The sequence below is a fragment of the Melozone crissalis genome, unplaced genomic scaffold (assembly GCF_028551555.1).
Source record: "Melozone crissalis strain CALT ecotype California unplaced genomic scaffold, PUWL_Pcris_2 ptg000033l_1, whole genome shotgun sequence".
In the NCBI taxonomy this organism is placed as follows: domain Eukaryota; kingdom Metazoa; phylum Chordata; class Aves; order Passeriformes; family Passerellidae; genus Melozone; species Melozone crissalis.
In genome coordinates, this window is record NW_026535811.1 from 11828842 (window position 1) to 11955658 (window position 126817).

General features: G+C 43.3%; 1 protein-coding gene across 1 annotated transcript; it reads right to left on the reverse strand.

Moving 5' to 3' along the window:
• Positions 1 to 10085: 10085 nt before the first annotated feature.
• DENND5B (DENN domain containing 5B) lies at positions 10086 to 114146 on the reverse strand. Its single transcript, XM_054281954.1, has 21 exons — positions 114015 to 114146; positions 64857 to 64966; positions 59117 to 59783; positions 47706 to 47893; positions 43956 to 44489; positions 42376 to 42607; positions 40187 to 40337; positions 31662 to 31755; positions 28188 to 28319; positions 27064 to 27216; positions 26532 to 26610; positions 25257 to 25338; positions 20689 to 20817; positions 19862 to 19983; positions 18080 to 18225; positions 16322 to 16440; positions 15075 to 15262; positions 13778 to 13860; positions 13506 to 13632; positions 12574 to 12748; positions 10086 to 11722 (listed from the first exon to the last, which is right to left on the reverse strand). Exons 1-21 carry the CDS (start codon positions 114124 to 114126, stop codon positions 11539 to 11541), a joined length of 3807 nt encoding a protein of 1268 aa, XP_054137929.1. The 5' UTR covers positions 114127 to 114146; the 3' UTR covers positions 10086 to 11538.
• Between the last annotated feature and the right edge of the window lie 12671 nt (positions 114147 to 126817).

Sequence of the window (126817 nt, forward strand, 5' to 3'; positions counted from 1 at the left end):
ATTCTCTGTTCAGGAATTGGAGGCTGCTCTGAGTGGATGAAAACCACCTGATCTGGATTGTAGCAGGTGAACCTTAGTAAGAAGGCCATAAAAAACCTGTCAGCTTTCATGTCTCATGCTGCTCACCAACACAGGATGCCCTGGGTGAGACAGAAAGTGAGAGTGATAGAAAGAATAAATCAAACTGGTAACTACTACCTGGTAATTTCTTCCAGACTGTGCAGCCTGTAGGTCCAAGAGCTGCTTACTCTGTATGGACCCAGGTTAGCTGCGCAAACTCTGGGTGCTAAACAAGGCTGGATTCTGACATAAAGAAACATCTTGGAACAAAGTTTTTCACTAGACACAGAGACAGAATCTTCTCCCAAAACTAAAACAAGAGAGGAACTGTGATTTTTGGTTTGACCAAGGCATACAATGATATTTTTGATCCTAGTCTGCTTGCAAGATGGCAAACATTGACTCAGTGGGGTATTTGTGCCTGTGGATCTGATTCTTTGGGACAAGTAACTTAAACTGAGATTACAGAATGTGATTAACTCCTGCACAATGCAAAGAAAATACATTTTCAATCATCTGTTCTCATCTGGAGCTTTCACAAACCCTTTATGAATTGTTTCCAAAGGCCTGCTAACTGTATTATAACAGTGGTGGCAGGACCTTTTAGTGAATGGGAAATGCTTTGTTTCTGCATTAAGGCAGAAGCACTTCCTCAAATGTCTCCATATTTCAAGAAACAGATATTTAGGATGGCTCCTGCTCTCTGCTTTGCAAGGCTACAATATGCACTTGGCTTTACATGCTCTTGTTATCCTAGGGTTCTTAGTTTAGTTACCTTTAGAGGTTTTATATATTCAGATTAGAGTGCTCAAAAATTGGACCAAATTCTTTAAGCTAGTCTGGCATTGCCACAGCTGAAGAATTAAATCAGGCCTGTTCTATAGCATTCTTATCAGGTGCAAGGAACAAGCGAGGAGTTCCACTCACTGACTTTTGCACCAAGGGTTCATTCTGGTTCATTCTGTGAATGAAGCACGCTTAGATTTTTATATAAATGTGAATGCACAGGAGCTGTGTCCTAATATTGGACTTGACTTTATTCCTGGCTTCACATTCATGTTTTTTCGCTTTATTTTACATAACAGCAGATCTGCTGTTGAACAGGCATTGTGCATTTAGACAGAGATTCAAGAACACTCTCCTGCCTCATCAAAACTTTTTCCTCCTGCTTGGATGTGTTTTGTCTTCCTGCTACCTTGCTACCTGTGCTAAGAGCACAATGCCCTTGGAGAAATCTTGTTTCACTGCATATTTCACACCCTGCATATCTGTGCTAACTCCAGAGAAGGGCAAAGCACAATGCAAAGGTGCTCATAGTGCTTTGGCCCCTGCCAACTGTTTGCCCTCTGAATTTCATGCATTTTTAATTGTATACACTTCTGTCTGTCTCCAGCTTAATGCTTTCATGAAGAAAGCCTGGTATTCACTTGATTTGCAGCCATCCACTTCTTCACAAGCAAAGTCCTGTTTCATAACAGCCTTTCTGCAACATGGGTGCCGGCTATACCACAGAACAATGTTTTAATAAATATTATTTACATTTTTCAGGCTAGCTAGAGGGGTTTTTGGTTTTAATTAGCTGAGTAAGAGAGTCATGAGTTGTTATGCAGACACAAAAAGAGCTGCTACCATCATCTCCTTACCCATGGCTCCTGTGCCAACAAAGGAAAAAATAGTTCAGCCCCTTGCAGGCAAGTATTTCTTTGAAGGAGAGGAAGGGGAAATTGATTAAGATGTTACAGTATGTGTTGTGCTTGGAGTTCTCAGTAGTTTTTCCTTACCTGATTAATTGCCTAAGCCAGAGGTAGAAATTCACTTCAACCTTTGGGAGGAGCACAGGGAGTGCAAGCCCTCCTGCCGGCTCCCCCAAGCAGTGCCTTGCTGGGGGAGGCCAGAGGGGTTGCATAGGAACACTGCCTGCTGAGAACCACTTCAAATGAATTATGGACTCCCTCCTGCTCCTCCCTCTTGCTGCTGCTTCCTTCTCCTTCCCAACCCTGATCCTCAGCACAAAAGCCTCTCAGAATCCCCCTGCTTGTGAAATTTGGAAGGAGCAAGGTGCAAGGGGCAGAGGGACATCCAGGGAGTGTGATGGTGTTCTCAGGGGTACCAGGATGAGGGAAGAAACAAGGATCTGCTCCATGTTTCAGAAGGCTGATTTATTATTTTGTGATATATATTACATTAAAACCATACTAAAAGAATAGAAGAAAGGATTTCATCAGAGGGCTAGCAAAGAATAGAAAAAGCAAGAATGAAAACAAAGGCTTGTGTCTCGGACAGAGTGTCCAAGCCAGCTGACTGTGATTGGCCATTAATTAGAAATAACTCTATGACACCAATCACAGATGCACCTGTTGCATTCCACAGCAGCAGATAACCATTGTTTACATTTTGTTCCTGAGTCCTCTCAGCTTCTCAGGAGGAAAAATCCTAAGGAAAGGATTTTTCATAAAATGTGTCTGTGACAAGGGAGCTCTGTGTGGAGGACCTTGCTCAGCAGCTCAGCTTGTGATATCTCCAGAAACACAGCCAGCTTGGGTCATGAACAAGGCATGAGGCTTACAATGCACTTTATGCATTGCATTTTGTTAGCCCGGAACCAGTTTTTGGATGAAAACTTCCCAACACTTTGGATGCTCCCAGGAGCTGGTCCTGTTACAAACAGATTGAACTTCCAATGCAAAGGAAAACTTAATTGGTCACAGGCCTAGTGCAAGTGAAAGATGGATGTGTGCATCCTGCTGAAAAATGCTTCTGATAACTAGAGGGGACAAAAGGGACATGCCTGTCCTCTGTGCCCAGGTCCTGCTCTGCCCTGGGGAATGAGATGGGGGCTCAGATTTGCCCCCATTTGCTGAGGGGGATCTATCTAGAACACCCTGCACTTTGTGATAAGACAAACCCTGCTGCTCACAGCTCTACCCAGAGCCAACACCAGCAGCTCTCAGAGTCACTGTCCTGCTGTCCCACCCTGTGTCCTGCCACTGCTCTCTCCCAGGCTATCTGAGCTGAACAGATTAACACCAGGCTGTCCAGTATCTTCCCTAGCACAATTCTGGCCTCTCACAGAGATAACTATTTGTAGTTAAAATGCTGAGATCATCCAGAAGCCAACTCTTATGTGGAGACTCAGGCTGTCCTAATAAACATTGTGTTGAAAGCAGCAGCAACAACAGTCATTTTAAGATTTTCCCAAAAGAGGGTTGCTTCTCTTCTGTGCACAAACTAATAGTTTTTGCAGACTACATTGTTCATGAATGCCTGTCTAAACTCATCAGTTTTAGGAACTTTCACTGATTCAGCAAGCCATGGCAGATCAACTTGTGTTTGCACTTCCAGGACGCACATTTGTGTCGTAGACATCTTTTATGAAAAATCCTTTCCTTAGGATTTTTCCTCCTGAGAAGCTGAGAGGACTCAGGAACAAAATGTAAACAATGGTTATCTGCTGCTGTGGAATGCAACGGGTGCATCTGTGATTGGTGTCATAGAGTTATTTCTAATTAATGGCCAATCACAGTCAGCTGGCTTGGACAGAGAGTCCAAGCCACAAGCCTTTGTTATCATTCCTTCCTATTCTATTCTTAGCTAGCCTTCTGATGAAATCCTTTCTTCTATTCTTTTAGTATAGTTTTAATGTAATATATATATATAATAAAATAATAAATCAAGCCTTCTGAAACATGGAGTCAGATCCTCATCTCTTCCCTCATCCTGAGACCCCTGTGAACACCATCACACATTTGAAGATCAGCTAGTTCATTCCTCACTTTTTAGCATTGTGCCAGTTAAACAGAAATGACTAAGCCCAGAGCAGCTATCCTATTTCTCACTGAACATAGCCCTGTCTAGCACAAATTCCTGCTGACATCTGAAATTCTCTCCTAACAAAGTCCATCCCTAGGATGAATGAATAGCTTCTCTGGCCTGCAAGTTTTTCCTAGTTCTCCTGTATTCCTGTCACCACAAATGGAAACTTTTTCCACAGCTTTAGGAACATGAAAGCTGGGCAGAGCCATAGGGCGATGTTTCCACTTCCATTCCCTGAATGCAGTTTTTCTTTAAGCCATTTTATGGGCTGGGGGAGAATATCCTGTGCACCACACCCACTTCTAGCCAGCCTCACACTATTTATACAGTCAGGAACCACAAACCATCTGTGAGGAGTTCAGATCTCAGGCAAGCCAGGAGCCACACTGATTCTGAGCTGCAGGGCTCACATTGCATGGTCCAGCTTGGAGCACGTTCTGTTTGTCTCATGGGGCAATGACAGCTCAAAAGCTGCACGTGTGCAAGCAGATGAACTCAGGTGAGAGCACTGAGCACAAGAAACAGGCTAAGGAGACTCCATGGAAGAGTTCACATCAGCTCAAGTACAGACGAAGAGTTATTTGAAGACTCTTCAAGTCATTTGAAGAGTCTTTAAATGACTTCCCAGTTCTTTTGAAATTGAATCCATGCCTTTAAAAAAAACCCCACAACCAAACACCAGCACCAAAGATGGTTCTCAGTGTACTGACCACTTTTGATTACCATTGGAAATCTCTCCCTAGCACTTCACAGGTCTTCCAGCATGCATTTTCTAGTATGGATGTGGTGGATCTGGTGTGATCTCTTTGGCCTTGCAATGACTGTGGGGCAGAGAAAGGACAAGATTAACTCAATGTTCATTAATGTCTGTACCTCCTACAAGAGCTATGGACTCAAGATGAAAAGCCATGGAAAGGTGCTTTTGCAAAATGTGCTTCCTCCCTTTTGGTAGGGAATCACTGCCATCCCCACACAACAGCCAAGCAAGGATTTTTATGCATTTCTGCAGTGCTTAATCACACTGCTGATAGCAACCATAATTCCTGTCTTGTAGCTAAGTAGGAAGAAAGCTTGTTCTTCTGTTTGGACAATTACAAAACTCTCCAACCAAACACAGCTTGCAAGCCCAGAACACCACAAATCAATAGGTTTCACCAATGCCTTTAAACTGGATGTAACCACAGATGAGAGCTCAGGGCACTTCAGTCACAGCAGCATGAAAAGCAGCTCTCAGCCACACACCAGTGGGTGCTGCAGGGGCAGCTGCTGACCCCAAGGATGGACAATCTTCCTTGGTGAGGCAGAACTGGCTGCAGCAAAGTCCCCCCACTCTGTACATCAGCTCCCTACCTGCAAGATGGGATACGACAGAAGCAAATTGCTTAAAGCTCCTGGGGCAAGTCAGGGAGACTTAGAAGCCACATTTTCTGGTCTCTATTGTGTGCCTCTGTAAGAAAAATAAGGAATTTGTCTTTTAAAATTGATATCTAAATTATCAATATATTGTAAAAAAACCCCCAAAACTGCCCGAGTCCATCACATTTAGATTTTACTCCGGTAAACAGTTTATTTTTTTGATTCGTAAATGTATCACAATGTATCACTTGGGTGCCTTTGAAGGAATGAACACTCCATGGGAGGACAGTGCTGGTGGGAATATTCACAAAGATTAATGCCTGCACAGCCTCCAAGGGCAAGCTGCCTCTGTTGGGCTTCTTTAGGCATAATTAAAAGCAGCCAAGTGAGGTTTCTCCTTGCAAGGCCTACTGAAGGAGCCCATCTCTTCCCACTGGCTGCAGGGGCAGGGAAATGGCTTTCCTAGGCTAGCACCAGCTTTTGTGGAAAATTTTCTCTTTTCTCTTTGAAAGCAGGAGAATGCAACATCTGGCTGCTATTGAGTTTAATTTTAGTTTAGATTTGTATAATTTTCCCTCTGACCATGGGAGCAGAGGAAAATCTGCCCCTGAATGTCCTGGGTGAAGATGGGGACATCTCTTACAGATAATTCTGCTACTCAGTGACTGGTGTGAACACCTGAGTCTCTCTTATGCAAGCCCCGACTATTTTACTTTTATGGATCTCACTGAATCCATTACTGAATGGTAACCAGGCAGTCATTAGATCACCTAGCAGTGGGCTCCTTTTCAGCATGGAAAAGAGCTGAAAAATACGAAAAACAATTTGCTGTGGGTAAGGATCAGGGGGGCTGGCTGTGTTTCCTCCTGAGGCTTATCCCTCCCTCTCCAAAGCTGGGCTTGGTTCAAGACAAAATAATTGGCCTGATCTGACATTCTGACAAAGGAATTTCATTCAGAGGCTCTGAGATGCCCCGTGAGGTGTGCAGGGATGCAGATGGGCCCCGTGCAGTGCAAAGCCCTCCTGCAGAACCACTGCAGCTCCACTGACAAATCAGCTCTGCAGTGGCTTCAGCAGAGTTTACCATAACCAGCCACCAGATAGCAGACCCAGACAGGAATTTCCCATTCCCCTCACAGCCTGTGCTGGGCTCAAAGCAGCTCATGATACATGGCTGAGAGAATAGCAGGGGAGAAATCAGGAATGTCAGCAATGAAATGCTCCCTGACTGCAGCCACAGCAGCCTCTCAGCTGATGGGGCACAGCCAGAGAAGCATTTTCACTCACCATTTCACTGAACACAATTAATTTTTTTATTGAACAAGCTTACCTGAAATGCTGGGAAGGAACAAACCAGATGGATGAGCTACTTCAACTCCTACCCATGTCAGTTTTCTCAGTTTTCTTCTATTCCTCCTTTGCAGAAAATACTGCAGTGCTCCCAGACTGCATCAATGACAGCACAGCAGAGAGGGAGTTATTTGCACTTGCTCACCTGGACAAGCTTAGTTCTGCCCTACTTCCAGTACTGACTGCCTTTAAGATGTCAGGTCTCTAATTTACACACATTTAATTCACACACATCTAATTTACACACATTTATTCAGAAGGTGTAAAGGTATGGCCACCCCACCCACTGACATTTGACAATAAGCAGCTCTACAGATTTTATTCACATCTATAATGCTGATAAGCACCAGTATCAACACACAATATATTTCAGGATTCCCACATATATGGTCCCAAGCTCTGAGACTTTCAGTCCTCTCCTGAGATTCTCTGCCTCTTCTAAACAGAGTTAAAGTAAATGAACAGACATGCTGCACCTCACATGTGCCATGCACACACTCATGCACGGCTCTGCATCTCAAACTGTCAAAGTTTCCAAAAATTCTCCTGTTTTTGCCAATTCCAGCATATCTGAAGCTGGGAGGGACATGGGAGAAATTTCTGAAAATCTAGTCCAACTCAGAGTAGAGGGCATTTCACTATCTTTTTTTCTGCTTTGCACCTTTTTTATTGTAGGCATCCATCTCTCATCCATCCACCCTCCTCCTTCCACAACATGCTGCCTGACAGACTGGAGATCACAAGCTTTATCCCAGCATTCTGACCCTGAGTTCAAATATCAGAGCAACTCATTTTATAAGAGGAAAGAGACCCTTTGCTACAAGTTAATCCCATCCTCCTCCTCCAGATACCAAGGGCAAAGCAATCCTGTTGCTGAGCAAACCTCACCCTGGTAAGAGCTCTGCTTCACTGGGATCCCATTTCTTCCCTGTAATCAGCCACATTTTGCACCCAAGCCTTGGAATAAAGGGCTCAGTATGGTCTCTGCCTCCCTTTGTGTTGGGGAGGCAGAAGGGCTGGTTTTGGGAACAGTCCCTCACACCCCTTCTCCCCATCCTTGCTCCAGCAAATTCCCAGTACCAGAGTCACCACCAGCTGGATCATTCTATTTGGTTTGCTCCCTCCAGGCTCAGAGCAGCTCCTCAGCTTGAGACCCAAATCTCTTGGTTCCTCTGCAAGGAGAAAGTGACACCAACCATTACTGTCACAGTTTTATTTGTAAAGGACATAGCATGAAAAGCTGTATTTCAATGTACTTCAAAACCTGAAAAACCCATGTCGGTTCGTGGTGTGTATGTTAAAGTGCTTGATATAACAATACTTTTACTAATGTTGTCTTGAAAATAATCCAGTTCTTATTCAGTTAGTAATAATGTAAAGACAAAATATACTCAACGGAGACATTTAGGGATCGTTTTAAGCTATACAGGGCACATTTGTACATTTCAAGTGTAACACACAACATTTCCCCTCACGATGTGCACCTTCGTTTGATTGAAAGAAGGAATTCCCTCAAACACGCTGCAACTACCCTAAAAACACATCTTTGAACAATGATAGCTAATTACACAAACCAACTTGGAATAAACATGAGCAGATTTTTCACTAAACAGTACAACTTCATTTATTTCAGAGAATTATAAATACACATTTTGTACATAGTGAGGCATTAGATTCTCTGACTCCCTCACGTTACCATGTTAGTACAACTGGACTATGCAAACTCAGACAACTGCAGATGGGCATTAGATAGGAATTTTTTTTTGTTTTTTTACAAAGCAGATATCAGAGAGCTTTGGTCTTCTCCAAGATTCCCTTTCTCAACCAAAGAAGGTGCTTTAACACTGAAGCAAAAGCTGTGTTAGCTTAGAAGAATCCTGATGGGTTTCTCACCATTCTAGTGGGTAGAATGATTTCTGTAAACCTTACAGAAAAAAACCTCACAGTTCCCAATCAACAAAAGTAGTCCACAAAAAAAAAAAAAAAAAAAAAATTATACACAGTAGAATAAAAATTCACTATGAAGAACCATTCTCCCAAGGCTGTCCAATAACTACTCCAGGAATCTGAGGCACTCAGCTGTGCCCCTTTCCACATATCTTGGGGTGGTTTATTGCCTGCAAGGAAACATGAGACATACATAATTTTTATTGTATTATTATTAATATGATGTGAAACCTGACAAAACCAAACAAGTCAACACTTGCTGAAAAAGCTGAGGTGAAGTTGTGTTAAGTGCTAAAGGTTTCTTAATGTAGTCTGAAATGGGGAGAGGCCCTGATCTGAATTTTAAAAATTCTCAGGTTTGGACTTCTTTTAACTTAAGAAAGACTTAATGTAGTTATTGCCTTTTTTCTCTGTATGTGGTTTATTCATTTAAATGAATGACCTTTAGAGGTGCCTACATTTCTCCTTTATCCTGCTTGCACTTAACCCTTGTCATGTCAGATGAGTGTTACAACTGCTCCAGTCATACACAGCCTTTGGAGAAGTCTGCAGCAATGTACTTTGGGAAGCTTCCAGTCTGCAAATGCAGATGATGCTGTGAAGAAATCCAAGCACTAAAGAGGTGGTTATTTCAGTAAAATGAAATAGTCACTTAGACTGGGCTGGGCGTGAAAAAATCCTGTACAGCAGTCATTAGACATCAAAGGCCTGAGTTGTAATAGAAATCAAAACATCCTAAGCAGTCATTACCAAATAATGCTGCCACATGGTTTCTGGTGCTAAATGTATAATTCATTGATAGAACTAAGTACAGGGACACATTTTCAATTGCTGCTGAAGGGTTGTCATGCTTTGCCTGCTGACTTTAAGCAGGCATGCCTGGCTACACAGAAAACCCTAACACCCCAAATTTCACATTTCTGGAAATGTAAGAGATGTCACACAGCTGTGGGCTCTGGCTACTAACTCGAGACAACATTCACAGCCTTTACATTAGTTACTCACACCCACAGCAGTGACATGGCAGCGCTGCCTGCAGTATTTGGGATGAGTTCAGTCAGTTTAAGGAAGCAGAAGCTCAGGAGGAAAGATTGCTTATTGAAAGCTGGAACCCTCACTAAAGTGGAAGGCTCCTTGACAGTGTTATTTTACTTCTTTCTTAGAAACAAAAAGACTTCTATAACATAAAACTCTCCAATGAAACAAAGTTACATGAAGAGTTTTCTTCTGGTTGGGAGTCTGATACGAAATTTTGACACTGAAGTGAGTGCTGCTCTAAGAATCCAGCAGCAAAGGGACCACAGGAAAGCAGAGAAGCTTGACAAAAGGTGGGTGAGAAAGCAAACCCTAATTTTCATCTTCTTTCTTTTTCCTTATCTCCCATCCCTCTTTCCACCATGCACACACTATGCCAAGACCTGCCACTGCCCAGCATTGCCAAGCCCCTCCTGATGTCACTTGAGAGCACAGGGCAAGGCAGCACACCCACAGAACCAGTCAGGGGCTCTCCCCAGCCTCAGCTGACTGTGAGACCTCCAAAGAATCCACTGACCAAAGGCCCAAGATCGTAGGGAATAAACAAGTGAAAGCAAAAAACCTGTATTTGAACTAACTTCCAAAAATTAAAACCAGGTGAAGTCAGCTGTGTCATCAGACCCTTCCAACTCCATCCACAAGAATGGAAAATACACTCTGTATTTGCTACATGGTGTTCACAAGGTGATTTTGATATAATCTCTTGTTCAATCTGTATCATACAGTTGTTCCCAGCTCCTCTTCAAGAGCTGTATCTCCATATATACACTGTATTAGTGCATACAAAGAAAGTGTAGGAGAGAAGCCTCAAAATATCAACATGAGATTTTTTTTTTCCTCCTTTTGCTTAATTCCTTTTCATTTTGTAGCTGGATAATTGAGAAAAAAAAGTCATCCTGGATCCTGTACTCCCCTAGGAACACTCATTGTGCAGGATAAAGGAAGATTCATCACCTGTCAGCATTTCAAAGCCAGCTGATACAGTTTGGTAGCACAGCAACAGCAGCATTTGTTGTTCTACAGCAATGATTCTTCTCAAGTACAGCAAGAATTTGGCATAAACCAAACTCCTCATCATGAGAAAAATAAAAAGGTCATCCATAACACAAACTGGCTGAGGGTGAATCATGAGAACATCCAGACAGGGAAGGGACACACTGAGCGAGTCAAGCAAGCCAGCATTCCCCATCTCAGGCTGCAGCAGCAAGGCTTCCAGGGGTGTCTCATCCTCTCAGGCTCTGAGGCTGACAGCAGTCCTTCTCTCCAGTGTTTAAGCATTCCAACACTTGTTTCCCCTTTTGGAGATCAACAGGAGTGAGACAAAAGACCTTACAGAAGAAAACCCAACAACTCACTGCTTCCATGCATGGAAGGCGAGTCCTTGAACAAACAACAAACTAAGAGAGACCATGTACAGTAGGGTAAACCAGCATATGCTTACAGCATTTCCAAGAGTGACACAATCACAATGGCTACAGAAGGATATTTGCTGTGTTAATTTGCAATACCTGAAAAAAGCCCTGCTGAGTTTGCACTGTATTTACACGTTGATTGGCTTCTTCCTCGCAAGCAAGTAGCGGCATCCCTTCCCACCTTGGTCCTTCCCTCCCTCCCCCAAGTCCTTCCCCTGGGTTTAAGCTACTCATAGTCAGAACAAGAACATTCATTCTAAGAAAAATTTCTTAGAGTAATATAATTTCTTAAAGAAAGATAGCATATTTACACACATCTAACACATGAAAATACTCTATTTTTTGTACTAAATTTCTGTTTCAAATAAACTACAATACTGCATCTTAGCTTTCTGCAGCTTTAGAGGCCAGTCCCCATCGGGCACAAACTGGGATTCCCAATCCTGCTTCCACCAGCAGCTTTGCCTTACAGTGGTGCACTACCATGGCATTCAAGTCCTGACAGGTCTCCAATTGTGGTTTGCTTGTTTGGGAAAGGAGTAATGAAGTTCTCAGCAAAGCCATGCTAAACATCCACTCCTTTAATGAGCGACCCTTCTAGGATGATGTTGAAATCCTGCAATGTCTGTAGGACCCGGATGAGGGAGTTGACAGTCATGCGGTCCCGCAGGAGAGCGTTCTCCTCGTACATCCTGGTGATGGGCGGGCACTCCGCCAGCAGCGGGATCCACTGGGACAGCAGGTGGTCCCTGAAAAGGGCAGCACAGGAATTGTTTTAACACCAAGTTGTACCACAGATATCACATTGGAATTCTTCCCCCAAGAAGGGCACAACCCAAAACATGCAGCCCTTTTTTGTGAGCAGTGGGTGCTGTTTGCACGTACGAGTTTGCCGCATAATCGTAACCCTTGATTTGGTTAGTAAAATACTACCTACTGTAGAAATGAAAATTGAAAGGTATTAGCAGAATTGGACATTTGTGAGAATTCAGAGACATTTTTAGATCAGGAACAGGGAAATTAAAACTCAAGGAAAAGCTGACAGACTGTTTGCCCACTGGTTTTCCAAGTATCCAGACAGGTAAAACAAAAATGGCACTCATTTACAGATATACCAACTTCTACCCTCAAAACACAACTAAGTCCCACCCTCCCACCCCTCCCCAAGACAGAAAGCGCCCTATTAGGAAAGAAAGGTTCATCAAGAACAGTTCTGTCAAAATTATAACAGGCATCCCATTTTCACAAGCATTTGAATGAGGATTTAGAAATTCACTAGCTCCTGAAAAGGAACTCTGCATTCTCAAAGTCAGTACTTCATCAAAAATAGCATTTCAATAGATTTCATACACATGACTGTCAAGCTAACAGCTATAAAAAAAGCTCAAAACATTTTTAGCAGTTTAGACACTAGCCATGTATTATTAGGGCCTCTTTGCTCCAATTTTTGACGTAGTACTAAAGCTGCCTAAAATAGGCACTGGATAATAGATAGGCGTGAGATGTCTTAAAATGGAAAACTAAAGGCAAAAACAATGGTGGAAAAATATTATTCTACTCTAATGCCAGAAAACACACATAATGAAGAACAGTTGGGTACCTTGTCCCCAGGCAAACCAGGATCTGGAATTTGCCATCCTTTCCAATGTTCCTTGGAGCTGTATTGATGGCATTGACATAATGACAGAAGGTTTTGCATGAAGATCTCTGAAGCAGAAGGGCCTCCTCATTGTCTCCAATCTGATCACTGGTTTCAAAGTAAGCAACAGCTTTCTCTGTGGTAGGGAGAAGATCAGAACCCAGTGAAAAGCAGCACTTCATTGTGACACAGGATCACACAAGGGAATGAATTCTTAAAAACCAACCTGCTGAGAGCTATTGCACAGTTTATCTATGAATTCCTGACTCTGAAGACCACAGGTAGGTGGTCACCTCCACCTTTGCCATGGCATGGCACTGGTCAGTCTGGCTGATGTCTAACACCAGTAACACCAAGGAAGAGCACCAGAGCACCCCTCAGTGGTTTCACTCTAAGTGATACCATCAGCAGTGATTTTTCACTTTTTCTGTGTAAGCACTTACCCTCAGGCTGAGCATCTCTGCCTGCAAGCCTGTTCTAAGGGAGGAAGCACATCTTAAATTACCCCTACACAGGCCTGCAGGTCAGGATCACCAGTGCAATGATTAGGAGAGTTCTCATAAACCGGGAATCCAAACCTTTCACTCCCTGCCCTTTCCTGGCTCTCCTCCTAACACTGACTGCTCCTCTACCCCAACCTTCAGCCTACCTTGTTTCTCTCAGAAAAGCAGCTGTTTGAACTAGGAACTCTTAAAATTTCTGTGCAGACTCACACTCTACTCTTACACAGAGTTTAGTACTTCAAATCTGCCATCAGGTTTCTCATTGACTTTAAGCAACCTGGAGCAGGTGCTTGGCAGGAGAAATGCCCCCCTAGCTGATGAGGATGCAAGGTCTACGTGTGAGGAGTCATTTTGCCCTAAACTTTCTCCTCTAAATCACATACAGCTTACCTATGAAATCCCAGATGAAGACATTCTTGTGAAAAATACGAGCTGATTTGAACCCATGGTGGAAGACCTGCTCCAGGGCTGCAACCAGACCATTCTCCCCACACAACAGAATGGTAAGGCTCCCTCTCTGTGGAAAAGGGAGAGCAGGTAAGTACAACTCGCCTTGTTTGGATGCCAGAAACTTCAGATCTAAAGGTAGTACATCTACTGGTACTTTAGTGCCATTTCTGTTTATAAAAATTTGCAGGCAAGTAATGAAAAGCAGGAATTACCTCTTTCTCTGGCTTGTGGAAGTGTTTCACAATGTTGTTCACAGCTTCCCCGATTCCCTCTTGGATCTGCCCCGCATTAGGCTCTGTGAAATGATGGAGAGCAGACTAGCTGAAGGTTAATCTTAGCTTGCTTGTCATTTCAGCACTCATGTCCTCTAATTTTACAGGAGCTGGACAGATGTATGAACAGGATCCACACTGTCCCACCTCTGTGCTTTAGCAGAGAATGCCTCCTGTGACCGTCACAGTCCTGTGTCCTGTTGCAGCCAAGTGCAGTTACTCATAAAAGCTAATTTTAGGGATGTGAGGTCGATGTGCCCTAGGGTCCCTGCAGAGATAAGCTTTGCCAGAAGGCAGCTCCCAGCAGTCACATCAAGTTCTGAACTGCCCTCAGACTGCAAAGTGAGTTGGGAGGCTGAGCAGCATCAGCTACTGCAAATTCTGCTGCCTCCTCCTCCCTCATCTCATATCTCCATGCTCCAAAGAAAGAGATTATTATCTCTCAACAGTCAAAAGGGGACATTGAAGAGGCAACATGTACGTCACAGAGCAAACACCAACCAGGGAGGCAGGAAAAGCTCATTGGCTTGCAGCTGCCGCTCTGCACCAAGCCTTGCTTCAGGATGAACCCTCCTGTTCACAGAAGTGTGGAAACCCAGAGCACTGGGAATATTTCTCTGTCTGCTCTGGGGTGCCCTGGCCCCCAGGGGGGCACTGACTTTGACCCTCATTCATGGAGAAAGTTTCCTAGACTTCAAGATAGACTAGATTCCACAAAAGTGTGAAATAGATGATAGAGAGCAGTGTAGGTGTTTCACTTGGTGAGAAATTCAGGATTGGGGATTTTTAGTATGTTGTGGATGGAAGCAAGATGGAGGGCACAGGGTGAAGAAACACATCCTGGGTTTCTTCATGCTTCTTCTCCATGGGTTTGGGTGGCATTTTGTAATTGGGCAGAAAAACCCATGTTGCAGGCTCTGTGGGATCAGTTATTGGGTTAAAAGGGAAAATAATCTAGGTGTGAGTTCTTAATTGGATAGTTTAGTCTTAAAAGACCTTGTAACAAGAGACTGTTGGCCATTTTGTGCCTTCTAATGAAAAGCTGCCCAACTCACAGTAGTGAGACTGTTTTACTGATAAGAAATAATCAACACTTGAGTCCAAACACAAACTCAAGTGCCTTCAATCCAGACCCAGAAAAACCAACGACTGGCACCCTCACACAGAAGCTTTTTTCCCCCAGCAGCTGGCAGCTGTTCCCTTCCCTGTGACCCTGGGGAGGAAGGCAAGGACTCACTGGTGTTCCTCCCCGTGAGGGAGGTGATGCTCAGGCGCCGAGTGACAGTGGGAGACTTCTGCTGGGGCGGGGTGCGGCACTGCTTGCCCAGCTCCTCGTCGGACGTGGAGGACACCAGTTCCCCAATGAGGATTCTCTCCAGACTGCCATCATCCACGCCTTTTCCCAGCCACCGCCCACAGGGGAACCTGCACACGCCCAGGACAAGCACAGGTCAGCCACACACACAGAGCAGCCTGGTCTCAGAGCTGGGGACAGCTGGCAGCCAACAAACACTGCTAACAGGGATGAAGAACCATCTTTGCTCCCAGAAAATTCTCACCAAGCACAGCTCTGCAGGAGCAGCCCCTGCACCACAACTGATTGTCCTTAGAAACAGGGAAATATGCAAAGCTTGTGTTACACATATTTTATGGTTTGCATCTTGTTTTCTGCTGAGTTATTCTGCACTTGCACCCACAAATGATACGCAGCCTTGAAGAGCATTGTGATGATTAACAACCAATTCCCCACAGAATTTCCACCCAGCTGAGGCTGTGACATCTCCTCCTACTCAGACCTCACCTCACATTTTACTGCTGTACCTTTGGACCCCATACACAACCCTAATGCACAACCCCATGCACATGTCCATACCCAGTCATTTTATCCCATGTTTTCCTACTTTTCCCCTATACACTGTGGCCAAGATCTGGAGCTCCCCTTTCTGAATTGCAGTTTTCCAAATTCACATTTTAAAAAAAACCTGTGTCTGCTTAGCCACATTTTGTAAAACCAATGATGAATTAGGAGACCATTTTGACACAGAGGTATGTGCTCAATGTAAGATTAAGAAATCATCAAAACTTTTTATTTTCTTAGTATTTCACCCAGAACGTAATTTCAGGTCTTGGAGTTTCAAGAGTCAATTTGTGCCCAACTTTACCCCACTACTTCATATCAAGAGATCTAATTACTAGACGTAATCATACCAATCACTTCAAAAGTATCCATACTGTCTGTCCTGTCTCAGAAAGATGAAAAAAAAATCCTGCATTCAAATCTCATTAAATATTTATCAGACTTCAACTAGGGCTACTGAAATGAGAGAATCAGGGTGGTGGGGGAAACCAACCCAACCCTATCAGGGACTCAAACCAGCTGCAATCAGAGTTAAGGAGAAGGTGAATGGCTTCTTGCTTTCTCTAAATCAAGAATTTCTTTAAATAAAGAATTTCAGACAAGGAAAATGACAACTTGTTGCTTACTTGTACGTGTGTCCTGTTATTTCATTCCTGACCATGACACAATCAACCAGCCACTTGGCCAGCAGCCCTGAGTTGTCATGACCAATCTGAACGGTCGTCAGCTTCCCCAAGTTCTGGCACTGAAATGAGTAACAGTTTTTGCTTCATTTCAAAAAGAACAGACAACACACACCCCCACCACATGCAGGCATATGGTCAAATATAGGCTTTTATTCAGTTTTCTAGTTCTCTGTGATTTATAGAACAACCAAATATGCAGCCTATTTGCAAAAGCAGCATAATTATTTTAAGACAAAAGAAAAGAAATAAAACTGTTAAAAGCTTGTGGAGAGATTATATTCTTTGTTGGGAGCACTCACTCTGAATATTTCTGAGAAGTATTAATTACACATTTCTGAGTAAGGTGATAAAAAGGTGTGCTTTTGCAGAAGAAATAGATCTTTAATACAAACAGCTTTTCAAAAATCCTTTTGGGGCATACTGACCTTCAGCTGACTCACTCCACACTATGCAGCAGTCCCTAGATCCTTCATTATTTTCTAAGACTGATTTGCTTATTGTTGGCCCAAACAAAAACCACTAACATGAGACTCAGCATCACAAACACACAGAAGAAGGAAAACAAGGCACTGTGAATTCCAGAGCAAGATGTGATTGTAGGTGGGGCTGGCAACAACATCTGTTAATGTCACCTTAACACTTCCCTTGAAATACCTTGGTTTTCACTGCTTCTGATGCTGCCAAAAAAGCAGCTTGGGCTGACATTTTCTAAAAGTGGGTGGCTGCCCAAGTTGATATTTTAGAAAAGCTTCAGCCAAAGGAATAATCCAGAACAGAATCAATATGGTCCTTAGAAATAGCTAAATATGTCATTTTGCCAGTTAGAAGCCTGGAGATCTTTTCTACAAAACAGTAATATCTCATTGAGATGTGGGCATTTATCTCAAAAATATCCTCTCTTTGTCAAAATCAACTTGTATTGGGCAAGAGTCTTTTTTTGCTATTTTTGTTGAAGATCAGTCTGCATATGCTCAGTGGATGCAACCTGAATTTCAGTAGCAGATTTTCCTACAAAATGACTCCTTAATGGATATGGTACAGCCTGGAGCTAGAGGAGCTTGATGGGGCTTTCCCTGCAATTCCTGCTACCAGCTGCTTTGGCATGGCACCGAGCCAGTCTAAAATTGCTGGGTGGGAAAGCAGAGGGGAAAGCAAAGAGAAAAAACCCCAGCAAGCCCAGGGGAGAGAGCCCAGTGGGGATGGCAGCTCCTGGTGTGCCACAGACAGCACCTGAGGCTGGGGTGTTGAAGAGCAATGCCAGACAATGGGTCAGAAGAAATTTGGGACTGGCCAGAGGTCAAAAGGGACCTGGGTGGTGGTTAGTGGAAAGAGAGAGTGAAAGAAGGGAAAAGAAACTTGGAAGGGAGATGAGGAGGTGGAAATAAGCACTGAAAGGGACAGTTAGGCAAGGAGGTGTGGAAGGGAATGAGATGTGGAAATAAATAGGCAAGGTGAGGAATTCTGGGCTGGACAGGGACAGCAGCAAGGCCTGTGGTTAAAAGTGGTGTGTGCTCACAGGAAACCTTCATCTCACACAAGAAGAGCATGCTATTTTCCTGTACATATTTGAACCTACAGTGATGCTGAAAATCAGGACAGAATCTGAAATGCTGTGCTCTCAAAAACCCCTTAACAAATTCATATTTATTTGGAAGCACATTTCAAACTGTAAGGAAATTGTGAAAAGCACGTACTCACCTCAAACGTCATTTCTAGGTGGTTTTTAGGAATCTGCATGACACCACTATCTCCCAGCTCTCCTGACACACATATCCACGGGTTTGATGTGGTTATTGCATTGCTTAGTTTTTTGATGGGAATTATCACTGACCTGTAAGGGATCACTGCGAACAGGCAGAGTGGGAAGCACGTTAGCCTTCTTTTATTTTTTTTCCTTACAGTAACCGCAATTTCTGGGGCAAACCAACCACGCCTTTCCCTTGAAGGCAAGCTCTGGTTGCCGGTCTCGGAGGCGGAGGGGACCCCTCCCGTGAAGGGCGGCGGCGCCGCACGGTGGAGCTGCAGCCCCGCGGCGGAGCCGGCACCGCACGGGCGGGACGGAGCCGCCGCCGGAGGATGCGGCAGGGAGGGAAGGGGGGTCACAGCCCTCCAACAGCCTGGCTGGGAAGGGACCTCTAGAAGCCATCTAGTCCAGCCCCCTGCAGGGAGCAGACTGCTCGCAGCCCCGTCCAAGCTGACCTTGAGCACTCCCAGGGATGGGGCATCCCATCCCCTGTGTCAGATCTCACTACCCAAAATGTGAAAAAAACCTTCTTCCTTGTACCTAATCTAAACTGACCCCCCTTTTGGTTTAAAAGCATCACCCCTTATCCTACTGCAACAGGTAAATGACAAAAAAGTTTGCTCCCATCTTTGGTACGGGCCCCCTTCAAGTAGTGCTGACACACCACAGCCAGACTCTCAGGTCTGGTGTGTCTCTGTGGACATCCCCCTCTTTATCCTTATTCCTGCTCTTAATCCCTTACTCTTCTGCTTTTCAACCTGTGCCACCCATACATGCTGAAGACAAGGACTGCCACCCATCCCAATTTGGATTTGGCTCCAGCACTATAAGATCCACTCTCCCCATATGTTTCACAAGCTGCCTTTTGGACTGGGGAAGCCAAGCCAGCCTCTTTTACTTTTGTGTGCCAGCCAATCATCCTGCACTCAAAAAATACCCTCAGATTCCAAGCACTTGTCCTACAGATGAAAGCTGTTAAGCTGCATGCCCCACAGAAATAAGGTAATCAAGGATGAATAAATCTCTTTGTGCTGCGGTAGTTCTGAGGGATTTATTGCTTTTAGAGGGGAAAAAGTAGAATGAGTGCCTGTTTTGACAGCCATGTAAAACTTGCTTCAGTTCACTCTGAACAGGCAGGAAAATTAAAAATAATGGCTGCCCAGGTGAATCCAAATAATTAGGTCACCTAATGGGATCTTGCTTTTTCTGCATTGTCCTGTACTGGAGAGACAAAGATTCATTTCCAGATATCAATCCAATCTCTGCTCTTCTCCTTACAAGAGAGAGTGAGAAAGGGAATCTTTCTGGCATTTAAGAAGAGACAAAAAGAGACTTAAGATACAAAGAGCAGCACAAAGTATTTCATCCTCTAATCTTGCATCTCCTCTTCAGTCTGAGGAGAGCAGACTGCTATGCACACTTAATGAAGGCCAGAAAGAAGCATTAGGAGGTAGAGGACTTGTCTGGTAGGGAAGCTGAAAGAAACTACACAGAGAGCAGCACTCCCTGCTGATTGCTCTCCTTTGTGCAGTGCTCTTATCCAGAGAACTCCCACACAACCTTGGCTCTCCAGCAGGTTTCCCAGAGCAACACCCAGCACCCAGGAACCCCGCAGCAACAACCAAGGCTCACAGATAAGGGCTCAGCTACTCAAGCCCCAGCCACATCATCTCTTACAAACCATGACAGCAACTAATTTTTTAGTCAGGGGGAAAAAAATTGATTCTCCAACTCACTGATTGTGGTGAAGACACTTGTGAAGCAGAAATAATCCACAGCATTGAGTGAGAGCAGGTGATACAGAAACTGTTCCCGTTCTTCCTCACAGCGCAGGAAAGCGTAACGCTTGTAAAGCTTCCTGGGAGAAACAAGCACATGGCATTTGTGTTGTTGCTGTTGAAAGAGCACCAAGTATCTTAAAAGGTGTTTGAATCTCAAAACACCAAATGAAGAGTGGCTCTTAATGAGAGGTATGACCCCCCCAACAACAGAAGCTGCTAGAAACCCACAGAGGATGTGTAAACATGCTACAGATATTTTACAGAGCACTCCCACAGCAAGGCTGCTGAGTTCATCTCAGTTTGGGGTTTGCTGCAAAGCACAGGTAAAAACTAACACTACTCACAGAAGCAGATCTGAGCCAACACACAGCAACCTCTTTTCTTCCCCACACCTTCCCACTGTGGAATGGTCTCATCTAATAACCACATCTTCCTTCTGCTCCCCACTGTGACAGCAAACCCAGCAGGATGCACCAAGCAGCAGCTGGGGCCCTCCCACCACCCTGTCAGCTCAAGATCTGTAGGGCTGCAGTGTGGCTTGGAGCAGTGCAGGGATCTCACCAAGAACTAATGCCTCCTTCCTGAAATCTGTTATGTGCTTTCCATGCAGATGAGCAGATTTTGCCCTGCTGAGTGGGCAGTTCCACCTCTCCCAGCTCCCCCCTGCCCTTCAGTCACTTCTAGCTGGAAACCACAGTACCCAAACAGGGTGCCTGGCTGTACCCCAAGCAGCACCACCTTCACAACATGAAATGAAGGTTTGAAGAAAAGAGCTGGCTTACTTTGCAAGTGCCTGGTTGGAAAGCAGCTGCTTCAGGTGCTGAGACAAAAGCTTCTTCTCCAGAGAAAGTCTAATCCAGGCTCGGGCTCGCCCCACATCCGTCTTTATCTCACTCATGTTCTGAACGTGTCTGAAATGTGTGTGGAAAAAAGAAATAGATGAATCATAAAAATTCTGCATGCTTCAAATGGCAACATGCAGTGTGATGATGCAGCAGTGAACTGGAAAATGTCTTCTGACATGATTTCTGGAGAGATCCCCAGCAGGGCCCCCAGAACCCTGCACTGTGGCAACGAGATCCCAGGCTGGCACCAGGACATGTGGCAGCTTTTTCTGGGCATGACAGCCCATAGGAGCTGCTCTGTGGCTGCCTGGCCAATGTGAGGAGGGGTAAATCTGCTTATCCCTTCATTGCCAAAGGTAGATGCTTTAATGGACACTGCTAGGACTTAAAAACAGCAGTGGGTTGTTTAAAAACAAGTGGCACCTTGTGAGACCCAGTTAAACCTCAGTTACACCTCAAGCTGCTGACTTGAGGTGTGTCTGGGAGGGCAGAGGACAAAGTCCTGAGAGTTTCTCCAAGCCACAGTTGCTCTGCAGGCTCTAACAAAGCCCCTTGAGAGCAGCAGCAATGGCACAGCTGAGAAAAGGAGGACTGCTGAGGCAAAAACAGCAGCAGGAAGCTGCAAGCAGAGTCATATTTTTAGGGATAGAAGAAGCCTTCCTGTAAGTGATAATTTGAACAGCCCTCCATATGTTTTATCTGTAGGAAAGCAGAACTGTTCCATAGGGGATTTCTTCTACAGTTATACTTTTTTCTTTTTGGAGAATGCCAAAAACTCTAGCTTTAGAGCACAGGGAGTTTTAGAAGAGGAAGAGAACTGCCACGGCAGGACAAAGTTGCTTCCAAAAACTCCCCACTTGCTTAAATAAAAACCAAGAAAAATTAGTAACAGTTTTCAGCAGGAGAAAGAAAAGGCTCAAATTTCTTAATTCTCATAAAATCTGCATTTAAGTGCACGGGCAGTTCAGCCCTCCAAATCTCCATGGCAGGCTCCAAGTACCATCAGCTGAAGTCTGAGCTAATCCCAGCTGCAATTTACTGTCCAACTCCTGCAACTTCCTTGACAGCCCTCCACGCATTGCTGAGTGTTGTGGAATGTGGCAATATTTACTCCAAAGGAAATCCAACAAAGTCATGCTGTGACTGATGCTTTTTACATTGACTACTATAGTCTCGTGCTTTCCCCCATCTGTTACACCCAAGTGTGTGCTTTGTGTTATATTTAGTCCCTGCATTATTTGAGAAAACTACTCTCTTGTTTAGAGAGCCTCTAACAGAGCAAGCCCAGGACCTTTAGGGCAAATTTGCAAAGAACAACTTGGAGCTGTCCAGAAATAGGAGCTTTCTCTGCACAAATGAAGAGCATGCAGAGCCCAGGAGCCCTGCTCTGTGCCAGGCTGACCTGCAGGCTGAAGCCTTGCTCCTGGCAGGGGAAAGCCCTTCCTGGCTCAGAGCACGGCAGCCAGCATTAGACTTTCCAGCAGAGAGCTGGACACGTGACCCCTGCAGTCCTTGAGAAACAGGATGCATGCTACAATCAACTACATCATGTTGAGACGCTCTCCTCAGACATTTCAAGCCTTTTGAGATGGGAAGATCAAAGCACAGACTATCGTCTCCCTCCCCTTCCCCTGAGTGCTCAGCTTGAATTACATCTAATATGAAACACTGAGCAGAATATGTTATTTCACTGGGAGAAGATTCAAGTGCAGATGGACTCAACCTTATTCCATGCACACTCTGCGCCTCTTCATTACCTGTGTCTGGCTCAGACTAGATAAGCGTTAATTGTGCATTTGGGAAAAAAAATAAATATCTGCAAGCATGCAGCTTGCCAGAGATATTAAAAAGATTCAGTAATCAGTCTTGGTGTCAACAAAAGCAGAGTGTAACAGAACAGAGCATGCAGGAACCCAAATTTATTTCACTGTCAGTTGTGAGAGTCAGAACAGCTCTATTTTTATCAGTGACCTAAGTGTAAGCACCGTATGCTCAGCATTGCACAGCAAATTCTTCTTGTCATAGCACTGAGCAGCCATTTCGATGCAACTCCCCTGGTTTGGACTTGCTTTTAATCCCATTAGTAATAAAGAAAAATCTATTTGCCCTGTCAAATGTAAGCCTGGGGTCTGGTGAACAAACCCTGTGCAAACAGCTGTGCTGACAGCAGAGGTTAGAGCTGCCCAGCACCGCCGTGCCCCGGGGATGCTGTGCCTGCTCCCATGGCAGCACAGTCAGGAAGGAGCCTATAGCTCACCCCAGGCAGGCAGCAGGGCTTTGCTCAGCCTTCTTTTTGAGCACAGCAGGCTAAGCATCACTGCTGTGGGGCCAGGGGCCAGCTCACACCCTCCAGTGCAAGCTCTCTGAGGCGGGAGGCACGACATGGGCTTGAAGGAAGTGCTGATAGCAAGGAAGAGCTTGCCCAAAGGGGAAGGAGCAGAAACTTGAATCCAGCTGGACCAAAGGTTTTGGGGAGGCCCTGATGTTGATTGGCTTGGTTGGATGCTCAGCAATGCCATGCTGGAAGCAGGCTGTAGCTGGAAGAGGGGCTAGAGAGATGGGGCAGAGTGTGCCAGGGGAAAGGCTGGAGGAAGAATCCCCAGGCTGGCTTGTGCCACTGGGATTCCACGCACAGAACAAAAATAAACACCCTGAGCATCTTCTTGACGACATTTGAGATGCCTGACTTTTGGAGGGGAGGTAGAGGACACACCACGGTACCTGTGGCACATGGCACACTCAGAGCATGACTGTGACTCAGCCCTGCTTTTAAGTTGTTTACATAACCTTGCATGAGCCATCAGAAACAAGCCCTGCTTAAGGCAATGCTTAATCCTCCAGCCATTAGTTCAGTCAACACCACAAGCCCTGCAATTTAACCATTACCCATCCTTCAACTTCAGCCTGGTGTGCAAACAAATATTAGGCAGCATTCCTTCCAAGCAGGAGAAAGCACGCCTCGAGATTACAGATGACAAATTCAATTCACCATCTGCCCAGCATTTTCCTATGAGCAAACATATTCATGGGCAATCACAAATACCCAAGATATTACAAAAGGTAATGTTCTGCTTCTGTACTTTTCCTCTGAAGAGAAGTAAGAAAGACTTCTGTGATTCAAACAAGAGAGCTCAGCTCCATGCTGGGCTTTCATTACTCCAGTGGAAGACAGACCCATGCAGGCAGCAGTGAGCACACACAGCCCCCTCTGTCAGCCACCCCCCCAGCACAGGAGTTTCCGCTCCAGATCCTCCTTCATCCTTCCTTCAGACTGACCCTTACATGCCTGTCAGTCTCCCAGGACTGAATTAAGGAGAGAGCTGCCACATCCCATGAGAGGGATGCTAAAATGGCAGACACATGTTCAGAATGACCTCTTGGCACTACACTCTATGTATTCTCTCTCTCCCTCTTTTACATGTTGTTTTAGCAGTACATGGCATGTCATGCTCTTTGAAATCAGAACAAAAGACTCAAACTACAAAGCATCAAACTAAAAGGTTCCACAATGCAGGTGGGGAGTACAGTGATATTTTTTTCCCCAGAAAAATCTGACTAATCTATCAACCCACATAGTAAAATCACATCACTGTAATCAGGGTTTTGTGAGCAAACTACAATAAATCGTATTTTTTACCCTAAGGTTCTTTTGCCATATTTTTAGGTGTAAGAAGAACATAAGAAGCAGTACTCATGTTATCTTACATGTTTAATTGCTCTTTACAGATAAGCATTGTTGCATTACTCCTCCTCCCTTTTCACAGCATGTTTATCCCACTGCAATCCTTAGCCCTGGCAAGACAAGTGTCAAAACAGTGGCCTGACCTGGCAGTGGCTTAATCAAGGAGATGCCCTGAAGAACTTCCGCCTGCTGGTGTCACACCAGCCTCCACCTCCTCTGACCCTCTAATCCTTCTGCTTCCAAATAAACACTGCTTGAAAAGGTCTCCAGAGCCAGGCTGTAGTCCACTGGAGAGAACCTGCCCTAACTTCACATCCCAGCTTTAAACTCACCCAAATTCTAGGTCTGATTAAATTTCTCAACTTGCACATTTATTACTTTCTCTCATGAAATGCTAGTTGGAAAGAAAGAATATTGCTCAGGCATTGTGAGCAGGTTTTATGTCCCTTTGCTTTGCCTATCAACTGTACTTGCTGGGTCAGTAATTAAAAAATGAACTGAAAGAAACAAACTGAAAATACCAAGGAATTTAACTTATTTGCTGTTATTTGTAGAAGCTGGCTTTGTTACTGGAAGAACCCCCTGGGAAAACAGAAATTGCAGTAACATATGTGTGGTTTTCATTCTCTGTTCACTAAAAAGATCAAGTGAACACACAAAAAAGTTTTTCAAAATAGAAAGGCAACACATGGTAGATTTGAATGTGGGCTGAAGAAAAGGTTTAATTCTCCTTAGCCTTTGTAGACCCAAACCCAGTGAGGATGTTTACCTTATGCTACACAATTAAATCCACAATTCATGCTTTAGGAACCGAATTGCATACCTCATGTCTTGTATCAGGGAAACCCTCAATGTAGGCAGAGTAATTCCTGTATCAGACTTTCGCCTTTCTGTTCCACCACCAACTACAGTGGAGAAAATACACATAGTTAACACACTACAGTAATAGTCTGCAATGCATTTGTTCTACATACAGCTGAAAACAAATCTTAAGTGGCTGGTAACTGCACTGTTTCTGTGCATTGTAATTAACTCTATCCTGGAAATGCAGAAGTAGACAAAATGAAAATTCTGAATATATTACCTATTCTTTCCTTAACCCAGCACTGAACTTGGGAGATCTAGCTTCTTTTTTTTGTGTGCGAAATACCTTAGGTTAAATCTGTACAGCAGTGAGTTTTATTAGTGAGAAATTTCTATGGAAAGCTCACAACTGAGAACAACTCAAATAAAATTAAGCTACAGTAACACATTCAATGCAAAGAATGCTGTGCATTTCAGTTCTCTGCTCTGATCAAACCACTTTGTGGTGACACATTTTGCTCTCAGGAATTTGTGCCTGCCAGCCAGATTGTTTAGTGCATTACTCATTGAAGCTTATTAAAAAGTTCTTTCATGGGAGAGACTAGTTCGTCCATAAATGCCTCTTTGAGGACTGATCATAAAAGTTTCCATCTGCAGGATCTGAATTGGAGAGTCCTTGCAAGATGACCCACTGAAGTTCAGAGACTTTTACTAAAATACCCCATCTCAAGGTTTTTAGAAAACCTCTCTTTAAACACAGAAGTAATTTAGTGATTGTAGGGGCCCCAGCCAAAGCATAAATTGAGCACCTAGACTGATGGATCCATTACACAATTTCTGAACTGTACCACCCATCAGTATAGAGATTTACTGAACATAGAGTTATTCATATTGGGATTTGAGAGACAGATTATGCTCACTGAAAGAAAAATGTCAGCTCTCTTATGCCCAGCTCCACACTTTCAGCTTATTCAGAAATTATTTCTCATGGAGACACTGCTTCTCATACCTCACTCAATGCTCATTAAAAGGGAATGAAGGTAGTGCACATACATCAAGTGATTTTCCAGACAAGGATGGAAAATATGTGCCTTGGCCTCCAGTGATTTCAATCCATTTTGTCCAGATATCAAGACACCCCCACAATGATTATGAGAAGTCTCAAGAGGTAAATATGGTATTAGCAAGCAAATACACTGAAAACCCTGCACAGGTTTCATGTGGTTGTACTGTTCCTACCATGGGTTCATTTGCTGTGATGGACTCCTCGTGGAGTCACCTGCCAAGTACTCACCTGGGGACTCTGCACTGTGCTCTTGCTTCTCTTCTCTCTCCTGGTACTGAAGCAAATGGGACCACAATGCAGATTTCCCCTGAAAATAAGTTTTAAAAAAATATATATAGGCAAAAAAATAACCAGTAATGGCCAATAAACATGGCAGAATAACGGAACAGCATTTGAATGGGCAAAATGTTCATTAATGGAAGCCAATCCTTCTCTCTTGGGCCATGAAACCTCAGGAAGAGAGGACCACCACCCCCCACTGATTCAGCAGTCACATCACCCACCCTGTTTCTTTTCCTCCCCCTGCGTTTCCTTTGTGAAGGTTGAAAGGGAACAAACCAAACACGTACTTGACAACATCACTGCAATGTCCAGAGGAGAAAACCCCAAACCAATCCCCCCTCAAAAAACCCAAACATATCAAATCTTTGCAAAATATGAACCAGGGACACTGATCCCAAAGACATCTCCTGCTTTATTTTGGGTTTATACCATTGAGTAGCAGTGTAGAATGCAGAGATGACATTCAGTATTTACCAACCTGCTTGACCTGCAGACCATGGCTCCAGATTCTTTCCAGCAGATCACAGAGACTGGCAATCAGTGTATTTTCCTCCAGACCTGTTATGTTGGCTTCTCCATGTCCCAGCTCAACTGCTTCATGGCCCATTTTCTCTACCAACATGCGTTTAGTCTATCAAAAAAAAAAAAACCCAACAGTTTCTAAGAATGTTATCCAACAAGGAACAGAATTTACAGATGAGTTTACTTAGACATGCTTAATCTAGAGATAATGGCTAATAGAGAAAAACTTCAAATTTATTTGCAGAGACTGTAAATTCACAAAAATAATTATATTTTAAAAATGTACTTAATTACTTTGAATCACAGAATACCCTGAGTTGGGAGGGATCCAGAAAGACCATGTCCAGCTCCTGTGCCTGCACAGGACAGCCCCAAGAGTCACAGCACGTATGAGAGTATTGTCCAAACACTTCTTGAGCTCTGGCAGACTTGGTGCTGTGACTACATCCCTGGGGAGCCTGTTCCAGCTGTCCTACTTCTATACCCTTTACCTATTGTCCTATTTCTGTGCTGGTGATTTATTACCAAGCAGAGTACAGAACACATGCTCAGTCTTACTTAGCTTCCATTTTAATTCTTGTCACAGCTAATAAAGTTTAACACTCAGGTAAAGGAGTATATTATCAACTGCAACAGACACAAAGAAGTTTTATGTCCATGGCTATGAAATCATCTTTAACACCAGGAACTGTTATACTTCACTTGCTCTGCATGAACAACATGCACAAGCCACTCATGCTGAATTCTTCCCTTTTGACCACAGGTCTCCAGGCCATTCTGTTTAGGCTACATGTAAATATGAACAATTAAAGGAAATCCTCCAGAAGATGTCTGATCATGCTGATTCTCCTTCCTGTCCTTTCTACTTCCATCAACTTCAACTGCATAAACAAAAAAGAGAAATGAAAACACGTTCCTTTCAAAACATATTCCCTTCTCTTACAGATGTTGAAAAACTCTACAGGGCTATCCATCCTGCAACAACCAGGTGTTCCAAAAGAACCATGTCATTCCAGCTGTACACCAGGAGAACAGCTGCAGGTGCTCTTTGAGCTCACTGCAATCCAGGGGATGACCTACCTTCATGCGACATTCCTTCAGCAACCCTTCCACAAATTTCCAGTTGGTCTGTGCAATCACAGCTGGAGAGAGGTCTGAGAGTTTGGGCTGCCTTAAATTTTTACCTAAACTCCTTGCCTCCTGCATGTATTTCTAAAAATAAAGAGAATAATTTTAGATATTACAGGTCAGAGTGACTCTCCTCATCCTAGGCAAGCAAGGTGATGAAAAGAAATGAACTAGTGTTAATCTAGAAACACAATCTTAATTTGTCTGATGTTTAGGTGTCAGGCTGGAGAAGTGAAATGATCCCTTTTGACAACAGAAAAAACAAGATATTTCCTTGGATTGGCACAGAATCAGCCAATATTAGCCAGTGAACTGTGCTGTTAGTCACTAGCATGAGGTTAGGTACAAGTGCATAAAGTGTAATACCTTCATTCAGCAATAAGGCCAAAATATCAAGAAAGTTTCTTTCCACTGTTATTTCTCATTAAAAAAACCCCTAAAATTGTCTCATTTGTGACCTGACTATATATGAATAGAAAAAAAACCACCTGAAAATAAATTATAAGAAGCAGAAACACACTTAGGGAATGAGAAAGATTTCATCCATTACTTTTCATCTAGATGGTTTATGCAGGAAAAATGAGACTTGATCTTATTCTCAATTAACTTCTTGATTACAAGTGAAGCTCATTTTAAACAGAATTGACACTTGGGATCATTCATGTTCTTACTATTGTAATTGTAAAGTATGGACAAAAATCAGCATACTCTTTAAAAAAAGATCGAAGCTATAATTGAAGACATTCAAATTTTTCTGTTCCACTCACTGCCTTGTCTTCAGGGTTCAGAGATAGGGTATTTTTTGCTTTGGTCTGGTTTTTTGGGGGTGTTTTTTGTTTGTTTGTTTTTTTTTTAAGCCAAAATCCACAAGCCCATCAACACGTGACTTCTGACCCCAGCATCAGTGAGACAGCTACATGCTGAGCAAGGCTGAGGAGTTGGCCACAACTATCAAAATGTTGTTTGAGCATTATTTGTAATTTTGTCTTAAAAAGAGCAAGATAACAGAATATTGTCATTGCACTCATAGCCTGGTGTGGGAATGCTCTGTTTCCACAGTGGGTTTGTGTCCTGTTAAGGACGCCTCTCTGGGAGATGGTATGTGACAATGACCAGTCTTTCCTGGAAGGAGCAGATCACATCCCTCCAGGGAATCCTTGCTGCTGCTGCTGGATTTTCTGGGGAACTGAGAGGTCACTATGGCTGCTGCATCCTTGGAGCTTCCTGTCTGGGCAGAAAATTTATTCCATAGAAACAAAGAATGGTTTGGATTGGAAGGGACCTTAAAGATCACATAGTTCCAAACTTTCCATGCTGTGGGCATGGACACCTTCCAGCAGATCAGGAAAAGCAAAACCAAAATCTTAACACATTGAAATAGCAAATGGCTTCCCCCCACCTTTTTTTTTTTTTTTAATTTAAATAGGAATAGAGTTTTTCTGATGCAATTGGATTTTCTGAACACAGAAATCTGAACAAGAACCACTTAGCACCACCCTAACAGGCCAGACAAGAATGTATGGTTCTGCCATGAAAAAGCTGTATTCCACTGAAATTCTCAGTTAGGTAACTACAGGTCCAAAAATACTGTAAGGATTTTGTAATAGTTCATAAACTACAGGAGGGAATAAAAAAAAAAGCTACAGGCAATGAAAGTATGTTGTTCAGCAAGCAACCTCACAAGTGACTTCCATCTCAGTGCAAAAATTAACAGCAAAATCAGCAAAAAGTAATACAGGGAATACATAACTAGAAAAATGAATATTTCTTTCTAAATGTGAAGGGATACAAAGTGTGGTTATAGTCTGAAGAGTACAAAACACAGATAAGAAGCTATACAATGAATAAGGTTATTATATTTTAAAAAAACAAAAACAAAAAAAACCCCAGCAAACTCTGAGGTTCCAGAGACGACTAAGGGTGGGCTGAGAGAACCAGCTGATTGCCCTTTGCCTGTTCCAGCACCCATGCATCACCACATTCTTGCACACTGGGATGCAATGGTCCAGCATCCATATAGCAATGCTTTTGGGATGTGACACCCTAAACTGAATTGCCAGGTGATCAACGTGGGGGAAAAAACACCCCAAAGCAAACTAAAATTCTTGTTTATTAGTCTTTGGAGCTACTGTGTTTCCAGGGAGCTGGTGTGGAAGCTCCTTTCCAGCTACTTTTCTGACTATAACCACACCTCCAAGCGCTACAGGGACGTGCTCATACTCTACAAGAAAGGGGCAGATCTGGGAGGCAGCAAAGACAGAGGTTCCTCATGCTAACAACATCTCAAAAAGCAGCTTTCAACAAGAAGAACTAAAACATACCAGGCAGCATTCAGAGAAGGATTTTTTAGGAGGCCGTGCAGGAGGGGGTGGTCCCTGATCCCACTCCCAGAAGGCCATTGAGTTCTGACGAAGCAAAAGCTCCTCCGAGGGCTAAGAGGAGGCAGATGCCCCAATGGCAGAACAGAAAGAAGAGACAAAGCAAAAGAAGCATGCACATGATCCACAGCCAAAAAAAAAGAAGAAAGTAAATACATGACAAAGTACTGAGAAGGCTCTGCTGCCATATACGCGCACAAGGCACTGCTTAAAATACACTTGCAAAGCCATGTTAGCAAAAATAGCAACAAACAGGTACAAGTGCTGTTTTGCTGTGTTTCCATGAAACATCATTCAAAACTATGGTTGAAGAGTCCTCTCATCTACTCAGGTTCTTTTGGAGAGCAAACTCCAACACTGACTACCATTACTGAGCGAATTTTACCACAAAACAGCATGAGTGTTATATTTTTGCTAGTGACATACAATAGAAGCATATGGACATCAATGGAAAAATGTGGCAGAAAAATATTTAATGAAAGACGAAGAACTGAAAAGATGGGAAAGAAACACATGTATGTGACTGACATTTACAAGATGCATGGGAGTTTCCAAGCTTTAGGCATAAAAAGGCCCCAAAGTCTTAACCTTTCAAATATGTAAAAGGTTAGAAATCTACATAAAAGAAGGGAAAAAAAGTTCCTTTAAAAAAAAAAGGGAAGAATCCTGCCTCATTCACTTCTACATGGCTGACATTTACTCAAGGACTTGACTTTTCCAGAGACTTCCACCCTGGCCAGAGTTTGGCAGCTGCACTGCCAGGCTCTCCTGTCTGTGTGCAGTAACACAGCCAGGGTCTAAATGAGCAAATCATTTCCCTGGTGCCAATGGGGCTGTCTTGTCCCAAAATAATAAAAGCACTTTATTTATGTTGTGCGCTTTGAAGTTGTATGGCATCAGTGACAAGCAGAGCGGCATCCAAACAGCTACAGAGACCCAACCAAACCACAGAGTAGCCACAAAGCTGCCCCAAGGAATGGGCACATTGTTGTCCAAGCCTCCACCTCCAGGATCCCAGCTGGTGCTGCCCCCAGAGGAGGCCACCCACCTCCCTCATGTCGTTGTCCAGCGCGATGTGCTCCGAGTGCTGACGCAGCCGGTCCTTCCTGCGCTGCGTGCTGGCGCTGCGGCTGGCCCAGCGGCTGCAAAACACAGGGGAGACACGAGTGAGAAGGAAAGCAGGGGGGAAAACCTGGGTCAGGAGCTGAAGGACATCCCGTGGGTCTGCAGCAAAAGAAGGGAAAGCCCAAGCTTGGACCTGGCAGTAAACAGGAGTGTGAGCTGGTGCCTGGCCTCCCCATGGGAAACCACCTGGAGGTGACAGACCAGCACTCACCAAATGGACAAATATCCCAATGGAAACATGGCCAGCTGCCTGTCAGGGTCTCCAGTGACAGCTCCTGGTACCTGAAATGCAGGTCATGCCACAGCATTGATGCCATCCCTAGGCAAGTCACTGTGCTTAGTTACCCAACACCACAGCTGCATTTGATGAGGTTTGACAAGAACAGCCCCTTTAGCAAAAAACAAAACAATGATTTATTTTGAGTAGCATTTCTATGATTTTGCTTTTCTGTGAGAAGTGCTACTTCTCCTTTCTCCACTTTCTGTGGTATTTCCAGGAATTATTTGAGACAAACTTCTCTTTGCAATTTTAATAACTGTTATTGGTTGCACCTATGTCTAAAGGTTATAAACAATACTGATGTTCCTGGGATTAGTCATGCTGCTATTTTCACCTTAACTTTTTTTTTGCATTTAGTTCCTAAGTACCACAGAAAGCCTTGGGTTTTTTCCACCTGTTCATATACACCAAGATGAAACTTGTCCTCTCTCCACACATGTGGCATTAGTGAGGACAGCAGTCTCCAGATCCCAAACTCACATATTTCTGTGTGCACTCCAAACAAAAGTATATACAAATAAAATGTGGGATCTAACAGTTTGGGCAAAGAGTTTCAGCAGAGGAATGCCTGGGGAAGAAACTCTTGCACACAGCTGGACTTGGGTTCTGACAAGTTGGGCAAAACACTGGGGATGTGCAGGGAGGGGCATCTGACCCAAGAATAGTGCAGGGATGTGGCCCCTGGTGACCAAAAAAAGGCCTCTGTTTCCAGAGAGAAGGACTTTGCAAAGGTGTACACAGCTATCTTCATCAGTTCCTTCAAGAGAGTCAACCAAAGACTGAATTTTGGCTCACCACACAGATACAAAGGGAAAACAAGCCACAGGAACTGTTGTTTGAAAAGTCAAACTGAAGTCCCACTGTACCTCACAAATAACATCAAGAAAACAAGTACAAAGAAAGAAAATCTGGGTCTGTATGTAATTATGGTTCATCACCTCAGTATCCCACATGACAACACATTTATTTTTAAGGCAATTTTTTTTGTGGCCTCAAGTCTCTGCTAACAAAATGAGACAGCCTAAGAGGTGTCTGCACAGCAAATGCTGATACCTTCTCAGAGGACCACATCACTGACAAAAGTGTCTTTGCACCTCCACAGACATTTTATAAATGTACAGACCAAGTTTAATAAGTCACCATTTATTTTTTTTTTCAGAAGCAACAGCCAAAGCCTTGTTAGATGACAAAGAGGGGGAAAATAAACCCTTACTTTTTAATAGACAGAAATGTCACAGAAAAACTCTGTTGAACAGAGGATATTAATGTGACTTTAGCCACTTGGCTCTGGAGACCTTCCATTTATTGCAACCCAGGACCATGTTTATGTTTCACGCAACAGAATGCCAATAACACATTGGAAATTTAAGTTATAGATCAAATATTACCCCATATCATAGTTTTTCTGCTCCAATTTATATGGTTGTTTTCTGAATTTCAGACAGAGCTTGGATCCATCTCCACCTGCATTTCTGCATTTACTAGAAGATGAAAGAATTGCTGTAAGTGTCCTTTGAGGGAAAATATCTCACCAAAGGCGAAAGCAGAATGAAAGCCACAAAACAATTACAAAATAACACGCCACTATTAAAGCATTTTCAGTTCATTCCAGAGCTGTACTTCATCTGGGAGACAGCACAGACCATTTTCCAGGTTATTAACCAGAACTATTTGAACATTTTAATCATACAAAAGTGAAGACTGTTGGATGTTTATGAAAAAAAAAACAAACAAACTGCTGCTCATTAGCTGCAGCAATTACACACAGTGAGCCGCATGTCCCCTCTTCTCCAAATCTTAAGTTGAGGAAGAGGAGCTGTTGAGTTACTGGGTGAGGTCTGCACATTCAGATGCTGCTCTGAATCTCTCTGGGAGGTTTTGTGAAGATCTAACAGCAGATAAACAGGATTAAGCAGCTAAATCTTTTAAAGCCTTTTCTTTACTGGGTCACATAGAATTTTTTTTTCCCAAAACAATGCTTCAGTACTACAATAACCATTCCCTCTCCTCAGCAGTGACTGCATTTCAAATTGCTCTTCCTCTCCCTGCAACCACTTGAAGTGATTTTAATGGGGATTAAAGGCCCAGTGGAGAGCACCAGCTCTCTATGCTGAAATCCTGTGTGGGTGCCTCTGCTGGCCCTGTCATCAGCTGCTGCTCTATTCACACCTCAGCCTAGCCAAAGCAGCAAAGAAAGCAGTTCTCCCTCCATCTCCCTTAGACTTGGGCTTTTCAGATAACCCCTGCTGCCTGTGTCCCTCCTCTGCTCATCCTGAGGAGATGAAGCCCTCCTGCTGCTCAGCCTGGAGGACTCCCTGACCCCAAAAATACCTTCTCCCTTTTAGTTTTTTGCTGGCAGGGCCATGAGCATGGACTACTGGCAGGTTTCATTTATTCCTCACAGTGGAGGCATTGCTACAAGCACCAGGTCTCTGGGGATGGAGCAGACACAGCTCGGGTGCTGCAGGGAGCCCAGGGACAAGCTGCCTCCATGGAGAAATGAGGAAAGGCTCATTGCAGTGTGTCTGTCTGTATCTAACTCCCATATCCACAGATGAACGCTCCTCACCTCCAGGGACTGTGGAAAAGCAGGATATTTCAGAGCAGGGCCAGGGAACACTGTGCTCTGTTCAACATATAGAGACGAAGTAAAGCATCTGCAACTAAGACCTTTGTGATATAAAAGCAGTCAAGTCACCATCATTTAGTATCAAATTAGACCCAACAAGCATAGGCTTATAAAGGTTGGTGGGAATGTAATGGTGACATTTGAAACACCCCCTGTTAAGTATCATCTTTTACATTTCTATAATAAAAGAGGTAAGGCAGCCAGCAGCAAAGTTGCACTGTCAGAAATCATCTAGCAGGACAGCACCTCACACCAGGGACTGGCCATGCTGCACTGTGACCATGTGTACAAGACGCTTTCTTCCCATACTTTCTCCCTGCCCCCCCTTTTTAAAGCTCCCTGGAGAAATGAAGATATTATGTCTTCCCAAATCAGACATAGGTGTAGCAGGCAAGATTTATACTGCAAAAGATGAACACGCTGCTAGAGAACTTCTTCTTCAAATGGATTTAACCAATATTACCATCACCATGAAAATCACTATTGTAATTTACAATCCATTTACAGTGATAACAGAGAGAAGGAAAGAGAGAAATGCACTTGTCTATGGGACAGCACCTGAATCTCCTCATATACACCATCTCATGAGGCAGGCTGCTATTTAGGCCTGCAAATCATGACAATACCCACTCTACCTATACAGGTCCATCAAAGGATTTATCTGAGTTTCAGATTTACAAATTAGCACACAGCTGTAGCACAGCCCCAGCAAGCTCCCTAAAACATGCACACATCGGACACACACTGCCTGCACATGCAACTCCTTGTAGGGCTCACATGTGTGGGACTGTACAGAGATTCCAAGCCAAACACACGTCAGACCAAGCGAGAAAAGGGGCATTGAAACTGAGCTCCACCTGATCATGGATGGGGATCCACTGCTCCACAAACTCTGCTCCATGGTAAGGAGAATGAAAGCTTAGATGGAGATTTAGGCACCTTTTCCATCTCTGCCATAGGGTGAAGTAGGAAAGCTCTGAAACTGCTCATTGGATGGACAAAAATTAGTAAAATGCCTTAAAGAGAATGGCCTTGCACTGACAGGTTCTTTCAGCAGTTCACATGAAAAGAAGTGATTTTAAAGGGTGGCACACACAACTGTCACCCTCTGTAAGGAAGAGCTGTAGTGAATTGGCAGCATCACCTGCCCTGAGGAACCACTGTCCTATGAGGTATTTAATTTGCAAGTCCCTTGAGACAGGAGTACTATTCAGAGGAGAGCAAATGGAATAGTGGATGCAAGGATGTCAATGCCCATTTTTCCCTGTCAGCTTTAATTCTGCACAGCTATGTTAAAATGAAGTATTAACTCAAAGAAGTTAATTGCACTTTTCCTGCCTTGCACAAGTTGAGCAGAGGATCAGCAGCTCAGGAGACTCACCCATGAGGTTCAAAGTCACCATAATGTGTATTTCCTATCTCAGAAACCATCTTTAAGCACAGATTGTCAGTCACACTTTATTTCTGAAAATGAATGTATTGGAGTACAAGTGGTTCATATTTTCATTGCACCTATCAGTGGTTTGCTACATTAGGTTACCTGAAGTATAGTAACTGCTTGTTTCAGATCTTCTTATGTAAAGGGTGAACTTTTACTACTCACAAAATGTAAATCACCTCAGTGCTGTGTGTGGATGGCTCATTGCTGACTCATTTTGCGCCCACCTAGATGTGCTGCAGAGATGCCACTCTATATTACTTGCAGTTGTTTGGCTTGATTAAAAAAGAAGATATCTTCATTTAACACAGCCTTAAAACGGTACCCAACAGACAGGGGGGCAGTAAAAGGCCATATAATATGAAGCACTCATTAAAAGAAAAAGACCATTTGGCATACAAAAAATAATTTAGTTAAAACCAGAACAAATTTTGTCATCACATAGAGACACATCAACCCCTCTGTGTTATATATACACCATATTTCCCTCAATATCATTACTTGATGTTAAATGCCAGCAACAAGCAAAAAAGAATCCTATTTAAAAATGAGGAGGACCATAGCCCCAGGCAGATAAACCCTGCACAGCTCCCACCTTGAAGGAGAGGGCTGAAGATGAAGGCCACAGGACAGTGCTCACCAAGTCATGCCATAAAACAGAGCACAAAAATGAATTCCAATTCCATACACTCCTACTGCATAGGTTTTGTAAATAAATACTGACACAGTGGTGTCAGTATTTATTTACAGAGCAGCAAAACACAGCTCAGGAACAAATGGAAGTGGCCAGGGCAGGAAAGAGGAAACAAGCTGGTCAGGAAAGTCAGCAAGGAGGAAAGCAGGGCTCCAATAAAGAAGTGGGAGGGGAAGCAGGCCTAAACAGATAGGAAGGCAAAAAAATGGTAATCAAAGCCATTTTGTAAATGTGTAACAAAGCAAACCCTTCATTTGAAAACCAAAAGAAGCAAGGAAAAAAAATGCAGTCAGTTGTTCTTTGAAGGCATTCAATACAAATTGCCAGAATGCAAATATATTCCCATGCTTGGGAATCACTGTTTTCCTCTGCAATATTTAATCTCATTTATCAAGCTTCTTAGTACAAATTAAGTTACAAGGTAATCAATTAGATTGAAAACACAGCTTGTTTCATTGTTTTAATTTTGCACTGTAAGCATATTCCCCCTAATTTAACAATTAGCTAATCAAAAACCATGAAGTGTTTATGTAGCTTGGCTTTTTGTCATTCAAATTCCACTCCTGCAAATGCCTCAGCCAGTGGAGCTCCAGCTACAATTTTAAAGTCTGGCAGAAAATGCACAGAGGGAAGAAGGGAACACAGAAACCACAGAGTGGTGCTGGGGTTTGAGAAAGGAAATGAGGGCTCTGGAATTACAGCTCTTTTCCAGAATAACAGAGAAATAACCCTGAGGGACTGCAGCCTGTTTGCTCCTGGGATGCTTCCTGGGAGAACTTTGCACAAGCCACTGCTTTCCACACTTAAAGCAGCAAGGAGGGGATGCTTTTGTACCCAGAGGAAGCTGCAGCTGCTCCCTGTAGATTCAGAAGGTTTTCCCATGATGTGGGAGATGTATCAAAGGCAAACAGCACAGAGGGAGTCCAAGTGGGACACTGCTGCCTGATGGGAAGGAGGACAGAACTGGGTTTGGGTTTAGTCAAATTTGTTTAAATCACACATAGGATCTAGAACTGAAACTAGAAGTGTTTGTTGCTGCATTATATTTGTGATTTAGATATAATATATTACACAAGTAACAGCCCAGTAACTGAGGAATTTTCAGTGCTCCTCCTGCTCACAGGAAGGGAACAGCTAGATAACATTATGAGCTCTGGTTATGTATTTGTTAGTTTATCAGCCCAGAAAGGGAAGCAATAAATCCCTGATTGCTGGCCACTAAGGACATCTTTTCATTAAAACAGCTTTGAATTGGTTTATTTGCTGCTGTCCAGCAACAATTGACTGCAACATGGGAATTATTCCCCATTTCCCACAAATACACTTCCATACAAAATTCAGGACAAAATTTGCTAAGTAAAACTGAAGCCTGCGAAAATAATTCTCATCCACACAGCAATATCCTTTGCATTAATTTTATATTATAAACACACAATAGCTACACCTGAAGAGTCTAGAAATGTAGCTGGAATGTTCTCTTAGCCCATGCTCATAGGCAAAGCTCCAGTCCTGTAAGTAAAACTTAGATCTATCTCCAAGAATCTTAGGAAATTCAAATTAATGGAAGGCTATACTTCAGCTGATTTTGTGGTCAGAAGAGTCACACTGCTTTGGCAGAAGGCAAGGAAAAGCTGTTCTATACATGGGTGTAAAATCAGCAGAATTACATGTCCTAAATGGCAGAGAAAGAGTCTTCTCAGCTGCTCGCATGAAAACTAGGCAGAAGAAAGATATAAACAGATGGTCTTGAGATTTTCCAATTACAAGCCTTTTTGGCAACATACAACTGGAGGAATTCCAAACATTTGTCACTGTGACATCGCTTTGTGGTAAGTAACGGGATTTTGGAACTTAGAAATTCTGAAACATGCTGTGATCTAAATCAAAATCACCACTCAAGGAGCTAAAGTCAATTTAGAACAGGTACCAATCTAATGGAAGCAAATCTCAAAGAGCATAAGGAAAACTATTTTTAAGTGATGCTTATTCATAGATTCACTATGATTTCGCAATAGACACAGAAGATTTAAGAAACTTGAAGCAAGCTAGGCACACTCACACTGTTGCTGACACTGTGAAATTGAAACCCACCTATAAGGATAAGAGCCAGACTGCTAAATACAGCATCTCACAAGATGAAGAAATCCTCCATTCCTCAAAGGACCATTACCCATACAATTCTGTCTCCATTTGCAGAAGCCTGAAACCAAAGGAACTTCGAAATATGAATTCCTCCTCTGCGGTTGCTTCTGGGGTTTTTAAAATTTCTTTTAAAGAACTCTATTTCTTTAAACATTCAGTGCTTAAGGATCTCATTATCATTTGCAATTTTTATTTCTAGCAGGTTATTCAAAAGGGTTTAGCTAGCACTGGTATGCACAAAAGGTGTTTAAATAGAACTGAGTGGGCACCCCATGCAGAAGCTCAGAGCAGCGTGTGTGCATGCACATGCCTAAAACAAGAGGTAGCTTTAACATTTGGACAACTGTAGCCTTTGAAGCTCTTGGATTTACCCGTGCTCCCACATTTTGACTCCCAGAAACTGAGGGCTTCAGCTGATAATTTAATGAGTTTGTAATCAGTGATGCACAAATATTTCACTTTTGAAGAGGGAGAAACCCCTCATTCATGGGTTTTGCATGAAGAAAGATTAAAAATAAAGGAACTCACAGCACTTACTTTGCATTATAACTGTAAAGTGTATCAGTGCTCCAGGTTCCCATTTTGCATTAGGTAAATGAACCATGTAATGGCATGCTCAATTCCACAGCTATAAGTACCACTACCCTCTTATCAAAGTGGGCCACAGAACCTTTTCAGACTCAAAAAAGAAACCCAGGTACAGAGTCACACACTTTCCACCCTCACCAAGTTATCCTTCCAGGGTATTTCAAAGTGGCAACTGAAAGAGAGCTACAAAAATCTCTGGGTTGGGTAATAACTGCTAAAGAAAAGAAAGGAAGAGAGTGGACACTAATTTCATTTCACATCATGGTGTGAAGGTTTCAACATCAAAATTTCTTTCAGAATCTGAATTTTGCCTTGAGATCCCAAATTACTGTATTTAGTGCAAAATAGTCAAACAATTCATTTGAAACTCAAAAAACCAATTAGAAAACAAAAACTATGTATGAGAAGACAGAGTAGTTACTACTCAATAGAAAACAGCAGTGAGGAATCTTCCCCAAAACAGCTAACACTTCCTGACATAACCCAAACTATGGTCATATTTTCAAAAGTCACAACCCATGAAAAGGGCTGAAAAAAACCTGAAATGGAAACAGCTGTTAGTTTTCCATTCATTAGACTGGCTGTATGCCACCCAAAATTAGGACTTCTGTCCAATGATGTGAAGCATTTGTATGAGAAACCTGTTTTTAAATCCAGAAAATAAAACCTGCACTTACTTGTTATTGGTGGGTCCTGTTGCCAAGACATCTGACTGCAGCTTTGGGAAAAATCCTTGCTCATACTTCCCTTGGCCAATCTTCATGTCGAGCAGGTGGGGGTGGATGGCCGTGTGGTCAATCTTCATCAGCCGCTGCTCGATGGACTGGGCTGCAGGTGACAGTCACAGGTGAGCAACTGTGTCACACTCAGACCCCTGGAAACCCACTAGAGAGTTAAATGGTGACCTTAGACACAAATCTGCCACTCAGAGGTGAGGAGACACTTGTGCTGTAGGGTTTTTAATTCTGCTTTTAGTTTCTTTACCCAACGCAATGAGCACTGGTGCAAGCAAGTTAGCTGTTAAGCAAGCAGGTATTTACAGGAGCCTACGAGATGCATTAGGAACTGATAACAGCAATGCAACCTTTCCTTGAAATTCCTTGTTTGATTTTAAGGCTTCTTCAGCAGAGCAGAGACCTCCAAGGCCAGCTGCGACCCCTGTGGGACTGGGCACCTTGCTTGGCCCCAGACACATTCCCTGGGCAGATGCTTTTGGGGGGACACCTGAGTTTTGCAAACATCTGGGACTATAAATATCCTCTTCCTGAATTTAGATATGCCTTTACTGGATGACAGGCCTTCAAAAAGCATAGCTGACTGTAGTAAGACCTGAGCAGCATCAGGAGGATGAGCAGATTCTTGGCAATAGGGAAGTCTATGGTAAGATGAGAGAGGGCTCCCCAGGAATCTCAGCTCCACTAAAACTAAAGCAGTTCAATCCTTTGCTTCAGGGATTTGAGGGTTTCAATCTCAAACCTCAAACAGAATGAAAATTAAACTGTCACCTTCTTAACTTGTGAAGAACTTGGGAAAGGAGGTGTATGGGTGAATTCAGCATTTAATTAGCAACTTTAATATTCAACTCTTTCCAGCCCATCTATTAACGGGCAGGCCTGTTCCTTCAGTGTATCACAGCTACAGAATACATATGCAAAACGGGGAAGCTAAATCTGTTTTCCATTTGTTAAGAACAACATATAACTCATTTCCTGCTTTATAAAACTGTGATGGGAAAGAAGCTGTCACAAGATTTACATACATTATCATTAGAAACTCAGCAAGTATTTTTCCCCTCTAAAAAAAGTAAAAATCACTTTGTATGGTTCCATTTTGGAGAAAAGGAGTGGGTGGTGTGGGGTCAGAGGATTTGAGGAGTTCCAAAAATAGTTAAACAAACAGGTGCTGGATCAGTGCTGGGGTCACATATACTGTGAATGGTAAATATGAAGGAAAATTGATATTACTATCAGTTTGCTGCTTTTCACAAGACAGAATATGAGGTTCTGGTGCCACAATATCTGCCAAAACTAGACGCTGAATAGACAGCTGACCTGCAAATTAGAATTGGGTTTAGACAGAAAAATTTAAACAGACACAGATTTCTATTTCTGACATGTTTACAGCAAGTAGCAAGTAAAACACCGAAGGAGTTTAAAAAAAAAAGAAAAAAAGATGTTTGCCCTATCTTAGTAATATGTGTCCCAACAAATTTAAGAGGATAATTTCCCTGTATTACTTAGAAATTAAATAAATACTTGCACAAGTATTAAGTAAGAAATTCAAATTCATAATTTGGAAAGGCATCCTGTGACAGTAACAGAAAAAAAAATCCAATCCTTCAGTACAGTGTATTGTTCATTAACACTGAACATCTATTGCTGGAGGTACTAAATATGCCACACAGGATTACATCCCCACCCAGCATCCCCTGCTGCTCTAACCAAATGGTGTAAGGCAAAACAATGTCTTTTTATGGAAGGGGGGGACAAAGCCAGTGGAGCAGACACCAGGGCTTGACTCTTCCGTGTGGCTGGCACTGGTCCCACCACCAGGGTGAAGGAAAGCTCTCCTGGAAAAGGAACAGGAGCTGCCTGAAATGAGAAACTGTGAACCAGTTCCATTTGGGTTTGGCTTGATTTTATCAAAGGCACCAGCCCAGGAGAGCTCAAAGAGAAGGTAAAGGCTCCTGCCATTTCTGGTGTTTAACAGCATGCTAAAGTTGCTGTTGAGATGAGATAAGGACACTGCTGAGTCCTCCTCAGGTAGCTCTAGGACTTCAACTGCAACACTCAGATGACTGAGGACCTATATTTCTTGGTAGCTGACACTGTACTTGTGACTATTTTACCAGCCTATTTGAACATACCTGCTTCTTTCAGAGTGCTGCATTTCTGGTAGTTGGATGTCCGCAGTGCAGGGGCCCTGACATTATACAGCCTTATTTTCTCAATTCTGGAGTCAAAAACTCGCAGAAAAGGGTCCTTCTCCTCCCACTGGGACATGATCTTATTGTCTATGAAGGTTGCAAACATCTGTGTTTCAATGAAGTGTGAAAGGAATGGGAGGTAAGGCTCGGGTTGGTCCGAAAGGAAGGAAGCCTGAAATACAGAACAGCTCATTAGTGCCACGTTCATGCCCAGCACTGATGTGCCCAGCCATCCTTCAGCAGAGAACTGCTCCAGCAGCCAGCAGGAAGGCTTGGACAAGGTTTTCCCCACTGCAGAAATACCTCTCAGAGAGCTATGAACCCATCTGCAAAGGGGTTTGGTTCACAACTGTAAGAAATAAGCACTCAGGGAGGCTTTGTGACAGCTGGAACAAAGGGATATCGAGTTACTAAAGTAGTGCTCATGCTGCCTGCTTTTTTAAAGAACCTAGCAGCCTCCCCGCCCAGGAATAAACCCTGTGAAATGCATGGCAAACCATCACATGTGTCTCCGTGGGACCTCTGGTCTGGGCATCCTTGCCTGGGACCATATCACTTGAGGTGTCACATGTATAAAGGGGTGCACAGTGCTCTTCAGCTGATGCTCCTCAGTGATGTTACACAGGGCAATTAATCACGAATTTCCAATTACAATTGACTGTGCCTAAATCTCTAACTGAGCTTTGAAAACCCTAAACTTTACAGCCCATTTTACTGCAGAAACATTAGCAGACACTGCCTAAACTACCCCATCCTTTTGAATGCTGCACTGCTTAATGGCCAAAACCAAACAAACCAATAAAAGACATGGCAGCAATTTTTGTAAATCAAAAACTGACTCAGATCAGTATTTAGTCTGTTCCTCACTGTTCATCCTCTTAACCTTTTCCTTAGAGAAGGACTTGGACCTAAAAAAGATGATGGCTAAGAATACTATCTGCTTTGTAGGGTCACTCAGCAGCTGGGCAAGCTTCCCAACATTTCCCATTCTTTTTGCTATCCTCATCTATTTATATCCCCATTTGTAATCTCAAGGGATTCCTTTTCCCTCTTATGCATAAATGACAATGGAGTCATAACAATACTTTGTAAGTGACAACCTTTTTCAGAACAACATCACCCATTACCAAAACCTCTACCATGAGGTTAGGAAAAATGAAAGACTAGATTTGGTTTTATCTCAAGTGTGCACCTCTCCTCCCAACAATCAAAAAAAAAGAAAGAAAGAGAGAAAAAGAAGTCACTTTGCATTGCTACCCTTCCACCAAGCCCACAGGAGCAGCGCCATGAGCTGGGCAGAAGCCTGCCAGCTCGGTTTGTACATGCCAGGATGGCTCTGAACAGCTCAGTGGATGCGCTCCAATTCACTCTGGCAGGAGATCTGGCCCTGTGTAATGGAAACGGACAAATCTCGCAGGGAGGCAGATGAGGAACGGCAGACCAAAGAGAGCCTGGGCTATATTTACACAAACACAGCTATCCTCCCTCCCCCTTTTAGATGGAGACATGGCTATCTTTACTTTGTCAAAGTTTTGCATTTGTTCCCTGTTTGTCAGCCACGACTCCATGTCGGGGGCAGCCTGGATGACGAAAGCCTCGTAGTCGGCGAACAGCTGCGTGAAGCGGTTGGCGAAAACCTCGCGGAGCTGCACGTTCAGTTTGTAGTCCCTCAGCTCCAGCTCCTCACCGGACAGCTTCCCATCCTTCTCCTCTGTGAGGGGGGTGCTGATGGTCATTTTCTCCATGGTCACGCCCGTTCTCTTGGCCAGGGCCTGCAGGCGGGCGATGGTCTCGTTGCCTTTCAGCAGCTCGTACATGTTGAGGGCATTGCTGGGGATGTTCCCGTTCTTCTTGTCATTCACCAGGTCACTAAGAACCAAGTTCTTGAGTTTGGTGGCACTGTCACTGCAATGCAGGTTGCCTTCTGGAGGGATTCCAAACTGCAGGAGAACCTCGGAGATTTCCTGGATAAACTCCAGCTTGTTGGGGAACTGCGGGAATTCCTCTGGCAGTTCGATAAAATGGTTATCAATGTCCACAAAGCACAAGTTTGCCTGAAATACAAACAAAAGTTTAAAAATGGACATTCAGCACTGAACAGGTTCCCCTGCAATGTAGCCCTTTCTCCCAGACAGAAGGAAGGTGCATGTGTATCCTGCACACGTATGCAGGACACTTTAGCTGTGCTGTCTAGCCTGTGACATTTCTTGACTTCACTAAAGCTGAGGGTCAGCTGGATGACAAATAAAGGCTCCTGCATTCTCTTGTTTCCCTAGGACATGCAGACCCCAAACTCTCCACTACAAAGATTTCATATACCCTCCCAGAGCAGCCAGGGACACACCACCAAGCAGGAAGGGCAGCACTACTTCTCAGCCCATGCAAATACCCTTTGTGTGAATTACTGCATCTCACAGGCACATTTATTTTACCAGGACCCAACTGCAAGAAGCCTCTGCAGCTGAGCTACCAGGAAATGAGATGTTCAGTGAGAAAGATGATGCTGCTTGAAGCAAAACTACAAAAGAGGGTCCCACAGAAATCCTTCGGGATTATGTCTGAGTACAGCTTGTCCACTAGAAGCTGTCTTGTCTCCCCACTCCCCTGACCCCCTGTTTCCATGGAGGCTTTTAACACTGGCAATTCCTCTGCCTGAGATTTAAAGAGAGTGCTCGTGGCTTTGCCATGAATGGAGATGGATCTCAGCCTGTAAGATTAAAGTTAAGTGAAGGCATTAATCTAGCAGAGCAGATACTTTTACTAGGTAAGTGTCAATGGAGGGATAGAAGAACCCCACATAAAAATTAATTACATTGCAAATGCACCCTCAGGACTAACAGCGGAATGAAAAACAGTAATTGATCTTCTGAATGGTGGCTTACATCTAAAATTTGCTGTCTGAGTGCACTGTGCTGAGTAAAATCTTAAACCAGGTCAGATTCCCAAGGTGCTGAGCTCTGATGTGTTTTATCCTGGCATAAAACTGCAGAACAGGAGACGCAGAAAACCCACAGGGCAGCAGCAGGTCTTTGTTAGTCTGATTTGGCCATTAGCACAGCTCCTCTGCCTTCTTTCAGGCACTTTTAGTGCTCTTTACTTCTTACCAAACACCCTAGACTAATCTTCAGGTTATGTGAAGATAAATCATTTGTTTTCCTTCATTTTTGAGAGGTTAATTTTCAGCCAGACAATACATTCCACAACAAATATGTTTATAATATATTGGATATTTCAGGGACATGTTTATTAACATTAATCACATTTCACACAGATACTTTAAAACATATTAGGATTCACCTGGTAAAGGAGAAGTGTCCCTTCAGCTTTTTTGTATTAAATTTAGCCTGTACAAACAAATGCATTTCTTCACACAAAACAATTTGATTAAACTACATAGCTATTACACAGCTGTGGTATGCATCAGTACAGTTCTTTAGCTCAGGGACTGCCTTCTTATCTATCAATATTTCATTTCAAAGGCTTTTTAATTTCAGCTCTGCATATCATTTACAAAATTTGAAAAATGAGATTTAGACTCAGAAAACCCTTGGGGAATTGGTCTCACTTCTCTCTTCAAAAACATCTGATGATTAAAGTTAATGCAGGGAGATTAGTAACCTTAAGACAGCATAATGGCCAGTTGTTAGAATTTTTATCTCTAACAAACAAATGGTTTATATTTAGAGCAAGAGCTTGAAAAGCTAGCCCCTGGCCTGAACAATAAAGGAATGCTGATGTGAACAGCGCTTCATCACTGCTCGCTGAGGGTATTTTTATTTTTTATTGTCTAAAGGTATTTGAGATTCAAGATCTTTCCTGTTCAATGTGTCTTCTTTCTTTCCCTCTCTCACAGTTACTGGACCTGTGGTATTCATAAATGCTGATATTTTTCACTCATTTGTTAAACATCACGGAGGGGGCAGATTCCACCCCACTCTTCATCTTCTCTCCCTGGTGATATTTGTTATTCCAACGATACTGCAATACTAAATACTGTCACATTAAAATTTTAATTTAAGGAAAATGACAGCTTAATCTGCTAACCAAAAGCATGTGACTAATAATTTAAAAAATCACAGCAATTATGTAATATTAGCATGGTTTTACTGGGGAGCATAGCTAGATAGCAGCCTTGCTTCCACACCAGCGCAGATTTCATGTGCTTCAGTCACTGTATCCAGGAGGTAAAACTTGATTTGCAGTTCCATACCACCAAGGCTGACTCAGCCACCTTCATGCAGTGTGTAAAATAGACTTTTATTAAAAATTCTATTTCCCCTGCCCTGTGTTTATCTCTCCATTTCCACACAAAAACTCCCACTCCTGTATATTCTCCTCTGCTGCTGTTCCCATCTGCCTTCTCAATCAGAGCAGGTATTTGGAATCCTTAAGGGCTCTGCCCCCAGGAGGGTCCCCTCAGCACAGCCACTGGCAGGAGATATTACTGCCAGTATGAACAGGTACTTTTGGGGTTCCCACTGATTTTAAGAAGAAACCTAAGTTTAAAAGCACATGGCATGCTCTGGTTCCAGTCACCCTCTGGAATGCAGACAGGTGAGCCATATCCCAAAGACTCTGCTGTATGGCCAGCTTAAAATGTGAAGCAGTTTTAACCACTTTCATCAAATTTTGAGGAGAAAAATCTCCATTTCACTCTCCACCATCACCTCCATTTAACCCTGAGATTAAGAGGATGACCTCTCCTTCCTTTTTTTTTTTCTCCTCTCTAAGTGGTTCACAGGCACAGTATTAATGCAAGCCTGGCTTGTTTGAGGCCAGGACTCTGGTCTAGTAAGAGACAGGAACACACGGGCTCAGACACGGATGGGATGGGACTGGCAGGACATGGGAAGCTCCTCACCAGCTGTGGGACAGGTTTACACCATCTAGCAACTGCACCTGAGATCCAGACCCATCGAGATCCTCCCCCAATGAAATGCTCTTTAGCCCTCTGTCAGTAGGACTGTGACACTGATGGAGTAACAAAACCTGGTGGAGCACATGATGTAGGGAAAACTGACAAAATTTCAGCTTTGTCACCACAAACAGGAGAAAGAGAAGCATTTAGAAATCAAAACATTAAGTAGTGCTCATAAATTCAGAAATGGAGCGAGAAGGGCAGTGGAGACCTCCCTACTAGGCCACTGCTGCTGGCAATCAGTATCCACAGTGCCAGAGAAGCCTCCCAACAGCAGGCATTGTTTCCCAGCAGTAATTCACACACCTATTGGTCAGACATTTCAAGACAGCCCCCAAATATGGACACTGACCTCCTGAGGCAGCTCCAGCTTGGAGCGATCGGTTCCCTCCTTGGACTGTAGCCCCATCAGGTAGGGAACAGGAGCATCCAGGAAATGCAGGAGAGAGGCAGGAAGGATGGGGACATAGACATGCTGCCACTGGAACGGGAAGAGCAGCGTTGTGATTCCCTCTGCCACCGTCATCAGCCGCTGATAATCTAGAGATGGGAGAGAAAGGCAGATATTGAATTATCTCCCTGTGTTCTGCTTTTGAGATGAGTTTGGCAAGGACATCTGTAACAAAACAAGACAGAAACCATGTTTATATGGTAAGATGTTGTTTGGAAAATAATACAGTACTCAAAAACCTTAAACATTATTTGAATCTGTTAAAACTCATTCCTCCCGTAAAAAAAAAAAAACCCACAGCTGACCACAGATATTCATACCTTATCTAGATCTATTCTGTCATTAAATTAGTTTATTAAAAAGATACTAAAAGTTCTGTCTCTGGTACAGGATAATAATACCCTAATTCACAAGACAGAAATCACGTTTATATGGCAAGATGTTGTTTGTAAAATAATACAGAAGTTCAAAACCTTAAATGTTATTTAAATCTGTTAAAACTCATTCCTCCCATAAAGAAACAGCTGAGTGTAGATATTCATACCTTATCTAGATCTATTCTGTCATTAAATTAGTTTATTAAAAAGATACCAAAACTTCTGTCTGTAGTATAGGATAATAATACTCTAAATCCATAATAAGCATGTATTTTTATATGGGAAGAAGAGGAGAAAGAAGTGGATTTCAAGGAAACATTGTGGTTTCTTGCTTGCTCCTGCCTGCCTGCTTCTGCTCCACTTGCCTTCTATTTCCAAAGCTGAGTGTACTTTCCAGAAGACTTATCTTGGCCACACAACAGCATTAGTTTACGGTCCCTAAGTATATAAAAGCAGTGCTTTTAAGTTTAATCCAAACAGAAGCCCAATATAAATTTAGTTCTCAAATATATTCTGCACAGCTAGTGTATTTATATTATGTTAGTTTCCCAAATTTGTCTTTAACCCACTAGTTCATTGCTTTGCAATATTTTGATTTTAGTAAGCACATAGTACATTATTTTAAATTAAAATTTCTTTTGGTCCAGCTGAGCTGAATGTGTCAGAATTTGGGTAACAGCAAATTATTTATCAAATATCCAGCTGGCATGATGCAATAGCACAAGATATTTATTAATATAAATGATATTTATTAATATAAATGATAAAGTAAGCACAAATTTTTACTGTAAATAAATAAATCACATACTGGTCTTAAAGAGACAGTCATCCATACAGCAAATCTCAAACTGCAGACCATCCATCTGGAAAAGGTGAAGATCCCTGGGTTTGTAAGCTGCATGGCAATGTTCAAACCCAAGCCTCATCAGTGCCAGGCAAGTCACACAAGCTCTGGCTTGAACAACCACAAGATTTTCCCTCTCACGGAGGCTAGACCCAGACCCTGGGTAACACTTGGGTTGCTGCCCATCTCTCCTAATCCTCTCTGCCTCACTCCAGCAGATGAAAGATACCTGGATGAACCCCCTGGTTCTGAGTCAGGTGAGAAGGCTTTTTCCTACAGCCCCATCGACTGCTTTTGCCTGGAGAGGAGCCCAGCTTTACCCTTCCCATTTCCTGAACATCCCAGCCCGAGACCTTGGCAGACACCAAGAGCAGCAAAAGCGCTGTCATCTGACACTGCTCAGCCATTAGGAGGTCACTGGGAAGATGTTCTTGAATAAAAATGCAAATTACAACAACAAATTGCATCACCCATTCTCCTTGCTAGCAGCTCTCTGTGGAAAACCAGCCACAATCTGCAGAAGGTCAGCTGGCAGGGCAAAAACGTTTTTCATCTTGTCTTACTAATAGCTATTCAGTCAGCCTGCAAAATTATTGTCACGCACACAAGTCAGTCTCAAGGTTACACCTCTAAAACACTCCCAGCTCAGATCAGTCACTTATGAATCCCTGCCCATGCAATGGCCTACAACCACACTTGTGCATTCCCTGTCTTGCTGAAGATCACTTCCACAAACTCAAGTTATAATCCCTACTTGGAGAGGCTTAGGAGTCTCGTAATGTTCCATAACTCTGAAAGCTTTAAAGACCAAAAAAATGAAATAGAAAAAGCAGCACGTCCTAGTCTGTGAAAGAGCTTCAAAGTCCATCCTGATCTACATAGCCACAGGAAGAAAGAGGTCTTGGCAGAAAAGTTGCAAGGATCATTTTGGATAAGAGCATTCAGTTCTGGAATTCCATGCTGACTTTTCTCTAGTGCTACTGATAATATTAACATGGTCACTAGCACAAATTTTGCAACCAATTTACTATGAGAAAAGCTGATTAAAAAAAAAAAAACAAACTAGTGATGACTAAATTATTAGGCTGTTATTATTTAGCAATGCTTGTCAGTGATTAGCAGATAAAAAATGTTTACATACACAGCAGTTTTGACTGAAGAGAGGGAAGTTCCAGTTTCCTCCAGAAAAATAATATACAAAAATCTGTAAATACATTTTTTTGTCATCTGTTTAAAGAATCCAAACTCTAATTACTTTTTACATACTTTAAAGCCTGTACAAGGTTGGACACCTATCATATAAAGTCTGAAATAATTTTTGATGGAGAGATTCTTGTACCTATCATCATTTGAGGGAAACTTACGTGGCTTCTGAGGACAACCTGGAAATAGTAGATTGAGGAAAACCCGAGTTGTGCCTCGGGAGGTTTAGATTGGATATTAGGAAAAAATTTCTCCATTGAAAGGATTGCTGAGCATTGCAAGAGGCTGTCCAGGGAAGGGGTTGAGTCACCATCCCTGGAGGCATCTAAAAGACATGTAAATATGGCAATTAAAGACATGACTGAGTGGTGGGTTTGGCAGTGTTAGGTTCACAGCTGGAGCTGACCTTCAAGGTCTTTTCCAACCAAAATTATTCTAAGACTCTTCATGTTCAAAGCTCCGTTTCTAATTTGTTCACAGAACGTTTTCCAAGAGAAAATGCTCAAGGAGGAGAACCCCAGGGCAAAGCGGTCCCTGGGGCTTCTACTGCAACCACTGCCTCCTAATATCTTAGCTGGATATTGTGCCATTCACATTCTCTGCAAAAATTCCTTTGCCCAGGGTTTTTCTCTTGGGAAGCTGAAAGGCAGCTAGAGAGGCCTCAGAGAAAAGGAAAATAATCCTCATCTCATTTGCTTCTCCTGTGTTGTGCTTGTGTAGAATGTGTTTGAAGATTGTTTACCCACAGGTGATTGTTTCATTGGATTCTGTTGTGAGTGGTTTTCAATCATTGGCCATTTGGGGCCAAGCTGTGTTGGGACTCTGGAAAGAGTCACGAGTTTTCATTATTATCTTCTTAGCATTTATTAAGTATTCTTTCTGTATTCTTTAGTTTAGTATAGTATAGTATTCTTTAATATAATATAGTAAAATAAATAAATGAGCCTTTTGAGAACATGGAGTCGGATGCATCATTCTCTCCCCTTGTTGGTGAGACAGCATTTACAATAGGATGTGGTGCAGTGTTTGTTGTCTCTCACACAGCCTTTTCAGCAAGTGAAGGAGAGGGCAGCAGAGTCAAGCTCAAAGGCTCTGGATCCACCTCCCTTTTCCAGCACCATCCTCCAGGGGATCCTGGCCAAGCACCTCAACTCCCTGTGCAGGACATGCCAGGGCTGCAGGAACCTGCTCCACTGCAGGCTGGCAGCTCTGCTGCTCCAGCACCATCTTCAGCCGTGCCTTTCCCAGCTCTGGTAAAATTCACATGGCTCACAAGACACAGTGCTTAAAATGCACACCCTGAGATATTCCTGTAGAATTCCCAATCACTGTTTTCTGCTGGAGATGGAAATGGTTCCAGCACTTGAACATCAGTTCCCTACAAATGTTTTTCTGAGAGAGGACAAAACTTGACATTTTTTTTGTCTTGGTGTTGACTCTCCATAACGCACTAACAGGACAATAATCAGTAAGAAATATCTATCCCAAAGACCTTAAAGTTAAAACACAGGCAGTGACTGAAGAAACAGAATAATCTTCTCTTCATTATACATACTGGGGAAAGAATCTCTGAGATGTTAAGCAATTCACAAAGCTCAACATAAAAATTACTTTTCCTGCCACAAAAGTCTGACATCTCAAAATCCTTCCCATGCTGCAGCAGAGCAAAACCAAGATCCTTTGAGAAGGCAAAAAGACATCAGTGTTACCCCTGCTCCAAAGAGCTAAGACCACATACAGGTTCTACCCTCAAAACAGATTCAAATCTTTATCATAGTCAAACAGAAGAGGATTTCACCCAGGACCTCCTCAGCAAATTGCCAATCACAGGAACTCTGTGCATAAGCCATGTGTAAGGGCACACACACTCATTCTCCCCAGAAATGGTGTTCCTGCACTGTTACTCCAGTTTCAACACCTCCAGCCCCCCTGATGAAAGCACAACTTGGCCATTTTCCAACTCTCTGTTCCAGTAACCTACCAAAGGTAGGGCAGAAAGCTTACCACAGAGCTGGAGTCACAGCCTGGATCCTCTAAATCCAGTCCAAGGCTTTAAAAATAGACTGCTTCTTTATTTTCCTTTTGAAGTCTCACTTCACATACATTTTGAAAGCACTTGAAAGCATTTGAAGAGATGAGTTACCTGGACACCACTTCCTTTGCTCTGCTGCTTTTAGAACACACATAAAGGATAACTGCAGCTTTGCAAAGCCACATATTTAAAAATGCATCCTGGAAGATGATAATCAGATGGCATTCTCAAAGAGTACCTTATCAATATGCACGAAACAATTGTCTGTAAACAAAATAAAGCAAACCAAAAACAGAAAAGAAAAACATTAATGAACCTGAATGAATAAAGCTAATTCTTTAGAGGGAAACACCTGAACAGGCTTTAAAGCATTCTTGCAACTAATAGTTTTTCCACATGCTACCTCTTCAGTCCAAGTATTATAAGTAATTGTTATGCAACTGCCTTTTATTTTTCTTTTTTTTTTGGTAACAAGATGTGAGTTAGATGAGCCAGGTACATTGAAAAAACTGGAAAATAAAAGTATTTTCTTTTCCTTTGAGCTCCGAGTGTGAGTCAGGAACAGCTTCAAACCAGACCCGTCCTGGGTCTGGGTACCTTCAGATCTGTAATGTTTATATAAAGCGCACTGCAGATGAAAAACTAAATCTGAAATTCACATTGGAGACAAAAATTGTTTATGAAAGCAAAGGTTTTCAAATCAGATCTCAACAGCTCCACAGAAGCAGCACACACAAGGGCTACAGCCATCAAAGTGCCCTGGAAGCTTCCACCTTTCATCTGATTTGCCTGCTGGCAGCTGTGACAACTGACAAGCCAGTCCTGGTGACTTTCAAGAGATGTTCAGACAAAATACACAAAAATGGTGCAGGAAATGTTTATTCACTGCAGAAATCACCTTGCAGCAGTGCTGCATTCAGGGAACCTGGGCAGGTGCCACGACATGGGGCTGTGACCAACAGCCTGTCCTGAGGAAATGACCCCTGGCACCCCAAAGGAAAGGTGCATTCACCAGGGAGAGATGCAGCACATCAGTTACATGATGAAAGCAGAAGGGCAATTTATGCAAATATGAAAATACATATTTTCTTAAACAGAAGGGTCAAGACAAACCTGCATCTAATTGCCTGAAGAATCAGCCTCTCAAACTGGGGCTCAGCTCTGCCCCAAGGGAAACATCCCAAGGGCAATATTCACCAGACCAGTCCTAACCCTTTTTCCTTGTTGGCCAATACTTAATTTTAAAAGCTTCTGCTTCAATACATTTCCATTTGTATAATTTAACTATGTCCCAGCCTGCTATCAGTGGCTCAGTATGAATTAATTTATGATTAAGAGCCATCCCAAGAATTAGCTTCCATTACCAGCATGGTTGAATCTCTGAGAAAAGGGCAAAAGTCTGTGCCAAGGCTGACAGGTCTGTGCCAGCAGGACACACGAAGGTGCTCCTGAGCACACAGGGAGCCCCTTGCTCTCTCCCATGGTGCTGGGGCAGAACAGGCTCCCCAGCCAGCAGCAAGATGATGGGGAGGACACAAGGGTCCAGCAGGGAACAACTTTGGTCATGATCACTTTAGACTGCCATGTTATTTACCTGGCATTTGCCATAACTGCCATGTAAAGGCCTGATTTAACTTTCTTCCCCTCATTCTGAAAAGGTAAAGATGTCTCATTGTGGAAAAGAATAGGATCCAAGTTAAAAACAAAATAAAGTGGAGAGGTTGTGGTGTGTGTGTGTGCAGTTAAAACAGTGGCCCTATCTCCTTTACAGCTCACTGTGAACACAAACAGGCGTGGGGCTGTGGCACAGACCTGAACCAGCTCCTTCTCCTTTTTCCAGATGCTTTAAAAGCTTCACCTTTCAGGTCATACCGACAGCTAACAAAATTGAGCAACTTCTAATTAAAAAACAATCTTGCCATTTCACCTAAGTTAAAAAGGAAGGCTATATGTCATTCTCTGATTTTTCTACATAATTACTTGTCTTTTTTCCAGGGAAACATGCACTGCAGCCTCTGAGTGTAGTTCTACTGAGGCCATAAACCCATGTCTCTTCCACAGCACACAGATTTTGTCCCCATATAATTGGTTCTCTGCAATAGCTTTCCACTGATTTGGATGAATATTAGTGTGGAGGGCAGCTGTTTAAATAATAAGTAGAAGAGCAAAGGTTTTCCATGTAACTATTTGATGTAAAAACACTTTAAAAGGCAAACACATTATGCATGTATTAGTTTTTAAAAATCTACCCCAAAACAGACCTCATAAGAAAGATATTTCAGACACTACGCTTTCTAGGCAATGACTTTATATATGCATAGTCATTTGTATTGCAATTTTTAAGATCAAAAAAAAATAATGTAAAGAATATTTCAATCTTGGAGGAGCAATTACTCAAGCCCTTGGAAAAACAACTTGGAAAATGCTCAAAATTATAATGAGTAGAAACTGCCTAAGCTCTAAGAAGTTTATCTCTGTCTCATCCACACATTCCCTCTCATGCTTAAATCCCTTGAAAGGCAGACATACAAAATGGATTGCTGAGGTTTCCACAGAGCTCATAGTTTAATTCATCTCTCTCCAGCAGGAATCCCACACCAGTGATGTTTTGTTACTTATCCTTTGGAAATTGTAGTAGCAATTGAAGAGTGGACATAAGCAAGACCTTCCATCTGCACAGTCGCACGGGAGAGCTGTGCTCTGAATGAAGGGCACTTACAAGAGCACTGCAAAGACTGCATCCTGAAGAATTGCAGGGAAAGCATATCTAATCCCTCCCCTTGGCTTTCAAAGCTCAAATGTTGAAAACTTGCCCTATTTAATCTTTATGCAGAAGGAAGGAATAAAAATATTCTCTGTACGCAGAACCTGAAGCGCAGGAATTAATATAGTGAAGGTGATTTCAGGTACAGGTTTCCACACCACCTTTGCAGACCAAAGTTGGCACTTCCCACCAGCAGCTGTTGTGATTAACTCCCTGGAAGTCCACACAGTCTCCAGGAGCACTAAGTGCTCATCTTTTCAGACTTGGTGCAAGCACAGGTCTCTGCCAGTTTCTCAGCCATGCAGTCCAAAATACACGGGAACAAAGCAGCTTCAAAAATGAGCTCATCATTCTTTGCTGCCAGTCTCTCTTCAGCCCTCTGCTCGACCACCACAGCTGTAAAGTGAAGTTACAATCCACTGCAATCCCTGCATTTTCCCAAGGGATGGGGCGCCAGTCACCCCTAACACACCATCATCAGTGCAACTGGAAACCCAAAGAGGACTTGTAGCAGCCATGGCACAAACAGCCACTCATTGCTCCTGTCCCCAAGGCAGAACTGTGCCAGACACTCCCGTATCACGCTGGGAACACATCCAGGGCAAGCTGGATAAAGTCACCCAACACCCTCACCTCTTCATTGACTTAGATGCCTTTGTTCAGGCTGCTGGAAGCATTATGCCCCAGGGTTAAAAATAAACTTTTTCATCCTCAACTCCTAGTTCCCTTGAGAAAAATCACTTCAGAAAAGCCAGTACAGACTCTGTGCAACCTTTGTGCCAGTGTTTCACTGCCGTTATTATCAGCTAGGCTTCTTTGTACGGTTGGGGTTGTGAAACAATTTATATTTTCACTTCCTTTTCCAAAAGAAGCCTTTATTCTACAGAAGAACTACATTTTTGACAAGCTTAAATGAAAAGCTTCCTTCCAACAGGAGAACCACAAAAAAGCCAGCTTACATTTCCCATACACGTTAACAGCAGCTCTCACTGAAATAGTTTAGTGAACTGAAGTAGGTTTTGCTCCAGCTCTGATTTCTTGAGTATTACATGATGTCAGTGAATTGTGATTTTGTGTAAATAATGCTGCCTTGCTTGAAATTGCAACCAGAGGACCTTCTACTAATCTCTCACTGAGTTTGGGAAGGTTGCAGCAAGACCAGGCCTCTGGAAACGCATTCCAATGAGTCCACCCCTCTTTAAAGCAGAAAGGCAAAGAAGGGTGAACTTGCAAAATGCCTCTCTCATTGGTTATTTTGGAACAAGAGAAACGTCAGCCAAAGCCTTTTCATCTTTTGCCTTGAAAGAACTAGGGAGTTTAAAAAATGTTTCTCCTCGATGGATCTCATGTCACCATCACATTTTCTGAAAAATCCCTTCACCAGGATTTCTTCTCCTGGGAAGCTGAGAAGTCTCAGGGAAAAATGAAAACAATAACTATCTGATCCACTTCCCCTGTGTTTTGCTGCTTTGGAATGTGGTTGGAGATTGTTTACCAACTTGCCATTGTTTGATTGGTTTCATGTGAATTGTTTTTACTCAACAACCAATCACATCCAGCTGTGTCAGATCTCTGGAGAGGGTCACAAGTTTCAATTAGAATCTTGTTAGGCCTTCTGTATGTATCCTTTCTCTCTTCTTTGGTATAGCATTCTTAATTATAATATCATAAAATACTAAATTAGCCTTCCAAGAATATGGAGTCAGAGTCATCATTTCCTTCCTGGCATGGGGGACCCCAAAAATACCACAATCTCAAAGCTGAAAAGAGCAGATTTTGGTACATTCTAGGCTGGTTCTATTTCAAATCGGAAAATAGCTGCTGTTTTCTTTTTCAGGAATTGAAAGACTGACATTTAAAAGAAGCCTCAGTGCACAATTAGCCAAGAACTCAGCTATCAGGGTATGCCAAAACTGAGGCTTTGCACTTGCCCTCCACTAAACATTCCTCACCTCTGGGAACCAGTATTATGCTGCTATTTACATAATCACAGAATTTCCCTAACACAGCTAGATACTTTCCCCCATGCACCATCAAATTGTGTCTATATTAGATAGGCAAGTAAAAGCCATGTCAAGGACATCCCTAGATCCAAAACAGAAGAGAGAGGGGAATGAAAAAATTCTGAAATTTGAAAGGTGGAAAGGATTACTTCTCACTATCTCACTTTTCTATTAAAAAAACCCTACACAATGAAACCAAATAAACCAAGTAAACTCTTAAATTACAACCAGTAATTGGAAGAACAACATTTATCTAACTCCCGGACATGAGGGCTGAGTCAAAATTATTTAGCACATACTTTGTATCTGTCTCAATGACTATTACAAAAGTAAGGCTTACAGAGGCTGCTCTCCACATGCACAAAATATTACCAAAATGTAACCTGACAAGCACATTTTTCCTAATGCTGCTATCTTTCAGTGAGAAAGAAAAAAGGAAAAAAAAACATTCCCAGTTCTCACTGAGTCAATGAGCAGGGATGGGTGAGAAGCATTTCAGTGGTGCTGCTGTTTAATATCAAACCCCAGTGCAAAGTGGCAAAGGCAGCATGATTCAAACTGAGGAAGAAAGGGGATAACTGCACACACACACAGAGAAGCAGGAGGGAGGGGAAAAGCAGCCTAATCAAAACTAACAGCAGGATTTCTGCTCACACTTCAAACTGAGAGAAGATAAAACCTTTCATTTTCAGTTCTTGAAAGCAAACCCCTGGAGTCCATGTGGAGAAGAGCTCTGCAAAGAACTATCAACCCTTTGAATTCAGTCATTTGCAGAAGAACTACCCTTTTTCTACCTCCCTGAACATTCTTCCCCATTCTCAGTCATTTAGTTATTAGCATTACTATTACACACTTCCTGACCTTTTCTTTTATATGACAAACCCAAGTGATCCCTTCTGGAACCTGAGGGTTTATTATCCAAACCCATTTTAGACCATTTCCCATCCTCTCTCCCTGCTCCATTTCAAGCTGTCTGCTGCTCAAACCACTTCTCGTGACAAGCCCTAGGTGTTCAGCATCTTTTCCTCTTTTCACGAAAAGGCATCCTGGCTCCAGGTTTTTCATTCTCCTCTGATGAAACGACTCCTCCCACCCCGAAAAATGTTTCCCTGACGCACATTTTCCTAATTTAGGGCCAGAATCACAGATGTCATCTGAGAATGCAAATTATATGGACAGGCTTCCAGTGAGACTTAGAGGAACACCCAAAAAGTCTGAATGTCCCCTTGAAAGTCAGCAGGAAAACTTGACCTTGACATGTTGCCATCCAAAAGCACCAGGGCCACACTGACAGGAACCCACATCCTAGAGGAAACAGTAATAGGAGTGTAAAATCCCAAAGCATGCCCAGTGCTAAGTCAGGATTCCCCAAACCTGCAGCAGAGTGTTGCACTATTACAGAAAGACACAACCATAAGAGAAAAGGTTTTCAAAACCAGATTTTCCAAAGCTTTCTGGCACACTTCAACATGGAACATGGACAGGCTCTGTGCAAGCAACTTCTGCCCATGTTTGACCAACTGCATTTTTGTCAGCAACATTCCCAAATACAAGGGACTAAAAAAGGAATGACCAGTAGTTCCACTCAGTTTCAAAACCCACCATTAAATATTTAGCCTCCAAGTGCTAAAACAGTGTTTTAACAAGAACATATCAATCGTATGTGAGGCAGGAAATTACACTAGACTTCAATATGCTGCTGAAATTTGAAAAACAAAGTAGCAGCAAGAGTGTCTTCTGCAAGATGTATTATTTTCTGCTGGTATTTCTGAAGAAGACAGGATTAATTTCATGCTGTCTTGCATGATCAAGGGCAGTGTGAGGATAATAATCGAATGTATTCTATTGCTAGCTGCCACAAGTGATAAATACAATGCATAATTAAACAAGCAGCACCTAGACTGCCTGGAGGAAACAATTATTTAGTGCTTTCATTAGGACACACTCATTTCTCTCATTTTTTCAATGCATTCTCACATTTCAAAAAATCAACCTTAGCTCCATATAACGTGAAATGCTACAAGCTCCTGTGGCTGCAGCTGCCCAGGAACTGCCTGCTGGAAACAGACATTGCTGGATGAGCGCCCACCTTGCGAGTACAGAAGGATCTGCATCTCCAGAAGAACACAGGTGAAGACCTGGACCAGGTTCTCCAGGCCCAGCAGCTCGAAGACCTCCCTCAGAGGGTAGTCAGAGAGGGGCAGCTCATTGGGGCCAGGTCTCTGGCAGATGATGGGCTCATAAACCCCATAAAACTTGAGCGACCTGCCCGGGGGCGGCAGCGGCACCTCGTAGAGGATGTTGTGGATGTAGCTCTCCAGGGGCAGAGGCGGAGGCTGCTGGGAGGTCACTGCCTTGTAGAGCTGGATCAGGAACTTCTTGCAGGCTTGCATGAAGGGCAGAGGGGTGATGAGGCAGATGCACTTGGAGACGTAGAGCGTGTCCCTGCTGATGTCGTAGGAGTTGTAGCGCTGGAGCTTGGCGAGGGACGTGGCGTCGGCGTCGTCGATGCTGCTGGCCAGGGAGTCCATGCTGCAGGAGGAGGAGGCGCAGACGCTGCTGTACTGCTCTGCATTGTGCATCTGGTACAGCGTCTGCATGGCCGTGCAGATCTGCTTGCTCGTGACCTCCTCATAGAAGGTGAGCACAAAGCCGTACGTGCGGGAGCCGTCCTCCCTGGTGATGATGAACGAGTGCAGCTGCGGGTCCCTGTTGTCCGCCTGCGTCCTGAAGGACAGCCCCTTGGGCATACACAGCTAAGAGAGGAGAAAAGAAATAGACAGAGTTACCCAAGACACAATTTTATTTTGCTGTTTTTGCTGTGCGGGCACATTCTTTCATCCCCTGCATCACAACAAGCCACTTAGTTTTAAAATAAAGTATCCAAGAACAAAACGACTGATGCTACTTAAGAGGGAGACATGACTGAAGAAAGGAAAGCACCCTCCAAAATAATCCATCCATTCAGTCATTACAACTCATTTTCATTACTTGCTAAAACTGTTTTCACTACTGAATGGTCTTTGTGCCATTTATTTAAGCATCATAAAAACATCCAGCTCTGCTCTCATTTGCATATATATGCCCACAGTACTCTAAAATCAGAGAGTGAAGGAAGCATCTTATACCACTGGATTTAAATTACATAGACTTCTTGGAATTCTTTGATCTTCCCTAATTTTCTGGGGGAAGAAAACAACAAACAAACCAAACCCCAGCTGACTGGCAGCTATTACATTTACTTTCTTCTCTAAGTGCTACCAAATAGCTTAGACTGGATAAAAGGAGGGGCAGGAAGGGAAACACCCAAAATCTATGAAAGCCTCATTTTTGATTTACCACTCAGCAAAATCCCTTGCAGTGATTCTGCTACACTGGGTGTTTCTCTGAAGCATGGCCCTAGTGATAAATCAAGGCATTTTTCCAGACATTCTTTGGGAATGCTATCAACCATCTAACACAAAATAACAAACATCCAGCAAAACTCGTGTGAATTGTGCATCAGCAGGAAACTGCTCATGTTCTAGTTTAATAAGTATATTTATAAACAAAGGACTATAGCTTTATTTTTACCATCTGAAGAAATAAAAGGAAAGAAGAGAAGGAGAACCTCCAAAGTGTTCCTTTTCAGAAAAGGCAACAGTAGAAGCCAACTATACCACGGTATGTGAACGTAGGCACAACTGAGTGCATCCCCTAATGTCTCACCTTGAGCAGGAGTAAATTCCTGTGGTGCTGGAAGAGGTCAGAAGAAATAACTATAATTTTTCAGGCACATCCTACCCTGAACTTCAGCAGTGCACCCTGCAGAGTCCATTCAAGAGCCTGGTAAAGCTGGGAATTAGGCAAGTGGTCCAGACTCCACAACAGGCCATCAGGCCCCTAAATTATCTAGGACACCTCTTATGTATTGCTCAAAAAGGTAATGTGTAAGGAAATAAGTAGCCTGGAGTTGGCAGAACAACTTAATTCAATTGATGGGTTTTGCTGACACAAACCATGAAATTGCAGTTTGAATTATTTCTGAAGAGCAGCCACATTTTTATTCAAGAGCTTTTTTATTGAGGCATTAACAGCAGTGCCATGGTTAAGGCTTCTCCAATAAAGAAGTAGTAAAAATTCTTGTTTCACACTTTATTTAAATTTATTTTCCACAATAAATATCTCTCTTAACCTCACTTTTTGGCAGGCTAGCTTAATAAAAATTTATTTCTAGAATGTGGGCTTTCAATGATGGCTGTATGCCTTATCAAAGCCAACCAGGCTGAAATCATAGGCTTAAATCTCAATGCTATCAGAGACTGAATTTTCTTCACTTTACAGAAAAATACCTGGACAAGCAAATTAGATATACTATTACAATCAGGCACAGATAGGCATCAGGGAAATTCAGATCAGCTGAGACTGTTTCAGAAGGCTGGTTAAATAAATTTCCTCCAAGCCTTAATTATTATTCCCTTGTCCTTTATGTAGTGGGTAAGCACACACAAAGGGATGCCCATCTATTAAGTTTCAACCACAACTTGACACATGCAGAATATTGACCTTTTAAGACCCTGGCTGCAAACCTTGGCCCAGAGACTCCTGCTGTTGTTAGACCTATAAGAGGACACAGGAAAAAGCAGAGGGAAAAAAAAAAAGATGATAGGAAGAACCGAGACAGGAGGAATGACCAGGAGTCACTTAAGAAGCTAAGATCAAAAGGAAGAGCCTGTAATCATTTTCCAGCAATACAGAAAGCTTTGAATTTGTGGTTAATGCATGAAAACTTTCATCTTAGGGCCCTGGACATCAATCACTTCCCATCTCATCTGTGTCACACATGCCACAGGAGAGTGTTGGGAGAAGCTTGGGATGTGCTAAGGGGGGTGAAATTTTAGCCTGCTGGTATGAGTCTGGCTCACTAATGCTGAGAACACAGTCGGTCACCTGCACTGCATCTTTGTCTAAACACTGAAAACTATCCAAGATTACTGATCAAAGGACAGGATTTTGGTTTCATTTAATTTGTATTTAAAGGTATCCATCAGCAGAACACCGTGGAATTACACCAGATTTGCAATAAGGCTTATAACCAAGGTGGTTTGTAAAAACAAAAGGAAGCTGCATCAGGATAGATAAAGAGGTATCAGCTAATCCATAATCAGTCTCCGAATTCCTGAGCAGGAGATACCCTTCCTCCAAGCACAGAGGCAGGACACACTCGCCCTTATAATCCCTCCCTCCTTTTCCCAGCCATTATCATTTGCAGGTATTTCTGACCCAAAGGTCCCCTCTGGACCACTCCTCACCAGCACTGGCTCACCTCTTCTCCACTAAATCCTTCATTTCACTTTTTAAGCCTCTACATCTTCCTCATGTTCACAACATTCTGTGGCAGCAAGCTCCACACCTAAACCCCACTGTGGGCGAGGGGGTAGAGAGAAAGATGCTTTGCTTTTGTTTGTGTTAAAGCCTGCTCCTTCAAATTCCACCAGGGAACCTCTAGTTCTTTTATTTCAGTACATGAGACATTAAACAGATAATGCTTCCTCGAGTTTCAGAAATACAGCAAAGATTTATATACCTTGATGAACCAGAGGGCTAGAATAGGAAGCTCATATTCTAAAAATTTCTGTATCTCTTTACTGAGAACTTTAGTTTGGTACAACACTTGCAGAATGGCCACAGAACATGGTACGGGTAGGCAGGGAAAATCACAAAAAGCAGCAGGGGGAGAGACAATTTCCTATTAAAGGGAACTCTGTACTTTGACATATACTTTGAAACAGAGAGAAAACATGACTCCTTTGCAGCTTGATTGCTTGGAACTTCAGGGGGCTATTTTTAAAACAACAGGATGGTTCCAGAAGGCAATTGAAATTCCTTAGGCATCCAGCAAAGAGAGTTCTCACAAGTTACCCTTCAAGGATTTATGCATTTTCTTCTCTGAGGAAAATTGCTTCTGGAAGCTCACATAAAGCAAACACATAGGCAGAACTAATACAGCAAGGCAAGATCAGAAAGGCCAATAATTGCCTCAAGAGATTCCGTGGAGGTGGGTATTACTTAAAATGATGTTTCAGATCAAAACAATAAAGAAGTTTTCCAAAAGATAATTTAAAAGATCATTAAATACTGCTGCTGTTAGTAAATGCTTTCTTTTTCTCCAAGACACATTGCAAATGAAAGATGTGTTCAAGGCAGCTCAGTTCAATTATTCTAATAGGTCTCTTGCTGGTTTTAGCATTCCATTTTTGTCCAATACTGTGATCACACTTCACGAATATTAGACATTCTCCACTGTAATGTGAGAGACAAATAACACAGCAATTCCAGCTGCTTGATTCCTGCTGCACACCCCTCATTACTTCATACTGGAACTCCCCCAACGCAAAGGCAGAACTAAAAGGCATAAATAACCTTGGCAGTTGAGCTATTACCATCTTAACTGCTGACAAAGCATTGCTCTGAATCCTTCATGCCTCCTCTATCAGCACAGTGATGGGGAGACCAGCCTAAATACCACCCCAAATCCAGCAGTGCACATTTGGAAGCAGGAGACAGAAATCCCCAGCTGTCAGCAGGCAGAGGGAGAGGCCAGGCTCATTTCTGCCCTTCTGTGCAAGTGCAGTGCCACAGTACCAGCTCTCTGTGTCACTGCTGCTTCCAGCTCCTGTGCTTTCCTGTTAAATATCTGTTAGAAAGCTAAAAATAAAATTCAGTGGAAATTGAGATGAACTCCAGATTTCTACATCTTCATGACTGCAGAGAAGTTCCAAATGCATCTTTTGCATTTGCAAAAGCCAACTTAATGTGGGTTTTATGTATCCCCCACCTCTCCATCTGCTGGGTGAGGGCCAGGAGATTCTCCTGACTTCTCACTTGCACCACACAATGAGGTCACTCTGTTTTGAAGCAGGTGATGTGCTGTCCTGCCTTCCTCAAGTGCAAAGCTCATCTAACCTAGACTGGGGGAAGGCCCTCCCTAATTTTCCAATGTTGACTTAGACACAACTCACATTTTTGAAAACAGCTACAATATTGTTCATTGTTACTGTCACAACAATTGATTACCCTTAAATTAAGAAGCATATGGCATTTTTTGTACTGGGAAGCTCAAATATCTATTGTCTTTGTCAGGTTATGTTCTTAACAAGTGCTTTGGTGATTTTGGAATCATCCTTTAATTACCAGTTCTTCAGAAAAATTCCCAGTGGATTATCAGTCTTTCAGCTGTCAGTGCCTCCACTCCAGGAACTGTTTTCCCCCTCCTTTCCCAGTCCATGGGGCTCAGCCACACAGATGCTCACATCAAATACAACTGAGAGGAAAGAGATGTACAGGAGATGTACTGGTGCAGAGGTGCCATCAAAAGTGATGACCAGCAAAAGCTGTGGTTTAGCTAAATTCCAGCTTCATAAAGATTCCTCTTTCCCTTGTGTGCACAATCCAGGTGTTTTGTACTCCAAAACCTCAAATGGATATCAAGATCTTAAAAATTCCTTGGTTTTCCCCCTTTCCTACCTGGGGACAGGTATGCTAGGTGACCCAACCCCTTCTCAGCCAGACCCTGGGATGCTGCTGGGACTTGTTTGATCACGCAGCACACTCAGAACTAACGAGGGAACACAGCACTTTGCTTTTGTTGTGCCTGAAAGTATTCTGTGTTTTCACAACACCTCTTCCCATGCAGCTTTCCATGCAGCATGCCCAGAGAGCGCTCTTAGTCCCAGGAGAAGCAGCACAGCCACAAGAGCATCACAAGGGCTGGCTGGAAACAACCCAGGGACCTCTCCAGACCCAACACTGCCGGTAACAATTTGAGAAGAGAGTTTTTCTCTACCTACCATGTTGACAGCATCCTGGTCAAAGGGGTTCCACTCAATGTTCTGAGGATAATGAGCCAAAACTTTGGACTTGAAGGTTCTTCTTAGGGGACTCTGGTCAAAATTCTCTCCTGCAACAAATGAAGAAATAATGACTCGAAACAGCACCGAGGCTTCAGAGAGAGCTGACTTTTCTTTTTTTTTTTAATCAAATCTGATGGACATTTTCACTCTCAGAGGTACTACTTTAAAAGAGAAACAGAAAAGATTCCCATTCAGTCTGACCTTACCCTCCCTTCCCACAAAATCTCACTGCAGTTGCAACACAGCTTCCAGTTTAGTATTTACAGAACAGAAATATATTGTCAAGAGAAAAATCACTGCTGAAATTCTACAGAAAAACACCTTGCAATCAACTGGATTCTTGACCTTCTCCAACAGCTTGAGTATCTAGAGACAGCTTTACCTAGTCAGTTAAAGAGCACTTTCCCTCAAATTTATCAGAAGCTGTCTTTAAGGTCAACAAAAAATATGAGCACCTCTTGGCTATCATAAATTATTCAAGCATTCATTATAGATGATATTTTTTTACATCATGTGAAAATTAAAAATTTATTTTTTCTACATCAAATTTCAAGGACATACTTTCTCCACACAAAGAATCCAGCTAGTGCAAAGAGGAAGACTGAAATTAGACTTCAGGTAGAAATGCATCCAGTTATCAGCATACAAATACTGCATTTCACAGTGATGTTGTTATTGGAGTTCTCCCCACTGGATTGTCTACAACATGCAGAACAGTAATCAAACCAAGGAGTTCTTAAAATTTATTAATTTAATGACCATCTATTACACTATCACACAAAACCAGTTCTTCCAACAGCACTAACATGCAAGTGCATTCTGAGAAAGGGTTTTAAATCTTTTCCTTCCCAGGTAATCTCTGAGATTTTAAAGATATTGTTATTTTTATACAACACTTATTTTGAACACAGGATTTAGACACATTGCAGCATCATAGTAGTGGAATCATCACCCTTGGAAGTGTTCAAAAACATGTGGATGTGGCATTTGGGGATATGTTTTAGTAGCAAAAAGGCAGTGCCAGGTTTAATGGTAGGATTTGATAATCTATGAAGATCCTCCTCAAGATCAGACTAAGTACACCAAAACCAGAGACCATTTCTCTATTTCAGAACGTGGCAGTAGAATAACCTCTTATTTTGGTCCAAAAGTTCTTTGCAGAGCCATTAAAGACAGTGTCATCCACCATTTCCCAAAATTTCACAAAATAAAGATCCTACCAAGCAAAGCCAGCAAAAATTTTCTCTCCAGGTATGTACCTAGACATACTCAGCAACATTTTTAGTTCTTAGAATCAAACAGTAATTAACATGCTTGCATAATCAAACAAATATGCACGAGGTTATTTCCCAATTAGCTCTTCAATCATTCTCACATCTAACAGAGTTTACCTTACCACTGTGACTTGGCAGAAAGGCAGGTATTTGATGCTAAATTTATTTGGTTGCTTCTACTAAAAGTTAGAAGAGAATATCTGGATGACTTAATGAAGTTCTCTACTGCTAGCACTAAGTGACTGCTGAAGTTTAAATTTCTTTAAAGGTTTCCTTTCTCATGACAGAAAAAAATAGAAAAAAGAATTTGGTTATCAAGTATAAGTATTACTTTAAGAAATCCATCTGCCCAAAACCAGCAATTACAATGTCCCTGTAGGCTGACAACATGGATTCATTTTATCCAGGAAAATAAATGGCACAAAAAACTTACCTTCGTAGAGTCTCAGCAATGTTTGCATTTTACCATTCCAGTAGTTTAAGAAAAATATAAACTTTAGGTAAAACACACATAGAGAAAATTCTCTCAATCAGTGATCATGAGGGAAAAGCAAAGAGCCAAGACCACACTGGAGTAAAATCAACCTGTCATTAGCTAGAGAGGACATGACATTGCACCCTCCAAACAAAGCTGCCTCACAGAAAGTCAAGCAGGGCACACTTTTAGAGGAGATACATAAATTAGAAAAAAAACAATACAAGGATGTGAAGGAGCAGCCTGTGTGTGAGGGTGAAATGCCATCATTTGCCCAAACTAGCAGGAAACAGCCCAAGTCTCAGCAAAACCAGACGAAAAGCATGGAGCACAACAGCCAGCTCCACACTGACAGGCAGCTGGAAGAGAACCACAGGGAGCAGAACCTTCTTGGCAAACATGAGGGAAGGGATCTGGACTGAAAGGTTCCTGATCCTCTCAGCCTTGGTAGCTCTGAACTGCTGAGTCACACATGGCATAGAGAATTCACTTATCTGTTACTCTAAATGAACAGTGAATTTTCATTAAACCTCCCACACGCTTCTAAGTGCTTCTTTGCTAACTTTCCAAACAGGATTAGCAAGGCACATTTAAAGTGAGCCAAGTATTAAATGCAAATTGAATCCATTTGCTAAAATACCAATGGCCACATAACACTACTATATGGACAGGAACATAGCATTTGATGTGTGCTGCCCATGCAAACAGCACAACTCTCAGAGGCAAATTTAAAAATTGGGTTTGAATTCAATCCTTTTGCATTCAGGATTTTTTTTTTAAAAACCGAGTACTTTTAAAAATTGTGTAAAATGTGTCAGATTCAGCTTCCATTGCATTTGGATACTTCCATCCTGTTAATGGTACTCTTAAACAACTTGTGCCTTCCTTTAAGGAGCTGGCTTTTAAAGGGACATTTAGATTCAAATTAAAAGCAAATAGTGAAGCGATGGATGCTAGATCAAGAAAAAACTGTGCTACTTTCATTTCAAAACAAAAAGATTGCTCAAAATTAGAAGACAAGCCTGATCTGTGTTTTGGATGAAAGACAGAATTACTAGGGAAATGCAGCTATAGTCATGAAGCCGTTAATCATGATGACTTTCACAAGTGTGATCCTACATCAAAATTTAGTGATCTTCAAGTTTAAACAGATCTGTTTCAATTATTGTCACAGTGACAGAGGCACACAAAGCTTTGTACCAAATAGGCAGAGGCATCTTCCACCCTCTGGTCCAGGGAATGCCAGCTATCTGTCACTCCTCCCAAGCTCTGGAACACAGACAGGAATGCCTGTGACTACAGAAACAAAAATATCTTTTATTCCTTTAGAGGAACACAGCTATGCACAGAGCTCGTGGTGACCACATCTGTGACAGCCTCCTCTAATTAAAAGTGCTCAGCACAACCAGCTATGGCCTCTCCCTGCAGATGGAATTTTGTTAAGCTTATTTAATAACAGGATGACCCTGCGCGAGAAGCAAATAATACACAATGTGTGAGTGAGAAAACAATGTGGGCACAGGAATAACAGTGCTTGGCTGGGGAGCAAGCAGGCTGTTAATTGTCAGGCTCAGGACCTGGTTAGTTTGAGTAGTGCAGAACTGCTCTGCTGCTTTTCTCCCATGCCTCCCCAGGATGCCAGGGTGGCAGGGAGAGGCTGAGCAGAGTTCAAGGACATGGTAACTCAAAGCTCTTATTTCTGACTTCACATTCTCACAATCTCATAGCAGAGGATGGAGATAAGAAAGGGAGGACTGGGACAAGGCAGACAAAACAGTTTTCATTCCAAAGTTTTAAAATCTGAGTTGTCTGTAAGAAAGTAGTGGATTTTGGGGGGCTGAGGAGGAGTGTCATAGACATATTTTCTGAAAAATCCTTTTGTTAGGAATTTTGTCAGGATTTTTTGTCCTGAGTAGCTGAGAAGCCTCAGAGGAAAAGAAAAACAATAATTATCTGCTGCTGTGGAATGCAACAGGTGCATCTTTGTTTGGTCTCATGTGGTTGTTTTAAATTAATGGCCAATCACAGCCCAGCTGTCTCAGACTCTCTGGTCAGTCACAAGATTTTATCATCATTCCTTTCTATTCCTTTCCTTTGCTAGCCTTCTGATGAAATATTTTCTCTTTCTTTAGTATAGTTTTAATATATCATTTTCTTTTAATATATGTCATAAAATAATAAATCAGCCTTCTGAAACATGGAGTCAACATTCTCATCTCTTCCCTCATCCTGGGACCATCACAGAGGAGGGCAGTGTCTAATCTTCCTTTTGAATGCCAATATGTAAAGGAATTAATGGATAATATTTAAGCAGGAAACTATAGGGGGATGTGTACCCTATCAATTCATCTAAAATATTTCGAATTTTCTGGGGGTATGTGTCTATATGAACCTCACCAGTATTTCTGTTTAAATCTAGACTGCAAAATAAACTTCCCTGAGGTGTCAGGAAACTTTGTGTCTATGTAGCAGAAAATTTGGTGGAGCTGAACCTTCCAGTCCCCCACATTCACAAATCCACACAACTAAGCCTTGTTAGATTTCTGGGTAAGTATCCTGTAAAAAAGGCCTCATGCAAGATATTGTTCAGTCTATTATGCAACAGATCTAGCACAGTCTCCTCTCCACCAATATATTGACAATATACTGACATCACTAGTGGGATTTTGCTGGAGAACCATATCTGCCAAGAGAGCTACGAGAAACAGAACAAAATTTTCCAAATATTGATTTAAATTAGGTAAAAGAATTAAGAATTCCAAGAGGTTTGGTTTTGATTTGGATCTGTGATTTTCAATTTGATTCAAGAGGAGTAAGAAGACTGAAAATAAAGAAATAGAGAGGTCCTGGTCATTGTTTTATCCTTAACCCCTCTTTACCTGAGGTTTTGTCTGCAGTGTCTGAGCTCTTGCCATGGAGATCTGCTTGTAGATATTGGTACAAGACTACACAGCATAACAAACAGAAATAAAAAAAGCAAGTATGAACAAAATGAAAATATATACAATGTACTGGGGAAGGGGAAAAAACATGAATCAGACATTAAATATTCCCCCTCACCATCTCACTTCCCCCCACTACTGGCAAAGGGTAAATCCACAAGACAAATAAAACCTTCCAGGACTGGATTACTGTAGAGGTGTTGAATGCAATGACAGACATGGCAGAAATACTTGTCAAAATTAGTAACAAGATTAAATTCTCAGTACTTCAAACAACACACTGCTTTACAGCTTCCCTATTATGAAAGACATCTTTGTTCACATATTGAGCCCTTCTAGAGCCTGAGAAAATCAGGGGAAAAAACACATCAGTCCTTCAGCTAGTGTTGAACTAAACCCAGGAAGTTTTATATAGTATAATACTGTTAGTTATGTTGTTACACCTTCAATCCTCCACAACATTTTCAGGACTTACTGAAGTTACCTAATAGCTCTATTCATCATTTCTGTCTCATAACTCTGTGGTTTTAGACTAAGATTTGAATAAATAAGCTATGTTTAGAACTTGGATGAACAATTTTAATGTGTTCCAGCAACAGCTACCACTTCCAAAGGAAGAGCTTCCTGCTAGCATGTCTAACTGAGGCTTCTTCTAACTGGCTTGCTCATCTCCTGCAGACAAACAAAAATGTTTCCACAGATGCCTTGGCACCTCTGTGTCAGAAAAAGGTCACATCCACACAAAGGCATCACACAATCCTCCTCAAGTTCAAACTTTTTACAGAGCTGGCACCTATGTTAAAGCTGCAATAGCAGTGACCTCTCTGGTGATTCACTCTCTAGGTGTAAATTCAGAGTAGTTCTGCTACAACCTCCTACTTGAGTGTAAATCCAGACACCAGTGCAGAGGACACACATAGTTCTGCCCAGGCCAGATTTTTTGGGAAGGCAACCCTCAGCAGAGGGCACAAAAGTTCTTTCAACAGAGATTTTCAGATGTGAATATGTATTTTAGGATAATTTTCCATTTTCTTTAGGAGGCACCTGAAGATAGCCCACATTCAAACCTGCAGGATGATGTTTCTCCACCCCACATGCCTGAAGTAATTTCATTCTAACTTTGAGCTGTTTGAACTAAAAGCTGCATAAGTATTAAATGAAATTAAATTGTCAAAACTAGAGATGCCTCTTGCTAAATGGCCCATATCCACATTACCTTTACAAGTCTCTCTGCCAGGCTGTCCTATCAGCTCTCCCCTAAAGATTTTAATTCAAAGGCAATTTGGCACTGAGCTTCCACAGAGGCAGCCAGCACCTCTGCAATAGAAAGAGTGAAAAAGAGCAACCATGAAACAATGTATAACCAGATGCTCCAGGACAGGCTCTGGTTTGATGCCCATTTCAGTACTCTGACCATTTATTATCATCAGTCACATGGCTAAGCACCCACAGAAGTGATGTGAAAACTCCTGCACAGGAAGTCAAATTGCCAGCAAGGATAAAAACACAGAGCTATGGACACTCTTCTGTGTTGTACCACCTAACGCTTTACACAAACACAATATCATGAAACGCTATAAGTGCCACAAGTTATTTACACTTGGAAAAGGTGCAGTATTTAAAAAATTCTATTTAAAAGGAGATTTGTTCACATAAACATGTCATTGTATGTCTATATAAAGAGGAAAAGCCTTTTAAAATGAGAAATTTTTAAAATGAGAAATTTAGTTTGCCATAATCTCTTCCTTCTGTCCTTGATTAAAATACTAAACTATCTGCCTACTGAATAACACTATACAGCATCAACACTGCCAGTCTTAAAATAGCCCCACGTCCCAGCTGCCAAGAGATCACAGACATGTCACTACATTAGTGATTAAGTATGAATTACCCCATCCCTTTTACACCAAAATTGCATTATAATCTTGTCAAATAAAAAAAAAAAATCCAATTAGGTCAGTTTGGGTGATTTTTTGCAGTGGAGCAGGTGGAGCTTAATAAAGAGGTGCCCATGCATGGTGCTCCTACACAATTACCTTGGAGTCTGTCTCCAAAGGCTGAAAGCAACAGTGGAGCAGGTATGAGACCAGACCTGTACTTATAAGTACAGGGAATTATTTATACTTTGGGTCTTTATTTTCTCTAGAAATCAAGGTGTGGAATTGACTATACTTTTCATACTGCCTTTACAGGTATAGGCTCTCAATCTAGGGAAAACATGCCCCAGAGATCCTTGGCCTATCCTGGTCACATACCAGTGGCATATTTTCTTTTCTGTTACATGTTTATATTCAAACCTGCTGTATCTTTTGAACACTTGATATAGAATGAATGAGCATTTCTACTAATAGAGAATATGATCCAAGCAACAATTAAAAGTTCATTTAAATTGAAGTTTCATACATCATAATTCTTAAACTGCTTGCTAAGTCTTTGTTCAGTTACACAGGACAGGAGCAAGGTATAACACTATATGAAACTGAAGAGTTTGAAATGCAGCTCTCAGTTCCAAAAGCACATTAATGATGGCAGAGTGACAAATGTTGAAGCAGGAATAAGACACTGGCTCAGGTCCTTAAACACAGCAGGATGCCAAAGCCTGTTCAGCAAGGGGATCCCTGGCTTGGGAGCAACAGGCACCTGACTACTGCAGTCTTGGGCTGAACAATGAAGAAATTGAAGGTATTTTAGATGCCACCACATTCCTGTGAAGTTTGAGCAGTTTCCTACCCACTGCAATGCCAGTTTCCCTCTCCTTGTTCCATGTGTTCACCTCCCTTTACAGACAGGACACAGGACCAGGTGCCCAGTCAGGCCTTTGGCACACCACATCTTTCATGCTTGTGCTTTCTATTTACTTACAGGGACAGGGTCAAGTCCAAATGCATCTAATTTCCGTGTTAGAATATGGTGTTGCATTCTCAGACTAGTTTTGAAAATAGTCTCACCAATATAATTTCTGACTCAAATCTTAAAATAGGTTTTGTTCTCTACTCCACCATAGAGGTACACTACACTACTCCACATAGAGGTACAAGGTAGTACCAGAGTCTTGTCTCAAGATCTGCTTTGTTACAGCTGGCATTTCTGGAGAAAAGGTAAAGAAAAAAAACCACCAAACCCCACAAACAAGTAGAACCTGTCATCCTGAAATCCCTATACCACTACTGTTCAGGTTTGTGTGCAACAATGCAGGAAAGAAAGGGGAGTTTTTCAGAAAATTTTGCTTTGGGGCTTTTTTAAGGCAGAGACAAACAGTTTTATTTTCATAATTCCAGTCCATTTTAAACTGGGCTGTTAAATTAGGGTTTTTTTAAGCCACTCTGCAATGCACATACATCATGCACCCACATTAGTCTTCCCTCATCAGGAGGGCAAGTTTCAGGTGTTTTGTTACTTGAAGTCAGAAGCAATTTCACCAAAAATGCATTTATAGAACATCTCCTGCCGCCCAAATTAAGCTCAGCTTGCAAATCAGTACAAGAAAAGAAAAGTTTAATTTGACCTGGACTATTTTCAGCACTAAATAACTTTGACATCAACAGAGCAAGTCCACACTGCAGTTGAATACCCAGCTAAACCCAGGGGTTAAGCCTTGTTTTTCTCCACCTCACACAAGCTTGAGAGCTCAGTTCCCTGGACTCAGCAACCTCCCCCTGGGATTTCCCCAGATTAAACGAAGCCCTTCTTTGCTGATGTTGCCAAGAGGAACATCCCTCAATGTGCTGAGCCACACTGAGGATGCAAGGGACCCTGGTTGGTTTTTACTCAGCACTGCCCACATGGGCATGCATCAGAAGGAAGCTATCCCCAGTTTCTGAGGAAGATTCTTCTACCAACAGCACATTCCACAGCCCAACACTGGCACACAAGATGGACACTTAGAACCCCCTAAGAAGGGACAGCCTCTCTGCAGCCCTTTGAAGAGCTGGCCCACACCTGTGAGGTTTACAGAGATGGGTTCCTCAGTGGGGCAAAAGGAAGATTTAGAAAGGTTGGGCCCAGCAGTGGCTCCCCACTGCAGTGAGTTACTTCTTTTGCACACCCTTTACAAGCACAGGGTTACAAGAAGGCAGCTGTCACCTGCCAAAGGCTGCAGCTGCTAGCTTCATGACAACTTAGTTAATATGTGGTCTTGGTGAGAAAAGAGTCAGGCAGAGAAAGAACTTGGCAGCTTGCAGCCAACAAGGCCCTTTCACTGCCATGAAGTAGAAGCACTCCCTTGTGTAGCACAAACTTTATTTAGGGAGCTTTGAGCAACTGCAGTAAAAGTTGCTGCCAACAAGGAATTGGCCTTATGACAGTCTCCAAGAGCCAGTCTTCCACCAGTTTTCAACAAAGGGATCCTTTTAGAAGACAAAAACCTGCACACTGAAAAGTCACAAGAACCCTCAGGCAAGGCTTGAAATTACCAGAGCTTCCGGATGGAGAAGGGTGGCAAGCAGGAATGGAGCTGCAGAAACAAGGATATGCTGCCCACACAGCCACATTCATCTCTAAAAGCTGATACTTCCACTAAAGAGCTACCTGAAAACCATCTCAGTTTGCAGACTGCTCTCAGCTGCTTCAACCCAGCTGGACCACAGTAACTGGAGATCAGCATATTGCTGCAAATGCTTTGAAAGTGGGCAAAGCTGTCACCAAAGGACCAAGGCATTACACACCATGCTGGATGATGCAGTTATTAACTTTGGGGGGGAAAATGGAATTTTGTCAACTAGAAGTGTTAGAACATTGTTAAAAGGAAAAAATATCATCTTGAAAGGAAGATCAGTTGTAACTATGCCACGAACATCTCTACAGGTGTTAGACAACACCAGCCTAATTTACAATCTGAAGAATGCCAGTGAGCTTACAAAAGGGATCATTAAGTGCATCAGTGCACAGTAATTGTGCATGTAAGCCACGTGAAGAATATTCTTTATGCTTGTGTAAACCTTAAGTAAATTATTACTAGTTAGATACAGCTTTAGATTTTATTAATTGCTGCAGAGCTCTATTTCAGACAAAGCACAAACGCCCAGATTGAAGCTTTATCACTCCTGCCAATCTTGGGGCCAGTGTCCAAGTTTACTGAAAATACAGAAAGCTGACACCAGGACTCAATCACCAGGTCACTGTAAAATTTCAGGATTCAAATCCAAAGGCTTGGACAAACATTAATTTCTGGATCCAAACTAGATTCCAGGTGGAAAACTCAAAGCACAGCATCATTTCTACCATGCCTCTAGATTTAGTTCAGATCCCTAGGCTGCCAGAACCAAAATCCTTTGGCTTGCCTTAATGCCCTGGGGAGTATTAGGTGCCAAAGCATGTGTGGAAAGAAAGATCTCACTTGAAAAGGCCAGAAGAGTAATTGTCTCTGGGTACAGCTCACAAATGCCATGTGCCTCAAATCCTTTCTTCCCTGGTCCCACTTGTCCCCACAGCCATCTGGAAATGAAGGCAATTCTGCAAGTGCAGCCCCGACCCTTGTGCCTCAAAAGCACTGATTTCAAGGTTACTGGTAGATTTTTTTTCTCAGGTGTATTTTGGGGCTGCTGCTCTCCCAACAATCCAGCTTTAAACCCCAGGATATACCTTCCACTGCCATCAACAAGATCTCTTAAAGAACACAGAAAAGTGCAAAAGGCTCTCTGTCTTACAAATACCCCTGTTGCCAAAGCCCAGCAATGAAAACCAGTGTTTGATCCTTTCTCCCCTCACATTTCTACAGCCACTCCAGTGAAAAACCCTCTATCACTAGATATCCACTTAAGAATGGCATATGTTTCAGGAATGTTTTTAGACCCTAAAGCTAAAAAGCCTCATGAGAGCCACAGAAGGGAACAGGGAGCAATTCTTGGCCTGAAACTGGGTTGAAGAGAGCCAGCAGGACAAAGAGAATACACAGAAAGGAGAGTAAGAAATTGAAGCACACTCTCAACCAAAGTGCATGTCTTACCTATTATTCAGTGCCCTCTTAGTAGAGATGAAAGCAGCAGAGATCTAAATAAACCTAAAATGACTTGGCATTTAAGCAAGTGTTTCCTCTTCACCACTAATCCACTAATCTTTTGGTGCCTGGATCCAGGTTGATTGGCATGCTAAAAATACACAGGTAGAAGGCATAGAAGGCATGTAACTGATACTCTAATTTTTTACATAAGCATGAGCTGTCACCAACTCCAGATCTACTTGGAAATCAAGGCTTTTAGAGCTACCTCAAACAGACACCAGAACCTTCCTGGCCATTGCAAACAACTCCTGTTATTTCTGCACCACATATGTTATAGTATTTTACGCCTTCCTTTGGCATAAAGTGGAATTTTATGGAGTTAAATAAAATGCTTCACCTAATGAGGCAAACCATGCCATGCTGTTTTGGAGCCTCAGTAGCTGTTACAAAATTACACATTAGAAACGGAGCATTTCACACTGAGCAGATCAAGGCTGGATTAGCCACGGACCACAGCTGAACGCACTTTAGTACCTATGGTTTCTGTGACTGTACAAAGCCTGGAAGGTCTAAAAAATGCAAGGAAGTGCAAACAAAAGGAGAGAGAATTAACACAATCTATGGGTGTAGCAGCACAGCTGAATGTAGTGGTGTCTTGGTGTGACAATGTAGAACAGCTAAATCTGAACATCCTGTTGCAAAAAACCCCCAAGAGTATTGTTTTTATTGCTCATTTTGCTTTGGAAAAGTTGTTATTCCTTCAAATCAGGGAAGAGAATAATTTTGGGTGCTTGAGGATGGGTTTCAATAGACCCCACTAAACATTCCCTGTAACACATAAGCCCACTAACTCAAGATCATTACTCTGCGTAAGAAAGAGCAGCATGCAGTGTATTCACAACCACACACATGTGCACACTCCCTTCCCCACAAAGAAAGGGGAAAGGCAGGAACAATGCTCCAGGATAAAAGCACCTGGGGTCTTCCACAAAATAGCCTGAGCAACAACAGAGTCAGTCCCCAAACCTGGACACCAGCTGGCTCCTAATTCAGCACAGCAATTCAGTAGCATCAGGAGCTCCTGTGGGATTAAAATTCCCATCTCAAATCAGGCAGCATCCACACATGTCAGATTAAAGAGAAGCAGGCATTTGCATACCTCTTCAGGGTTTGACAGGTTAGTGGTGATTTATTCTGTAACCTGCAGCACACACACCAGGAGCATCCCTGATGGATGCCTCCTCCATGCAAAGGTTAACAGGTCTGTGTGCATTACATTAAATATTTACATTAAAGAAGCATTTTTTTTCATATTTAAATGGGAAGCACACACAAGAACAAAGACCCAAACTAAAAATATTTGTGACGACAAATGATACAGATTTCAGCAGTCACAAAGATGTTAGCAATAAGCTAAGCAGGGGATACCTGAGCACAAGTATTACTGGATATTTGCTAAAATAAACTCTGTAGTTTTACTATCAGAATGAAAAAAACCCAACTTTCTTGTTAAGGACTATAAGATGATTCACTAATATCAGATTATCACAGTTTATAATGAATATTTCAAGGGTTTCACATGTATACAGGCAATCAGCCCAATGGGGCTGGTCTCCAAGTTGTCACAAGAACAGGCAGTGCATGTGGGGAACAGAATTCCCCTTTGAAATTAAAACCACTATATATGTATGTATGAGATTAAAGGAATCTGAGCACTCACATCCTACAGCTGCAAATTCAAGGGTTGTGAAAGAATTTCAAAACACTGAACTTCTGGCTAAACTTATTTATGAGACAAAACAACAAAGCTTCCAAAATCTGCTTCTTTTGCCTCTGAAAAAGGCTGCTTGCTAAAGTAGGACTTCACCCCAGGCTTTGAATTCAGCAAGGTTGATTTCTCTGTTTGTACTGATATGACAGCCTGAATGTGACTTATTTTAATGCAGAAATATGAAACTTCAACCTGAATCTGTATTTTGCAGCATCAGAGTATACATTTATAAACAGCCTGAGGAACTGAGTGTTCTGGTGGTGCTCCTGGTTAACCCCTTCCCAAATTATTGCCTCCTTATAGAAACATCCTTCTGCCACCCATCCTGGGGATCTCAGCTATTTGGTGTGTTCATCCAGAGATCTTCCTCACCCTTCCTGCTTCCTTTCTTGCACTGGAGCTTCCCAACAAAGCTGCTTTAGGCTGCAGCTTAAGCAGTGAGCCCTGTTTCATTCAGGTCAGGAACACTTGGATTTTACAGTGCAGGGGAAGGTGTACCAATCTTGCACTAAAGGCACTAATCCATGTCACCTTCCCACCTCTCCACTGCTTTCTCCCTGCCTCAAGAGCTGATGGATTTTGATGCAGCCCACAGGAGGAGATCTTGAGCAGGTGAGGTGACGGCAGCAAAACCTGAGCCCCACACAGGTGCAGCTCCTCTCCAGGTTAGATCAAAGGGCAATTGCCTTACCCACATGATAACACACACACTCACCTGACCCTGCAATAGTCATCCACGTGGAATCCGAGAGGTTTGCACTTTCTTAGACAAACATCAACACCGCTGCATCTCCCTCAACTGTCAGGGCATGTCAAGGAAGCCATGAAATCAACGTTGTCTAAAATAACTGATGTTTCCTAAGTCTTTATTTTCTGCTTTGAAAAGCCATTCAATTGCAGCCATGTGTTAACCTGTAGAAACAAAAGCACTGACTTCTGTTCTGACCCAAGGTCAGTTTTTCCCTGTCTCTAACCTTTCTTTTATTTACTATTTTCAAAATTACACTCTTTTTAGAAAGATCATAGTTCAGTAAGGAAACTACAGTACTACAATGTCTTCCAAACAAAAAGTAACACAAAGCTTTGCAAAGATCCTCAACAGAAAACACAACTCCAAAGTCAGATCATGAATTTGGAAATTGCTGCACCTCCAGACATTTCAAGTCCAAGCTGTCCCTTTCTTCAAATCCCTGGGCTATGCAAGCTGGGCATACACAAAACTTGAAACACAGGTGGTCCTGAAGATGGAGAAAGGAGCTGCACCAGCTGAAATTCACTGTGAGGGTGGTGAGGCCCTGGCACAGGTTGCCCAGAGAAGCTGTGGATGTCCCATCCCTGGAACTGTTCAAGGCCAGGTTGGAAGGAGCTCTGAGCAACCTGTTCTAGTGAAAGGTGTCCCTGCCCATGGCAAGAGGGTTGGAATTAGATGATATTTAAGGTCCCTTCCAAAGCATTCTGTCATTCTATGAATTTTGCTGAAGGGCCCTTCTACTTTAAGATGAAGAATTAATTTCCTGACAAGAAGAACAGCTCTGCACTTCTCACAGGATGCCCTGAGGCAGAAGAGGCAGAGAGCCCAACACCAAAATCTGGACAGTTTTTTGACACCAAAATCAATCAGGAGAGTGTAGGTAAGCAAGTAGGACCTCTGACCTCAGCACTGGCTATCACAGGGAGCATCAAACCCCTTCCACATTTGTCAGAGACACAGGAGATGTTCTAACAGATCTGCAGAGTCTTGCCACTCTCTCCTGAAACCTGGTTTGTCATCACCAAGGTAGGACTGAAATCGTTCCAGCATCCCTTTAGCTGCCATCTGTGCTCCCACAGCAAGGGGGCCCAAACTTGTCAAATGCCCTGAATTAAAAAAAATATCACCTCTTGCATAAGAAATGGCAAGAGGTGGCAATTTCAGAATAACAGCCTAAAGCCACTGGCCATTAGCAGAGCCCACTGCCCATAACTGAGAATGAAAAATGGGTCCCTGCAGAATCCAAGTGTAACAACTGCACTGGGGAAAGCGATTTTTGAATATCCACACACTAACAGAAAGACTCTGAAACCTAAAGTGGTACGTTGTTTAGAAACAAAAATACCAGTCTTGAAGGACAGAAGATACACGGGGCTTTGACTTACAGCAAATCTATTTTCTGTTACTGGCCCTGCCTCATTTAAACAGCCCAGCCCTCATACAAGCCAGGATGTTCTCAGTTCCTCTTCCCAAAAGAAGAAAATAATAACAATAACCATAACAATAATAACAACTGTAATAATAACAACTGTTACAATGCTGCCTGAATTGGAGACATTCATACATATTTTCCAACAATTTCAGTGACTATTTGAGATGACTATTGGAGGCTCCTTCCAAAGCCCATCCAGCTCAGTTAGTATCCAGCTGGACAGCAGCTTTTCAGAATATTGATAGTCTTTTTGTCTAGCTGGGGTTTTTCTATAAACTCCCACTTAAGAGTATGCCCCAAACATTTCACCTCCCTCAAGGAAACTGGTGTTCCAGAAGGCACTGCTGGTAGCTAATACTCTTCTGTCTAATGAATAATCTCACACCCACTAAATAAATGTTCCAGGCCATCACACACTGCTGGAGGAGATCATATCATATATCAGTAAGTACAAAGCAAGCCTGGGCCTTTGGTCCTTTTTTCTTCACTAAGACATGAAGGAGTTTTCTAGTGATGAAAGCATTCAGAAAGCTGCTCTGTTCCTGTGTTTCAGTTCACTTAGCCAGGTTTGCCTCTGAAGATTTTTCCCTAAGAAGCAGGACTGCTTATGTTATGTAGCTTATAATTAATTGGGGCACCCCAGACCAGAAGGTCTGCTTGCTCCCCCTAAATCAGCTTTTGAAACAACAAAAACATGCTTAGCATGTGGCAGGGATATGGTTCAAAAGTTCATTTGGGCTTAGCTTTGTACAAGAAAACAGTTTTGACATGTAAATTTAGGCAGACTCATATTTAGCAGAGGTTCAGAAGCCTAGAAGGCATTCAGAGCATGGCTGTGCCTGCTGTGGATAACACATGAGCCCATTTCAGGTTGTTCCCAAGGAACTCTCATAGCTGCAGTCAGAGAAAGGATGACTAACACTGAGCACATACACAAACAGACCCCTGACAGAGTCACAGAGGAAGCTGAAGAATTTCAACTGTAGAATCATCTAAAATATGTACCTGTAAAAGCAGAGGGATCACAGTAACCAGATCAGAAAGGTTATAACCAGATCTAGAGGTTATCTGGTTCATGCCCCTGTTTAAAGCAGGGATGACTTCAAAGCCAAATCAAGGTGCTCAGAAGCAAGACAAAAATTTTGAGATTAAAACCTGCAAAGACAATTCAATAGCTGTGAGGAGGGGCAAGCAAAGTAAGACATCAATATTCCAGCATCTTTGGAGCAAACAGTGTAAGGCAGGTTCTCTGACTTAGTACTTGCAGTGCAAACCAGGAGGCACTCGTGAACCTGCAAGGTAAATGCCAGGCAGCAAAACAGAGCCTGTGAGCCACTTGAGCTATGAGTCAGTCCCTGCCAAGGCTCTGGTCTTCTCTTCAACATAATTCCAGCTCCTAGTCTTCATGTTGTTTAGTACTAACACATCTATTATGGTGTAACATAACAGCAGCAGCATCACTAACATCATCTCTTGGCTGGAAACCACACACTGAATTCATTTCATTGTCTGCAGCCTTGCCTCTCCAGGAGAGGAAAGCCCAGCATGACTAAAGGCATCATTTGATCTCCTGGATATTAGAGCTCTGAGGACACTGCACCTTCTCCTGGCTTTTTATTTATTTATTTACTTACTATATGTGACATGTAGTAAATCATGCTGATTTCTCACTGGGAAGCCACAGCGAGAAATTAGTGTGATTTTGCAGTTCCCTGCTTGTTGTGAAAGCCCAAGAAAAACACACTGCACAGTTTCAGTGCCTTTCCTAGCACAGCTGCATCCCAAGCAGGACTTAGGCTAATCCCTCCCAAACAGCCCTGTTGCTCTGCCTTGCCACAGAGCAGCCTGCTGCAGCCCCTCTGACATTGCTTTAATGCTGATTAGTCCCGACACAATTCTGGTTCAGGCTTCCTGCCAGGCGAGGGAATGAACAAAATTGGTTTGCGCACAGACCAGACGACAGCTGCAGTCACTCCAGCTCAAATCTGTTGAATAAGGACCCTTTTCTTGTTTACCAAGATGAGGCTAAATTAGCCCAGCATGAGACAGAAGGACAGAGCAAATCCTAAAAGCCAGTGATGCCAACCTGGCTCTGAAGGTGTGAGATGAAACTTGGTTGGGCCCCATCACTTGGGCTCAAGGAAGCCACAGGGGAAGTGTATGCATTGTGTTCAGCAAACCCCCAGTCCAGGGAAGAGCTGCACTTTAAAAAAGACAGTATTTTGTGGGTAAAATTACAAGCAGAATGCCCCCAGATTTTTTTCAGAGACAGTCAGTGCATGCTTTCTTGGAGCATATTTTTCCCCCTCCCTTTTTCCTCCAGCCCTAAGAGAAAAGCCTCCAGCCTTCACAAGCTCTGCTATTCTCACACTGCCCTTGCTTCTAAAATGCAGAGGGGCATCCCTGTTAGGAATGTTTCCTGCTCAGGAATGATCTATTGATTTGATCTGGGGTATCACCTGTTTGCAGACTACATACAGATCTCTTGACATGAATTACAGAATCCAGCATCTTCCCAGAGGCAGCACATGCACAGAAGCAAAAGCTGCATGTGAACTGCTTGCACAAACTCATTGTCAGCAAGGCTGGTATTACTCAGGCTTTTACAAAATGGAAAAGTAACACTGCTGAGCTTTCTGCTCTTTACAAAGTCTTTAAATCCGTATCCAAAACTGGATACAGCACCACAGGACTTTCTTTCTATATTTAAGAAAAACCAGGCTTTTGTCACTTGCAGGGTTGGCTGCTCGCTGATTGGGGGTTTATGGATTTGTTAAATAACTCCTCCTTTGGTCTGGGCACCTCAGCTCTGCAGGACGCTCCTTCCCATCACATTTCCTCCCTCAGCCACCAGAAACAAGGCTCCCGCCCATGTCAGCTACAGCTGAGGCATCCTTGGTTCCCAGTCCCTGCATAGCCTGATCCAGCAAGCAAATAAGCTTCAAGTACTTTACAAGCATCCCCACAAAATGCAGCTACAGCTTTGTGATGGTTTTGGCTGGGGTAGAGTTAATTTTCCTCACAGTAGTGAGCTTTGGCTTGGATTTGCCTTCCCAAGTCACCGTCACACGTGCTGGAGCCCTGCTGTCCTGGGGATGGCTGAACACCTGCCTGCCCATGGGAGGCAGTGAATGAATTCCCTTTTTTTTTGGCTTTGCTTGCACAGGTTGTTTTTAGTTTATCCATCAAACTGTCTACCTCAACCCTCATTTTCTCATTTTTACTCTTCAAATTTTCTCCCCATCCCACCAGGGGAGAGTGAGCAAGCAGCTGTGTAGGGCTGAGCTGCTGGCTGGGGCTAAACCATGACAAACTTCTTTCTAAGGGGCTGCTCTAACACCAAATAAGAGGTAGAACACATGCCTTCAGGCATGAAAAATGTATTCAATTTTCTGCTTGCTGGAGTGAGGAGAGACTGCATCTAAATTTCCCTCTCCTGCTTCCCAAAAGAGGTGATATCAACAAAAAATGGCTTGCTGCACAACAAAAGAAAAGCACCATTAGTACACTGAAAGAAGACAGGCAAGAAGAATCCCAGCCATTACCCAGCTATATTTTCAGTCAGTCCATTAATACATTTGGAGTCTGCTCCCTGCCCAGATTCACATCCATTGGGATCCTCCTAACCACCCCTCATTTAACAGGAGGCTCTGTGTGGTCTCTCTCAAGTGGTGTGTCTAGCAATCAAAGGAGATCCCAGCAACTAAAGGCATCTAAAGACAGACATTAGTCATTTTAGGTTTACTTCATATGTCACCTACAACACTGCAAAACAGCAATATGCCATCTTTTGTTAAAAAAGAAAAAAAAAAGTCAACACAAAATAACAAAAGTGGTGGAAACCAAAGGAACTTAGCATCTAAAACCACTTGGGGAACTGTGCAGAAGGACCTGGCCTTGCAGAAATAGCCTCAGGTCACAATCTAAACACCTTTCTTTCCTTCTCAGCTGATCAATAGCTTTTACACAGAGAGAAAAGCAAAAGCCAGTCTTACTGATGACTTGAAAAGAAAAAAAAGGAAACTTTCTTAAAAGACAGAAATGTACAGAGAAGGGGAGGGGAGGTACAAAGTGAACTTTTATACATCTATATATTGACAAGACAGAAATGTTACTAATTTTAAATTCAGAATTTATTTGTGCAGTTAACAGTTTTTCTGAAGTTCCCCATTTTACCACCAAGACTTGCTGTGTCTGCATAAATATAACTGTATCAAAGACTGAAGAAGACTTTAAGCATCTGAAGATGAGCACCAATAAACCCCCAGTTTCTGGAACAGTAGTTTCACTTCCCTGAAAGCAGCAGACAGGGCAGAGAGGTCTCTTAGCAGTCAGCAACCGTCAATAAACAGTTCAGTAAATTTACCATGGCAGAGTTATTTACTGCACCCGTGCTGGGAACTCACTTCTGCTAAAAACATTATAACAGATGAAGCTTAGCAGAAATCTCAGATCCAGCACAGGACAAGCAGTGCCTCCATTGACCCATCATCCCTCAGAGAGCAGGCACCCCAGTGAGTCTGTGCTAATAATCCCTTTGCTACACTATTCCCCGTGACCAAGCTGCACCAGTTACCTCTAAATGGACCTGGAGTGACTGATTAGAGCCTCTGCTGGTATTCCCTGTGAGCAAGATGTTACCCCTAAATGGAACATCACCTGGAGTGACTGATTAGAGCCTCTGCTGGTCTTGAGTGAAACCTCAAAGCATGCAAGGGGCATTGATCACCATTTCACCTCTGGTTTAAAAGATTTGATATGGAAAACTCCACTGATTTGCCATCAGCTCTTTAGGACATAAGGCTTAGCCAGGTACCAGACCAGCCCACAGCTGGCTGGTTCTTGGGGAGATGGGTTAGAGGGATACAGGGATATCCAGAGCAGGGAGGCACAGTCAGCTGTTTGACTAAGCAGAAGGTGTCCAACACAACTCAGCTCTAGTTTTCCTTTCATCCCTGTTCTTCTCAACTTTGCAACTCTATTGTCTGCATTTCAACCTCATGATTTATTTAATAAAATAAATTGAAAACAAAATATCTTCTATACTGATCTCAAGCTGCTTCCCATTAGAAAAGGTCAAGCACTGAACATAAGATATTGCCTTTCTTTGGTGTGGCTATCCCAGAAATGACAGCATCAGAGTACCATCACTGTATGAAACCCTCTGTCCCCTGGGTATTTGGAGTAACCAGCACAGCCCTGAGGTGGCTGTCCCCAGGCTGCAAGGCAGGACACAGGGGGCACACAGAGGGCAGGGGGTGAGAGAACCCTATCAGTGATATTTTTGCCTGACATCCAGGAGGAATGATGAGGAGGACTCCATCTTATCAGAAGGCTAATTAATTACTTTATTATACCATATTATTCTATATTATATTACATCTATACTACATTACATCTAAACTGAATCTGCCAAGCACTCAACTGCACTCCCCTGCACAACAACTCGTGACTGTCAGCCAACAGTCCCAACACACACACCTGGATTCATTTGGTCAGTGAATCAAAACACTCACACCAGAATCCAATTATCAATTCCCTTCAGGTAAACAATCTGGCACAATGCATTCCACTTGTGAACAACACAGGAGCAGCAAATGAGATAAGAATAGTTTTTTCTTTTTCTGAGGCTCAGAGAATGTGAATCCCAGCAATATTCTTGGGAAGTTGTGCCTTGCTTTTCTCTCTGAAGAGAAATGTGGCTACAGAACCCCAGCCCTGGTGCCAGGTAATAGCACAGGCTGGAGCCAGCAGCTGACTCAGAGAGCAGAGTCCACACCTAAAGCAATTAATGCATCACAAAGCCTGACTCCAGATAAGTGTATATTGCTACAGTCTGTTGCTCTGCTGCATTCCCTCCCCATATCCCAGCAGCTTGTTGCTGTTCCTAGCCCCACAGCTCCAGGTGTTCCATTACCAGCAATACAAAAGCATGGATTGCCTCAGCAGGCACCATACCATGGGACACAACTTGAAATTATTCAGAGCAGGAAGCAGAGCTCCAGTTCCCAGTTTGTAGTCCTCCTGCTTTCCCTTCAGTCCCTCCTAAAAAATCTCCTTATTTCTTTAACTCACAGGTGGCCTGTGTCACAAACAGAATTACAGAGAGCAGGAAAGCTTGCATTATGTCATTATAAATAGATTTTTTTTTGCTCCTTGTTTGCAATGATCTTCTATCTACCCTTTACAATGATGTAAAAAGCAAGGTAAATTCAGTCATCCAGAAATAAGCTGGAATAAACATTGTTCTGTTTTAATGTGTGCTATTAAAACTGCTATTTATAGTAATGTCTATTTACCCTGAGTTTTTTGCAATACAAAAGCTAACTTGGCCTGCACCATGCCACAGGCTTGGGGATGTTTTCACAAGGGCAAAGCTTTCGAAAGTGAAACTGGGGATATCACTGTGCTGCAACCCAAAGGTGGGTGTAGGATGGGAATGAGACAGGGAGCAGGATACCACAGCTCCCACCTGCAGTGCCATGTGTTCCCTCCCCCAGGAGATGGGACACAAGGGAAACCCCACAAATTGCCCCAGCTGTGAGGAAATGCTTGTGCTCATTCTCAGATGGCAAAAATCAATCGTGCACAAGGCAAACCCACAGGGAGACCTGGGCTCCACTTGTTCCAGCACTCAAGGAGCTGTGGCTGTTTGCTTTAAATATGTATTATTTCCACACAATAGTAGTTAACATACCACTTATTACTCCCAGCATCTGATAGGAAGGGGTACACTGATGCTGGCTCACAGTTCCCATGCAAGTCACCTACCAATAACACAGGATCTGTCTCCAGAACTGCACACAAAGAGTGCTCTGCAATTTAATTTAACTGGTAAAGGGGGAAAATATAAACCCCCCTGTAAGCAGAACAAAAGACTCTTTCCAGGGGGTGTCTCCATCATCTCCTGGCTACTGTTTTCCAACAGCACCAATCATTAATTCTCAGAAAGATACACTTCCACTTAAAAATAAAATGCTGCACAGAAAATTAAACAAGTTGGAAATTATAAATTTGCAATAATGACAGCAACTGCTACTAGATTTTGTCTGCTCTTCTGGCTCCTACTTAGCAGGTGTCTGTTCCAGTGTAACCATAGGAACAGCAGTGAAGAGCCTCATTTGAAAGCCTTCACTTCAGCTGGTAGGTTAAGTTATGAGACTGCAGTGGGCTTGAATATTAAAAACATTCAAATGCCTTTAAAAAAAGCTCAACTTCTATTGCAGGAGAGAGACATCTGTGTTGTAAACAGACACAATGCTCCACCAATAAATAGAACAAACCAACCCTACTGATAGAGGTTACTAAAAATCAGGCCCAAGAAATAGGTTAAGAATACAAATCATGAATTAACACACTAAACAGGTTAAGAATACAAATCATGAATGAACACACTAAAACTGACACCATATGTTTCCTGTAGCTGGTTTTTTGTGTAACAGACCACAGCAAAACAACTAGATAAACAATGACAGTTCTCAGCAACACAACAACTTCACTGCAATATTCACCCAAACATGTAAGTTAAATATTCTAAGTTTTACTTGATCTTTCAAAGTAAAAAAATGACACAGTTCTGGCACATCATCTTTCCTTTGGGAAATATGAAAAAACACAAGTCACCTATCTTAGAAGAAAGCCACAGGAACCAAGCCAACCAAATGCACAGCCCAAGGACACAGGGATGTTAAAGGAAACACAAATAAGAGAACATAAATAAAATAAATAAATTAGGAACCAAAAAGGTCTACCTTGGGACCTGGTATCTATGCACTTACACCTTTTTCCTAACAAACTTTAGATTGCCACTACCCTGAAGCATCTGTTACTTTTCACACACTAGCAGTGAGACTCAGCTGAAAACAGAGCTGCAGACACCTTCAATTATTCAGCAACAGCTGTTTAAAACACTGTAGCACAATAAACAACTGAACGAAAAACCAGATGGGAACGCGTTCGTGCTGTATTCACAACAAGGGACAGGTCTGTACATTATAGGAAAGCATAATGTCCATTTTTTAAAGGTTACTGTACTCAGTAATCTATGAATTATTATGTCCATAATTCAATGAAAAAGTAACTAATCTTTTGGTAGTTATATGTTTAATTGACTGTCTCAATTCAGAAAGAGTATTGACATTTTTGAAGCAGTTACAAAACCTATGTAGATGGTACTGAAGCTTCATTTGAGGCAACAGGATGTGCTGTCATTAAAGTGGCTGCAATCTTCTGCTTAATTTCTTATCCCTGCTCCTGCTCTGCAGGCTTTGGCTGGGGAAGAGGTGAATATTCTGTTCTCAGGGCTGTCTTAGCATCTCTTGTCAAGTCTTTAGCAAGGATCAGACACATCCAGATACTTTTTCTTCCAACTGCACTCATTACCATTTCACTGGCTTATTTACAATTTTCTGTCTATTGCTGCTGCTAAAACACACTCTTCAGTCTGTCTTGCACACATTCACTTTTAACTAATGCTGAAACTTTGTTCCCACAGGCCACCCTCTGCTTTGCCTGCAGTAATCAGATTTTCAGGAGTGTCTGGGATCACATGGATCCCTGCAAAAGTACAGCTGACATGGTAAATAACATGGAAAACCTCCAGTCCTTTTATGTTCTCTTGTATAATATTGGCCACCTCTAATCAGAGCTCCAGAACTATGACCTTTGTAGCATTAAAGAAACTGAATAAAATATGCATATGTCACTGGGAGCTTTTCACTACTAACCCAGAGCTAGTAGCCTTTACTGGCTGGACTATTGTCAGGAGATTACAGGTGTTCTACCAAGAAGGCTTGTATTGGCTATAAAAAGGTACCACAAACTGTGCTTGTTAATTTTGGCTTTATTTTAAGAGAGAAATCAAAGTTCTCTATTTCCTGTGTCCTTGTTTTAAACACCTGTGCAGCTGAGTCAATTCACTTCGTTAGGAGTGCCACAGAAACTCTCATTTCTGTTCCTGGTTTCCACTTCTTTTTTTCATTAACAAGTCTCATTATTATTGCAAAGCCCTGTGCCTGATTTATTTACACATGGTAAATTATGCTATATTCAGATCCACAGATAAAATGTTCATGTTAAACATCTGCATGTTAATTATGATATAAAAATCTCCACAAGCTCCATGGGAGTCTGTGATGCCTTGAAGGTGTTTTCAGCTTCTCCTGTTAAAAAGACACCTGGAGGATGGGGAGGATATGAAGAAAATAAAGCAAACAACACCAGCTTTAAACAGTTCAGGGAAACTCTCTGGTTTCCTTTTTAAAGGAAAAAGGATTTCCATGAGCACTGGTTCAAAATATGGAAACAAAGATACCCATGCTCTCTAGAACTTGAGGCCCCAAACTTGTGAAAGAAAACTACTAGGACACAGAAGAAAGGAAGGTAAGAATGAAATTAGTGAAAACCAACCTGAAATGTGGAATGATGAAAAATATTTAATTATCTCTTTTCAAAAAAAAGGCTCCCATAGCTACCTCTGAATGAGGAATTGTGTAGCCAGCAACTCCCTCTTCAGAGGATACTGCTCATTTCCCCCCTCCCTCCCACACACTGCAAAGGCAGTCCAGTCATATGCTGTTATTGGACATAACTGCTTTCATAATTTATACCAAGGCAACCACTACAGTGAGAGAAACCCGCACCTGAAGAGCCTGAGGCTCTTCACTGCTTTAGAACAGCCTGTGACAGGCTAGGGACATCATCTTGTTTTTTAAAAAATGTATTGATTATTGAATAATTGCTGCAACCAAGAACAAAAGGCCCTCTTGGAGATGTATGAGCAGTGCTTGAGTTCTCCATATGGATCACCCAGCTGCAAACAGGGTGCTCCAAAGCATTGCCAAGACAATCACTACTCACAGTCCTTCATTAAGGACTGAGGAGTGCTTCAAACGGTGCCTTTGACAACACTTCAGTAAAGGAAAAACATCATGCCTGGCTAAGCCAGAAAGCCTGTAAAATGGCCACACAGACCTGTAAGGTGGCTGTACCTCCACAGTTCCCTGGTGACACCACTCATCTCACTGGGATGGGCTCAGCATTGCCAGGTGAAACACCTGGCCCAATCCTCAGCTGGATAAAACATGGGGACAAATCCTGTGAGTGTGGACAAGGACTTCAGTCTCATGTTGAACAGAATTAAAGTTCCTCTTGAGCTCTGCAGCTTTCCTTAGATCACACAGATTTATGAGCCCCATTGAGAAGGTGATGAACAATTGCTTTTTCCTTCCTAGAGGCAAGCTCTTTTCTGGACATAAACCTAGGGATTTAATTCCATGCATGCTGCTGTAGCTGGCACTGCTGATGTCACACTTCACTTGTTGGTGCTTCCTCTCTACTATTCTGAAGAGGAAGGGCAGGGGAAATCCTGTTCACATGTATATTTCAGGATGATCTTTGCCTGCCTGAACTCACACACTGAACATCAAATTCTAACATTTTAATGCGGTGGCTCAGCCGTGTTTGTTGTAATTAAAGTTTAACAAGTTTTTAAAGCAAGATTTTAAGTTCTACATTAATATTTCACAACATGCTGCATTACCTTGTGCCATGCCCTACCAAAGACTTTATACAACTTGCAAAGGCCTTGGGTTCAGCCAGATACTGCAGTTCTCCAAGACTCAGCAAAGCAGTGACCTGTCTCCTGCCTTAGGAGAGTGCATTCCCTCACACAGCCCCTTAGAGCCACTACTGGCCTCACATCACCACCAAAGGTTTGTCCTTGTAAACTGAAGCCTTGGAAAGCAAACTGCTGGATGACATTGAAAAGACACATCAACTTATATTTTACACCATAAGGATATTTAATCTTTTAGTCAGCAATGACTGGGCCAGGAGCTGCCACTCAGAAATCCGACACAGCATCCAGACCCAGCCATGCCATGTACTCTCACAACTTCCAGAGATTTCCCACTCACCTCTTTTCTTCCACAAGACACTTGCTGTAAGCAACCATCACAGACAGTGAGACCTTAAACTTTACAAAAATAGCCAAATTACTTCATATCCCCTTTGTGACCAGAGTTTTGGCAAGAGGACTTGGTGCCTCCTTGGTCCCACAGATACTGCACACCAACTATGATAAGGAAGCAGTGCTTTTATCTAGAGGGCCAGCTCGGGAATGCTACCTAGAAAGCAGAAGAAGCAGAAGGGAAGGGCAGGGAAGAGCACACAACCTGGGAACAAACAGGGCTCTGGAGGGGAGCCCTGCCAAACCTTTGCCAGCCTGTGCTGCTCTTCCCAGGCGCTCGGAGGTGAAGATCTGCTGAACCCTCAGCCAACCACAACACAAAACCACAAATTAAAATGGGATCTACAGGCTCTTTTAGCTATTCCTAGAAGGATTCTGGGGACCCTATAGGAAATTTTCTATAGGCAAGCTCAAATTAGAAATCTATAAACAACCACAAGTATACTTCATTGGCAGACATGCAAAAAAACCTGATAAAAACTAAGTTTTGCCATACCAAGTTGCTTCCTGTAAGACTGAGACTGTCTGGTGAGAACAGCTGCATAACAAATGAACTGGATAAAATGAATGCATCAAATGTTGCGGTGTGTCTTAAGCTTCCGGGTCCCTTTCCCAGGTGTGCCTATATGCCTCTCCCTTCCCCCTCGCCCCCTTGCTTAGTGTGTTGTGTCAATCAGGCTTAACATTCCAGCAAGGCATCGTGTGATTGGTCGAGTTCAAAAGATGCCCCTATGCCCAGGGATCATTGGCCTATGTCTAGGTGTCCCTCGTCCCTTGAGACCCCGCCCCTTTCACCTGGTTGGTGCTCACCTGTCCCCCCCCCTCCCCCTGCCCCGGGAGCTTAAAAAGGTGATCAGGCCATGTGCTCGTCTTTCTGCTGGAGCAGCTGCTCCCGTCCAGACCTCTGTAACCATGGAATAAACTTCTGGACATTAAGCCCTGCAGCGGAATCCTCTCCTTTTTCTCTTCACCATCGCCAGAAGCTCTCTCTCCTGAGTTCCTGACAAGCCTGGACTTGCTCAGTGCCCAGCTGCTATCTCCAGCAGCCAAGGTATCTCTGGGGTGATTTACACCACAGTTGCTGCCTTTGGCCCAGCAGCGAGGGTCAGACTGGCCCAGGCACCATCTAACTGATAATATTGGGATTCATATTCCAATATCAAAGATGAACATATTGATGGACTCATTTGGAAATCAATTAAATCCATACTGATGACTCCACCACTTTGTTTCAGCTGGTTTTGTGCAGGAGGGCAGCTTTGATTAAGCAATGATTGCACTGAACTTCAATCTGCTTAATATTTTATTTCTTCATATTCTTGCCTCTGTTTGAAGGACCATGGCTTGTTAAGCATGAGTAACCATGCACTGAGGGACTGCTGTACCACCTGAGACAGGTTTCCAGAAGGGCAGGGCACACCAATCCATTTTGGGGCAATCCACACACTGCTGCTACAGTTTATTAGACTACTGGAGAGATCCAGCATCTTCACAAGCTGGAACAGTTTCCCAATATCGTATAAAACAACAGTAAGCATAGTCTTCAAAAATGCCAAATCTGCCTGCTATGGAAGTCTTCAGAAAATTAATCTGGCAGCCTCAAGGAAGCAATCCAAACAACAGTCTCCTCTCTCTCACTTCCAAAAATATCATCAGCTCTGTTGTTTTCCTCTGCCTCTAAACTGACTAAACCACTTTCTAAAATAAGGCTACAAGTTGCAATAGAGAGGTCATATAGCGATGGGGATAAATCTTCGCCACCAAGCAAACTGAACAAAGTTACACATTAATTATTTCACATGATAGGGATGATCAGGAAGTGCACAGAGGACAGCAACACAAAATCTGATTAGAGTGGAGAACGAAAAGCCATTGCCCATGTCTGCCATCACAGCATACTGAGCACAGCAGAGGGATGCACATGCACACACAAGCTCCCTATTATTTCAGTATGGAAATCAACCTTTCCAAAGGGTTACCATGAAGATATGTTCCCTCACACTCCACAGCAACAGCATACACCAGCTCTTAGACAAGATGGACAATGCACCTGAGCAGGACAGGAATTCCCATATAAGAGTTAACCACCATGAGGGGATGACAGACAGCACTCTGAACCATCTCTGGCATTAGGCTGACTCTGGGAATCTACACAGACATTGATGCAGCACAGAACAGCATCTGTAGCTCCAGCTACTTAATAAACACATGGGATTCCTTGAGTGAGACATCTTAGTTTTTAATTCAGCCTTCCAACAGAATTTAACCCAGTGATGCAACATAGGGCCACAACTGCAATTAGTTGTCTTGCATTAAATTGGTATTTCAAAAAGGAAACTACTTTTCTTCAGAGATGTAGGAAGGTAAAAGAGAAGGCAAAGAGAGTGGTAAGACCCTTCTTGCTTAAGTATTGTGAAGATGATTTTCACACAGAAGTTCTCTTCTGAAAGGATCTACTGTCAGAGAAGCCCTTGGAAGCCTCTTCCATCACATCTCTCCTTGCAAAACAGGCTTAGAGACCCTGACATAAATACCTCCTTTTTGTTAACACTTTTGTTAAGAGATTGGAGGATGGGAAAACTTCTTTTAAAAATTGTTTTTGAAGGAAAGAATTTCAGACACCAGTGAACGGACAAAGATTTTGAAAATTGTCAAAATCTGCTCCCTGTGAGATTTTCAGCGCGCTAGTTTAGCTAAGTCTTTTTGTGCAGTTAAGTGTCCCCAGATAGGACAGTCACAATCAAGTCATACATCTCCCAAGAATTTGACAAGCACTGGCTGCAGGAACAAGAGAACTGCATGACAGTGCTGCAGTAACCATCAGCACTGCCAACTCAGTCCTCCCTCACTGCTCCAGCAGCAGGACAGCTTGTGCAGCCTGTTCCAGGAGCCATCCATCACCCTGCAGAACTCTGTGGTATCTGCAACGCAATGACAACAATGATGCAGCCCTGAAAACCACCATCTTAGCTGAAAAGACTCCACCTGATTGGAAGCTTCAAAGAGAAAGGAAAAAGCAATGCTGTCAGCCACAAGTTGCTTCTAATTTCAGTCAATGTCTTACAGAACTTGGATGTAACTGAGCTCATGCTTCCACAGCTTTCTGAATAAGCTTGGGGAAATGACTCCACATCAGAGCCACATGACAAGAAAAATGTAAATGCTGTACCCATTTACAAAATACTGTGATTTTGTCTGTCAAAGGTTTAACATTAGTCCATCTTGCAGTACAAATATACATATATATATGAGGTAATCCCTATGTGTCATCTAGCTCAACAAATCCTCTTAGAAACATTTATCAAAAGCACTTCCCATTTATGTCTTTTTACATCTTACCTCATAGATTTTGAGGTACGGATTTTATATTCAGAGCCTTAAGAAAGTTAAGAACATTATCTTGACTTATCATGAACATACATAGACACAGACAGACACAAAACCACTGATTTCTTGTTTCACACTTCCACAACTTTCTCTTAGTGGACCAAGGGACAGAATGAGGGAAAAAGATGCCAAAATTTCTCCTGTTAGCATAAGTGAAAAGTTTGGAGAGATTTAGAAGATCATTCCTGGTGGAACATTAGGATCTGTGGAATAATGAGGCTCTTCAACAAGCATTAGAATTGGTCGCTATAAAAAAAAACCAACAAGAAAACAGTGCCACTGCATATTCTTCATGTGCAAGAGCCCTGGCACCAAAAGAAGCAAGATCTCTCACTCAATCACTCATTGGACACCTTATGCAAAAAAGATTACTACAATTCTCTGATCTGGTGCAGAAAAAATGCAAGAAGCTAACAGGTTTCCAGGATTCTTCTTGAAGCTGTCCCTATTGGCCATCAAGGTCATTGTCCCTCATTTAGGACACTCAGAAATATCCAGTGAATTGCCATTAGTGAGTGGAAAAGGGTCTCATACAGCAGTGAGCCACTTCCTTTTCTAACAAACCAGGTTACCTGGGGCTCTTCTGTGATGGGAAGGAGTCTGCACATGCATCTGTATACACACACACAGAGTTTCCCACTGATCTGGAGAAAGAACAGCCACCATCACCCTCAGCTTCCCAGGCACTGTGCAGCTTTGCTTTGACTTCCAGCACCCCTAACTCATCACTTCTGTTTGATAATCTTTCTTGCCTTATAACCTAAAGCTATCAGGTCTCTTACTGGTTTTGCTTATGTCTTAAGCTACAGACTTGTTCTCTACAAATTTCTGCAACTTAGCTTTTCCAAACAGTAGTCTGTATTCCAGCTTTATTGTGCATTTTAACCTCAAGCTTTGTATCTGAGCTATTTTAGTGCAGTGCATCAAATACAAGTGAAACTTACCTTAAGTTAGAAAATGACTTCTGCTCATTGCCTTCTATTCGTCACACACACCCAACACTATTCAATTAACTTGAAAGTCATTTCCTCTGTGTCCAACAGAAGCACACACCGTTGCCCTTAATTCAGGGCATGAATCTCACCCACCCACAGGGGCACACCCACAGATAAACTACATCACTCTGCCTCTTGCTGCATTAAATTCCTCCTTTTTGTCAGGACATCTTACTAATCAGCATTTCAGATAGCACAAAAAGAAAGCTCTCATTCCAGGACTGGGAAAACAAACGCAGCAGAGAGTCTGTCTGTTTCCTCAAGGAAGTGACACAATCTTCTGTCTTGCTCAGCTGGTGGAAACTGGGCTTGCTTTTCAGAGGCATCTCAAATGTATTCAAATATTATACTCAAATATACCTGAAAAGCTGAGGTCTCTGCCTTTTTCACCTTAAGAACTTTGAAGAATTGGCATTTACCCTGAACCAGAGCAACATGCATTTGACAAGGTTATTAAAATAATCCTCCTGCTCAGGCTTGAGCCTGTGCCCTCCAATTTCCTTCTCCACCTCAATTTATCTTCCTCCAATTGAAATCATTGTTACAGCAGATGAGGTTTATCAAGTTTATCAAACAAAAACAGCAGCTCCTACATCCAAATGAACTCAAATGGAAGGCATTCATTTGCACACCACTCCCCTCCTTCCCAATTCAAGTAACAACTAATTTGGTAGGATGTGAGCTCCCCACTATCTCACTAGGCAGGCTGGGACTGCTCATCACTGAACTGGTTCAGAACCATCCACTTGTGTGTGCAAATGACTGCAGCTTCCACAGCCAATGCTTTTATTGCCTACACAAATGACACATTTTTCCAGTAGGCTGCAGGAATGACAGAACATAAAGCTCCTTAGGACCTACAGTCAATGCCACATCAGGACTTAAATTTAGGATTTAGGCTCCTCCACTAAAACCCTTAGGCTTCCAGACAAAAGTAATGCCCCTTTGCAGTGGTATGTGAAAATTCCTGCTTTCCTCCTGCAGCTCCCAACTGATGTGAGCTTTCCTCCTCCACAGAGGCTTGGTTAGATCAGATCAGATCCATTCTCCAGAGCACAGCTTGTCTTGCACAGGCACTGAGTGCACACACAGACCTCTGCAGTGAAGTGAATCCCTGTGGAACACAACTCATTTTTGTGCGCTGGGCACGTGCCAAATGTCCCAAACTGACTCAGGAGGAGGAAATGACCATCACCACCAGGTCAAGAAGGCATAGCAGTGCTCACCCAGCATTTGCTCAGCACTTTTCATCACTTCTCTGCAGCTCTGCATGCTGCTGACTAGCAAAGGCAGGGGTTGAAACTGCTATGCCAGGGCTTGTTCCAGCTTGGCAAATTCAATTAAGTACAGCAGAAAAAGTTCTTCTCTGATAGAGCCAAAGATTCTTTGGCTAAGCTGACTAAATCAACTGCTGTATCTACAAAATGACAATCCCACCATTTTTGTCTTTACTCTTCAGAAGTTTATTCCCTGCAACTCCCTCTTTTTTATTTTTTTTAAGATGTAGAAAATACAAAGGCTACACAAAAAAGATACTGAGGCTCCTATACCCACCACTTCAATAAATTTGATAGCTCCAAAGCTGCAGTATATACACATTGCCAAAAACCTGGAGTCCACAAATGGACTATAAAGAACTTGTTGGCATCTCAAACTGAATACTCATTTTAAATATAATCATAAGACAGCTACCTAGAAGTCCTTGATGCAAATTTTTCTTAAACAAAACCCTTTCAATTTTTATCTGATCCTCTTAAGCTAATGACTGCACTTCTGTGAAGCTTCTGTGTCACCCTGTATTTTAGTGAAAGTCAAGAAAGTCTCAGCTTTGGAAATTTAAAATTAACTGCATGAAAATCATGGGCTTCCTCAAGCATACTTCCAAGGGTCCCATACAGGTGTTGGGACTTGACACCATGACACTGCTGCACCTAAAAGGAAACAGAAGTTTTTCTGCTGCTTGAAAGGAGTTTAGGAGGTAGCTGAATGGACTCACTCCTGGGACATACATTTCATCACTGAACCATCATCACATCTTCAAAGAAAACCATGAGCATCAGCTATCCAAAGCTGTCTAGATTACATATCCAGACATGACAAGCCCTTCCTTGGCAAAGTATTTAAATTCCACAAAACAGCCAGGTAGATGACCTAGGAGCCTGATTCAGTAGAAGCAGCCTGTGTTCAGACTGCCTACTATGGATCAGCTCTCATCTTCATATAAGAGCTGGGTACCCCCTCATTTAAATTAATCCTATTGACCAGGAATGTCATTTTTCTGGGCCTCAGGTCTTTGTCAAATAGTGTTTTCCACCCTTCAGAGGAAAATTTGGCAGAGGGACAGCCTATCAGCTCCTGCAGCAGAAAGCTCAGTACAGAATCAGGCCACCACATCAAAGACAGTCATTTACTCCTTTAATTCCCTCAAAAAAAAAAAAATCCTCTTTTCAGTGCTGCCTGCACAGCACTGGCTCAGGCACAGCGCTGTGAGGAGAGCCAGGGCAGGGAAGCAGAGCTGCTTGTGCTGTTTGCCAGCTGATGACTGTGTTTCCTTCTGCCAGCAGGGCAGGGAAGCCAGCAAGCCCCTTCTCCCCCACCAGCCCCCAGCACCGAGCCACTTGCCAGGGCTGGGAGCAAGTCTGGAGAGCAGGTTGATCCAGGAACAGCCAGAAACACAGCACTTGGGCAGCAGGAGCACGAGCCCCAGTGCAGCCTGCCAGCTCTCTGCCAGTGGCTGGCACACACTGGTGTGCAGGAGGGTGACAAGATGCCCGGGATGTCTGCAGAGGCACGCCCTGGGCTGCTGTGTTTGGGGGCAAAGGGAAGGTGCCAGTTTCCTTTGGCTGCCATCACAGTCTTACTGTGACATGCAGCAGCAGCATATTAACTCACTTGTCACAACACAGCACTTCCAGCCCCATTTCTAGTGATGCTCCTGTGTACCTGCACAGCTACAGTAGCCACACCAGTCTCTCCCCTTAATAAAACAGAAAAATGTACTGTAAGAGTGTTAGGAAGGACTGCACCAGGAGAGCAATGGGCAGGACCAGAATCCAGGATCTCTTTGTAGTGCTGGAGGTCCTGTTCATCTCCAGCTGTAAATAAGAAAACTGCAAAAGCTTTACCTTACTAGTTACATTTGCTAAATCCTGCAGCAGGATGCCTTCCTGCCCTCCAGACCTGGATTGTGCAGCTCTGTGCTTCCTCCAGTAGTTATACATAGAAACAATCCATTAACAGGTTACGGCACAGCACATAAATAGACTGTATTTGTCAGCATGTCTGAGCCCTACAGGTCGGCTGGTCACTTTATTTAAGAGACTCTGCAGCAAACTCACTGCAGGAAAGCAGGAATTTCCACTCTGGATTATAGGGGCAGAATATGTTCAACTGTTTTTCTGCTGTTTTTAAGGAAGCATAAGACAAAACTTCAGCACAAGAGAAAAATCAAATGAAAGCTGAACATTATTTCGTGTCCAATCTGTGCCTTATATGCTGATGTAGCAGAATAAAGGCAAACAACCTGAATGCAGCCAGATGTTGCATTTCAGAGTTTGGGTGGGGGCTGAAGAAAAGAATAGAACCCACTCTGGGGATCAGCATGCACATTCTAAAATACAAATGTTTTAGAAGACGTCAACACATCACTAATGTTATTTGGATGTTCAGCTTGCCTGACGAAGGGCAAAAGGGAGTCCTGCTATTAATAAACTGTGTTTAGTTTTGAAATTTAAAGCTCAAACATAAGGGCACAGCAGTTTTGAAGAAAAAGACCCCAACGTTTTCAGCATGCAAGCTGCATCACTTCTCCACCAAAACTCGCTTTTAGGAACAGATGGCAGCCTGCAAGACCTACAAATCCTTTGTCTGGAGTGGCAAACTAGGCCCTATTGCCCATCAAAGTCAACCATCACATTGTGAAGCACTGACCCTAACAAATCCATTATGTTTCTTTCTACCACAACGCTAAACCAAACAAAATGAGTCAGACTTACTAAGAAAGGGTGAGGGATTTTAAATCCCTTTCCCCACCATCCCTGCAAAAATAAAGACAAAGGGGGGAGTCTGCATTGACCCTCCACTGATGAGCCCTGCCATGAGAGCTGCCCCCTTGGGCCAGGCTGCCCCAAGGAGGATGGATTTGGGGCTGGAGCATTTATAGGGCACAGTGCAATGGCTTTGGGATCAGCACGCTCTGTCAGTCAAACTACCCACACAGGCAAAAGTGAATATCCCAAGCAGGAAAGAAAGGCCCTTATTCAGGCTGGCTGAATAATTAGGTCTGATGTGCTTTGTAGTTTCTCAGCCCTCCCTTTGCAGCTCTGAAGTGCTGAGCAGATAGAGGTGGGGAAAGCTCTTCACAGGTACTGCAGGGAAGAGAATATATGTTTTTTCTTGTCTGCCAGCTGAATCCAGGCAATGTGAAGACACAGGAGCTCATATCAAAGAGCTGCTTATCTTCAGTCAAGGGAGAAAACAACAGAGAAGCCTACTGAGGTGGTGATGGACGAGGCGATGATGTGGAAAGGCCCGAAAAGCCTTTTCCCTGCTCTGGCTATTTGGTGCATCCTGACACACAAAAAGAAACACCCATCAATGGTGCTCTCGGCAGACACCTCCCAGCAAGGAACACTTTTATCAAAGAAAAGATCTCGCTCAATAGCAGTGGGTCCAGTTTATGAACAATTCAAATCACTTTCATCTCACATATCAAAAAACAAGAGACAACAAGAAAGTCAGCATCACCAGAGCAACAGTTTGGTTGGATTCTTCACACCCGGATAAAAATTGCTCCCCATCCCCCTTCCTTTACTGGTTTGCTTCAGCATAAAACAATCTCTCAAGGACATGGCAACAACGACACTGAAATTCAAAGCATTGAGATCAAACACATGAAGCTGACGCTCATTAAGGGTAAATTATGTCACCTATCCAAAGGCTCAAGCTTATTATTTAAGACAATACAACAGTCATTAATCACAGCCATTGTGTACTGCTCGAAAGGCTCTAGGAAGCTAAAGAATACAAGGGAGATTTATTATGCTACAGTGCCAGATTTAATTACATGGTTTTCTCCTCAGCATCTCGCCACTTGTAGTTCACCACCTGTTTGCACCAGAGGACCTGAAATAAAGACGCGCTGCCCTTGGGCCAGGCACACAAGAGAAGCTTGTGCTGCACTCTCCTGTGGCTGCTGTAGCAGAACAGACATTTTGGGGGATGCTGGCAGCCAAATCGCTTGTGCTGAGCTACTGTTTTCCTTTGGAAGTTTTAAATTTCCAGTTCCTTTTCATACATGTGCATATGCAGAAAAAGCACACCCTTGAGGCCATGAACAAGGAGAAACAGGTTGCTGTCTTTTTCCTAAAGCTGCAGCACAAAGACCCATGCCCTCACCACCACAACAATGTATTTAAGCAGTATGTCTGTCTGCTGGCAGCCCTCTGAGTTTGCATTTTCTTCTATAAATATTTAATGTAGAAGAACTGTTCATGTTACCCACTCTGACCGAAGTGTTTTGACAGCCATGCTCACCACATGACAATGATGCTCTATTTAACACTGCAGCTGCAGACAGGAAGATTTGGTTTCAGTTTTATACAATATTGTGAAACTGATGACCTCCTACAAATAAACCACTTAATACATTTTTAAGGAGCAGAATTTAAATGCATTAGCCAGACAATTGTTAGTAAGCCACTACAAGAAAGAAGAACAGAAATTTCATTCCCGAATACAAAAGCCTACTTAAATTTAACTGCAATTCCTTTCTTATTAAACCTATTCAGATGGTGACAATTAAAGACGATCTAGTCTGCAAAAGCTAAGTAGCCTCCTGAAACTGTTTTCTCTTATAGCCAGAATAATTCCCAAACTTTCTGGACCACATATTGTCATCATCAGCCCTCAGAGGCCTCTACACACTTGTACCAGCCAGTTAATTGACTACACACAGATGATGATGATGGCTCAGTGGATCACTGGGCTGGCCCCAAGGGAGGTTTGATCCCAGCCTCTCTCTAACATACAAAGACTCAGCATGGTCTAGCAGCACCTAACCAAGAGTCAGTGTTTCACCTCTGAAGACAGCAACATTTTTTCAAGTAAAGAAAAGTCAGGGAAATAAAAAGGCCTAAGTAACCCAGCCAGTCAAACCCACACAAACAGCTCTGCTACTGTTAGCTATGCAGAAAGGCACTTTAACATGGAATCACTTAAGCACAGTTTGGGGGAAAAAATGTAATATAAGAGCAAGAAACGGAGTCAGCAATGTTTATCATTCCCCACATCCCTGGGCCCCCGGGGGTCCTCTCAGTTACCCAGGGGCTCATTAATGCATTCATCTGTTACAAGCTTGCTGGAAGCATGGAGCGATGCCACTTTGGGGTGAGCAGATTAATCAAGCACAGATTGCCAACCTTCCACTGCAAGGCAATGCCATCTCCTTCTGGGCTATTTCAGCAGGCAGATTCAGCTGGATATTGTCATTTACTTCCAAGACAACTCATAAATGCCAAGTGATTAGCCATCCCTTGCAGCGCCTTTTACTGGAGTTACTCAAAATTTAATGCACTAAATACAGTTTTATGACTCCTAATGCAGCATTAGCACTTTAATATATCAGACTAGAGATTGTCATTCTGAACAATATCATCAGAAAGGTCAGAATAGCATTTTAGAACAATAAAGCATGAGGATGAGCTGGTTTTTTCTTGAATGTAGAAAGAGGGAAGATAAGAAAAGAAAAAGATATTAAAGAACTCACAGAAGCAGAATATGCTGGGGAAGAATCTCCCATTCAGTATATTTTGAAGAAATACAGAGGTGTTTTTCCATAGATAGATCTCTGGATGTAATAGTACCAACATAATCAAGCTCCTACATCCTTTCATTGGGGCTGAGGAAGGACTTGGACCCTGCAAACAACCATCTGAGAACTGCTATTTATTGCCAAACATAGCTTTGTTCCCACTGCCTGTTATCACACTGCAGGAGCTGAGACTGAGCAAGAAAGACTGAGGACAATGGCTTTAGCACAGCTGTAGGCTTTCACAGGTAGGGGTGAATAGCACCAGGAATTATGCAACAGGATGGCAGGACAGGAGTCACGGTGCTCTCATCTGCAGCTCCTTTTGCTCACACAGGCCTGCTAGCTCCAACAGTCCTTCCTTCCTTCCTTTCCCCTCAGTACCAGGGGCTACCTTTGGGCAGGAGGCAGTGCATGCTCTGCTTGGATCCCACTCTGGGGCTGCCAATTACTGCCAGGACACCCTCATGCAGGGGCCTCCCTTGCTTTAGAAACTGCTGCTGCTTTTCCTACAGCCTTTGTGCTATTGTGTTGCAGCATATGTCACAGCTGAGACGGCCAAGACACACAGAGTATCACCAGACAATTTCCGAAGGCTTTAAGCACTTACCCAGAGTAACACCAGTGCACATCAGGTACCTGCCCATACACAGTAACACCATACCTCATCAGGTACCTGCCCACACAGAGTAACACCATACCTCATCAGAAGGTTTTAAGCACTTGCCCATACAAAGTACCACCCTGTCACTTCCCAAGGCTGAAAGTATCTACCCTTCTTCCTCTCCAACCTTTTATAGCCATCATCCTACATGCTTTACACCTGTGTGCCCTCTGTTCCCCTTGGTGATTGGTCAGTGCCCCTGGGCACTCATTGCCCTCAATGCTGCTCACCTGTCCTGCACAGCTGTAGCCCATTGGGGATGAGGCTCAGCCACAGCCCCACTCCCAATTACCACAAACCATGTACCTACACGATATTGGAAGGTTAATTAGGATCTCTGCTCTAGCTGCAGGGACTTCACAAAAAAAAAAAAAAAAATCCTCTTTGTTTTCCATTCCATCTCTGACAAAATTAAATTGACATGTTTGCTCAGAAGTTGGTAGATAAGATTGGGGGGAGGATAAGATTGGTTGGGGGAAGGGTTGGTATTCTGACTTTTTTTTAATAAAAAGGAAACAAGCCTGGTGTGATCATGTTATCAATCACTCAAGCTGAGTTTTGAGTGTGATAACACTGCACTATTAACAACACAGATGGTCTCCTGCTTAGTTAGCATCAGCTTCCCTTTTGAGTTATTCAGTGCATCACAAGCAATACTGGGACACGGTCAGAAGTCATTGTCACAAAGTGCTGACAAAATATGAACCAATAACTGAAACCCAATACCCACTTTGAATTGCAGATAGCTTTCAGATCATTATCACCATAATGTATGATCTGTGTCTTGGACACACCACTGCAATGACTGCTCTGAGTGATGCACTCTCAGCTCTGGGGCAGACCTAAATCTGTGCCTTTTCTCCCTGGTTCCTGGACAAATGGCTCTGCCAGCCCCAGCACGGACCTGAAGGGAGGAGCATGAATACAACCAGGCCCCCAGACAAATGTTTTGTCATTCTTATTCCCACTGAAAGCACAAGAGCTGAACTAATCGAGGCCCGAGCTCCTGGGTCACAGCCAGGGCACCCACGCCAGGGACCTCGGCCCTTTCTCACCTGCTGACAGGGACAAAGCAGGGCTGAGGGGCCTGAGCTCATTAAGGCACAGCTTTCATGGGAAGTTCAGCACACAGGAGGCTGGAGGGATATTTTTTTTTTGTTTTGGTGGTTGTTTTTTCTTAGCAGTATGTTACACTGAGCAAATTTCAACAGGGTTCTTTCTTTCCCCACTCAACTCACCACCCTGTGGGCAGCTCCAAGTAGAGAGAAACAAAGACATGGGCATGGAAATGACAGTAAGTTATTATCCAGAACTGCTATTCTGAAAGTTAACATCTCCCACCACCATTCCCCTTTGGCTGAGTGCAATAGCAGACCATGGTTACAGCTGCCTCACCCCATGCAGATGTTCATATTTATACAGGAAAAAAAAGATTACTTAATAGCATTCCCTACACCAGGATTCTTTAATTCTTAGTCATTCCCAAATTTCAGACACAAACACTAGACAACACATCCCTGCTTGAATTAAGAGAGTCAAACAACATCTGCTGTCATACTCACTAAAGCCAGAAAGAGTCAATATATTTGCAAATATTTCGTAAGAAAAACCCATCTTGAACAGCATCATCTTGGAAAAAGGCTAAACACCCAATCCATCCATGCTGAATAGCTGCTATCCTGATTTCCAGAGATAAATGTTGTCCCTTAATAGATTCACAGCAATAGAAGTTACAGACAAAGGCTGACAACCCCAAAAGCGGTGCATTAAAGACACGGTAATATCATTCTTCCTGGCCTTGATATTTCTGCAGTGCTTACAAGGCATCACTACAGCAAAATACATCCTTTACACACAGCTTTACACACACCTACCATCAGTCATTTTTATAAAGCACCTGGCAGTTTTCAAGCAATGTGAGTCATGACCAATATTTAATCTTCAGATCCTCACAAAATTTTAGGGGGTTGGGTGTTTTTAGTGTTTCTGTTAGTTTTGTTTGGATTCTTTGGTTTTGGGATTTTTTTTAACAAAAAGTGGGAATTCTTCTTCAAATACTTGGTGCTGTGTATTTTTATACAGCCATACTGGAAGAATAAAAGTGAGAAAGGACAAAATCTACATTACAAAAAAGTCCCATTCTAGAAACAGTGCAGCAGCCCTTTATCTCTTCCACACCAGCCAGCATCACAGCTTAGAGAAAGTCTGTGTTAACAGAGCTGGTGTTTTGTTTTTAAGCATAAAATTGTTCTTCATTTTAAATTCATGTCAGAGTATTGCACAGCATAAAACAAACAAGAATACCAAGTGGGAATGCTGATAGAAAAATAGTATTGTGTGAATAACTAACTCATCAGCAAATCCTCCCCTCCCTCAACAATGAAAAGCCAAATATTTATTCAATTGCATATTGCATTCTTTGCTCAAATACTTCATAATTTGAATTTAAAACAACAAATCTCAATTTTCTTCCCTGGGCATCTCAGGGGAGACCAGAGGGCCCAGCAGAAGGTATTTACACCATCTGACTGGATTAATCTCAGCAGCAATCTGGAGAGAAAGCAGGAGAGGGGGGCTCTTAGATGATTTAGACCCTCCAGGCAGGCTCCAGGCCAGCGAGAACACAGACTGCAGAACCTGTCAGACACCTGAAGTCAGTGTAAGCAATACCTATTTGGACCATGACAGCAGCATCCTCTTCCAGAAGGCTCCAGCTGATTCCAGATGCTGGTCAGTCCAAAGCAGGCTGCTTGGCCCATCTAATCAATATTTCATTGAGGAATTACCAGATAAGTGAGCTCTGGGTTTCATCATTTCATTACTTAGAGCTCAGCCCTCTTGTGTTTCAGTCACAAGGGACTCAAAGCACCTCTGACACCTGGGCAGCCTCGTGTAAGGAGCAAACATGCAAGGAACAAAACAAAAATGGTGATATTTGATTTTCCCTTGTAAGTGCAGCTCCTGCTCCCACAGGTGACACGGCATCGCGTGCCACCGCATGCCAACCCGCTTGTACGTGCCAACAGCTCTGCATGGGAATGAGCAGGGCTTTACAGAGATGCTGAGGGGAAAATGCAAATTTACACAAATAACTGCAGTCATCCGTGAAAAGCAGCAGCCACTACACACCCATGGCAGTTGAGCTTGGCTCCTTTTTTTTTTTTTTTTGTTTAATCCTGTCATTGTTTACACAGAATGGTGTTTCAGATTAAGCCCCCTTACCCTTCCACATGTTAGTCTTTAACATGACAAGAGAATACCGAGAAGGGGGCGGACAGAGGATACTTCTGGCTTTCATGCTGTGCAACTTGCCACTCACACAGCTTCAAAGCATGATTTGACTCCATATCAAGCTTGATATAAAGCTTACTAGGTTTTCTTTTAAGTGCTACTAGATCCCAGAATTATTATTGCAATTTGATGGCTAAAATGACTGTAAAGCAAATTCAAATTCATGCTCCAGGGTGAGGGGGGTGCTTACTCTACAAGACTGACATATTTAAACATTGCCTCTGAACACAAACCAAGAACAGCTGACGTGTTTGTAAGAAATTGTGAAGAGAACAAGATTTCTTTACAGATCCACCAAAAACAGACCCCTCACACCAATATCATATTCTAGTAAGAGTTAATTTTTGTACTATCACTTGAAGCAGGTCACTGAGATCTTGCAAAGTACTTCAAACCATAGAAGTACTCTTCCTATTCCTCTGTCCCATGGAATATTCTTCCCATTTCACTCTTCAAGCATCTGCTTGGATGTTGTGATGTTGTTTTTCATGGCTTGGGTAGGCATGGAGGTAGAAGCAAGATCTCAGACCTCAAAGGAGAATGGCTTCATGTTTTCAGCCAGGCACTTCCACCAAGCCTAGGACACCCTAACCAGAGAACCTTCAGCTGATCAGATGATTAAGAATTATCTTTGACTCCAAGCAAAAAGCACAAATGGAGTTGTTTATATTTTCATACTCTTAATGAAACGGAAATTTCTTCCACCGTGCCTATATTTGACACCTCAGCAGTCTATCACACATTAGTCATTCCCCCAGAATGTTTCTTTTACTATGATGACCCATCACCATTTCTTCCCTAATGACTTTTGGGATTATCTATATGGCTAATATGATCAAAAAAACCACAGTGAAAGCTTACTGTTTCCTGACCAAATTTAGTTTTCCTCAATGCAATTTTTCCTACTGTATATATTTTTGCTATTCACTGGTTAAGAGGTAAATAATGAAAAAAAAAACCAAGAGAAGGGCAAAATTTGTAGGCTCAGTCATGAGCTATACAGAGATTCACATATTCCACACAGTTCCTCTACATGCACACCAGAAATGGCTCAATAAGAAACTCTTTCCACATATGTAAGTGGTCCTACATGATCTCAAACAACACCAGCCAAAGATCACAGCTTTAACTGCATCAAAGTGCACGCACTGTTTGTTTTTTCCCCTTCATTCAAATTTCTCCTTGAGTCCAGCCCTCATTGCAACAGACCAGAACTGCAGCAGGAGCAGTGTGCCAGCCACACACCCAGTGCCAGCCCACGCAGAGCCTCTGTGGGCTGTACACTTGCCAGCATGTTTTAGGGACAAGCTGGCATTAAGGACAACTTGATTAGCCCATGACAAGCAGGTGAAAGAGGGCAGGCAAGAGAGCTCTGACACCCCTGCCCTGCTGGCTTACGTGCAGCTTTCCTGAAGCAGCTGATTTTGGAGTTATTCCTGCATGGAGCTCTGCATTGGCACGGGCAAGCTGTGGGAAGGGTGTCAGGGCACTGGCACAGCTCCTGCAGCACTGGGAAAAGGCTCTGGCGAGGACACAGGAAAACAGCTGAGCAGAGAAATCAATATTACAGTCACGCACCGCCCTGAGCAATTCTGACATACTTATGGTTACTGCTCTTCCGTTTGCAGGGCGGTGGGCATCACTTTCCACCCGATGCCACCATCCTCCAGCACCCTGAGGACAGGACAGAGGTGGACACCAACAGAGGAGCCTCTCCCCTGGCAGCAAGACCTTGATCTCAGGCTCACACCACCAGCACATCTGCACCCTCCCCACTGACACACGACCGTGCCGATCCCAATCCGGTGCTGCTGCCACACTCCCTGGGACGTGCCACGTTTGTGCCACATTTGTATCCCGGGGCTCTGTGCCCCAGGCACAGGCTGTGTGCCACCTTTGTCTGCCAGGGCTCTGTGGCACAGGCTGTGGGCCTGGGACCCCGTCTCTCCACAGCCACTGCAGCACTAAGCCACCAGGATGGGGCCAGCAGTGACTTCAGGCTGCTGCGCAGGAACAAGATTAGGGCTGGATTTAGGTCGTTCTCCTAAAGGACAGCAGCTCAGCCATTCTGCCCGGCACTGCTTTGATCACTGCTGCAATTACAGAGTGTGAAGGAAAAGGGCTGCCTCCTGCACTGTTCACAGGGCAGTTCTGGGATCCTCACTGAAAAAGCCCCCTCACGTACACTATCACACCTTCTGCTTCTCTGCCACTGCAGCAGCCACTGGCAGCCCAGCAGCCTCCGAGTGTGCAAGAGGCTTTAGTCTGTCTAAGTGGAAATCAAAACAGCAGCTTATCTGGCAAGCAAAGTACAAGAAATTCTCTTTGGTTTAGCATTAGTGAGTCAGTGCTATTGATAGCAACAATGGTGTTTTTCCAACCCCATCAGTACCTTATTTTCAAAGGAATACGTAGAAAAAACTTAGATGAAGGCAAATGTATAACAGAATAATCACATCAGGGCTGGGTGAGCATTTAAATCCTGCATTTCTCTGGCATATATGCAGATAGAGAATGAAAGTGCTATTGCTGAAACACAGCAATACATCACAGCCATCAGCAATTCCACAAACTGGTGTGTTATCCAAGCCAGCAAGAGAGAGTTACTCCTTATTAAATGGAGATCATACTTATCAATAATATTGACAGTTCTTTATAAAAAGCACTGACTCCTTTGGCTGCAGAAATCCTCCTATAGGAACTAAGTCTTTAATGCATAATTCCGATTTTTTTTTAAATAAAATTACAACCTTTGTGCTATTACAGTGGAATTCGGGTTTCCTCCAATAGCAAAAAAAGAAGAAGGAACCATTACAGCAATTATCCATGTCACCACCTTTGAAGATGTAGAAGAGAGCAGAAACATTATTTCTGTTTCAGCATCCAATTTTGGTTTCCCAAAAGCAGGGATTATCTCCATGTTCCTTTAACTAGAAAAGCAACACTTCATATATGCAGAATAAGATTTGGTTTCACATGAACAAAATATTAACCCAGCTTAGATTTTTATCAAACAGGTTTCCTAAATGAATGCACAGTATTTCCCTATTATTACGACAGTTCACAAAAAATGACATTTACTTCAATAAGCTGGCTAGTCCATCCAATCCCTAATCCACGAGACTTGGTTTTTTCTAGCTATAATGTCAGAAGATTTAGTGCTGCATTTGAGCATCACTTCTTAAGGGGGGCTGGAGAAACTCTTGAATTCCATTCCTCCCACAAGCCCTGCAAAGATGAGAAATCCTATGCAATCGACTTCAACCACTTCTGAGGAGCAAGTTCTGTTAACTTGAACAGCATAAACCATCTCTGCCTCTACTTGCACCATTCTCATCCACATCCAGGTTACTTAATCTGGACAATCCCTCCAAAAATGCTTTGTGCAAATCTGGACCACGCTTAAAAGCGAAAAGCAGAACCTCTGTGGCCTGCTTTCCATTTGCGTCAGATGCGTAAGTCACGAACAGGAATCGCAACTGATCAGATATTCCTCGGCAGAGGGAAACTTAGTCTATTTCCAGCAAACTAGGAAAAAATCCAACTGCCTATTTTCAGAAAAGCCATGCACACAAGAAGTTGTATGCCTGTAGTAATGCCACCGAGTTTTCTGGCAGCGCACAGCCCTGGCACGGAGGAAGCGCGAAGGAGAACGGCGCAGGCGGCGGGGAGGCTCCGCGGGGTGTCGGCACGCAGGTGCCAAGCACACACAAGGACAAAAAAGTCTTTTCGCTTTCTAAAAATAAGAGCCTACTAGATAAGAAGCACAGTTAGCCAGACTGCAGCATGCCCTGTTTGGATTTTACCATGTCATTGAAGGGAAATTAATTACCAATATGTGGATATTTTGTAGGGAAACAGCATAAGGTAGAAGAAATGTGCATTTTCCCCAAGACATTCAGCATTTTCAGTCAGCATGACCAGTATCCACTCTCTGCTTTGCTGGCCATTAAAATAAAGAATTTGATCTTAACAGTAGGGTAATGAAGCTCCCTAGAGTTTTCAAGCACACACTGAATAGGACAGTAAGACATTGAATCTTTACACAATGGCCACAACTAGACAGTGTAATGTAACATTTACAGCTCATGTGTGGAGAAAAACCCTATAAAAATCTTATAAGCAGCAGGCAGGCAGTCATAACTCCACCAATATTCACATTCTAAGACAGAGAAGGCACCATCCAAAATGGTCCTTCAAGTCCCAGTTCCCACACGGGCTTACTGCACCTTCTCTTCCTCCAAACTGCACCTTCAATGGAGTTCTTCCATTTCAGAACAAAACACCCATCCCTAATTCTCTCCCTACTCTCCTTCAGAGCATTAAATTACTTCCCCAATTAAGTATATTTCATGTTCTTTTTAACCGAGTCACGTGTACTCTGGATTTTTCTAAATTGTAGTTTGTGACACTCAAACAAGATACTACAAAATTTAACATGTTCCCCAAGCAAATGCTAAAAGCTGCTACAGCCAGAAAACCTTGTGCCCTGCACATATAGCTCACTATAGATGAACATGAAATTCACATAGTATGAAAAAACATATGATAGAAACAATTTAATGAACAATTAGGTCTTTTTGTTAAATGCAGTGTTAAATATTTACTATAACAAATTCATTTGAGCACATGCAATTCCAAGGCTGATAGTCTCAAAATGGCTTCACCTGAAAGAAGCAGGCATGAAGAGGAAAGGGAACTGAAATTTATTTTCCATCAGCCCTACACATGACAGAAAAGCTCCCTTTACCCTATTTTAGGGGAATTCAACAGGGCAATGAAACCAATACTGAAATTTTCATGCTTTTCAAGATATTTCACATCAAATACCTTGCTTTCCTTTTATGACCCCTCCAACTATTAAACACCCAGAAATCCTTAGATAGTTTCCTTTCCTCCTTCAGTCCCTGGAGAGAGCCTGGAAAAGAGTCCCTGGGGAAAAAAAAAAGGGGATTTTTTTTCCCTCCATCCTTGAGTGAGAGCTTTGTGATAAGGGCCACAAGTGTTTTGACAACATCATAATCTACACACAATTTTGCTGTGTGCCTGGATACACTACCAAGTTGAGTAATAGGTAAACAGCTTTTAGCTGTTCAAAATTAGTTCACTTAAAAACCCCAAATCAGCCATCTGAAGAGCCAGCTGTGGAGCAACTCATAAAAAAAAAAATCTGTACCAGAAAACATCATGCATGCAAAAGACAAAAAAAAATCTAAGCAAAATGAACTGTTTGCTTGGTGGAAAATTCTCATCTACCAAGCTTATTTCAAGCATGAGCATCCATTCAGTGGAACAAGAAATATAAACCAAAATATTCTCCCCTAAAAGCATGTCAAAATGCTATACAACCATAAATGTTGATTTTATTTCATTTTCTGAACAAACCTATCAACACTACATGAATCAGAAAAGCAGTTCTTTGCTTTCACGAGTGACACTGAAATATTTCACTTCTTGCCTGATGCAGCAGATGAGGATTTTTTGGCGCTTTTTGCTGGTTTTAATTGAAGAGAGTTTTTGTCAAAAGATATTTTGGGCTTCAGGCAAGGAAAGCCTCCTCACTGGGGAGAGTCCCAGGCTGTCCCCAGGCAAGGCAGGGCACAGGTCAGGGAGCTCCAGGTGACGCCAGAGCTGACCCACAAGCAGCTCCTCAGCACACCACGTACCACGGGGAGCTGCCTGAATATCACCACAGGGTTCACCTCAGATTCTCAGATTTTCTAACTTCTGCTTCTCTCTTCATGGGAGAGGCCCTTGCGCCTCCAAAGCAGCAGCAGAGCTCCTCTTGTCCCTTCTCCTGCTCTTTGCTCAGCCCCAAGGCAGCTGCAGCAGTCAGAGCTGGGGTGAGCAGGATCCTTGTGAACACTGGCTGCCAAGGGATTCACGGGTTTGGGGATAAGCAGGTTCTTGATTACTTTTTTTTTTTTGCTGAACTGGGGATGATCTGTGCAGAAGCTTAAGTCACAGCAACTTTTCATTGATGCCTTGTGACTTACCTCAACAAGCTCTTGAAGCACAAGGACAGCAAGATGTAGCTACCACAGCTACATAACACTGAAAGAACAGGGTCATTTACTTCCACAAAGAATCTTAAGAACATTTTTAGAAAGAACAGCCATTTGTGGGTTTCTTGTGATAGAAAAGACTTTCTGCTTCCTCAAGCATCTTTCTCCCCACCCATTACAGCAGAGAATTCCATTGTAGTACCTTGGTTTTTGAAGCCTGTAGCACAGATTTCTAGATGGGCTCTCACTACCACCTGCCTACAGCAGGATCAGTACTCCCCAAGCTTTAACAGAAATGTTTTCTCAGCTACCTCTCAAACCAGAGTTAATTTTTCCATGGCTGTATTGTATTTGTGGCTCACAGCACTCCCTGTTCCTCCCCAGCATTTCCCACTGCTGAGCTCCCAGCTGATAGCAGAAAGCTCGTGTCACGAGTCCCTAAAAATATAACATTGCTCAGTGGCAATGTTAAGTCCCATCATATTTCTGTTACTCCACTTCTTCCTCTATCACATCCCAACCCTCCTAAAGTATTAAGAATGCCTCCAGAACTGGCATTACCAAAAGTGTTTGTATGTCCAAACCATATTGCTGGACCTTGCCTAGTTGAAATCAGCTACAAAGACATTGCTTCAAAAATTACTACTTTTGTTAATTTCTCTTTGAAATTATTCACAGCTGCACTGTATTTTCTAAATGGGTCTATCCTGTATGTGCCAAAATCACTTTCTTTCACTGAAAAATGAAGAGGGGGATTACTTTAGCTTTGAAATCTGCTTAGTGTTGCTGGAGCAGTCCAGCCAAACCTACTGAATGACCACAGTCGAGGCACTACATTTGCACAAACCCACCACATTCAGGCTGCCCTTGAGCAGTGCTCCCCAAGAACACAGCTGGGAACCTCCCTGGGAAATGGTGCAAAAATCAGCAAAAGACAACTTGGAAAGCCTGGGTACATCAGGGAAACACAGCCTACCAGCCACCACAGCTTTAAAAAGAGTTTCTTTTCAGATAGATGACTCCAACTTTAGGTAGCTGAAACCCCAATAGGTCACACCATGCAAATCAAACCCTGCACACCATCAGCTGGGAGGAGGCTCCTGGGAGTCAGGAGTTTTCTACTAAAAGCAGCAAAACTGAAAACACACAGCTGTGGTCACAAGTACATGCGAAAAAGCAAAGAGATGAAAATACATTTAGCTAATGCTTCAACTTGGAGTCCCCAGGGTTACCTCCATACAGTAGTGTGTGCTTCCTGCCAAGGGTAGAGACTTAGTTACCCTGCCTTAAGGTAAAGCTCCCTGGAAAGTTGTTCCTTGGAAACATACGTGCATCCACCCCTTTCACTGGTGACAAAAACATGAACTTCAACCAGTGTACATTGACCAGCGATACAGATCATCGTGTCTTTCTCTTACACAACCAGAAGGCAAGGTACTTCCTGATGCAATAGCTGCAGAGACCTCAGTAGGATCCCATCCCCAGGATCCCACTGCCAGGCACAGGGGCTCACAGCTGCCTTCAACTCCAGCCACACACAGCTCCTTTGCCTGCAGTGAGAACGCACAGGAATGGGCAAACATTGGCACTTAAACACTTCCAAACTCGGAACTCCATGAGGAAACGCTCAGCTTCCATGCAATTAAGCTCTGTTATTAAGCCTGAAGTTGATCAAATTTTATATGTAAAAACCTGACTTAGTTTCTCTTGCATAAACAAAAGTGACATTGAGGAAGAACTGCTGCCTTATGCCAACATAATCAGCTCATATCCAGTCATGAATCCACCAAAAATAAACATTTTAGAAAATGTATTTGAGCCTACAGCAATAGTTTTGTTCCTTTTTTCTGTAACATTTTTGGGGTAGAGAGGGAAAGAAGAATGCGGGAAGATTATTTCTGAATAGACATAAGGTGCGAATAAACATAATAAGAAAGATGAGATTCCATTAATATATTCAGTTCTTCCCAGATCCCTCCCCCTCCTTTCCAGCGCAGAGACTGAAGAAAACCCATCTACCCCGGCAGAAAGCTCGGTCATTCGGCTCCCTCCAATTCCGTAGCCCTGGGTTCCCTTCTCTGCCGGTGGCACCCGCCGGAGGCTGCCTGTCCCCGCCACCGCCAGGGACCGGGGCCAGCGGGGTCAGCGCAGCCCGGCCTGCGGGGATCGGCGCATCCCGCGGCCGAACGCTCCCCACATCCTCGGGGGATGCTCCACCAGCCCCTCCGGGGGAGGATGCTTTATCCTCCAGAGTCGCTCCCTCTCAGCGGCTCCCACCGGCGCGGCGACCCCTCCTCTTCCTGCCCTCCTCGGGGGGAGCAGACATTTTGAGGCAGCGCATCCCGCACGCCCGCCGAGAGCCGCAGCGGCGCGGGCGAGGCCTCCAGGCTCACCTGCCAGCTCGTCGGGCTCCAGCCCGCTCTCCGCGTCGATGCCGCACAGCACGAAGTAGTGGGCGAAGCGGCAGGGCGCCGCGCCGGGCCCGGGGTTGCCGCTCCCGCTCATCCCGCCGGCGGCGGCTCCGTGAGGCGGCGGCGGCGGCAGCAGCGCGGCTCGGGCCGGTCACGGCGCGCCGCCCCCCATCCCCGGCGGGGCCGCGCAGGCGGGCACCGAGCGGCGGCACCGAGCACAGAACGGGCGGGCGGCCCCGCTGCTGTCAGCTGAGCGGGGCGGGGACGGGCGGGACACGCCGCGCTGCCGGACCGCCCCCGCGGGGCATTTAAACCCTGCGCGGCCGCCCCCGCCCCGCGCCGCGGGCCCGCGTTCCCGGCGTGTGGGGAGAGCCGCGGGCGCCTTTGTCACCCGCTGTATCCGCGATGGAAGCCTAAAGCTCCCCCGCGTGTGAGCCGCAGAGGTTGGCTTTATTTAAATAAAGCAGGAGACGGTGCCGCTTCCTATCGGGAATGTCTCTTCCCCCCGCCCCAGGAGGGAGCTCCCCAGCCCCGCTGCCGGAACGCGCCGAGCCCCGCCCGGCGCTGAGCGCTTCCTGCGGGAATCCTGCCGGGGCAAGCGGCTGCTTCTCCTCCCCAGCCCAATGTGCAAGCAGCAGCCACCACCCGCGGCGGATGGCTTTTGTGCGCTCTCCATCCCCGCGCCGTGATGGATGGCACCCGTGCCACGTTACGGGAGAGCTATTTCTGGGCTACCCACACTCCGTTTCAAAGCAAAATCTAAAATGTTGCCTCATTCTTACTAGCCATTGTGCCGCGTCCAGAAATAAATCAGCATTATTTTACCCCCGCTGCTAGAATCCTTCTCGTTAGGATCGCCCGATGCCAAAATATTGGCAGCTCTGTCTGCGAGCGGCACCTACTTTTAAAGTGGCAGAGATGATTCTTTTGAAGTTGTAACTTTTTCTTCTCCAAAGTGATAAGATCCCCCCCCCCCCCGTCAATAATTTTGACATCTGGATATCATAAGGATATCATATCATTCAGTATTTTCCAGTATTATTCAGTATTCTGGATATCATATCATTCAGTATTTTCACTTTTATCCTTTTGTGTTTCATCTGCTTATTAGTCTTGCTCCATGCCACCTGTAATAATAAGTCTTGTCATTTTCTTACTGTGGACTCCTATGACCCCTTTATTTTACCTCTTAGCAGTGTGAATCACGTATTTTCTTTTTATGGTTTACATTTGTCCTTGTTCAACAAGTGCCTTTGATAAGGAAATGCCTACAAGAAATTGATAATTCATCCACCTTGTGTCATTTTATGGAGGTACATGGGGTAACTGTCTGACATGGAAGCCACCTAGGTCAGCATCTCTCTCTCTCTATCTCATCAAATTAACAAATTTTATGCTCTTTTATTTCTTAGCTTCCTCTAGTGTTCTAGTGAAAGCAGACAGGAGCTAAACTAATTTTTTCCCTTCCCAATAACTCCAATCTCCAATTAAAAAAAAAATTTAAAAAATTAAAAAGAAGACAAATCTCTCTCACAATCCCCAATTCTTGTAGTTGAAACACTCAGTAACAATCTGAACATTTCTGGAGCTGCAGAGAAATTTTCTGTGAGACTGGTAAATTTCTCGACTTTGCACCAGAGCTAGGTTGTTTTATTTAGTTTGGTTTGTTTATTAACTTGTATTTGCTTATTCAGCTTTGGGTCAGATGGTAAGAGCTTGACAAGTCAGTCTCTGACTCTCCTTCATAACCAAGTGCTTATATTGTAGGTATGTTTATTTTTTGAGGCCAGATGGCATGGATGTCTCCAGGAAGTCCAAGACAGAGGCTTCATCAGCCCCTCTAAAGGATGCTTCTAAAAATAACCCAAAAATTAACACAATAGTTCTGACCTTTTTACCTTAAGTAAAAACCAGCTGCTGGCTGGTTCTAGATTGTTTTGATTTAACTGTCTTCTGTACAGGGCATTTTATTCTTTAATGAAGTTCAGTGCACAGACACCTCAATCTCAATGAAATCAGTAGTGCATGTAGCATTAAACAAGAGGAAAAAGCACAACACATGGGATTGGAGGTGTAAAATTAATAAACTCATTTTTCCTGGGTTAGCTGTGAGGTTGAGCTCCCACTTCTATACGTGCAGCTGCCACAGACACTTTTTGTGGGGGAATTTTGTGGGGGCAGTGATTTGTTCTCCTAAGACAACTGATCTGCTGGGCACAAAAGTCATCCTAGTGAGGCCACTCAGATCTCTTGCCAAGCAGTGCCAGCAGACCCAGCTTGCCTGGGCTCTGGTAAGCCATGTTATGGCCCCAGGCCTGAATTTTCTCACCTAAACCCCTCCATCTAAGTTGTTCTCATATTCCCCTCCAAGCTGATCTAGCTTAGATACTGCATGTTGCCTTTGGGTATCTCTTTTCACTCTCATGGGTTTTTCTCCACTCCCATCCTGGCTCTCAACCCAAAGAATCTGTAACTTTTATTACATTTTAGCAGAACCTGGGCATTTTGGTTGTCCTTTCACCATCCAAAACCACCCTGTGCTGATCACCAGTGCCTCCTCAAAAAGGCTGCCCTGCTTTCAATACTTCTGCTCTACTTGCAACACCGAGTGCTTAAATTTTACAGAAGTCACAGCAGGTCCACGAAGGTGCTGTGGAGATTCTCGCAAGAGTGAGAGAAAAACAGAGATGAGGACTAAAAGCACCACAAAGTGCTGCACATACTAACTAACCAGGCAAATGCCATGAGAAAACATTTGTACAGCCTGGGAAGCAGCAGTGCCCGATAGGATTGTGCCATGAGACACATCTAGGATGATCAGAGACAACTGCCTGGGATTATGAGTATTTTTTTTCTTTTCACCAACAAAAAGTGTTAAAGTTCCACAAGGGATTTGAATAGGATGGGTGTCCTCTATTCAAATCGTATTTACAATAACCCCGGGGAGATGAGGTTTGTCCCTGGCACAGCAGAGCATAAAGCAGTGTCAGAAAGCACAAAGCAGTGTCAGAACTTCTTATGAGTTGCTCCAAGGAACAGGGATAAGGTAGGACTGAGGATTTCAGACTAGGACAGGCACAAAAAACTTACTGGCATAGACCAGATCTGCCTGTGCCCTTTCACTTTGGTCTGTTCTGCTGTGGCAGCAGCTTTGTTCCTTCACCAGCTGGATTGTCACTGGTACAACAGAGCAAGGGAAGGTTTTTGGCTTGGCAGATTTGTTCTTCCTTAGGTACTTGTATCTCTAGCCATGAATATTTGTCTCAATGTCAATTTGGTTCAAGTTTCCCTCTCAGTAACCTCTCAGTAACTCTTTGTTCCTCAGAACCCGTTAGTTTAAACCGGGTCGAATGCTAACAAGCATGTCAGCTCCCCCTGCCCTTAGGATCTGCCATAAAAGATCAGACCATCAAGCTCTTTGTCCTACTTCTGCAAGAAGCCAATGCCCAATGCTTCACAGAGGTGGAAAAACCTGCAATTTAAAGGTTACATACCTTCCCCTTGCTGTGACACTCTTGCTTCACTTTCTATTTTCTTCATCGTTCTTCCATGAATTGGAAATCATGCTGCTGTGATGGATTGCTCACTCCTCCACACAGCTCCACAGTTCCCTCTCTAAGATCTTTCACAAGCTGCCAAGCCACATTGATTTTCCATTGAAAGCCTCTCCTGTTTTGCTCTAGTATCTATGGGGTCACGAGATCCTGTAGGATGGAAGGAAGGAAAACCACTAAGATGCAACATGAATGTTGGTAATGCTCAGAACATTCCAACCCTTGGCTGAATTTCAGTGGAGCAGTGTTGTCAACTCCTTCATGAGGATCTGGATGTGAATAGTCAGGGGATAAGGATGGGTTAAGGATGGACTGTAAGACTGAAATCCAAGTCATTCTGGCACAAAGTGCAGAAGAGTCTATAGCAGAAGTTGGAAAAGAAAACAACAGCAGAAGATTTTATAAAGAGGTTCAAAAAGAATGCAATTTTCATTCTCTGAGCTTATGCAAGAAGACTGCTTAGAGCATGGGAGAAGTGTTGGCTGCCTTAGGGTCTAAACCCAAATAAACCATAAGGCATAAAGCAAGGAACACTTTCTCCAGCTCAATCCATCGTTGCTTAGAAAGCAGATACTGCAGGGGCATATTCTAATATCTTATCAAATTATAATACCATTAAAGCAAGCAGCTCACCTTCTATAACTGCCTCATATCTATGAAGATTAAGCTTAAATAAAAGCACATGGTTTTCGTCTGCCACATTGTGTAATTATTATTCATCCAGCAAACTTACAGATAAAGTAAAACATGATTACTTTCCAGAATCTCTGCCACAGGACCTCTGAAGCTCCAGTGATTTAAAATTGAAGGTTTTAAATCTCTAATTCCCTATTGTAGCCCATTGCATTTTATGAATTTTATGTACATTCGTCACACTCATGCCCTTGCATTCCAAACACATATAGATGCATTCCACTGTTATCTGCTTTCTGAGAGGATCCTTGAGGGAGAGGTTTCATGAGGCAACTGAAATTATGCAATAGTTTATTGCACCTTCTTCCCCCCTCCTCCCTGGGGCTGGCTCTGTGCTCCCACTGCTTCCTTCACAGACAAATCTGCAGCCTTGTCTGCCTCTCCTGAGTGCATCCAGCTCACCATCAGCAAACAGATCCCAAAACACAGGCAGGGATGGAACTGTGTTGTCTGTTTTCATTCACATCATCATGATGCTGCAAGCCAGGCTTCTCAGCATGCCGCTCATCCCTCTGCTGAGTGGGCAGCTCTGCTTCAGGGATGGCCTCTCTGTCCTTTCAAACCTCCCCCCATCCTGAATTGGCCTCCTCAAGGGTTTAGTCTTGGAGGGGAGAAGTGACAGCAGCCCCCCAGGCAGATAGGGCACACAGAGGTCAGACTTCACATAGAAACCACTCCTAGGTAAGTCCTGGGGTTTGCCAGGCCTGGTTTCTGGAGGTTTTGGAGCTCTTTCCCCGTGTTCAGTGGCACAGTATGGCAAAAATCTGTGGTGATTCCTGCCATTTCCCTGCACTTCTGTAATTCTATACTGAGCTTGTGAGATGTACCTTCTCCTGCCAAGCAGGTGAGGGCTTGCTCCAGTCCCTCCTCACTCCATGAAGCCAGGAGAAAGATCATATGTAACCATTACCTTTTGTAGGGTTCACTGCCAAGATCCTTGGGTCAAAGACCTTATTTTTCTCTGAGTAAGGTACACTTCCTGCTCTTTGGATGTACAAGACACAGACTGTTCCCACTGCTACTGAGATAAAACCTACTGAGCAAAGTACTGCTTGGATAAATCACTAGCATGTCATGCCCTGATGGAGGTGTTGTGCTGGGACCATCAAGCTAAAGCAGGAACACAGAGATTTCCATCTATCTCTGACAGCATCCCTCGCTCTCTGCATGACCTTGGCCAAATTGCTTGTAACCTGACTTGCAGAAGCCCTTGTGCAAATCAGGTCACTGTGTTTCAACTGCCCTCAGGAAAAGAAAGCAAACACTGCCTGAACATCTGCCAGGCACAAAGCTCCATTGTTCCTCCAATGCCCGATGGCATTGCACCAGGAGGCAGATGCACCTCTGCAGGGCAGCAGCCCCGAGTCCCTCCAGCCACGCTTCCCAACACCATCATCTGCTGGCAGATGCCTTTCACACCAGGCCTGGGAGGAGGCAGGCACTCAGTGAGGACAGCAAAACTCTGTTCTGCATTTCAAACTAATTTCTGCTCTCTGCTGAAGGTGTTTGTTTCCCTGCCTCTAAACTCCAATTGCTCTGTTTTCAGTGCTCCAGGACCCAAACTGTCTGTTACAAGACCTGAGAAGGTGGAAGAGTCTTGCAACATAATACAAGTCCCCACATAAAGCATGAGGAAAAGGCTGTGTGCTTCTTTCTAAAGCACTAGAGCTTCAAAGGCACATATTGTGGCAAGGAGAAAGGCATGAGGGGATCCTGGCAAGCTGCTTGGACCACATGCCCACAGCAATATTGTCTGCAGTGGCAGGGGTTCAGGCACAGCTGTGTCAGTGGTCTGTGCTCCCAGTTAGATCATCTCTGGCACTGGGAAAGGTTCCAGAGAAGACACATCCAGGCTGTCACATCTACCTGAGTGACACCGTTGTGTTCAAAGCCTAGTCACAAATATTGCCTGCCTTTATGTCAGTTACCAAAAATCAGGTAATCCCATGTCTGCCAATACCACTGGAAGCGTGAACCAACCCCACGGGTTTCAAGTGCTCTGGACAAAATCTGTCCATGAACAGCAGGTAATCCCTTTGTCAAAAAGCCTTTGGCATTATTACAAATGTAATTAGAGTCTGATTCAAACTTCCCTTTGAAGCCTCATTCAGTAAGAAGTGCCAGACACCCTGCATCTACATTACAATGCATCCTAGCACACTCGAGGCCCAAGGGCGTGCTAAAGAAATCCAAAGCCATCGAATCCATAGCCAATATACAGCATGCAATCAAGGACGGATGAAAAGTATTTCCTGCAATGAATATGCATTGTGAATTGTTATGTCATTTAGCAAGGACTGCCTTTCCTCTGTCCTCTGTGTTCACATCATTGCAATGCTGTTCTGAATGTAGAAGCAGTTCATACTAATCAAGGGTCTGTTTCAATTCCCCTACTAGTGCTTTTAGCAAAAATCTAAACATTTACAGCCACAGGTCCAGCCATATCTCTCTGCCCACCAGCGCATGTCCTTGCAGTATTTGCTGCTCAGGAGAGTTACTACTGAGAGCAGCCACACTGCAGCTTTTCTGTGCTGGCTGTGCTCGTGCTTTACTGGAAATCAGCTCTGAGCCCACACAGAGGAGCTCAACCAGAAGCACAGAGATCAAAGCAGTTTGCTTCTCCTTGAAGATCGTATTTCTTAGTGACTTCCTTGCAAAGCAGAGTCACAACTTCTTTAAGCCCAGATCCATGCTGAGCAATTCCAGCAGTTCCCATCAAGCACATCCTTTGGGGGTGGGAGCATTTGACACTGCCTAATGTGGCAATAAGCTAGCTCAGTACCTCCCTCCAGGCTAAAATTCAGCTCTTACTGGGAAAACCCAGTAAAAAGTATTTTCCCAGCTAGGCCAGAGCCATTGGCTTCCTGGTGCTCAACACTATCCAGCAGGGATGAAGACAAGAGATGACCATTGGTGCCAGGCACTGTCAGAGTGTCTGGCAGCTCCAACTCTGATGTCAGCCCATGGGTGACATTGAAGGGAGCCACACTGGAAACACAACCTTGGGATGGCTTCCTGGGGATCCATGAATGGACTGAGCAGGACTTTGGGGAGCTAGAGACCAGCCCTGCAGTGACATTGCTTGGGCAAGCACTGACAGCCTCAGAGGTGCTGAAATAGAGTCCTGGGCTGTGGGTAAGGGGTGGGGGAGAGCCAGGGCCAGTAAGACCCATTAGTGCCTTCAAGGCCCTGACACTGAGCACACACAGCTGAGATGTGCTGATTTCAGTGGTAGAGGTGCTTACCTTCTTGTCTGGAAGATAACAGAGCCTGGTTGCTTCATTATTCTTAGGCCATTTATTCATATTGAGGATTAATTCACCTGCAGGTGCTCCTGTCCTGGTTCCCCAGCACCAGTTCATGGTGCCACAGCTGAAGAGGGTCACAGTGACACTTCTGTCACAGTGACAGAGCTTTAGGGACATGGTGACCCTGCTGCTTCCACTCGATGCAGCTGCTTGCATTGGAGATTGACACCTCAGCTGATAAAACCCAAGACTGAGATTGCTAAACACAAGGTTGGGGGTTCTCAGGTTCCCTTGCTCTTCAGAGCCCTGGGAGCTGTGACAAGGAGGTGCCCAAGCAGCACCCCTGCAACCTGTCCAGCCTTGCAGGAAACAGGTCCAGCTGGAACAAAGCTGCTCCCAACCAGCCATTTGGGTGTCACTGCACCATGTCCTCTGCTGCAGGGAAAGAGATTGCAGTGTACTACCAACACACTGAACTTGCAGAAGCTTGAGTTCAACAAAGACATTATATGTGGGCTAATGTCAGCTTGAGTTATTTTGCAAACCAAGCCCATGGAATAGTTTAGGTTGGAAAAGACCTTTGAAATCCTCGAGCCCAACTACCTGTCTATTCACAAGTGTGTTTGAAATCTATTGATACAGAAGTGACAGAGTTGCCTGTATCCTAAAGCAGAGGTATGGTAAGCACCCCATTTTAGAGGATATGCTGCATAAGTATTGGTGAGAATGCCAGTGGAGCTAATGCTTTGTAGAATATCAATGAAACTGAGAGGAGTTTCAAAGACTGACTTTTTTCAGCTCCTTATGACCTTTCCATGCCTCCATGTGCATAAACAGCAGCTATTCTGTCCTTGGTCACATCCAACTTCAGTTTCACCCTGTTCATCACGTGAGGGAGCTGGCTGGTGTTGTGGGGGAGTTTTGTGTCCATTCCTTTCCTTGCAGTGGTATCACTTGATTTCCATGTCCTCTGGATATTAATGCAAAATAATGAATAGCACAGGTTCTGACATAGCATGACCCTGACTCACAACTACAGTTCTTGAGGACCCTGACACCCTCCCAAGACACAATAGCAAACATCAGCCAAAAGAGGAAGCATTTGTGTCAGGTCCTTGGCAAAGAGCTTCCTCTAGATGCTCTAGAGAGTAAGCACCACCTTGTCTGCCTTGTCTGTCTCAGATTTCCGCTGTTTCCTCTGTCCCTGGGTCCAAATTTCTGGCAGACTAACATGTGGAAGGTGAAAGGAAAAGTTCTGCTGCTGCCTGGATCTGAACACCAGTGGAAAACTAGTAAAGTTGAATTATGAAAGCAAACCAGCTGCTGTGAACTGATGCAGTTCCTTGAAAATATGATTTGCTTACCTTGCCCCTTGGCACCAGCTGCTGTTAGCATGATCCTTAAAATCAGATGACTAAAGGTACTATGGTTTCAGGATTTGTTTCTGGAGCAAGATGGAGCAATTACTCTACCTGGAGAAAAGAGAAGAAATTAGTCAGAAGAAGAAGAATTTGTCAAAGACCAGTTAGAGGTTTAAACACAGTAGTGAATCCAACCTGCCTGACAACACAGAGAGCCAAGACTGGGTGGGAAGCATCACTTGCATTAGGGCCCCAGCTGGTGGTCATGATCTCATGCTCCAGACTAAGTGTTGGCTCAGCTCTGGTCTTTGACACTTTTTTTTTTTTTTTTTTTGCTTGTCTGGTAAAAGCTAAGGACTAATATATACCCAGAAATAATGAGATTTGCATATCACCCTTGATATATCACACATGGAGTGAATGTGGGACAAAGCCACAGGGAAGACAGATGGGATGGGTTTTGGGTTTTACTGTCCCAGGAAGTCAGGAGGGATGAGGTCATGAAGAATGATTTTGTATCATTCAGGAAAACTTAGCTACTTCTTGTCTGGAGATCAGACAGAAACACTCTATGGTCAGCAGCCTTTTTCCCTGGCTGCCCATATTCACTCAGCTTCCATCATCTTTCAGGGCATTGCAGGAGCCACACACACACAAAAATGCCTAAAACAATTACATAACCCCCAAACAAAGGCTCTGATGCCAGGCACAACCATTACTCAGCTGATTATCACAAAATATTGCTGCGACCTGAGACTCAGGAGCCCAAGGGTCATTACTGCATGAGATATGTGAGAACGAAAGTCCCTCTAGCTCAAGGAGACTTCAAAAAACAGGGCTTGAAAATATGAAGTTTAAGAGAAAAACAAGTATCTAAAAGTGGGCCAAAGAGAAGCACAAGCCACCTGACTCTTTGCATCTTTCAGATCTTCATTCATGCTAAAAATGTACTCTCATGTCTGACTGCACACAAATAAATCCAGCCAGCAAAGGCCAAGAATACTTCAACCACAGACATGAACAAGAGACAAAATCAAGAATGAGCTCAGAGATAGTAGTTTTCAATTTCTCACTCTTAGCAACAAGGCTCTCACAGAGGAGAGATTTTCTGTGCCAGAAAACCTGAATCTACAGCAGCACAAGGGTCAGATTAATACAGTTTATCCTCACTTCATCCCACCTCCACTCTGATAAATAGCTGCACCTTACAAATTCCCCTTCTTGCCTCCACTGCTAGAAGGCACTTGATGGCTTCATCTCTGCTAGCTGCTGCTCCTTCCTGCTCCTAACCTAATGCAGCTGGCAAGGCAGTGGGGAAAGGTAATCCTGTGAAAAGCACATGTAGTGCTTTCAAGACACATCACAGGTAATTTGTGATTGTTGGTATGTTAAGATGCCTATTCTTCAACTGCAAAAGATGTACTGCTATTCTAAAATTGGATTGTAGCTGAAGGCATGACAGAATAACTGAATTGCCTCTCCCTTACCTAGCTAGAGCTCTCAGCTTCAATTTCACCTTAGCTGCTTGCACCAGCTACATTCTGATAATGACTTGCTTCCACAGCCTCTGGGCAACCACAAATTGAGCCTGATGTGCAAATCCTGGCTGTTCATATTGAGTTGCTGGAATGCTTTTCACAAATCAACAGCGTCCTGAATCCATCCATTTTCCCCCTGGTGAATTTCCACTGAGGCCTTTTCACCACAGCAAACTGGAGCAGCTGGCCTTGTCACCTGTACCAGCTGGAAGAGTCACCTGGGGAGGTCACCTGGCTGCTGAACCACTGGCCTGCCTTCCTTTGACTTTAACCTTTGTATCCGTGAAAGCTCATGGCTGTGGGCTTGCTAACGTGAAGGTAGCTCCTCTCTGCCTTGCCTTCCTCTCTGTCCTTGGGCAGCTCCATTTCTTTGTTATTAATTGGCTCAAACAAGATTTCCCCAGACACTTGGGCGGTTGTAGCATCAGCCAGTAATCCCCTAATTCCCTTGGACACCCAGGAGTCCCCTGTGTGCTACTCTACAACTGCATTTTGCAAGTGTTGCACTCCTCCAAATGATACACCAAATCGATGTTCTGTGGTGATCAAAGACGTCCTTGTCCTCAGAGCAAATTCCAGCACTCTTCTGGTACTTTGCACAGGATACAGAAATTGTAGCTGAAATTCTTAAGATGTCACCATCTAAAGCAAAAAGCCTTTGCAAATTGAACTTGTTTTCTCATGGATGGCAGGCTTTGATACTTTGCTGAAATAATCAGCACAAAGCTTGTCCTGAAAGGTTAAGGGGTTCACCCAGACTCTCACAAGAGGCACAGCAGCTCTCACTGGTATTGGGGCTTTCTTGTGTCATGCTAGGAATCTGTACAATTACAACTAATTACTCGTAGTTAAATGAGAAAAATTTCTGGTTCTAACATCCCTGCCAGGGAAGAAAAGACTTTACCCCTCCTTTTTCACCTAAGAAATCTCTCAGCTGGGAGTTGCCAGACAACTTCTTTGAGAGGCTGGAACTAGATGATCTTTAAGGTCCCTTCCAACACGAGCCACTCTGTGGTTTTATGATTCAATCCTTTTTAACTGCCTTTTCAAGTGTGATGTTGGTCTGTATCAGACAGCAGTGACTTCACTGAGGTTCACATAGTACTAAGTAAAACCATATATCAGAAGTTCAGAAAAACCAGATCTGAGAAGATACTTGTTAAAATGTCAATCAAAGAGGCTGGTGATCTAAGTGTAAAAGCTTCTCTGAGAACCATGTCAGGCATAAAATAAAATGTGCAAGGTAGAGCTGTATCATCACCTGTCAGCATCCTGGCCCCATATCTTCCATGGCATCCTGAGCTGATGTTGATAACATCAAAGTTCTTCATTCCTAGCATGGTGGTGAGTATCTAGAGGGCACAATGTTTTATTAACAATTTTTATTTCACAAAATATTGCATGTTTTATTCACAATTTTGGGTGCTGTGAGTGTTTTCAACATCTACCTTCTTGGAGAGGACCAGCAAGAGCTGCCGAAAAACCTTTGAAACGTCACAGTTCCCCTGGGGGCCCCAAGAAATAATGTCCACATTAAATAAATAATTTATTTGGTCCACACCAAACAAACCACAAAGGTCCACGTTTATACAATTTCTAAAAAGACTGAGTGTGGGTCCTGCTTCAGAAGAGTAAAAGGCATGCAAGTGTCTCTGTAGTTGAACATGTCTGTGGATTCCAGGCTCCTTCGTGTGGCAGGAGGACACCAGCTTCTCTCCTGGTCACTCCACTGCCCAGCACGCAGGGGTCACCTTCTCTCGGGCGGCTGCGGATCACCCGCATTTAAAGGGGAGATCTGATTTACAAGGAGCTTTCCGACCCTGGAGATTACATTTTAATTGTAACAAGCTCGCAGATCACTAGATGGCCTCGTAACCTCAGAGATTTGGGCAGACCCTGGCTGGGGCTCAGGAATCGCTCGGTTTAAACCCTTGGCACCCCAAGTGCTGCAGAATCATCACCTCGGGCAATGCACAGGAGCCTTTCAAAAACGCAGAGCGAGAAATTTGGTACACTTTGTCCCACTGGGAAGGTAGAGAACCTTTAGAAGCTGTTTGTAATCCCCAAATCCCAGCAGATGGGACGGGAGGTGGAGCAGAGACAAGGTGGGAGCTGTTGGAGAGTCACAGGGGTCTCAGAGGGAGGTGGGCCCCTTTGGGGAGATCTCTGTGAACCCCAGAACCTGGGGAATTGGAGGGGGTGCAGATGGGTTTGGCTCCTTGTCCCACACCAATGAGTCCCAGTCACTGCCACGTGAAAATGTGGCCACTTCGAGGCCTCGGAGGAAACAGCGTTTGTAGTGTAGGTGTGCCTTACCTGCCTTACCGAGCTGTGCCCTCGGGGACAGCAACAACACAAGGTGGGAAGGCCCCTCTCCTGTGCACACCGGAG

Excerpts from the sequence above, each read along its gene's own strand:
- DENND5B (XM_054281954.1), bottom strand. The coding sequence starts at position 114,126 with ATGAGCGGGAGCGGCAACCCCGGGCCCGGCGCGGCGCCCTGCCGCTTC. Across the intron at positions 44,490-47,705 it reads AGCTGGAGCTGCCTCAGGAG|GCAAACTTGTGCTTTGTGGA; the intron begins GTCAGTGTCCAT and ends TTTGTATTTCAG. Across the intron at positions 13,861-15,074 it reads CCTCACGGGGAGGAACACCA|AGCCTAATGCGGGGCAGATC; the intron begins GTGAGTCCTTGC and ends ATCATTTCACAG.